General features: G+C 42.6%; 2 protein-coding genes across 8 annotated transcripts; one reads left to right on the plus strand and one right to left on the minus strand.

The window, feature by feature from the left end:
- The first annotated feature begins 1,884 nt into the window (after positions 1-1,884).
- On the plus strand, positions 1,885-71,234 carry Cntrl (centriolin). 7 transcript variants are annotated; one of them, XM_076928583.1, is made up of 44 exons: positions 1,885-2,131; positions 7,234-7,481; positions 9,463-9,593; positions 11,580-11,710; positions 12,985-13,126; positions 14,846-15,032; positions 17,024-17,217; positions 20,558-20,677; positions 21,874-22,099; positions 24,037-24,146; positions 26,405-26,599; positions 30,725-30,878; positions 32,181-32,401; positions 34,150-34,326; positions 37,111-37,245; positions 40,335-40,480; positions 40,902-41,109; positions 41,742-41,921; positions 43,572-43,751; positions 44,831-44,947; positions 45,213-45,357; positions 45,772-45,920; positions 47,995-48,184; positions 49,445-49,761; positions 50,634-50,842; positions 53,580-53,772; positions 54,538-54,668; positions 54,812-54,952; positions 55,083-55,209; positions 55,362-55,526; positions 56,222-56,381; positions 57,306-57,421; positions 57,501-57,718; positions 61,042-61,199; positions 62,347-62,420; positions 63,352-63,540; positions 63,929-64,154; positions 64,744-64,949; positions 65,955-66,095; positions 67,554-67,817; positions 67,983-68,045; positions 68,560-68,766; positions 70,465-70,533; positions 70,825-71,234. In XM_076928583.1, the coding sequence occupies exons 2-43, from the start codon at positions 7,265-7,267 to the stop codon at positions 70,516-70,518; spliced, it is 7,014 nt and encodes a 2,337-aa protein (XP_076784698.1). In that variant the 5' UTR covers positions 1,885-2,131; positions 7,234-7,264; the 3' UTR covers positions 70,519-70,533; positions 70,825-71,234. The 7 variants fall into 7 exon arrangements, with proteins under 7 accessions (XP_076784698.1, XP_034351349.1, XP_076784700.1 ...); XM_034495458.2 differs by having other exon boundaries at positions 1,886-2,056; XM_076928585.1 differs by having other exon boundaries at positions 1,886-2,056; positions 65,961-66,095.
- A 1,431-nt stretch (positions 71,235-72,665) lies between these two features.
- On the minus strand, positions 72,666-93,267 carry Rab14 (RAB14, member RAS oncogene family). The gene is made up of 8 exons (XM_034494877.2): positions 93,129-93,267; positions 85,259-85,317; positions 84,118-84,171; positions 82,531-82,708; positions 79,248-79,314; positions 76,218-76,305; positions 75,868-75,898; positions 72,666-74,922 (listed from the first exon to the last, which is right to left on the minus strand). The coding sequence occupies exons 2-8, from the start codon at positions 85,308-85,310 to the stop codon at positions 74,745-74,747; spliced, it is 648 nt and encodes a 215-aa protein (XP_034350768.1). The 5' UTR covers positions 85,311-85,317; positions 93,129-93,267; the 3' UTR covers positions 72,666-74,744.
- Positions 93,268-144,179: the final 50,912 nt, after the last annotated feature.

The raw sequence follows: 144,179 nt of genomic DNA on the forward strand, positions 1-144,179 counted from the left end.
CACTGCTGTACATGGAGAAGTCATCATCTCAAATACCATTTCTCTACTGATGACAACCAAATTCACATCCCCATTAAAGGCCTCTTTCCAATGCTGAAGTAGATATTCTCTATCTACATTCATTAAGCAGTCATATCCAACTGAATGCATTTGACCAGGATATGTGAATACTAACATCCTTCACTTGATTTCCGGGACTTTTCTCTTAAACACCACAATTGTAACTGCTTTAGACAAAGTCACCACTTGTCTATCTAATTAGCATGTGAAATTTAGTGTGCTCAAAACTGGTATTTCAAAGACCTTCCCTGATTTATTGCTAAGACATCTGGGGACAATCACCAACATTGAAGACAATGACATGCAGTATCAAATATTCATCCAAACCCTAATGTCTGTCTATCTGTCTATCTATCTATCCATATATGCACACATATATAAGTATATACGTATGCATGTACATATATACATATATATGTATATATATATGTATATATATATGTCTGTGTATGTATGTGTGTGTGTGTGAATGTTTGTATGTAAGCCACATGCATGCTGGAAGCCTCAGAGGTCAGAAGCATTCCCTGGAGCTAGAGTTGCAGGTGGTTATGTGCTGCCATGAGGTACTGAGAACTGAACCTGGGCCTTCTGCAAAATCACTAAGTATTCTTTAAAAAGAAAAAGATATATTTTATTTTATGTATGTAAGTACACAGTTGCTCTTTTCAGATACACCAGAAGAGTGCATTGAATCCCATTACAGATGGTTGTGAGCCACCATGTGGTGGCTGGGAATTGAACTCAGGACCTCTAGAAGAAGAATCAGTGTGCTTAACCACTTAGCCATCTCTCCAGCCCCAGTAAGTATTCTTAACAGCTGACCCATCTTTCCAGCCCTCCAAATTCTATTTTTAATGTGAAAATAACACATCCATCTAATTAGTGTGCAGACATATTGGATTCCTGGATGAGAGGCTCCTCTCCCCTTCTTATATCCCTCAAAATTTTCATACCTTTTTATACTGACTCAGAGTTAAGGTTGAAAAACTCAAGAAACTGTGATATAAAATGACAAATTCTCCCCTCAAGTTATTTCTGTCAAGCATTCTGTTGAAGAGGTGATGAAAGTAAGTAATACAGAAACCAAACCTTTTAAGCTGCCACGGAAAATATAGTGGTTTGAATGAAAACCGCCCTCATAGGCTCATATGTTTGAATACTTGGTCCCCAGTTGGTAGAACTGTTTGGGAAGGCTTAGGAAGTGGCCTTGTGGGAGGTGTGTCACAAGGGGTGCACTTTGAGGTTTCTAAAGCCCACAGCACTTCCAATTAGCTCTGGCTTCCTGCCTCATGGGTGCATCTCAAGATGTGACCTCGCTGCTACAGTTCCATCACAGGCCAGCCTGCCTCCTCCCTTGCTCCTGGTCCTGATGGTCATGGACTCATCCAGGGAAACTGCCTTCAGTAAATTCCTATTTCTATAAGGTGCCTTGGTCATGGTGTCTTATCCCACCAGGGAAAGTAACTACAACAGAAGCCAAGAGAAGAGAACATTTCAAGAAGAAAAAAAAGAGTAGAGAATAATGTCCAAAACTGTTGAATCAACTTATGAGTATGTTAGCTGTTTTAGATTTGTCCTTCCATGCTTAGATTTTTGCTCTGCTCTAGGATGGTCCCTCTTCAAGTAGCAGGAGGTCCCCTAGCTCAGAAGATAGATGGAGAGGAGGTCAGGGTGTGCTTTCCTTGCCTCCCTGTGGGGTCAGCGTTTAGCAGTGTCTACCTTCTGCCAAAGGCCCACCAGCTTCAGACCCGGAAGCCTTGCACCCTTAGCTGAGCTCGCGCAGTGGCGGCAAGGGTGGCGGGAAGCGCCTCCGCCCCGCCCACCAGTCCGTGTCGGAGGCGTGGTGAGAACAGGCTCCGCCCACACCAAGCGGGACCTCTGGGCAACCGGCACAACACAACAAAATGGCTGCTGTGCTGCGAGTCGTCTGAGGGGAAGTATCCCAGCGTCTCCGCACTGCCTCTCCCGCTTGGCTGTTCCTTCCCGCGCTGAGACAGTGAGTGTCCTTCGGCGTCTGGACCGAGCCCGAGAGGCGGGCGGCAAAGGCCGGAAGGCCCTGGCCCAGCGTGAGGTGGGCCGGCTCCGGACGCATTCGGGGCGGGGGAGTGTGCTTGGAAAGGGGATTGGACGGGAAGGAGGAGGGCCGGGGCCGGCGTGGGCAGGAGAGGGGAGGTCAGGGGAGGAGAGGCGTGCGCGGCCCGGGACTGGGCGCTGCCGTGTCGAGAAGTTGGGTCGCGGCGCTTTGAAGGATGAGGTTCCCCAAAGAGGAAGAGTGCCAGGGTGTGCCACTGTCTGCGGAATAACCGCGATGGAGATGGGCTGGCCGTCCTGAGGGTTCTGCTGTTTAATTCAACCTCGGTTCTGTGACTCTGGGCACGTTCCTTTTTGTTGTTGTTGTGTTTTTTACTTAAGCGTATATAGGTGATGGTGGGGGACATACCGTGGGGCGTATATGTAGGCTAAAGGACAACTTTGTGGAGTCGCTTTTCTCCACTTCTACATGGGTTACAGATACAGAACTTAGGACATCAGATTGGCACAGAAAAGGCTTTCCCCACTGAGCCATCTCACTGGTGCTCTGGGCATGTTCCGTAACCACTTTCTAGATGTATTAGTTAAGGTTTCTGTTGCTGTGGTAAGACATTATGACAAAAAGCAACTCGGGGAGGAAAGGGTTTATTAGCTTACATGTCCCTGGTTACAGTGTGCTGGGGAAAAATCAAGGCAGGAACTCTATGAAGGAATTGTAGAAGAAACAGTGGAGACATGCTGCTTACTGGCTTGCTCTTCATAGCTTGCTCAGCCTGCTTTCGTATACCTCCCAGGACGTGCTCAGGGGTGGCACATTCCCCTGTGATCTGGGCCGTCCCTCATCAATCACTAATCAAGAAAGTGCCCTACTGACTTGCCTACAGACTAGTCTTTTATGGATACATTTTCTTACTTAAAATTCCCTCTTCACATGTATGTCTGGGTTTGTGTTCAGTTGACAAAAAAAACCAGCACACTTGATCTTGTTTCTTCATATGTCAGAAACTAATCACTTTTGAGTGCTTAGCATGTGTCAGATACAGTTCTAGGTATTACATTAAGTATAAAGTTGTTTAGAACTCAAACTGTGGAAGTTGCATTCACACTTAAAAACTGAGCAGAGTGAATAAGTCTTATGTCACATAGTAAATGAAACATGAAGATTTCTATTTAGGCTGGGTAGTTCTAGGGTGTGAGGTCCTGATTGCTAACTACTGCTTGTAAATAAGACAGGTATTTCTGTTCTTAGGCAGCATCTTAAGGGTTTAAATTTGGCAAGCTGTGGAGTGAGAGATGGCTTGGAGGGTTAGAACAAGACCTCTTCCAGAGGTTTTGAATTCAACTCCCAGCACCCTCATGGAAGCTCACAGCTGCTTTAATGGGAGCTGATGCTCTCTTCTGGTGTGCAGATACATATTCATAAAATGCATAAATAAATCTTAAAAATGAATTTGGCATTATCTTTGGAGTTTTATCCTGGCCCCTTCAGGCAATAAGTCCTTGCATTGTTTACTCAACCGGCAATCCCTCTCTGCTCTTGTAGCTTATAGTCTGACCAGAGAAACAATAAATAGGTAGTTTCACAAATCCAGTTGAATGAATACTCATAAATCCTTTGGTGCAAAGTCTATGTAATACAGAGAGACCATTTTCTCGTACATTCTGAGTGCAGAAACCTTACCTTCTTAGCTATGTGTTTTCTTAGAATATAACATATTCTTCAAATCATAAAGATTGTTCAATAAGGTTGAATAAATAAGTTAATAGAAAGGGATAGAAAGTTTGGGTTTTTTGTGTCCTGTTTGTTTGTTTGTGACAGGGTTTCTCTGTGTAATCCTGGCTGTCCTGAAACTGGAGAAATGGAGGAAGAATATTATAGTGTTTGGTAATTGGGACAGATTTTGGAGAAAACTTTACAGTTCAGATGGTAGTGAAAAACTAAAAGGCAGAAATAGGCAGCACAGAATGGGGCATTGGCTTTAGAAATGAGTTATGGCTGGGATGGAGACCTTGAAGGTGGTGGGAATAAAGACAGGGCCTCAGAAGGTTAAAGAGAATATTTACATAAGTCAGGGGGAATGAAATGAAGAGAATCAGAGGAACAGTACTAGGATATTAAAGGGCTGGGGAAAGGTGTTAGGGCTTGTTATATCAGGGCGAGTGTCTGGGTTTGTGGGTGGTAGGGTGAGAAGTGTCTTAAAGCTCAGTCAGATGAGTCTGGTCGTCACAACATTCCAGCAGCTTGCTCTTGAACATCTGCTGGGCCTTTAGAAGCGAGTCTCCAGCCATGAGCATGGTTCTTGTCTTTATTTTGTTCTTGACTCCTCACTCTAGTCCTCCTCTGCCCTGTCTTTTCTTTTCTGTTGTTTCCATTTGTTCATTCTGGAGTCACACTTCAACCCATTGCAAACAACAGCCCAGGTCAAACTTCCTCCCCATTTCTCCCTTAAGAAGTGTGTGGTTACCACGGAAGCTAACTATCTGTAAAACCATAATGCCAGTGCTCAGTGTTACAGAGGGTTACCAAGGGCCAAACGCTGTGATGAACTTATGTGTATTGTCACATTAAAAAAACAAATGCACACTGATTCACATTTTACAGATGAGTTCATTTTTCCAAACTTGTACATCAGTAGAATGAACGAGGACTTATTCCCATGATCCCCAAACCCATTGCTGAATGAGTTTTCTGGGATCCAGATCATGTTTTTTATCATGGCCTACAGGGCACTGTGATGTCTTACACAAAAACTATAAGTGATAAGTGATTTCTGCCTCACTTCAATATACTTAGTCCAAAACACACACACACACACACACACACACACACACACACACACACTCATACACCACTAATTTAAACTGCTAACTACATGCATACTTTTCTGTCATTTTTCTTATATTTAACTAACCACATGAGTCAGAAAAGCTTTTCCTGAACTCACAAAACCATTGTTTATCTGGCTAACCACTATCACAAGCTTTTGCTCTTAATTTAAAAAGTGTGACTAAAATAACAAAAACCCTTTTGTGTCTAATATACTATTCTTTCATGGAAAAGGATCTCTTGGTCACATGATTGAGTCTATTCTAAGGTGAACTGTCAATCTACTTCAAATATGAATAATACACTCAAGCTTGAGAAAAACTAAGATACAAACACTTAGATAAAACACATTAGTCCTTGTTGTGGTTTGAATGAGAATGGCTCCATTAGCTCATGTATTTAATATTTGGGCCCCAGCCAGCTGGCTGTTTGGGAAGAATTAGGAGCTCTGCCTGTTTTGGAGGAGTGTCAGTAGGGGTGGACCAGTTAGTTCTCCCTGTGCTTGTGGGTGATGACGTGAGCACCAGCTACTGCTCCAGCACTATGCCTGCTTGCCTGCTTGCCTGCTGCCATGTTCCTTGCCATGATAGTCATGAACTGTAAGCCCTTGATAAAGTCTTTCTTCTATACATTGCCTTTTTTTTATAGCGTCTTATCACAGTGATAGAAAAGTAACTAAGATACTCCTGGATAAAATTAATTAATGGATGACACTAGGTTACAGTTTTCATAAAAGCAAGAAATTCAAAACAAAATAGGGAAGTTCAGGACCAACCTCATATCTTTTTTTCCCATCTCAGCATATCTAATGATTATAGAAATAGGATAATATGTCATGTACTACAGAAATATTTTTATATTTTTCTTATTTTTGTTTAAAAAAGCATCCTTTGTCATTAGACAATTCAATTATTTTGTGTCCTACATCATAGTCTTCTCTTAAAAACTTTGAAATTGGGGGCTGGAGAGATGGCTCAGCGGTTAAGAGCACTGACTGTTCTTCCAAAGGTTCTGAGTTCAATTCCCCGCAACCACATGGTGGCTCACAACCATTTGTAATGGCATCTTATATCCTCTTCTGGTGTGTCTGAAGACAGCTACAGTGTACTCACATACATTAAGTAAATAAATAAATAAATAAATATATTTTTAAAAAAACTTTGAAATTGTAAACCATCTAGAATTATTCTTGTCAAATCCTAACAATCACCTCATTAGATTATTATGAAGTTCTAAGTTACCTCCCCTGATAAGTAAATTATTACTTATAAGTAATAATTCCTATAGAATTAGGAAAGTACTCAGTGAATTCTAGAAACCTGTATCATTGAAAGAGTAAGTGATGGTTCCAAACCCCCAGTTCCCTCCCTGAGTTGCCATAGATCCCTTGAAGTCTGCATGTAGAAACACACACTATCTCATAGGCTGACCATCTTAGTAAATCAAGCACTTATGGACAGAAATAGAATCTGCAGGGACAGCTTTATTGGTTGCAGATCAATATTCATCTTATTTGAAAATAGTCTGATACCACAGCAACCCTGTGGTTAAGTAAAGCTTTACTGAGTCTCAGCTATTTATTTCAAAATATATTGTTAAACTGGGCTTTCGGTTTAGCTTTGGACATGAAGGTATTTGGCTACAGGGAAACTCGAGGCCAAAGAAAAGCAACCTTAGGCCAAATTCAACTTATGTAAAGATTTATATACAACATTCTATTACAATATCCTCTTCTGATACCAACTTGTCATTGGATTGAAAACTTCTTAATATACTATCTCACTAAATTCTTTTTCTAAAATATAGCTGTACATTTGAGAGCTGAGGGTATACATTAGATTGTCAAGGTGATATTTAAAGGAAACAAAAAGGAAATGTGGAGGAGCACTGACATTTAGGGGAAGTAGAGGAACATGAACCAGCAGAGGAGGCCATGGAGTAGCCAGAAAGACAGAATGTCCGTAGAACATGGTGTCCCAGACCAGTTGTAAGAGTGCTTACAAGTGTTGGCTGCCAAATATTCCTCTATGTGCCCCTGTATGGAAAGGGCCTGTGAAAAGTTTGAGCTAATCAACTGAGAAAAGAAGCAACTAGTGACACTCTGAGCTGAGCTGTGTCAGTGATTGGCTGGAGGTCTCTTCCCTGTGGGGGTGATCAGCTGTTAAGAGAGCACTGCTCCATAAGCCTCAAGAAGTGTGGGCCAAGTCTCCATAGCCTTTGCATTCACAGCCTATGATCTTATAGCTCTAGAAAGAATGTAACTCTCAGTAGCTGTGGCAACTTAGCCTTGTTAAATACCTTGAAAACTCTTACAGGTTTTGATGGCCACCTGGTTTTATTCTTGCAATGAAGAAAGGTTCTGAACAAAAGCTCTCCAAAGCAAAGATGCCTTTGTCATCTCATTTCCCTGGGCCGTCATCTCTTACGTCCAGCATGCGATCAAGGTCACTTTCACCTTTAATTGGATCTGAGACTCCGTCCTTACATCCTGGTGGACAGTGGCCTGCACAGGCTGAGCTTACAGATGAAAACACCATGCCTTTGGAGTCCCGGCAAACTAAAGGTATTGCTAAAACAAAAGTCTGGTCTCACACATAAATCAAGATGGGAAATACTGAGCTTAAATGTGGAATCCAGGGCTGGAGAGATGGCCTCAGTGATTAAGAGCACTGACTTTTCTTTCTGAGTTCAATTCCCAGCAACCACATGGTGGCTCATAACCACCTACAAGGGGGTCCGATGCCCTCTTCTGGTGTGTCTAAAGAGAGCAATGCTGTACTCATATGCATAAAATAGATAAATCTTTTTTTTAAAATGTGGAATCTAGATATAACATCTCTCCTGAACCAACTTGAATTGCTGTTTTAATTGATAGAAATTGTGGAAGAATGGAGAGGGGACTAACGCTTTTGGATAAAGGTAGAGGTGTCTGTGTAGGGATTAGGGGTGGAGAGTTTCTAGGAGAGGAAGTTGGATTTCTTGTAGAGAGTTCTTTTAAGTGCATACTAGTTTTCCACCCTCTTTAGTTGGGGTTGGACATCTCTCCTCACCCGAGAGTGGAATGCTTTCAGATAAAAGTTTGATCTTAGCATGCTAGCCGTGCTTGGGTTCTTCAGACTGCTTATCTGCCAGGGCATTGACTTCCACTTACAGAAAATGCACAGGTCCCACGAGCATTTTTAAAGCTGTTTCCTTAAAAAACTTGCTGCCATTCTAATTTGTTTTCAGAAATGTTTTATTCTTTGCTAGGTTGTGAAATCTTATCAGCGTCTGCTGACCTGACAGTTTTATGTTAAAACACTTTCAGTATGGAGTTTAGATTCTGCTGTGCAGCTCCACTGCCACTTGGTCTCTGGTTATTTCTGAATTGATCATTACTCCAGATGTTTGTTTTGTCAAAAGACTATTTTTTCTTTATAAAATGCAATATGACAGCACTTTCTACAAATAGGGGCCCTATGTCCATAAAATGTTATGATACTTTCTGTTTCATAAAGCAGCACATGCTCAGTGCTGCGTGTGACTGGAAGTGGAAGTAGAAGCGCTTGCCACTTAGGCCTGAGGACCTGAGGTTGATCTCCAGGACCCATGGTGGAGGGCAGGATCTGAGTCCCAAAACTTATGTCTGATCTCTCTCTCTCTCTCTCTCTCTCTCTCTCTCTCTCTCTCTCTCTCTCTCTCTAACACACACACACACACACACACACACACACACACACAGTTGCGCGAGTGCGTGCACACGCGCGCGCACACACACACAAATAAAACAAAATACAGGTTTTAAATATACTGCTTGAGTTGAAATTTTAGAATTTGTACCATATTAGTTGCAGGATATTGAGCAAATAATTTAAAATATTTATCTATTTTTTTTAAAGATTTATTTGTTTATTATATATGAGTACACTGTAGCTGTCTTCAGACACACCAGAAGAGGGCGTCAGATCTTAATACAGATGGTTGTGAGCCACCATGTGGTTGCTGGGATTTGAACTCAGGACCTCTGGAAGAGCAGTCAGTGCTCTTAACCACTGAGTCATCTCTCCAGCCCCTATTTATCTATTTTTATGTATATGAGTGTTTTGCCTGCATGTGTATCTATGTACTACTTGTGTGCCTAGTGTTCTTGGAGACCAGAAGAGGGTCTTAACACTGGAGTGTCAGATGTTTGTGAGCTGCTGATTGGGTACTGGGATCAAACTCATGTCCTCTGCAAGAGCAGCCAGTGCTCTTAACCATTGAGCCATCTCTCATGATCAAATGAGTTTTCATAAATATGAACATTAATAATTTTTCTTCAAAGGTTTATACAAATTACATATTTAAATATAGAACATTTATTACAAAGCCCAAAGTGGTAGACCAAGTTTATCATAGTAATAAAGTGATATAAAGTGACGTATTAAGGTACTGTAATTATAGCCACTCAGATATCATTTGTATATCTGCATGGATTAAAATTGCCTTATGTATAGTGTAAAAATGATTTCTATTTGGTGATATTCATACCTTCCTACTGATAATGAACTGTTTCTGGATTTCAGGAGCTGATTCATATGTAGGAGTCCGGTATATTACAGAGGCCCTCATCAAAAAACTCACTAAACAGGACAATTTGGCTTTGGTGAAGTCTCTGAATCTTTCACTTTCTAAAGATGGTGGCAAGAAATTTAGGGTAGGTTTCAAGCAGTTTCTAAACGTAGACATTGGTTTCAGTTTTTTATGTCTTAAGCCTGCTAGAATTGTTTTTTAGGAATGACTTTTTCCTTTAACAAGCACATGAGTGCAGATGTTTGTGGAGGCCAGAGGCGTTGGATCCCTTGGAGCTGGGGCTATGGATGTTTGTGAACTACCCAGCTTGAGTGCTAAGAATTAAACTCAGGTCCTCTGCAATAACAGTGGAGGCTCTTAACTGCTGAGCCATCTCGCCAGCACCCAGTTAGCAAGTGTCACTTTTGGAAAGATCAAGTTTTCATTTCATGTTATCATTATGGCAGAGAGAGTGGCAGCCAGTAGGCAAGCAGGCAGGCAACTGGGAGCTAAGCTTGCAGCTATGAGTTGATGGGGCCAGTCTCATTCAAAGCAGACTTTTTTTTTCATACTAGTTTCAGTGAAAATCAAATTCTCAAGTGTTTAATTTAGTATAATCTCAAGCTTGTTAGAAATTCTCTTTGCTGTAAATACAGACAGAAAGGAATTAAAGAATCTAAGTATACATATTGGCCTCTTAATGGTGGTTTACTGGGCATGGTAATTCTTCCTGTTTTTGTGAGACCGCAATAAGAATATTTTATTTTTTGTTTGAAAGTGTAATTAGAATATATTTAGGTTTCAGTTGTACAGTTATAGAGGAAAAGTTAACCTGCAGAAGTTTTAAAGTTGTAGAAATGACATATCATATCAGTATGTAGTTGCTCTGTGGCTGTCACATGCACCAGACATGTCAGTCTAAGGAAGCAGAGATACAGGGGGAAATTTGGCATGAAAAGAGTCTAGGATTAAGTGTAGAAATACGGAGAATCAGAATGGGTTGGGGAGGCCAATCCAGTGTGAAAGTCAGAAGGACCTGTTGTGCTACAGTATCTCTGAGAGCATTAGGCTGCAGGTAGAAACCCCAGACAGGAAAGGAGAGAGAACAGTGGCACAGAATAGCCAAAGATGACGACAGAGTCGCAGGATTTGGCCATTTAAAAGTCATCCTTCCATTTCTCACCAAGTCTATTCTTTCAAGGCCTCAACAGAGTAGGGTTTGTTTTTCTCATCTTACTTTATATGTGTGCCTGTTTTGCCTGCATATATGTCTGTGTACCTTGTGCATTGCTTGTGCCTATGAGGCTAGAGAAGGGCACTGGATCCCCTGGAAGTAGAGTTACAGATGGTTGTAAGCAACCATGTGGGTGCTGGCCATCAAGCTGTCGTCCTTTCTAGGACAGCAAGTAATGAACCATCTCTCCACACCCTTGCCATAGCCTTCTACGTGATACCACACCTCATACATATTAACCACGCAGTGCACATCTTCTGTAAAGTGACTGCCTTTAAACTGGGGCGGGGGGGGGGGTAGGGAAGGAGGCCCTTAGAGAGTGTAGTAGTTAGTTTATAGAGAGTAAAGTGGGTCCCCCAACATTGGAGCGGGGGGCTGTCCCTAACTCTGTTGCCTGCCTGTGGATCCTGTTCCCCTGCCCGTGCGGCCTTGTCTGGCCCAATGGGAGAGGGTGTGCCTAGTCCTGCAGTGTTGATACCCAGGGAGCTTCCCCCTTCTCAGAGGAGAAGGGACAGGGGGGGGGGGGGGGCTGAGTGGAGAGGTTATATGAGGGGGGAGTGGGAGGAGGGGCTGCAATCAGGATGTAAATAAATGAATGAATTAATAGAGGAAGGATAGTCAAGCTGCTCTGTAGGAAAGAGGAAGGGAAGAGGGAGGGCGTAGGAGGTTGAAGTCTGGAGTGATGGTGAATAGTTTGAGCTTCTTACTCTGTAGGAGTTGCTGGGGTCAGGGAGAATGTCAGCAGAGCATTAGTATGTGTAGTTAAGGAAAGCTGTAGCAGGTTCTCCAGGAACGCTGTTAGGGTTTGCTGAACAAAGCAACCTCTAAAAGCACACACTCCACAGTTTATGTCAAGAAGTCTATTATATAAAGTATTTACTATTTATTTCCAATTAGTACATCGAAAATTTGGAAAAGTGTGTTAAACTTGAAGTGCTAAATCTCAGCTCTAATCTAATAGTGAAGATAGAGAAAGTGGACAAGCTGTTACGGTTACGGGAACTCAACTTATCACATAACAGAATCAGGTGAGTAACTGCTCCTTTCGGTAGCATTGCAAGGCCTTCTTTGTCAGAGATAGACTGACAGTGTCTGTGTGACTGAGAGTCCTTTGAAGTAGCAGGAGTTTTGATTCTTGCCTATTGGATTCTAGATCATCACATCTGTCTTTATGTTTCAGTTTCACACAAGTATAGAGTAGTTTTTATTTAGCATTGTAAAAGCAGATACATTTTCTTGGTGCTAACTTAATTCTGTTTTTATTATTAACTGTCTAGTTTTTATCTGTGATTCCTTGCCTTATCATATAATTAATGCTTATGTGAAGAGAATGCTGTTTTGACCCTGAAGATATTCCAAATAATTTGATCCTGTATTTTATCCTTATGTTCTTTGCTATTGCTACTAGAAGTAAGGAATGCACATCCCATTTCTAATTCAGATACACATACAAATATACAACTTCTGGGAGAAATCAGTGTAGTAAAGCCTAGTGACGACTAAAGCTACATAGAAAACTATAATGGGGAAAGTGAAGCAAGAATCAAATCTTGAAAACCTCTATGCACCGTTTCCCCAACTCAGACTTCTGACAAATGAAGAGACAATAGCCGTCGGCCTGGAAAAGTTCTAAGACAGAAATGAAATGTTAAAAAAACAAAAAAACAAAACCCTGGCAAATCAAGGTCATAACATGAAAACGTTCAAAAGAATTGATCTAATGAAAGTAATTTCTGAGTGAAGACGGAGCTCGAGATGCTCAGGCTGTCTGCTCAGTATAACAGATTCCCTAGGGAGTTCTGTGACAGCCCGATGGCAGGGAATGGGAAGAGCATGCCATCAGTGAGGGTTTAGAGGATGCATGGCAGGTGCTTTATTAATGTAAATATTTTCACTGAAGCACGTGCATTCATAAACCGTATCATTTTAGAATGTGTCACTCATGCCGCTGGCACAGTGCATCTTTGGTAATGATAATGTAATTATTGTTGACATCTAGGTAGCACCATGGCACACAGTGGAGTCAAGTGTTGCACTCTCTGAAGTATGGCTATGGCACCCTCTTCTCTCCTGTGTTATGTATAGTATAGAACCCTGCATATAGTAAGATGCGCAGGGTTACCAGGCATACTTAGAGCGTTGGTAGTTTGGGGAAATTTTACTTTGGCCATGTGGTTGTCGTTAAGGAAAGGAGTTAATGAATATAGTTATGAGAAGTATCCTCATATGCTGAGGCTATTCACTATAAACTACAGCAAAAGGGCTTTACTCACTAAGTTTGATTTTCTTCTCTGGTTTCCAGTAAAATCGAAGGACTAGAAAACATGTGTAACCTGCAGAAGCTAAACCTAGCAGGTAATGAAATCGAGCATATTCCAGTGTGGTTCGCAAAGAAATTGAAGTCTTTGAGAGTCCTCAATCTGAAAGCCAATAAGATATCGTCGGTAAGTTATTCAAAATAGCAAGATTTATTTTTCCTAAAATTTAAATGATTTGGATTATAATGGTTTTTCCATGTATGTATTTTACACTGAGCATGATCCCGCTCACGTCCAGCACCTTCTCTTTTCCTGCCCCTTCCTCCTGTAGTCCCCTTTATCCTTCTAAAAACTTCTTTATTCAGATTTTTTATTTGCTGGGAATATATTTAAAGAGTGAGATTTCTTTTGGCATCCTTGTTTCATTGGCCATATGTCATATTCAGATAGAACCTAGGACTCTTCAGTGTATTAAACACAGATTGCCCTCATGTTGCTTAGGTTCAATGGTAACCCAGAATTGATCTCTCAGGGCTTGCCTGCCCCTCAGTCATTGCACTGCCTTACATCCCTGGTGCCTAGTGCCATTCTTTATAGGTGATAAGGATGCAATGGATATCTATTTAAAGTTATTCTGAGATAGTAAATTTGATTCCCGTTTTTCAGATAAAATCTTAATTCATGTTTTGCTAGAAAATGCCTTCTGAACACCTAATACATTGGCTGTTACAACTGGAGCAATCATGATATAACTTAATGATAATTTTCATAGATTACAAAGGGAAAGTCTACAGGCCTAGACTGCTGTAATGTGACCTTGGCGAGTCCTTTGATTTCTATGAACTGTATAAAATAGAAAAAATATTTCCTAAGAGGCTCAGATGAGCCTAGAGGAATAAAAGTGCTTCAGAAACTTTAGAATGATGAGTAACTAAGACAAATTAGAATATACACCATTTCTTTTCGTTTTATTGTTGATTATCTTGCTTATTTGTTACTTACACTGAGGTTATGGTGAGGCCCCTCTCTATAAACCAAGCACAACTCAGACTTGCAGCTCTTGCCTTCGTCTTCACACGCTGGCACACAGGCATGCTCTGCTACATTCAGCAAGAATCCTTTCTTCGTATTCCATTGTTAAAAAGCTCTGGGAAGGACACTCTCCATTTTACTACCACGGCTCACAGCCTCAGAGTGCAAGCCTTATACCATTGGTGTATCACTGTGAAGCTCTTGAAACTCACAGGATGATGGGAAGTAGCAGCCCTGGATCTCTAGTTGACCCCAAGTATTTCTCAGAGTTTTTGATTTTAGGTCATACCTACTGTCTGCTAAATAACAGGAAGACTGTTCAGTATTGATGATTTATAATCATATGTCATTTTCTCATCTATATGTTCGGCATTGACATCACTAAGGGTAATATATATTTGTATGGGGGAAATTTGTACTTGTACTGGCTATTTAAAGTACTGTCTCCAAACCTACATAAGTTCTTAGAATAAGCAAGTGTTTTCAAAGAATGTGGGTGTCTATACATGTTTTTATGTTTTTTTAACCATCAGTTATAACTCAGTTATCTTAATATTTACCAAAATCCTTCATAGCAGTTCATTCTATGCTTACTTGATCAATACAAAATAAAGGCATTGTAATATAGACTGAGATTGAGCCCCCATTTTATTCACTTACAGGCCCTGAGCTAAGGAAAGTCACACCTTTGAACCTTGACAATGCATACTCTCTGATACACCAGTACTTACGTGGCCCCTTGCTGTCCCTTTTTCACACTGCTCATTAGGGGTGGTGAGTTTCATAAATAGGTTTCTTGACATGTTAAAAGCAATGGTTTATTACTTCCTTTGTTGGTTTAATCATTCCTAAACCACTGTGGTACCATTTCAGCTCCAGGATATAAGCAAGTTGAAGCCACTTCAAGATTTGACTTCTCTAATCCTCGTTGACAATCCAGTTGTGTCCCTTCCTCATTACCTCCAGTTCATCATTTTCCACCTTCGTTCCCTGGAAAGTTTGGAAGGTCAGCCAGTAACCACTCAGGATAGACAAGAGGCTTTCGAGAGATTCAGTTTAGGTAAGATGATACTTAGAAAGCAAACAGACAGAGAACACTAAACTCGAATGAGGAAGGACTTATCTTTAGAATTTCTGTAGAAGGATAGGGTCTGGTGAAATGACTCAGAGGGTAAAGGCATTTGGTGCCAGACCTGAGGACCTGAGTTCAATTCCCACTTGGTGGAAGGAAAAACCCAGCTCCTGCAAGTTGTCCTGTTACCTGTATTGCCTGTATTATCTGCCCCTATGTCAGGTATGCATTCTTACTCATAGCCAATAAATAAAGGAACAAATATTTAATTTTAAAAAGTACATATTACCATACCTAACATTTACAAAAAGAAGGATAAATTATAAATTTAATGATCCTACTAAAATGTACATGGAAATGACACCATAAATTGATTATCAAGCAAATATCTGTTGACTAGTTGACCATATACTATGTACCAAAAGTTCCCTGTCTCAAAAGTGATCTGTGTGTGTGTGTGTGTGTGTTTGTGTGTGTATATGGGTGTAAGGTGTGAGTGTGTGTGTGTGTGTGTGTGTGGGTGTAAGGTGTGAGAAGAGGAAGAATGGTGAGCAGCCAGCCAAGAAAACAGTAAATAACAAGCTAACAAGACCAGAGGACATGAAACAGAGTTTCAGATATCCAGGAAAGATTTCAAGAGAACAAGTGGTCACAGTGGTGGATGGGCTGACATATGAATAAGTAAGATTAACACAGACATGGCTTTAGAATTGCTTTGGGCCTGGCAGTGCACACTTTTAATCCCAGCACTTGGGTGGCAGTGGCAGGTGGATCTCTGAGTTTTAAGCCAGCCCAGTGCAGTATGGCCAGGAATATAACAGAGAAACCCTGCCTCAAAAAAAAAATTTTTTTTTCCCCTTTGGATTGGTGTTCTTGCCTGGAGCAGTTGGAGAGGGATGGGAACTAATGATACATAAGGAATGGGAAGGAGATACTTGATCAAAGATTTGAAATTTTCCAATTTCACTCTTTCAATACTTAATCATTGTAATCCTTAAATATTAAAGGTAACAAAAAGATCTAAAACCAAACACTCACCAATAGCTTCAAGGAACTGGGAAGAGATGCATTGCAATTAAACCTCAAAGTTTGTAGTAATGAAATAGCATTCCTGAGATCAGAAGGGAGAGACAAATCATGCCTTTATTCTTTTAGTTCATAACAATGAGGTTCGAGAGATTAGATTTTGAGAGAGAGCGAGCAAGAGCGAGAGCAGGCGGCAGAGGGAGATCATGGATCATCTTTTGGTGGGAGGGATACTCTCTTGATCAAAGAAGAGAAATTAATATGTATGTGTCAGTACCTGTATTATCTCTGTGGTAGGAGAATTAGTGTCCCCCCTTAATGAAACGTGAGGCTGTCTACTGAGAAAGACCGAATGGAGGAGGGGAGATTCCAGGAGAAAGGAGGACATGAAGTGAGAAATTAGAGTTGAGAAATCAGCCTCTGTTCCATCTGAATTTGAAATTGGTGTTAATCTCCTTTTGAACCACAAAAGTGGTGATTTCACACCAGTGAGATGGCTCAGTGAGGAAAGGTGTGCCTTCTGTGCAAGCCTAAGAGGCCACGTCCCATCCTGGAGCCCACAAAAGGGAGAAGAGAGCCGGCTTCTCAAAGGTGTCTTATGACTTCTGTGCACACACTGTGGCTTCTGCACAATTGTGCACGTGTGTGTGTGTGTGTGTGTGTGTGTGTGTGCGTGTGCGTGTGTGTGTATGTGTGTGTACTCACACATGCAAACATATACACACACAAAGAATATTTATAGTAAAAATCTCCTCCAATTACCACACCTTTGTTAACTCTTAATATAGGTCAGATTCAAATTCAAGGAGGCCATCTTTTTTCCAAAGCACCATGGAAACTGATTTTGAAAGTCAATTGTGTTACACAGGTCTTAGACTTGTTTTGCCACTGTTCTTAGCATGCTTGCTATTTTCCAAGACAAGAATAGTTAGCTACTTCATTTTTATTGACAGAGGAGATAGAAAGACTGGAAAAAGACCTGGAAAAGAAGACAGTGGAAACAGAAGAGCTTAAGAACAAACAAACAAAGTTTCTCGAGGAAATAAAAAATCAGGATAAACTGAACAAGTCATTAAAAGAAGAGGCCATGTTACAAAAACAGAGCTGTGAGGAGCTAGAAAGTGACCTCCACACAAAAAAGGAGTTGGTGAGTCTGGCATACGTTGTTTTGGCTGTATTCTGTTAAGGTTGAGAAATCTTTGCTCTTCTATTTAAAAACACACTATCCTGACTGTAGCACTGGGAAGGTGGGGGTGAACAGGCACATGGACAAGGGCTTTGTGGACTGTAGTTCACTGTGATGTGCTCCCCAAAGGAGAATGTGTGAAGAACGGTCCGGCACGAGGAGAAGCATGATGCCATGCATTGGGAGGGGCTGGCCACACTGCTCAGGATGTATTTCAGATAGCATCACAGATAAGACTGTACACTGTCCGAAGCTTAGAACCTGACAAAGTTATTCAAAGTTTAAACATAACGTACCTTGTGTCGTAATGCACACTTCTTTTTAATAGAAATGATAACAGTAATGTGAAAGTAAATGCCAATGTGTGCACATGCACACACACAAATAAATATATGTAATAAATTTTGACAAATGGCATTGTCCACTTCAAAAGGCTTATTACCAATTTATGCTTTTCACAGTACTAAGTAAAAGGGTCAAACTGGGTTTATTATTGTGAACTTATAAGGGAGAAAAAATGGAATCTTGTTACAGTTTTATATTTTTGTAATTGCTGGAGAAGTGAATATTATATATGTATTTGTTGATCATTTATCTTTCTTTTTTAAATTACTCATTTCATTATTTTTCTCTCTTTTTTGTTATTCCAAAGTACTACTATATATTTAAAAAGAAAATTCTAGGTCTTATTTTAAGAGCTTACGTTTTCCTTTGTCTCTTGCAGAATATCTGATGATAACATCATCTTCAGTGGTTTACAGTTTTATTAAGTAATTGTGCATTAAACTAGTTTTTTGTTTTTTGTTTTGTTTTTAGTAAAAAAAAAGTCATATTGAATTGAGTCTTTTAAGGGCCATTTAAACTGTAGTTAACCCTAACCTCACCATCAGCAAATACTAACCAACTTGCTCTTTGTCTTTTTTGGTTTTTTTTTTTTTTGTGTGTGTGTGTGTATGTTGGTTTGTTTTTTGTTTTGTTTTGTTTTGTTTTGTTTGCAAGCTACTTAACTTTGACCTTCCACTGTTCCCGCTTTTTTAAATGGGAAGTTTACTTGCCCTGTCACCCTCACGACTGTGAGGACTTGAGGCTCTGAGGGTGAGAATAACTCCAGGTGAAGCAAGCTCAGTAATGCCAGGTGGTGTTTGTGCTCAGTGAAGCCATGTGTTAGAGGCAGATTGATACCAGTACTGATAACCATTTCCTTCCATGATGCGTCATCACTAGAGAGATGGTAGTAGCATCAGAGCCTAGCTCTCTCCGGTGTTCTCCAGGTGACATGTGTGTTTGCCTCTTTCTTCTCTGAGCCCACATCTTGGTTTCTTTCAGGTCTTTTTCTACTGAGTCTTTCTTCTTCTTTAAGGTAGTCCCTCCAGGCCTGAACTGCACACTGTTTTCTGTGGTGTTGCATGATGATTGTATTAATGTGCTTGTTTACATTTTAAGTTTTGAAACTGGCTTGTCTCTTTGGGAATGTGTTTGTCTTTGTGTGATGTATTATAAATGACTTTGTATACCAGAGAGTAAATTTGAATATGAGAGGAAATTAGTATTATTGCTCCTGTTTGTAATATGTTAACTGCAGTCGTCTCGTGATTATTCATAGCCAGCGCACAGCACACAGCACACAGCAGGCCTTCTTCCTTTGGCTCCTGTTTGCTCTCATTTGTGCACTTCTGCCAGCAGGTATTTGCTGAGGGCTTGTGATCATCTAGCTCCAGAGCTATGAAAGCACAAACGTGCTTTGAAAGCAAAGGTTATCATAGAAAACAGTCCAGGCATGTTCTGCTCTTCCAGCCATGCTTGCCTTTGTTTGGCCCTCTTGTCAGTTTGCTTTGGAAGAAAAAACCTAAACCCCAGTGTCACTGTTGATTGTGAATTGTCTCTGAGTCCTCGGTCCTCTTGAACATTGACTGAAACCATCAGTATGAGCAGTGTGCTGGACAGCAAGAGGACACTGATGGCAGCATGGGACAGCAGAGTGTTAGACTTGAACCCAGGTTACTTGAATTTGAACACTGCTCACTTGGACAAGTCGTTTAACACCTCTGAGCAGCTCTGATGCCTCATAGTAGAGTAGTGAAGCCTCGGTGAGCTGGCACATGCAGACACCAGCATCTGGTGCTAGTGCAGCTCAGTGTTACTCCATTTGATGGATACTCAGGAGGGGACTGCACGCTAACTCATGCACGATTTTGGTTTCCTGTCCTTGTAAAATGTTTGTGTGTATGCTTTATTTCTTTTCACCTTGCATTTTGATGAAATATTTCTGCATGCTTTTCTGTCTGAAAGCAACTCTCAGATTGTCAAAAAGTAAGAAAAAACAAAAGAGCCCGGGGGGGGGGGGGCGCGCACGCCTTTAATCCCAGCACTTGGGAGGCAGAGAGTCTACAGACTGAGTTCCAGGACAGCCAGGGCTACACAGAGTAACCCTGTCTCGAAAAACCAAAAAAAAAAAAGAAAGAAAGAAAAAAAGAAAGAAAGAAAAAGTAAAAAATCACTTAGTTCTGTTTGGTAGTTCAGGTCACTTGTGGCAAGGCAGTTCACCAATCTGAGACACAACTTCGGCGTTTGCAAATTCAGAAATTAGATTAGATTATCCTTACATTTTCCTCCTAGTGCCGAAATCTCCAAGAGTCCCAAAAAACTGTAATTAGAGTAAAGCTAGTGGAGTATTAAGGTTACTGATATCACATGTTTGCATCTGACTGAGTTCATTTGCATTTCTTACCTCTGCTACAGAGAGTGCTGCTATTCTGGCCCAGTGCTGAGGCACATGGCTATACTCTGGCGCTCAAGAGGCTTAAACAGGAAGATCACACACTCTGCCTGCCTGGGCTGCATAACAAATTCCTGGAAAAAATAGTGAGATCTCCTGCACCCACTCCCACCCATATTGAACACTCACAGCTAAGATTCATCAGCTAAAGCCAATCTTCTCCTCTGTAAAATGTCCCTCCATGAACTGGAGCAGTATTAAAAGCAAGGAGTGGGTTTAATACATTGGTCTTAGTGACTGGGACCAGGATGCAAAGCACTGTAGAATGGCTGGCATTTGTTTTCATGTTCATATGAAACAAGGTAAATTGTTCTTTATGATTCACTGTATCCTGAAATGGCATATCAAAGGTCTTTTATGTGACCTCTTCTGAAATGATAATTCTGTGTTTCATTTTTGTAATTCGGGAGTGAGATAAAATATTCTCAGTGTTGTGCTATTTGATATAGTTATGTGCGAACTGCCCATATCATTATAGGGTTACGCTAACACATTGATACTTACCTGTCTCATATTGGCCAATAGCTAAAACAGAAAACAGTGGAACTAACTCGGGCATGTCAGAAGCAGTATGAGCTGGAGCAGGAACTGGCCTTTTATAAAATCGATGCCAAGTTTGAGCCACTGAATTATTATCCATCAGAGGTAAGTTTATATTTTTTAGTAATCCAAAATTAAAGCCAGGGTTGGGGGGGCTGGGCAGGAAGAAGACAAGCGACAGGAATATCAAAGGGATTTTACCATTAATCCCTCCATTACTTTTTTTAAAAAGATTTATTTATTTTATATACTTGAGTACACTACACTGTCACTCTCTTCAGACACACCAGAGGAGGGCATCAGATCCCATTGCAGATGGTTGTAAGCCACCATGTGGTTGCTGGGAATTAAACTCAGGACCTTTGGAAGAACAGTCAGTGCTCTTAACCGCTGAGCCATCTCTCCAGCCCCTTCTGTTACCTTTTAAAATACATATTTGTGTTCATATGTGTAGGGGAGGGCATGCATGTGGAGGTTAGACAATTTTTGGAAGTCACTTCTTTGCTTCCACTGTGTGGTCCCCAGAGATTGAACTGAGGCCGTCAGTCTTGGCAGTAGTTACCTCTGCCTGCAGAGCCATCTCCAGTCTAGTCCAGTTTCTTGATTTTAGGATACTATCAAAGTAACTATACTGCGGTTGTATGCATGAGTTATGTGGCTCGTAGAATGAAAATAGTGTTCTAAAGATATGAAAGCTCCAAGGAGATTGCCTCCTACAGCCACGTCTGTAGTCAAAAGCAGTAATCTTACTCTGTTACCTTACTCTAGGTGCACATCAGTGAGATGCAAACTTTGAGTGGAAGCGCTCTAGCACCTCTGAGTGGTAGCTCCTGGCATGCTTGTTCACTGCTCTCTTGCATCAGTTCTAGTCAGCCACTATTAGTAACAACACCATAGAAACAAGGAGCTGCCCAGTGGCCAAGGCCAGTGAGTCCAACAGTACATGCTTGGTTTAGTTTCTAAAAATTTATTAGATTGAGATCTTACATCAGTCAGGAAGCAATGTAATACACCCAGGCTTCTGTTAAGCAATCCCATAGCTGTGACTCTTTAGTCAGTTAATCTAAACTCTACTGCTAGTGGAGGGAATAATTCTTTTGAGACCATTTTTAGTTCTAATTCCTTTTCACTATATGAAAAAGAAGAGGAAGAATAATATTATATCTTCTAGCTTCTAGACATGTAAGATTAATATAAATATAAGTATTCTGTGATAGGCTTGCCACTAATAAGGTAAAAAATGTCATCTGACTGGAAGTTGCTTCTTAATCCATAAATCTTAATGATATGTTTGTTTGTAGTATGCTGAAATCAACAAATCCCCAGATGAAAGCCCTTACATTGGCAAATCCAGATACAAGAGAAATATGTTTGCCACCGAGACTTACATTGTCAGCAATGCCCAGGCAGTTCAGATCAGGAAGATGGTGCCAGAAGGAGGACAGCTTAGACACGAGCACTCACCCCCAGGAGCCCAAGCACCACCAGATGTACAGTTGGAAGACACGGAAAAAAAAATAAGTGCAGGTAAACAGAGTTACTCTTTTTTTTTTTTTTTTTTTTTTTTTTTTTTGGTTTTTCGAGACAAGGTTTCTCTGTGTAGCCCTGGCTGTCCTGGAACTCACTCTGTAGACCAGGCTGGCCTCGAACTCAGAAATCCGCCTGCCTCTGCCTCCCAAGTGCTGGGATTAAAGGCGTGTGCCACAACCACCCAGCGTCAGAGTTACTCTTAAATTCTTACTAAAGAAAAGACTGGGATATGGCTCCATGGTGGAACATTTGCCTAGCATGCACAAGGCTCTTGTTTCAGTGTCCAGCACTGCAAAAGGTAATGCATGCACACATACATACTTACATGTGTAAATACATTCAATAACTGCATATGCAGGTTGATGATATTTTATAATTTTTAGTTAAACATTAACGTTACATGAAAAGTCTAAAGCCTACGTAGTGAGTAATGAGCCTGCTCTTTAATGATTCCTTGTGTGTGGTTGAGAATTGGGTTTCTGACAGTGTGTTCAGGGACTCAGTCTAATAAATGTCTGTAAATCTCATCCTGCCAGCCTTCACTGAAACTACTCACTGACAGGTATAGTTAGTAACCACTGAAGAAGTAAAGAACCATTCTCATTATTATTACGTGTAAGGACCAGAACCTTCTAATAGGCTGACCTCAGACTCTCCTTGACATGCCTGCCCTGTGTGTCTATTTCCATAATCATAGTATACACCCCCCCCACACACACACATACCTCTCCCACCTAACACACACACACACACACACTTATACCATCTAATTCAAGGGAACTTTTCATCCCTGGCAAACCACATACACCAAGAAATTAAGCCAGGAGAAACTGAAGATACGCTGCCAGTGTTACTGTGAATCCACTTACTCACAGGCTGTGTGGATGTAGACGAAAGGACTCCTGACTGGAGTCTGTGCACTTTAGTACTCTTGATCCACTGTAGGACTCTCGCTGATAGTTTACAGAGGAGGCCACAGTGGAGACTGATTTCTTTTTGACTCGTATTTTATAGAAAGCTTTGGCAGGGGAAGCAGAAGAAAACAGGTTGTGTAGAGGCTGGCTGTAGGAGGCTCTGGTGAGAAGATGGCGTGTGAGCAGGGAACACAAGGTGACTCTGAGGAAGATACTAGCTGATTCCAGGGCCTCTCCAGAGGGAGTTTCTGTTTGTCTTGATTTCTTCCTGACACTTCCCTTTTCTGTGTTTCCTTTTCTTCTTTTCCTGTCTTTCTAAGTGCTGGGAAACAAGCCCCTTTCCAAGCCCAGCTGTAGCCCTCCCATAGCAAGTACGCTTGTTTCAGACTTGGGTTTGGAGGTTTTTGTTTTTTGCAGGAGTCAGGGCTGTTGGTTTGGTTTTGTTTGTTGTTGTTTTTCCTGAAACGGTCTTTCTGTGGCCCTGGCTGTCCTGGAACTTAATAAGCTAGCCTCAAACTCACCAAATCCGCCTATCCCTGCCTCTGCCTCTGCCCCTTTCCCTGTCTGCCCTGTGCCTCTGCCTGCTAGGGTTAAAGGTGTGAACACCATTCCCAGCTCCAAATAGTGAACTTGTTAATACTGTGCTCCATCAGAAAGCACTAACCTGTAGCAAAGGCAGTGGCAATGGTACTATTGTCAGTAGCCTGGGGAAATGAATTAGGACTTAGTAACATGTGAAGCACCTACTACAATACACTCTTACTGTCTTAGAACAGTTCACAGTGGTAAGAGAGATCAGGCAAAGTCCTTCTGATATTATGAATTATACAAAAAAGTATTAAAGTTTTGTAAGACAGAGCTAAATAGAGATAGAAGCCATCATAAGTAAGACTTAGCTTTGTTCTACAATTGAACACCTTAACTGGGTGGAGCTCATTGCAGAGAAAGAAAGTATAGTAAAAATTTTAGAAGTCAACATTGTTTCATGTGCGCATGTGAAAATTGTTTTTAAATTTGCAGCACAAATTCGACTGTCAGAACTACACCATGAAATAGAAACAGCAGAACAGAAAGTATTAAGGGCTACTCAAGAATTTAAACAACTGGAGGAAGCTATACAACAAAAAAAGGTATGTGAACCACGCTGAAGGAATCATTGTTAATGTGGCCTTGCTCCCTACCTGTAAAACTGCAGCAGTGGTGGGCATGCCTGTAATCCCAGCGCTCAGGAGGCAGAGGCAGGAAGATCTCTGAGTTTGTGGCCAGCCTGATCTACAGAGTGAGTTTCAGACCAGCCAGGGATATACAGCCGTATAAATCATTTTGAAATTAATTGTTGGATTATTTTATAGTAGAATATGGTTACATTATTTCATTGATGATGATGTCCTGTTAACATTTCATAAAATGTGTAGAAATAAATTACTTAAAATTTAATTGTGGTGGCACATGCCAGGTAGGCAGATAGGAGTTTGAGGCCAATCTGGTCTATAAAGTGAGTTTCAGGAGAGCCAGGGCTAGACACACACAGACACACAGACACACACACACACACACACACACACACACACACACACACAAACACACACACACTGTCTTGAGAAACCCTGTCTCAAAAAAAAACCCAAACAAACAATAAAACAATCAAATAATATATTACTTAAAATTGCCACAAAAGGGGCAGAAAGATGGGTTAGTAGATAAGAGCAGTTACTGCTCTTCCAGGGGACCAGAGTTTGGTTTTGAAGACCCACGTTAGGCAGCTTACAACCACCTGGAACTCCAGCTCCAGAGGGCCCAGCACTTCCTGCCTCCACAGGCATCCACCTTCACATGCACAAATTCGCACGCAGATACACACATCATAAAAGAAGAAAATACATTTTAAAAAGTTACACAAAGAGGTGTTTGGTCTTCTCTACTGTGTTGCTTCCTGACTCATGTCTTCTAACTACGTCTCTTTACCTGGGACTTAGGTTTAGAACTAAAGAACACACATCTGCTGTGGCATGAACATTGTCAAACACAAGGTGGTGGTGTGTGTGTGTTGGGGGAGGGGGCAAAAACTACTTTCAACAATTACTGAAGTGTTTCACAGGGAAGTAAGTAGTTCAAATCTATGTTGTAATTGCATAGGTTAAATTTTTTTAAATTTTGAATTTTTCTTATGACACAAGGTCTCATGTAGCCCAGGATAGCCTGGAAGTTGCTATGTAGCTGAGGATAACCTTGAATTACTTACTCCTCCTCCTGCATCCACCTCCCAAGCGTTGGGGTTGTAGATGTGAACCATCATCCTCAGTCCTACACTTCTGAAAAGCATTGCTCCAGTTGTATAAATCTCTACATTACAGTTGTAGAGCGTAGCCGATGACAGTCTTCAGGACTCATGGGAAGACTATCTCCATATTTATACTGTAGTACCACAGTTAGTAAAATGTCTAAAGTCGCACAGTCGTGGTTCTAATAACCTCCTAACATGACATTGAGGAAGACAGCTGCACTTTCTGTGCTGTTCTTGTCCTACATGTAGAGCCGCAGCAGTGATAAAGCACACTGTTAATCCAGCACACAGGAGTAAGGCAGGCCGATTCCTGTGAGTGTGATGTCAGCCTAGTCCAAATAGTGAGTTCCAGGTCATCCAAGGAAGACTCTGGCTCACAGAAATATAATAAATTGCGGTGGATTCTTTCCACCTTATGTGTTTCAAGGATTACAAGGTATGCACTTTAGAGTGGCACCTGATGCGTACCCACGCATCATCAAGTCAGTCGGCCATTCTACTGCTGTGATGACGACAGCTTTATTTGCACTTGTCACCACATCCCCAATGTTCATAAGCTTTTAGAGGTGGGGTTTCCACCTGTAATTAGCATAAAGCTACACATTGCAGAGAGAATACATAGTTATGTTAGCTTCTCTGCAGTTGCTGTGACAAATCACCATGACCAAGGCAATTTATAAAAGAACATGTCTAATTTGGGGACTCACAGTTCTAGAGAGTTAGAATCCATGACCTTGTGGCAGGATGCATGGCAGCAGGCAGGCAGGCATGACACTGGGGCAGTAGCTGGGAGATCATATCTTGAGATACAACACAAGGCAGAGAAACCTAACTGGGAATTATTTGGGCTTTTGAAACTTCAGAGCCTGTAACACCTCCAACAATGCCAAACCTCTTAAATCTTCACCAACAAGTGGAGACCACATATTCAAATATATGAGCATGTGGGACCATTTTTATTCAAACCATAATGCTAGATAATTCCCATATCTCTTATTTTAAAAGTCTTCTATAACAGAGTATTTTTGAAGTTATAGATGCTAGCTTCATAAATCGCTGTTGCCCTCCTTTGTTAATTATGTGCTGGGGGCTGGGGAGAATTAGATTTCAGAAGCAGAGAAAGACCTTCTTCTCAAGCAGTTGAGTGGTAGACTACAGCATCTAAACAAATTGCGCCAGGAAGCTCTGGATCTAGAAATGCAGATGGAAAAGCAAAGAAAAGAAATTGCCGAAAAGCATGAAGAGATCAACAACGTGCAGCTAGCCACAGATAGCCTGGATTCCACAGACCCAAAGCATGTAAGTAAAATGGGAAATCTTGACTTGTTCACAGACTATTACTTCGTATCTGTGTGTAGATAGTATTTGCCTCAACATTTTTAATAGCAGAATCCTTTCTGAAATCCTTTAATGAAAGCCTTCATTAGCTATACAGATTTAAGTAAGATATGTATGTATATATATGTATATATTCATATATTATTTGTATATGTATAAATTTAATTATATAAAAATATATCTAACATGATATTAATGTATTCATATCAAACATTTATGTCCAAAACAAAACCACCTAGTCTTGAACATACTGGTTTTCAATAAATGAAAGCTGCATGGCACACTGTTTGGGGGCAGTGGTTGAATTTTGTTGTATTCTAGAGCAAGAGAAACTTTCTTCAAGGTGACCTGTAAATTTCTCTCTTAAAGACAAGGAGTGCTGAAGCAAGGTCAGGGTCGGAGGACTTCTGTACCTCTTTAAGTTTTCATGCATGTAATCCACAAACGTTGTTTGCTGTTTCTATTTATTTTGTCCTTAAAAGTAAAACATTTCTCTGGAGTTTGCCATCCTGTGTTGTGAAATCAAGGTGGCTGAATGAATGAAACTCTTGTCTCTTTCTGTCAATTAATAACCCTAGTAAATCTTACTAATGACATATATTTTAATCACTGTTCTGAAATAAGGTAAAACTATTTCCTTCATATTTTACTGTTGGAGGTAGAATTGTAAAGTTATAATTAAAAAAAATAAGACCTCTGGACTAACAGGAATCAGAATTTAATGTGATAAGGACAGTGTACTAGAAATGCTTTTAAGTACTTGTCAGATTTCTATTTAAACATCAGTTTTGTACATAAATATGTACATGCCTATAAACAGAGGCCATGTAATTTTGACAAGGATAAACTAATTGTCATAGGTATAGAATATTTTCTAAAAAGAAGCCTAAGCCTTAGTATTTTTACTGAAAGTATTATTTTATTTGTGTGTGCATGCGTGTATAGTGTACATTTGTGTGCACACATAGCATTGTGTGTATGTGGAGGGCAGAGGTCAGTGTCCATTGGCATCCTCACTAGTTTTCTGTTTATATATTAATGAATTCATTCGTTCATTCACTCATTTTTGAGACAGGAGCTCTTACTGAATCTGGAGCTAATTAATTCAGCTAGGTTGGCCAACCAATGAGCTTCAGAGACTGGTTTTTCTCCCCTCCTCCTAACCCCCCACTGGGGTTGTATGGTCTTGTTCCTTGCCTGCCTTACAGGAGGGCTGGGCATCCAAATTCAGGCTTCTCATGCTTATATGCTCATCTTCTTGGATTATTTTCAAGAATTTTTGTCAGATGAAAGTCAGAGACTTTTAAAGTACTGTAATGTATAACAGTCAGTAGTATGTTACTGTATTTATCTATTAAGTCTTCCCCCTATGAAAGGGTTGCCATGACGATAGAAAACTATACCCCCCCCCCCCCCAAGGCAAGAATGAAGGAGCCTGAGTCCTGAGTCAGATTAAAGCCTGAATTGTGTTGGCTGCAGCAAATGGCCATGATGGTCTGTGTGTAAGGGGATTTAGTTTCACGGTATTTCTGTGCAGTATCATATAGAGGAAAGGGCTACAGAGACATTTTGTTTTGCTTTTGTTTTGTTGTTGGTTTGGTTTGGTTTGGTCTTTTTACGACAAGGTTTCTTTGTGTAGTCTTAGCTGTCTTGGAATTTAGAAGAGAGATTCATCTGCCTCTGCCTCTCCAGTGCTGGGATTAAAGGTATACCACCTCCCTGTTTCTTTTTTTCTTGCCTCAAGACAGGATTTCTCTGTGTAGTCTTGAGGGATGCTAGAGTCCATCTGTTCATGTAGGAGTAAGGCACACTGACCAAGCTCTAGTCCTGACACCACAGCACAATTCTCAAGCTTTACATTTGCAGAGGGTAGAAATGGGACTAGGGGAAACTAAATTTGCCCCTCAGCACTCTTAGGAAGGGATGGAGCCCTTGCTTAAGCTGTTACAACCCTCTCCTTACTAAAGGATTTTTTAAAAACAAACATAAAAATGAAAAATAAAATCTTAGAACCAAGCCTAGTCTGATTTTTTTTAAATACGTAAACATTTTATTAGGTTTCAAAAGGGAAAATGGCATTTAAAAACCGAATCCCGTTTTAGTTACGGAGTTTTCCAGCTGGAGGAACAGTCTTCACTGGCAAACAATAAAGATCTGTCCCGCTTTCCTAGAGGGAATTAGCCTGATCTTTCAGCCTTTGGGTGTGATTGGCCCTCGGGAGCTTCCTGTGTTTTGATTTAAAGTTGGAGGCGGGGCCTGTCCATAGAGACTGCTGGTGACTGGACTAGCTCGCTGTCACTCACGCTTGACTAGGACCGTAGTTTGAGGCGCTGGGAAGTTACTTGGGCACCGAGGCTCTTGCCAAGATGTGGCTGTCAGAGAGGGAAGTGCACTTGAATTTGAAGACAAACTTAGAAAGCTTTCCGCACACTGCTTTTGTTCTCCAAGGCTCAGTTGTAACAGGAAAGATTCGGAGTTAAGGTATGGTCATTCCTCTGTGTATAAAGAAAGGGCTTGGAAGGAGGAGGAGTCAGATCTGTAAGTTCCTGTTTGTTTTACAGTAACTCTTTTGTGAGCTCCACCGCTGCAGAAAAAACCCAGGGTCGGCTGTGGCACCGTGTTTAATGCATAACATTGACATCTTTTGAACATCGTGCTTGCCCTGTGTGTAGAGGTTGCTGTGCACTTTTATCGGTGAATTTTAAGCTGTTGATAAGAGTACAGTAGTATTTTTGTTCATTCTTGAGCCATAAAAGTGCTTGGTGTACTATTAGGATATAAACTCTTACCTACAGTTTCATAGGAAAGATTTTTAGATGAGTATTTGGGGAGAAGGGGAACGGTGAAAGGTGATTCAAACATCCCATCAAATCTAACCGTAGTAAAATAAAAGCTGGCACTGAAGGTGGCAAGGCTCTCCATTTGAGAGGAGGGGACCTCTCAAACTAAGCACTTTCTTGTAGAAGCTAACCTGTCTTAGGCTTGAAAACCTTAGCACTTGTTGCTCGGGCTCTAACTGTTCTCCCTCAATTATTGTTCTGTTCTTCTGATCCTCATGGATAAGGTTGGAGACTTGGGAGTCTTGAGGGTAAGGGTGGAATGAGTAGGAAGGCAAATTTCTCTCGGGAATTATTGTGTCTCCAAATGAACCGTTGCCTAAGGAGACCAGTCAAGACATTTGATTGATCTGAGATTCAGGCTTACATTTGGGGAGTGCAAGGTTAGACTAGATCATTGGTTCTCTGTTGTCCCCAACACACCTGAGGGATATATGCATGCCTTTCAGTTGGCAGTGACTCCATAATGCCATAATTGTCAGGGCATGGGAACAAGAGGTTGTGTGGGCCTCTGAGGACTGTTTTCACCCAGAGTGTGGGTAGTGTGAGGGGTATGCCTCCCAGGGCCTGTGGCTGAATCCTCGCTGGGATAAATGGTTTTTGAGCTCCCTCTCCATCCCCAGAAAATTATATCTAAAAACAGAATGTTTGAATAGGAGATAGAAAATAAACTTGAATCCCATGTGTTTATTGATCAGAAGTCTCCATTTTCCCCCAGCTTCCCCGAGAAACCTTTTAAAAGTACATCTAAATGCATTTTTTTTTCAAATTAAAGACTTTAGTTATGTGCTATAAAACTTCCAACCTAAAATTTTTGTAAATTTGAAGAAAACTATAAATAAAATCTCTTAGAGTACTTGTACACAAATGTAATGTTTGTTTATATTTGGGACATACCTTTGGATGTTCCCTGTAAATATACTGTCTTTCAGTATAACCAGAGTTCTGAAAACCTTTTTTTAAAAAGACATATTTTAATGCTATGCATAAAACACTGAAATTTCTATATTGTGTCCTTGAAAAATGGCTTACCCTCCCTGATCGGCTCTGTTTTCTCATCTCATCTCAGATCACCCTAGGGTTGAACAAGAACCATTTATATGAAAATATTAAAGGGCCTAACTCAGAGTAGATGAAAACATCACATTTTATTTTCAATACTGGTTTTTAAAAATGTTGCTAAGGATTATTATTTTTAAGAGTTTTAAATTTTTGGGTTGTATTGATTATTTTTTTCCCTGAAATTCAGTCCCATATGAAAGCCCAGAAGAGGGGTAAAGAGCAGCAGCTTGACACTATGAACAAGCAGTACACACTGCTCGAAAGCCGCCTGGACCAGATACTTGGTAGAATTGCTAAAGAGACTGAAGAGATCAAGGACCTTGAACAGCAGCTTACAGATGGTGAGAACTTCAGCGTGATTTAGGGTGAATAGCTTCAGTGTACACAGAAGATGCCCACATGGACCAGCCAAGCCTTGGCTGGATACAGTTCAGCGCCTGTTACTAGTGTTTGATGGAGAAATTTGGCTGAATGTATCCAAAATGTTTAATAAAATTAAAGTATGTTGTATTAATATGGTTTGTTTGATAACCAGTGAATCAGGCTTCAGTAGGCAAGAAGTTAGTCTGATCAGAAAAGGCTTGGTCACTGATTGTCTTCTGTGGCATAAAATCCTTTCAGGAGCCCATTGACATTAGGAGACTCATTGTCTAGTTATAGAAGGTGTATAGAAAGAAGGCAACTTAGCATTCTCAGAGTGGAGGAGGAGGGACAGGAAGTCGGGTTTAGTAACGAGAGCCTGAGCTCAGTGTAAGGAAAAGGTTCCATCCCCTGATTGTCATTCTGTGTCACTTTCTACTTGTTTCTGCCTTGATAATTAGCTGTTGAGAGAGGCTTTTTTAAAGTTTTCATAAAGTATCCTGCAAAATAGCATGTGTCAGCATATACTTTTTGAATACTTAATAAAAAACTATATGTGTTTGGGTGTTGTGCCTGATGTATGTGTGCACCATGCACATGCTATGCCCATGGAATCTGTAAGAGAATGTTGGATCCCCTGGAACTAAAGTTTCAGACAGTTGTGGACCTCCATGACCCTTAACTTGATGGGCCATCTCTCCAGCCCCACGATACATTTTTACCCTTCAGGGTATATTTTATACTGCCAGTCTGAGATTGGTGTTAATCTTATATATTGAGTGGTCTTGTATTGTGTATTCAGGAAGAACTCCTAGTTTTATTATACTATTTATTTATTTATTTATGGGTTTTTTTATTTTTTATTTATTTTATTTTATTTTATTTTTTTTTGAGGCAGGGTTTCTCTGTGTATCCTTGGCTGTCCTAGAACTTGCTTTGTAGCCCAGGATGGCCTCAGACTCACAGATCCACCTTCCTCTGCCTTTCAGGTGCTGGGATCAAAGGTAAGTAGCACCACCACCTGACAACATCTTTTTTATTATTTTAGAAGAAATTATTTTTTTTACAACATTATTCAGGCATTCTGTAAATATTTGTCATAAATATGCTTGTCTTATTTATGCACACTTATACAGTATTCCTATATTATAGGAAATAAACGATCCTATCTTCAAAAATTAGACATAGTAAGAAACTTAGACTTTCACTGTGGGCTAATCCAATCACTAAAGAGACAAAGTACTTCTAAAATACATATACCCCTCTGTTTTCATCATGCATAGGCCAGATAGCAGCAAATGAAGCTCTGAAGAAGGATTTAGAAGGTGTCATCAGTGGGTTACAAGAGTACCTGGGGACCATCAAAGGCCAGGCAGCTCAGGCCCAGAATGAGTGCAGAAAGCTACAGGATGAGAAAGAGACATTGCTACAGAGACTGACAGAAGTCAAGCAGGAGAAGGATGAACTCGAAATCGTTGCCATGGATGCAGAAAATATGAGGAAGGTATGATTTGCTTTTCTGCTTGTTTGAGCTTCAGGAGTAAATGATGTATGTCCAAATTCAGTTAGAAATAGGTCACCAAGTAACTGAAGAATATGGGTGTGTTTCTACCCGAAATGCTGTATCAAATGTTTATGCAGCAAAATTACAGGAGTGACATGGTTCATCCCACTGTTATCACTTGATAACTGCCATCATTTACAGCTAGTAGACATAAATTAAGTCACACCTTTCATTTGTTGACCATCCTCATTGCTTTGAGGATTTTCCCTGTGATGTTTTAATGACCTTCTTCAAATAAAATCTTACCATGTAGTTCAGGCTGGCCTTGAACTTGTGACTCTCCTGCCTCTACTGCCTGAGTTCACCATACCAGCAGGAAATGTAATAGTTGGTCAATTTCATGTTTGTCAGTCTGCTGAATTTTAGAAGGTATCTTCCTCCCAACTTTGTATTGTGAAGGATCTCACATTTGCAGGAGTATTGAAAGAGTGACAAAGTACCTCAGAGCCTTTTTAGATTAATAAATATTTTAGCTTGGATCTTACAGACGTATCTCTTTAGTTCCTGCTCAGAAAGTCTCAGACATCACTCTTTTATCAGTCTGCTCTTAGGTTCCCATGTCATTGTGATGAATGCCATTATTACTCCTAGGAAAACTAAGGCTCCTTCCCTGGGCTCATCTAACCGTTACAATACCTTCTGGTTGTTAACAAGCATCCCCACAATGTCTTTTATAGTGGTGTCTGTGTGTGTGTGTGTGTGTGTGTGCAGGTGTGTATGTGTATGCATCTGCGCATATGTGTGCAAGTATGTGTGTGAATGTGTGTACAGTTTAGGCTGGTGTAACTTTGGATTGATTTTCCTTCTGTATTTCTGCCTGATGGTTTCTCTGTGCTGTTGTGCTTTGTTCCTCTATGCTCCATATAAAACAGTGTCTCTTTTTAACTTTTATTTTCTCCAGACATTGGAGCGGTTACACACCTTTCATTTGTTCTTTATGGTTCAGATTTCCTCAGCCTAGTGGATTCCTATTCGTAGAACTCTTTGACCATTTTTTTTTGTATTGGATCATCTTTCTTTTGTTAATGATTTACAAGATCTTTATATTTTGGATGTTAATCCTTTATTAAATACATACAATATCTTCATTTCATAAGGCAGTGCCTTGAAAAACTAAACAGAAGTTATCCTTTGTGTTTAGTCAGAGTAGTTTGAGATAATTCTTTTATACCCAAATAAAAAGGTGGAAATTGTATTTGAATACCTGGAGGTGTGTCAGTATGAGTTTAGCTTTGAAAGTGTTTGTCTTTCTTAGTGGCTAGCACAGATTGTTATTAGCCCTCTGTCCAGGTTCCCGTCCAGGGCTGTTATGACGATCAGATGAAACAGTGAATATAAAAACATGAAGTCCAGGGAAGGACAGGCCTTACTTACACTTCATTATTCTCCTTTTTTGCAAATGTTTTTGCATTCCTGTCTTCCTCATGTACTTTCAGACTAGAGTGTCACAGAGATAATGACTTTAGGAAGCAACATGTTGGTAACTTGTGAATTTTCAGGTGACATTTAGTAGAAGAGTTTGTATTTCAACTTGGATATGCCAGCATGACCCTCCAGCCTGTTCCTAAAGTCTGTCTGTGCCAGGCAGTAGCATTGGCCAGCATTTGGTGCTCACGTTAGTTATGATGGCTTGCAGATGCTTATGCAGCACTCAAGATGCTGCATTTAAACATGCTGAATCTTTGCAGGAGCTTGCAGAGCTAGAAAGTGCTCTCCAGGAACAGCATGAGGTGAATGCATCCCTGCAGCAAGCCCAGGGAGATCTCAGTGCCTATGAAACTGAGCTAGAGGCTCAGCTAAAACTGAAAGATGCTGAAACCAGCCAGCTCAAGCAAGAGTTGGAAAAACTCATAAGGCGTACTCAGGTAAGTAGGAACATTTGCCAAATACAAATTAAGCAGCCTGTGCTGTCCATCCCTCTTTTGAGATAGCATCTCACTATATAATGTAGCCCAGGCTGGCCTAGAATTTATGGAAATCATCCTGCCTCAGCTTTGTAGTGTTGGGGTTTACAGTCATGGGCCACCACACCTGGCATTGTCTTAATATTTTTAATATAATGTCAAATATTTTTAATATAATGGATATGAATTGATAGAACATAGGAAGGAATATATTTTGGGAGTCTGATGTGCTGAAATCCAACAGTAGCCCTGTGTAAAATGTGGCCAGATTGTTTCATGGCTCCATGCCCCCAGTCTGGTCCTCTGTTAGATAGCAGATGCTGAGATACAGGAGACAATGGGCATGAACGCTTGGTAGTTAGGAGTTGATACATCCTAGGCTTCCTTTCTCAGAGTAGCTTAAAGTGCTTCTATTTAAGTTGACTTTAGATTTTAGTTTGCTGTTTCCTTTATGATTGGTTGAAAGATCCACTCATTTGTTATACTTATAAATTAGAGAAAATAATATTCACCCAGTAAGTATTGGCGTTTGAGGATCTGTCCTGAGGAGTTGGTAGTCCAGCAAGTTAAACAGGTGGAGGAGGGGGGAACATGTTCGAAAAGAGCTAGTCATGGATAGCCACCTTTAGAAAGGTTGTGGCACGGGGCAGGTGGGAATGAAGGAAGGTGGGCGACCTTGACGAAGGGTCAGAGAGGGCAGTGTGACCTCAGGGCAAAGGAAGTGCGGAAAGAAGGTAAAAGTTAAGTGGGAAGAGCCTGTTCCTCATCAGAGTGAAATGGTCAGCAGTTAGGAGCACCTGACTTCTCTCCCAGAGGACCCAGGCTGGATCCCAGCACCCATGTGGTGGCTCACAACCATCAAAACCCCAGTTCCAGGGGATTCGATGTCCTCTTCTGACCTCTGCAGGCACACAGACATCTATGCCAGCAAACACAGACACAATAAAGTAATAAAATGTAATAAATAACAAATGTAATACAATAATAAAATAATAAATGTAAAGCACCTGCTCCAGAGTGTCTCTGTGATTAGGAAAGGAACCAAGATTAGGTTTGTGCTGTAGTGATTAATTTTATGTTTTTTTCTTACCAGAGATCAGTATCATGCCAAATGTCAATATTGTGTTTTAAAAGAGCACTAAGTTTTATAAAACCCTTGGCAGGATCAGAGTAGCAAAAAGCAGCAGGTTAGGGGAAAACGAAGTACAAGTAAATATTTTTTTTAATAACAATAAATAAAATTTCTAAATGCCATCTCTTTAGAATGAACTCTTCTTCTTATTATTTTTTTTTTGGTCTGCCCTAACTAGTTTGATGATTATATCTTTTGTACTTAGTGATAGGCTTTTTCTCTCTCTCCGTGATGCAGATATAGGCCAGATTAGACCTTACTAAAAGTAGATAAAGGCAGGTTTTTATAGGAGGCAGCTCTCTGGTGGGTTCATTGATCTGGCAGGTAGGGGTCTGTGAAGTCATTCATCCAGGCTAAAGTGAGCGGGTTTTATAGGGCTTAGTGGAGAAGTGATAGCATACCAGCTAGGAGCTGGGATTGTGCCCACACATGGTCCAACACTGAGCCCCTGGGCAGGCACTCGAGTTGGTTTCCAGAAACAGAGACAAGAAGTGATAACATGTTAGCCCGGAGTTTTCTCTGTGTGGGTGGGGTGAATGGAAGAAGAGAAAATGGCCTTTCCCAGCTTATGCAGGGGTGGGTGGTGAACAGGGGCTCTAGTTAACACTTGACTTTTATTCTAGGTAAGTCTTGGCAGAAATGTTATAAGAACCTTGATGTTCAGTTGGTATTGAAAGCAGTACTCTACCCTTAATGACCAGGATTGGGCTTCAGACCACATAGAAAGTATAGAGCATAAAGCATCTGGTCTCTTGGCTTGTTACACTTCACTTATATGAAACCATTTGCAGAACTTGTTAGATGCAGATTCCATAGATATTCTGAGCTGTCAAATCTGAGACGGAGACTGGTCATCTGCTATTTTGCTTTATTTTGTTGTTTTTCCTTTTTTCCTCTCCCACTTTTCTTCTTCCCTTCCTTTGTTTTCCTTCCTTCCTTTCTTCCCTCCCTATCTTTCACTCTCTTTTTCTTTCTCTTTGAGATCAGATCTTATTTTGTAGCCCAGGCCAACCTCTCACTCCTCCTGCATCAACCTGCCAAATGCTGGAATTAGAAATGTACCACCATGCCAAGCTTCATCTGCATGTTCCAAAACTATGTGTATGAGCGTTGCCTGCAGGGATGTCTGTGTACCACATGCATTTTTTTTGTAACCTGCAGAGGCCAGTAGGTGTCTAATCCTCTGGACCTGGGGTTATAGATTGTGGTGAGCCACCATGTGGATTCTGGAAATTGAACCCAGGACCTCTGGAAAAACAACTAGTGTTCTTAACCACTGAGCCATCTCTCCAGCTCCCTCAATTTTAATAGATATGTGAAATTATTTTGATAAAAGTATTTGAGGGCCACAGTTCACTGTTAAAGGTGGGTGCTGGGGACTGCCCTAAAGGCTCTGATGGGATATCCAGGCTGAGCAAATTCTGATATATATTCCTTATTAAGTATTAATAGTCAGAAGGGCATGTGGAAAAATGATCTTGGGTTTTTAAGTTTCAGAGTATAAATTTAGAACTATAGCAGTGCATGATGCATGTATAAATGTGTATTTGCTGTTTTGGAACGTGAACTATGACTGTTTTGTACTTTGATATCAATGCATCCTCTGACGATAGATAGAGCAATCGGTGCTTCAAACAGAACTGGAGAAGGAAAGACAATCCCTCAGGGACGGCCTGAGCAAAGCCCAGTCCTCAGAAGAGAAACAACAGGAGAACAATGAGCTCCGCACACAGCTGAAGCAGCTGCAGGTAAAGATCCGTGCTCATAGAACACCCAGAGATGATGATGGCTTTACTCTGGCATTTAGCAGCTTGAGTTATTAGGTAAAAGTGACCTCTGGGTGCAGTTTCTTTGAAACACTTGTCCTAAGTGCTGGGATTTAAGACATGTGCCACCACACCCAACGTTTTCTTTTTCTGTTTTTTTAGATTTCTTAATTATGAGTAGTTCTCACAGTCTTCTCAGTAAAGATACTATCAAAAATGTAATCAGTTTTTCATCTTTGTGTGGGATCATATAGATTCCTATGTGTATGGAGTCTTACTGGAGTATTAGTTTTTATTTTTACTATGAAAAATTTAAATGATGGAAAAACCAGAATAATCCCTTTGGTTCCTTGCCTGATTTATTCAATTATTAACATTGTTTCATTTTAGTTTACCTTTTTCTTTGAAATATTTTAAAGAAAAATTCAAATGGGGATTAATGGCTCCTGTGTTTAATCCAGCACTCTGGAGGCAGAAGCAGGTGGATCTCTGAGTTCAAGGTCAGCCTGGTCTACATATTGATTTCCAGGACAATAGGACTACATAGTGAGACCCTGTCTCAAAAGACAAAAGAAAAACCCGATATATTTTCACCTAGAAATACTTACTGTGCAACTTTTACTGAAAAAAAAAACAAACAAACAAACCTAAAGTCAAGTCTTCTGAGGTGCCTTTGTCTAAAGTATAAACTGAAGTCAGGTTTCCAAACCTAGTCCTTACCATTGTCTGCCTTAGTTAGAACGAGGTCCTACTTGGCCTTCTGGCTTCCTGATACAGAGTACAACTTATACCCACTCTTGGCCTTCTCAAAAGTCAGTTTGCTAATGTGAACTCATGATAGCATAAGAAAGGGATAGCTCCTACTGTGTGACAAACTTATTCTGGGATGACACAACACATGTCTCCTCACCCTATGTGGGGATGAGTAAACAGACCAAAGGATGGACACCACCAGTTCAACTTGGTGAACCAATAAGTTGTATATTGGGGTTACTTACAGAAATGTGGGTGAGGGATTGCTTAATAAGAACAGAAATGACTCAAAGACAGCTGAATCACAAAAGCTGGGAACCTGGAGCGAATTGCACAGCCTGCAGGCAGCTCTTTCCAGGTGATTCAAGTAGTCTAAACCTCTCCCAGGCAGCCAGTCTGGTCAAAAGAGACATCTTTGCAGCTTAGCTCTTCTCTCTCTCTCTCTCACAGAGAAGGGCCTAGTGAATCTGGTCAGTTTCTGGGACTTCCCAAAGCTATTTTGAGTTCTTCTGCTTAAGGAATCTGCCTGAAGAATGGAGTGTTTGAATCTAGGGAAACTGTCAATACAATTGCTAAGAACAAAAGTCATTTGATCAGTCTTTTAGTGGCTCTCTCATTTCTCCTCGATAATTCTCTGTGTATTTGGCACAGCCTGAACCACAGTCCTGAGTTGATATTTTGTTTCAGGTCCAACTCTTGTACAGACTTTACATGTATTGAATCTTGCTTCAAATTATGAAGATAGTAAGAACCTATTTTTCTAGCTAATTAGTGGGTTGATGGCCTTGAGTGAGATCACCTAAGGCCAGGATTCAGCAGTACAGACATGCTTTCTTTATGATGGGGTTATGTCCTGACAAACCCACTGCAAGCTGAAAATAACATGTCTCAAATGCATTTACTATACCTAACCTGAAGGTGACTTTGTAGCCTATCTTTAATATGCTTATAATAAATGCATTTTAAAGGGACTCTGGCCAGTGTGAGGTAGCAAACATGGCTCTGGCAGGCTTTGTCCTTCTTCCCCCATTTCCTCTGCCTTGCTAAAGAACCATTGGATTGCATTCCTAAAGCTAGCCACCAAGGTCTATTCCGTTATTTGGTTATTTCCTCCTCCTGAGGCTGACTACCAAGGTCCAGCTATCAAGGTATTAAAGTCCAGCAATTAAAAGCCCCCTTTGGGAGCTGGAGAGATGACTAGGTGGTTAAGAGCACTGGCTGCTCTTCCAGAGGTCCTGAGTTCAATTCCCAGCAACCACATGGTGGCTCACAACCATCCATACTGGGATATGATGCCCTCTTCTGGCATGCAGGTATACATACAGGTAGAGAATTTATACACATTAAAAAGAAGGAAGGAAGGAAGGAAGGAAGGAAGGAAGGAAGGAAGGAAGGAAGGAAAGAAGGAAGGAAGAAGCAAACAAACAAACCCTTTGGGTCACCTAATTAACATGCCCAATTAAAATATACTACTACATTGTAGTTCATTCTAACACAGACTACCCTTTTTCTCTTCTTAAAAATTATACCTGCAAGGTCATTTGCTGCTATTTTTCTGCCTGTGTCAGAAAGTAGCCACTTTTAATTTTCTTCCCCCACTTAGTAAAGTGAAAATGGGTATCTGGGTGTGGTTTGTCCCTAATTGGGGTCTGAAAGGAAACCCCGACTGTGTGTGAGAGTCTCCTTCACATTTAGTATAATAAGGAAAAGTTACCTTAACACAAAACTTATTTTATAATAAAATGTTGACTCTCCGGTGTGATTTATCAGAAACATGATGGTATGCAAAACACAAGAAAGAATGTAAAGAACAGGGCATCTTGGCGCACTGGAGAGTGGGTGTTACTCTGACGGCCTGTTTGTCTAGGAGCTGCAGCTTCCTTGTGGTGCTGTCACACCACAAAGTATGGTTTCTTCTGAAAGTTGAAAAACTGTTAAGTGGGGGAGGACAATCTGTTGTCCAGGGAGGGCTGTCTCAGGGTAATGGGGGGTCAGTCTACAGATGAGACCTCTAGATGCCATAGGCCCTTAAGAATGTATGTGCCATTTTAGGTCCTCCATTGTAATGAACAGTATTGCACTGGGTTTGCAACAAAGTAACCCTGGTAATATTAGGGACATTCAAGGGAATAATATTCATCACTTAGGATATAGAAACATTTTTCTTTATACTGTGGGGACATTTTAGCAATTCTTTGTATTTGAAAGAGGCATCATATGAATTTCGTTCTGTAGTCAAGATATGTTTATGCATTTGTTAGTAATGAATTCATTTGCTGGCTGATGACACATCCTTTCCATTTTACCTCTACACACAGGATGACAACAACCTATTAAAGAAGCAGCTGAAAGATTTTCAGAATCACCTTAACCATGTGGTTGATGGTCTGATTCATCCGGAGGAAGTAGCAGCTCGTGTAGACGAACTAAGAAAAAGGTTGAAACTAGGAGCTGGGGAAATGAGGTAAGGAGAAACTGGACCCCGAGTTAGTGTGAGCCTTCCCACTTTAGAGCTGTGCCTGGGACCAGCCATGAGCTTGTCTTCCTCTGGCTTTGTAATACTAATTGATGTTTCTGAAAGGCTATGATGCAAGATTGCTTAATTCTAATACTAACATTAAGATATATAAGAGTCTCTCTAGAAAGTACATTGTATTTGATCAGACAGAAGAGTCACACTGTGCACTTTGGGCAAGAACCAGTACAAAGCAGGCTAGTGTCAAGTTTATGGACATTTATTCTTAGCCTGTGTCTTCAGAATGGCAGCAGTGGTTTGATACAGTGGCTTATACAGATACCAGTGCCTTCACACAGTGCTCTCTCCTCTTAATGTTAGCGTGGACATGTTTGTGTCAAATGTATACCTTCCTGTTTTTTCTCCTTAGAATTCATAGTCCTTCAGATGTCTTAGGGAAAAGTCTCGCTGGTCTACAGAAACAGTTCAGTGAAATCCTTGCACGATCCCAGTGGGAAAAAGAGGAAGCCCAAGTTAGAGAAAGGAAACTCCATGAAGAAATGGCTCTCCAGCAAGAGAAACTGGCGAATGGTCAAGAGGAGTTCAGGCAAGCCTGCGAAAGAGCACTTGAAGCCAGAGTAAGAAAGGGCAGAGGCAGCAGAGGGCCGGCGGCCTTGAGCAAATGTCTGTCTGCAGCATGTAAATCAGCATACCCATTGTTATACTCACTCACAGTACCTTTCAGTACCCTGCTAAAATCCAATGCTGAATTTGGCTGTTGATGTCAAAGCCAAGCCTGTTTGTAACACTGGTTTCTGTGTTACAATTCAAGTGAGAGGTATTTTATAATGAGCAGAAAAATAATGCCATGTTTGCTAAAGTATAGTGTGCCAGAATCTGTTTGTTTTTAGCCTATTGATGTTCACATTGAGGCAAGCATTCAAATCCCAGAGAACAAGATAAACACATCTTTGGTCACTATTTAGTACAAAACCTTGTTATATTTCCTAGTAAGGGAACAATAGCTTCAATAGCATTCTTATTTTGCTTAAAATATAGATATGTACATATGCATGTATGCATGCATGTATGTATATATAAATACATGTGTGTTTATGATGGTATGTGTATGTTTACATATATGTTTATTTATGTGTGTGTTTGTGTGTGTATATATTCATACATAAAGCCTGCAATCCCAGCACTCAGGATATGCAGGTGGGAGCATCACAAGTTGAAAAAAAAAGTTCTTAATTTTATTTCCTCACAGATTAAGTTTGATAAAAGACAACATAATGCAAGAATCCAGCAATTAGAAAATGAAATTCACTATTTGCAAGAGAGCCTAAAAAGTATGGAAAAAATCCAAGGGCTTACAGACCTCCAGCTTCAGGAAGCAGATGAAGAGAAGGAAAGAATTCTGGCCCAACTCCAGGAGTTAGAGAAAAAGGTAGGAAGCCTAGAAGAGTAAGTTGCCCAGGTTCTTCCTGGTGACAGGGTCAGAGGTGGAGCCCACACTCAGCTGTCTGTGTTGCCCCCACAGTGCTGAGCAGGACCCCACAGCTGAATACTTGTTACTCAATCATGGGCCTGAGGGAGGCTGTCTCGGTAGAGGGAAACAAGAGACTTGGAAATAGGAGACCCGGCCTTAGGGTCATTTAGATGCTAGTTAACAAATGATAACAGCATGGCTTACCACCATAGGAACACTCTGCCCACCTGGGAATTACTTTTACACTCTTTATGTCCCTTTCTAATACCTTGGCCTCTCTGGTGGCATCTTCTCCTTCTTCCTCCACCCATTCCCAGGAACTTGAGTTACAGGTTGTGAGCTACCATGTGGGTTCTAGGAATCTAGCCTGGGTCCTGTGGTGTCTCGGACCATTCTGTCAATGTTGGTACCTGTACTACCAAAAGCCTTGGGGACTAACTTGTTAGCCCACACTGCCCCAAGCAGCTCCAGTCTGCAGGTCGGGGTTCAGCAAGAGAGAGAGGACAGACTCAAAGAATGGAGACCAGACAGGGTGTGATTCAATCTCGTTTATTCTTCAGTCTCTCTTCCTAGTCCAAGTCCCAAGTCTTGAGTTCCTAGTTCCTAGTCCCTTGTGCCACCAAGTTCCAAGTTACTTCTTCCAAGTGCTAAGTGCCTAATGTCTAATTCCAAGTTCTTCCTCCAAGAGCCAAGACTCAAGTGCCTACTACCTAATAATAATTTCTTCTGTCTGCCTCTCGCCTTTTATATGTCTCACTTGTAAGCCATGCCTTTAAGTCACGCCTTTAAGTCATACCCTTAGGTCTTGTCTCTCAATCTGATCTCTAAGTCATGCCCTTAAGTCACAAACCTTTAAGTCTCACACACCCAAAAGAAAACCCTGGGTATCTAAAGCAAGATGTTATCAGAGTGTGCTCAGCTGTTGTAGGCAATTGTAAACAAGTCTGTTGTCAGGGTATATGGCTCAAGATGGCTGCAAGGATGATAGCCGCCTTCTGTCGCTCCCCACACTGTGGAACAGATCCAGTGCTCTTAACCTCTGAGCCATCTTTCCAGCCCAACATTCTTAACTAAGAAAAACATAAAATTATAAAAATTATTATTTAAAAGGGTTTATGTGTAGGGAGCTGGAGAGATGACTCAGCTGTTAGGAGCAGTGCTGACAACCATGAGGACCAGAATTCCTTTCGAGTCTAGCAACCCACACAGCAAACCGGCATCATGCATATACCTGCAGTCTGAGCTGTGAGGGACACTGACACAAAAGGATGCTAGGACTTGCTGGCTCCACTCTAGCTGAGAAAACACAGGCCCCAGAGAAGATTCTGTCTCAGAGAACTCAGTGGGAAATGATAGGGAAGGACATATGATGCCCTCTCCTGCCTCTACATCTGCACACGTATGTACACACACACACACACACACACACACACACACACACTTGGTTTTTATCGCTGGTGAAGTTACTATTCAATGACTATGAAGCACCTAGTATGTGTCAGGTTCTGGACACTTGCCTGTAGCAGAGCCTGCATGTCTTCGAGCTTACGTCTTAATTTACTGCTTTTAAATGATTCTTTTATTTCATTTATGATTCTCTTATTTTAGAAGAAGCGCGAAGATGCCAAATTTCAGGAGCAGTTTCTCGGTTTAGATAAAGAACTGAAGAGTCTGAAGAAAGCTGTGGCTGCTTCTGATAAACTAGCTGCAGCTGAGCTCACCATTGCCAAAGACCAGCTCAAGTCCCTGCATGGAACTGTTATGAGAATTAATCAGGAGCGAGCAGAGGTCAGTACCCAGGCTGGTCAGGAAGTGCGTCTCAGCACTGTCTCAAAACGAAGAAGCATGCACTGCTGACCCGTGGTACAAACTTCGGCCATCGTACAAGCTGCTGTGACACTGGCTGTTTTTCTTTTTTGTTTGTTTGTTTTGTTTTGTTTTCCAAGACAGGGTTTCTCTGTGTAGCCCTGGCCGTCCTGGAACTCACTCTGTAGACTGGGCTGGCTTAGAACTCAGAAAGATATACCTGCCTCTGCCTCCTGAGGGCTGGAATTAAAGGTGAATACTACCACCACCAATTCTGTCTGCTTTTCCTAAGACCTAGTGGTTATATTCCATCACAACCCCCCAAGAATTTATTTGGAGCCATCAAGTAAATATTAAAGGATAACAGTCTCCTTGGAGAAGTTACTGCCAAATACATCTTGGATTCCAGTTTTGTAGGCTTGCCATTCATCTCTCTGAATCTCAAATTTTGTTTTCTTCTCTTCCTCCTCCTCCTTCTCCTCCTCTTCTCCTTCCTCTCCTTCCTCTTCTCCTTCTTCTTCTTCCTCCTCCTCCTCCTCTTCTGCTTTTTGCTTGCTTTTTTTTTTTTTTTTTTTTTTTTTTGAGATAGGATCTCTCTGTGTAGCCCTGGCCATCCTGGAACTAGCTATGTCGACCAGGCTGGCCTAAAACTGACAGGGATCCACTAGCTTCTGCCTCTCAAGTTCTGGGATTAAGGGCATGTGCCACCATGCTCATCTTCAGCCTTAAAATGTTTATTTTGTGTATGTATTTGAAACCCTACCTTATAGGCTGTAGTGCTCTGGTACAGTAACAGTATGATGCTCAATAGGACTCAGATTTGAATGAGCTTGAGATAGTAGATTATAGGAAGAAAAGGTGACAAATGAGAACCCAGAAAGACAACCATCGGAGGCTAGGATAATGAAGAGAAGGATGTCCCCAGGGTGGGTCAGGCATCATACCACGTGTGCAAGCATAAGCCAGGCTGGTTATAGGATGGGGCAGGGGATCACTCTTGAGAGGAAGAAGGACTGGAGATGAGCATTTGTGACAAGCGCCTTCTCACAATCTGTCCATAGGAGCTGCAGGAGGCAGAGAGGTTCAGCAGAGAGGCCACACAAGCAGCCAAGGACCTGAGCAGAGCCGAGGCGGAGATCGAACTCCTGCAGCACCTTCTCAGGGAGAGAGAGGGCCAGGTCAGTGCTGGTAGCAGAGCTAGCTCCTCTGGGTTGCTAAGACTGAGCACTGCAGGTGATTGCTCAAAGCACTGAAGTACACTCAGCAGGTAGCACTTCAGCCTCACTTAGTGCAGTGCTTAAAAATGAAAGGGATAATTATGATCGTTTCCTCCCTGGTAAAAAGTAAAAAAATAAATAAATAAAAAAGATAGGCTTTTTAGTTACACGGGTAAATACACCTGAGTGTGCTCATTGACACTTTGTATGTCTGCTTTGTTAATAGTTTCGAGATGAGATAGAGAATGCAGATTTAGGCTCTAAAGGAGCAAACTCACAGCTGCTAGAGATTGAGGCGCTGAACAAGGCCATGGCGAAGCAAAGGGCTGAGATCACAAGGCTCCGGGATGTATTAAACCTCACAGGGACAGGTACAGTACTGTTGGGCTTTGATGTGGGATGGTTCTGTAATTACAAAACTCAAGTGCCTTCTCCTGCCTTCAGAGAAAATCACTTAGCCAAAGGAAGTCAATTCCATACCTGATCTAGAGACTCACAGCTTTCCTGATAAGTTAAAGAATTTAAAAAGCTTTTAGAGTGTGGTATTAGGAGATTTGATTTTAGCAAGACAAAGTGTTTATACATCTCTTAGCTTTCTGCAAATTACTGTATAATCGATGGACAGAAGGATGTCCTCTTGGTAGCTAACAAAAAATAATTACCCAAGGGCAGGCTGAAAGTCAGCTTTGGAGACATGGTAGATTCTGGTGTCTCTCAGGGAGTTTCTTTTCAGTGTTGGGAGAGAAAAGAAGTCTGTGACTTCACACAGTGGCTTTCCTTTACAGATAAAACAGGAGGCATTGACAGTGTTTTAGAGGAGATCGCTGAGCTCCGGCATGCAGTTTCTGCTCAGAATGAGTACATCAGCAGCATGGCAGACCCTTTCAAAAGACAAGGCTGTTGGTATTTTATGCCACCTCCACCATCATCAAAAGTAGGAATTCTGTGTTGCTGGAAGTCTATACTGAGTTTTCTCTCCTTCCCAAATTTATTAGCAGGTGCTGTAAACACTTCTCTGCTGAGACACATGGTTAGGTTCTTCAGTGTTGTGTGTTATTTGATATGTAAAAATAGAGTTATCCCACAGAAAATAGTGCTTGCCTTTTATGGCCAGGGTCATGAAATAGATAAAAGGTTAGGATGACTTAAGCCCAGAGAGCTGACTGAGAATGATTATAGAACTGTGCAGAGGTGTGGACAGGATAATGGGTACCTAGGTTCCATGTCCTTCTTAAAATAGTCCTTGGGTGTTCACCAGTCTAGGCCCAGTGCTAGGCTGTATTGGAGTCTGTGATGGCAGGTACAGCCGTGTACTCAGAACCCATTACAGAACAGTGACATGCTGTGACAGCAGGTTTGCCTGGTGTGCTCTAGGTATAGAGAGGTCGGTTTCAAGGATTCTCATAAGCAAGTTCAAGAAGGAAGCTAATAGATGAGGCTGCGAGGGACGCAGTGAGCAGGCATCCAGCAGCGGGTGTTAAGAGGGAGGAAACAGCTTTTGTAAAGAGAAAGGTCAGTGTGGCTCTAGCAAGGAACCTTGGGGGTTAAATAGTTTGTTGGGAGGGCTGAATCAGGCTGAAGGGTAGATTGGGGCTGTCTTAGTTACTTTCTGCCACCTGACCAACACTGCTCAGAGAAGAAACCACTTACTTGGGCTCTGGTTCCAAAGGATAAGAGTCTGTCATGGTTGGGAGGCATGGTGGCAGGGACAGAATGGTGGAAGTGCACATCTTGAACCACAGATACAGAGAGTGCACTGGGAATGGCAAAAGGCTTCTCAGCCCCAGGCCTGCCCCCAGCAAGGCCACATCTCCCCAAACAGTACCACCAACTAGGGACCAGATGTTCAAATACAGGAGCCTATGGGGACATTCTCACTGAAACCCATGGGCTGTCCTTTACAGGGGCCATTCTCTGTCATGGGAAGTAAGACTGCAGTTACTAGAGTAAGAGTTTAGAATAGAAGAGTGTTCTAGCTGAGCACAGGAGCTAGTTACAGCAAGAGGAGCTTTCTGTGAACTGTGGGAATTGTCCACATGAAAGATAGACGAGACCACAGCTAGATGAGTGGAGTTGAAAAGAGGAGGTGCTACGAAGGGATGAGCTTGTTACCTGAGCATGGGAGTGAGGACTGGATCTAAGCAGGACTCCAAAGCAGAGGGCCTTAACGACACTCTGAGAATCACCTATAGGGCAACAGCAAGGAGATGCAGCTCAGATACTAGGATTCCAGGGCTCTGACTGTAGTCTCAGCCAGAACCTACAAGCGGAATCCTCCCAGAAATGTGAAGGAAGTCAACACCCTATATCCAAGGCTGGAGGTCAAAAACAGGAAGAGAAAAACACTGCCTGTGCTGAGTGTGCACCCGGAGACGAGACCTATAGACAGGGAAGCAGGGAGGGAAGAGGTAGCATGCTCCCAGGACAGCAGAACAGGACTGCTCTTTGGGTTCTGGGAAGGTGTTGGGTTCCTTTACCTTAGCTTCTGGTCCTTGAGGACAAGGCAGAACAGAAACCACTAGCAGTGCCAAGTGCAAGTGTAAGGAAGACGGGATACTCAAAGGTCTGATTGCTTGTGGAGACTTTACTTCTCTCTCATGGGAAATTGTGGCATAAAATAAATGCCGTGATCACTGCAGTTCCTCAAGGACCTGTGTTCCCAGAGAACAGCCAGAACAGGGTGGGAAATGGACGCTATTGCATAACTTCTTGAAGAGAGCCCATCTCTTCCCAGAGCAGTCTGACAGGACTTCAGCTACTGCTTCCATAGTTCTCGCTGCTCAGCCTTCCTGACACTTCTGTGTAAGATTTTAATATGCAGAGCTAAATGTATGGACTATAGTTTATATCTGTAATCTCTTTTTATTTCTATCTGTAAAAAATGAGAGTCATAAGGAAATAACAAAGTCTTTGTTAGTTTTCATGTCTCTCGCCTTGGCTGTCCACTTGGACGTACCTAAAGGTCATCTTTCCATGATAATAGGCAGTGTGCTCTCCTGTTGCTTCAGGTTTCCAGCCATAGTTCTCAGGCTACCAAGGACTCCGGTTTGGGTCTAAAGTATACAGCCTCTACTCCTCTTAGAAAACAGCAGCCTGGGCAGCAAGAAGAAAAGGACAGCAGTGGACCTCTGCCTGCTTCAGGATACTGGGTCTACTCACCCATCAGAAGCATGCTGCATAAGTCATTTTCAAAGAGAGGTAGGCCATATCACATAAGGAAAGCTGCATTTATCTTACCTAGTTAATAACTCTTTATTGTTCCTTGCAATAGATGCCTTCCAAAGTCTTTCCTTACTCTGATATCCCGTGTGACTAGTAACCTATCTGCCCATAGGTTTTCTACCTAAAGCACCTTTTCTCAACCTGTGGGTCACAACTACCTTGGAGTCCAGTGACCTTTTCACAGGGTCGCATATCAGATATCCTGTATATCAGATCTTTACAGTTTGTAACAGTAGCCAAATTCCAGTTACGAAGTGGCAATGAAAATAATTTTACAGTTGGGGGTCACCACAACATGAGGAGCTGTGTTAATGGGTTACAGCATTAGGAAGGTTAAGCCTCTGATACTTGCAGCATGCCTGCCCCCTCGGGCCTCTCTGCCTTTGTTTGTTTTCAGTGCTGTGGATTGAACACAGGGCCTAGCACTTTCTAGGTAAGCACTCTGCCACCAAGTTAGTCTCACCCCTCAACCTCCATGTTCCAAACCACTTTTCTGTAATCCCAAACCAGTTCATCCTGTGGTTGAGTAAGACTGCTCACTGTATGGCTCTTCCTCCACTCTCCTTCCTCCATTCCGCCTGAGCGGTGACTTGGCTTGTGCTTCTGAGTCATGGGGTATTGTATCATTTATTTTATCATGGTTTTACGTAGCAGCTCTGCTAAACTTGTCAGAGGTAGTCTTCCAACCTCTGCACAGAGAGGAAGACTTGGGTATGTCCAAGCGTTTGTATTTCATAGCTCTGTGATCATATCAAATCATTTTGCTGCTCTGAGACTGTTGATCTACATGACACAGTAATGCTACATTTTGATTATTTGTTAATTAAGGAAGTAATTGCTGGGATAGGGATGTATTTCATTGTTCGTTCAACCCCTAGCAGCACAAAAGCAACAAACCAGGGACTATTATTGTCGGGTTAGCAGACACAGCTCCTGTCTTTAGGGAATAAGAAAGAATTAATCTATCAAATTAGAGAGCGGCACATGTCATGGCAGTAATTCTGATCTCATAACACATCTCTGTTGATATTTTATATAGTATGAAACACATATCCCAATGTTCATTGAATACACTAATAATGGTGACAAAACATGAAATGTTGGCTGCTGAAAACACTGTGTTGATCTGTTTCTCACACCTACAGCTGACCATTTTTACAGTTGTTTTACATCTCCAGTGTCTTGATTGAAGTACTGTTGTTTCTTCCTAAATCTGTTTTCCTGTTTATGTCTCAGAAGATGCAGACAGTGGAGGAGATAGCCAGGAAGAAAGTGGATTGGATGACCAGGAGGAACCCCCATTTGTGCCTCCCCCGGGGTACATAATGTATACTGTGCTTCCAGATGGTTCTCCTGTACCCCAGGGAATGGCCCTGTATGCACCATCGCCTCTTTTCCCCAACAACAACCATCCTCTGACCCCTGGCACCGTGGTTTATGGCCCACCTCCTGCTGGGGCCCCCATCATCTACGGACCTCCTCCTGCCAACCTTGCTGTTCCCCTTGTCCCTATGGGTGTGCAGCATTGCAACATCCCAGAGCACCATAACCTAGTAAGTGGGGACTACAGCTTTATCCATATTGTACCATACATTGGTGTTAATATAAAGCTATCACATACTTGTACCTGTAGCTTATACATATGTAAGTATGTGTCACATGTACATGTGCGCCTATATATGCAGATGTGTATAAACAACATGCAGGAATTGTCTCTGGGTTAACTGATGATTATAAATTATTTCATTTCCTATTTGATGTTAGAAATAACACCCAGTACTTTACATTTTTAGGATTTTATTAGTTTTAATTACATGTATATGTGTGTTGGAAGGGAGTACATGTGAATGTAGTGCCTTCAGGCAGAAGTGAGAGTCACAGCCTGGGAGCTAGAGTTATTGGCAGTTGTGAGAAGCCTGGTGTGGGTTCTGGGAGAAGAACCTAAGTCCTCTGAAAGAACATTTGGGTGGCAGTTTCCCAGGAGACACAACAGACACATCTGCTCACCCCAGATAGGAGGCTACAACAGACTGGAGTGCAGATACCACCAACTTCGTGAACCAATTAGTTTTATTGAGGTTGCTTACAGGAATGTGGATGAGGTGTTACTTACAGGTGCAGAAATAACTCACAGAGCTGCATCAGCCAGGCCAATCCAGCACAGGTGACAGTTCACAAAAGGTGGGAACATGACGCACACTACTCAGCATGGTTATACTGATGGAAGAGTTATGTGAGTCTGTCAGTTTCATCTATGCCATGTGAGAAAGTTGGCTTGACTCAATTTCTCTTTGCATACTGAAGACTTAGAATCTCCCACTATTTTTCAGGATAATCACTTTAACCAATTAGCTTCAACTTTTGACAGCAAAGCGGGTGAGGCACCCTCTGGCATTTCTATAATGCATTCACTTTCTGTGTTCAGGAAAATGAGGTGTCTAGACTAGAAGACAAAATGCAGCACTTAAAATCAAAACAGCGGGAGGAGCCGTGGCTGAAAACATCCAGGCAGCATTCTGAGAAAGAAGTAGAAGAGCTGTACCGTAATATTGATGACCTTTTGCAAGAGAAGAAAGAGTTAGAACTTGAAGTAGAAGAATTACATAGGACCATTGAGAGACATCAACAACGAAAGTAAGCATTCACCATTGTATTTTTATAATTCAAAAGGTATATCAGCATTGAAGGACATTGTCAGTCAGTGGTGCCTTGTATAACATTCTCTCATTTTAGAAATGTCATAACTGCAAAATAATAAATGTTTGGCCATATATAGGTGAAGCTCTGGCAATAGGAACTGAGAAACAGAATTTAATTTCAATTAACTTACTGCCCACATGGTAAATACCATTTAGAACAGCACACACCTAAGGTTACCTGGTTAATAATTCAAATAAGCTCTTTTTGTAGTTGTCTTTGAACAGCGTGATCATTTTCCTTCCCAGCTGCCATAGCAAAGTGGACAACAGGAATTTCAACCCTCATTCTCCAAGGCGTCCATTTGGTTTCCTTGTCCTTCTAACTTTGCATACAAAAAGCTAACTGATCCCTTTCTGTTATTTCTATGCTGTGGCCTTTAATTAGAGGACTCCTCAACCACCATAGGAGGTTCCACACTTGCCACCATGTCTATACTCTTTCTCTCCAGTCCGTCAAGAAAACACTGTGACTCAGTGCCCATTCTTGTTACCCTTCAGCCTCACACAGTGCTTGACCTGAACCTGTGGTCTCCCCACTCTGCTCAGCCTCTGTACCTTCACATGCTCTTCACATCCCCTTCCTAAAATCCCTTCCCCAAGCCCTGTCTGTCTATCCTGCCTTTCAAATCAAAATTGATGCTGGGAAGACAGCAGAGGTGGCTTAGGCTTAAGTTAAAGCACTTGTTGCTTTTTACAGAGGATACAGGTTCAGTTCCCAGCACCCACATAGTGGCTCACAAACATCTGTAACTCCAGTTCCAGGGGATCCTCACATCCTCTTCTGAACTCTGGGGGTACCAGGTACTCAGTGGTGCACATGCATGCATGCAAGCAAAACATCTATACACATAAAATCTTTTAAAAGCATTAAGATAAGTGATCTCTTTTATAGTAGGCCTATTCGTTTCTTCTCAGGTTTCTTGTACAGTTTAGGGTTATGAGTTATGGCAGTTCTCTAGCTTTTGTCATTTAATGCAGACCAACCTGGGCCTCAGTGTGATAGGGAGGCCTGTGAGGCAGGCAGAGTGAGAGAGACACAGTCACTGCTGTTTAGTAGGGACAGCTGAGTGACTGAAATGAGGAGAGCGAGAGCCACACTGCGGAGACTGGGACTTGGTGCTTGCAGATGTGGGTGATAAAGCTTCTTCTCATGTGAATGGACATGTTAGGACATGTTAGGACATGTTAGGACAGACAACGGGGCAGGGCCTAGGCTCCACTTCTGCCACTGTAACAGTATAAAATGATGATTCCAGGAAAATTGGGTAACAGTGTTCAGATAAAAGGCAAAAATTGTCTGCATGCCTTTGTTTAAAGAAAGAAGAAAAGCATCAATGTGCTGAGTTTGATTTCATGGTTTTTTCCTGCCAAGCAGCTCATTTTCAATTTTGTCTTATTAGCCTTGAGTTACTGAATTTTGTGTCATGACTTTTTGCCAAATCTTTTATGACAGTTTTGCTCCAACATAAAGAAGTCAGTCACAAAACAGTGCAGTATTTGGGGTTGGATTCTCTGGGACTGTCCTTGAGGACTAAGGGACTGGAAATATTGTGTAGTTACTTCCTTTATCTCTGTTCTTCAGATAGAGATAAAATGATGTGGCAATGCTGTCTCGGCCAGATGCTGACACAAGTCCATCAAGCCTTGTGACACAGTATGCTTTTCCTGCCAGAAATACTCTGTGTTTAGAATAAGAGTGTACTGTGAACATGTAGCTATTCTCTTAAAAAGTTAGTAAGTTCCTTAGCTAGGTGTTAGGTAGCACATACTTCTAATCCCAGCACTTGAGAGACAAGGGCAGGCAGATCTCTGAGTTGGAGGCCAACCTGATCTACAGAGTGAGTTCCAGGACAGCCAGGGTTACACAACGAAACCCTGCCAACAAAACAAAAAAGACAAAGTAAATTTTTGAACATTCTTTGTCGGTCCCTTGTTCCAGAGGGCATCCCACTACGATCTCCTGGCTGGGAACAGGGTGAGAGCAGGGAGGGTCTGCTACTGCCTCTGCCCGTGTCTCCACTGTCCATTGGTCTCTGGCCTGGGCTGGTGCAGGAGGTCCAGGCCAAAGGGTACAGAGTGCGAGCAGGGAGGGGAGATTGCCTGTCCCCGGTACTGCCTCTGCTCGCGTCTCTGCTGATGCTGCCTGGTCATTCCCAGGTGCTGCACCTGTCTCTCTGCGCTGAGCCTGCTAGCTGCCAAGGAGGCAGCTTGGTGTCCCAGTCAGGTTCCAGGAGAGCAGATCTCTCTCCAAGTGTTACAGCTCTTGTGACGGAAACTCTTGGACACCAGGATGATTCTCACACACTTTACTTCCCCTGAATAGAGCCCTTATATACAGTTTCAGGGTGAGTTAGGGTCTGGCAGCAGATAATACCTTTTGGCTTGGTCTGAGAGCTTGGAGATACTTCATCTGCATGTGGGAGAGCCTGAGGCACTGTTCCTCATGACTGATGGCCATAAACCTCTCTGTGGAGGGTTGAACCTGAATGAAAAGAACCAGGGCTGGGAGCAGAGCTCAGCACCTGCCGTCCAATAAGGGTCCGGGGTTCCAGGCCTATGCTCCACCAAGCATCCAGCTGCTTCTCACAGCTCACTGCCCCACAATTCTTCATAGGCTATCAGTGTCCATATTGTTTATGTTTAAAATCTTTTGATATTTATGTAATTTTTAGGGACTTCATTGATGGAAATGTTGAGAATCTAATGACTGAACTAGAAATAGAAAAGTCTCTCAAACATCATGAGGACATTGTAGATGAAATTGAGTGCCTAGAGAAAACTCTCCTGAAACGTCGTTCGGAGCTCAGGGAAGCTGACCGACTTCTGGCAGAAGCCGAGAATGAGCTTGCATGCACCAAGGAGAAGGTGTGTTTAGTGTGCTTCAGGTTGGGCTCCTGTGGGACACAGGCAGCCTCCTGCTGTTCACCTAAAACTGTAGAGAAAGCAGTGATGACAAAGAGCATGCTGTCTGTCCAGGTGTGAGCCCTAGAGTCAAAGCTGACATCTCAGCAGGTCACCTAGGTCTTCTGACTTTGCTCACCTTATCTGTACATTCAAGCTAAGACTGTGTGGACTGTTGAGTGGATTAAATGCTTGTTTTAGATTCCAGATGCTGGTTAGTTCTCAGCATGTCCTGCTTGCCTGGCTGAGTGTGATGTGGGCAGGGGTGAGGTGGCTGTTTGTTTTAATTTTGGACTTTTCAATCTGTGTCTTTTAAAATGACAAATAGACTCTTAGAGAAGTCGTCCTTCACCGAGTTGATAACAGAAGCAAGGATTGACAGCGTAGTTTTATATAGTTCCTCTCACGGTACTTATACTTTTAAGATATATTTCTGGTTCAACATATTCTAACATCTGCATGCTGTGACATTGTAATTTTATAAAGACTAGATGGTATTCTGTTTTATTACACTACCTATTTTTTGGCAAGATTTATCTCATTACATTTTTACACAGTAATTATTTGCTTCTAGATAATTTTCTAAGCGTTTAAGAGAGTCACAGCAAGGGAATGTTTTTCATATTTCTCTGTTTTTATCTTGTTTTCTAAGAGTTGTACCAGTTAATACTGCCAATAACTATAGTGAGTACTGCAGCCAAACTGATTTTAATGACATTTCTTTTCTAGACAAAGAGTACTGTTGAAAAGCTCACTGATGCCAAGAGAAATTTATTACAAACTGAGTCGGATGCTGAGGCATTAGAAAAGAGAGCCCAGGAGACTGCACTTAACCTTGTGAAAGCAGAGCAGCAGCTGAGGTGGGTGGAGCTCGGGCCCCTGAGGTGGGTGGAGCTCGGGCCCCTGAGGTGGGTGGAGCCCAGGTGCTGAGGGCTGAGCTGCTCTGGGTAATGGTTCCTCTGTGCTATGCCCTAAGGGCCAGGGGGTGAATGTTCTATTGTAGATTGCTCCAGGCTGATGCAGAGGACTTAGAGCAGCACAAAATCAAACAAGAAGAAATCTTGAAAGAAATAAACAAAGTTGTAGCAGCCAAAGATGCTGATTTCCAGTGTCTAAACGAGAAGAAGGAAAAACTGACAGAAGAGTAAGGCCTTTGAGGGGTGGGGCTGGGGTGTGGGTGGAGTGGGGTGGAATGGGAAGAGGGTGTCCTGGAGCAGCTGTGGGCATCAGGCTCCTTTAGAGGAGGGCTGCTGAAGTCCTGCCCTGCCGTGTAGGCTTCAGAGTCTGCAGAGAGACATTGAGGCAGCGGAACTCAGCGAGGATCACCATCTTCAGGTCCTTAAAGAATCTGAGACTCTCCTTCAGGCCAAGAGAGCTGAGCTGGAAACACTGAAAAGCCAGGTATGACAGCACACACCTGGAAATGACTATTTGTAAACGTATTTTGGATTGCTGATTAAGGTTTATTTGGTTGTAGAAAAGATGGAAAAATACAAACTAAAGGATTAAGAATACATGCATCCTCAAGTTGAACTTGCCGTCTCCTTTTTCAGGTGACAAGCCAGCAACAGGAGTTGGTTGTCCTAGACACACAGTTGGGGCAGAGAAGGGAGGAGCTTCTTCTACTCCAGGACAGCCTCACCCAAGCCAAAGCTGACCTCCAGGAAGCCCTGACACTGGGAGAGACGGAAGTTGCTGAGAAGTGCAGTCACATTAGGGTCTGTTTGTCAGTAGGCTTTCTTAGAGGTCCAGGGCAGTGCTGAAGTTGATTTTAAAGTGTTTCCTGCTTCTCCCCAGATGGAGATAGAAATGCCCCCTCTCTAGCACCATCTGGGGTGTGTGTTAAAGCCTTGGAACAGAGGCAGTCGTGTGGCCTCTGGATACATGCTGGGTTCTCTTGCATCTTGGCTTTCTCATGTGTTTCCTGTCCAGGATTGCCCTTATCCCAGGCATAGGAACATTGCATCCTGCCTGTTTCTCATGGCTTAGCCACATGGAACCTCCTGGGTTTGCTTGTTTGTTTGGTTTTGGTTTTTCTCAGCTGCTCTTAAGGAGTTTCTTTATTTTGCATGTAATAATAGCTGCTTATGGCATCTCAGTCTGTGGCTGTGTCTGTGCCTCCAGCCTTCCGCCTCTGATGGTCACTGAGGCTGGGAACAGTCTTTGCATGGGGTAAATAGCACAAACACATCTGCATGAACATAGGCTACTTTTTCATACTACATAGTAGGTGCTTGTGTAAAATATAGTGCTGTTCTTGGTACCAAAGGCAAAAAATTGTTATTTAATGTAAAATGTAATGTAAATTCAATGACACAGTAGATGTATGAGATAGAACAATAACAGAACTGACTGGTATAAAGGAGATTTTGATTTGTAATTCACAGAGGAGATGACTTTTATTTAAACACAGGAAGTAAAATCACTTCTGGAAGAACTAAGTTTTCAGAAAGGAGAACTGAATGTCCACATCAGTGAAAAGAAGACTCAGCTCGCACTTATAAAGCAGGAGATAGAGAAAGAGGAAGAGAATCTTCAGGTAGTTTTACAGCAGCTGTTGAAACATAAGACTGGTGAGTTTAAAAAGCAAGTCACAGAATGTGAAGCTGGCCACGTCTGCATTGCAGGTCACAGCAAAGTGCACCTGGCCAAATCACATCTGAACTGTAAGCTCACTAATGAGCAGATTAGAAAAAGGACACGATTTTTCCTGCCAAAAGTGCCAGTTTCTATTCATCCAGAGAGTGCCAGCCTTTATGTATGCCTCAGCAAGATTTACACTTAGGAAACTGGAAAGAAAAGGCTTATTGTGTGTGTGTGTGTGTGTGTGTGTGTGTGTGTGTGTGTGTGTGTGTGTGAGAGAGAGAGAGAGAGAGAGAGAGAGAGAGAGAGAGAGAGAGAGAGAGAGAGAGATGGTATGGACATGTGGACAGGAGTCAGGGTGGCTTTGGGGAGTTGGTCCCTCATCATCACCCCGGACCATCGTGTCACCGCTCCTTCTAGAGGTTTCTTAGCACACTTATTAGCCCTTGTTGCTCCTTTTCCAGATTTCCTGTAAAGAACAGATACCCATACTTTCAAGTTTTTCCTACCTTTTCATATAAAGATGTGAATATAAATGCTCCTAGAGTCAGAAGTTTACTGTTCAGTTACAATGTTTGTAACATATTAGTGTTGGACTTTTTATTTTGTTTGATTGGTTGGTTGGTTTTGGTTTTTTGTTTTTTTGAGACAAGGTTTCTCAGAGATCCACCTGCCTCTGCCTCCTGAGTGCTGGGATTAAAGACGTGCACCACCAGTGCCCAGAACAAATTAATGTTTTTCACAGTACTTTCAAAAAGGTTTTTCCTTTTACAAATAAAATTAATACCATTTAAGCAACACAACAAATTTTTTTTTTTTTTTTGCTTTCTGGTCGGTGAACAGAAAGCAAAACAGTTTGTTCTGTTTTGTTTGCTGGTTCACTTAACACTGACCCTGCTTTATCTCTCTGTCAGAGCTAAAGAACATTGCAGACATACTGCAGCTTGAAACCAATGAGCTACAAGGTCTGAAGCTACAGCATGACCAGAAGGTTGTGGAGCTGGAGAAGACTCAGGTTGACTTGCTGGAGGTACGGAGGGAAGCTTCTGAGCCTCTGCACCTCAGCTTTTCTCTCTCAGGATGGCTGAATCTTCTTTTCTCTCACTCAGGAGAAACTGGAGCTAGAGAATTTGCAGCAGACAGCTCAGCAACAGAGAAGGGAGCTAGAGTGGCAGAGACAGCTCCTGGAGAGAGACAGGCGGGAGACAGAGAGAGTGAGGGCTGAGAGCCAGGCCCTGCAGTCCTGCATCGAGTGTCTGAATAAAGAAAAGGAAGATCTCCAAGAACAATGTGAGAGTTGGGAAAAGAAGTCTTCCCACGCCAAAAGGTAAGGGCAAGGATGAAAACGTGGAGGGTAAACATGCGAACAGAGGGTTGCTCACGAGGGTGCGTCTCTGCAATCCCAGTGCCCACAGAGTGGAGGCTGGAGCATTGCTGCGGAAGTGAGGCCACCATGCCTACACAGTAGGTTCCAAGCCATCAGTGTTACTTTGTCAGAACTTACCTCAAGACAACAGCAAAAGTCACACATGGTGGGGCACACCTTTAACCCCATCACTCAGAAAGCAGAGGCAGTCAGATCTCTAAGTGCAAGGCCTACGGAGTCAGTTCCAGGATAAGACAGGGCTACACAGAAAAACCCTGTCTTTAAAAAACAACAACAAAAGAGCAAAAATTATAACCAAAAAAAAAAAAAAAACCAGAAAAAAACAATATTGTACAAACTTGATAACATAATTTTCTGATACCATTCTTTTCTTGGTTACTTTTTCTCTAATGTTCCCTCTTAAGAACATTTTTAACAGATTACCTCACCTTGGGTAGACAGGTGCTCAGTCAGGAAAGCACCTTTCAAGGACTTGAGTTCAGTTCTAAGTCTCTGTGTTGAAGCAGAAACAACACACATAGTGCCAGACACTGTAATCCCAGCAATGGGGATTACCCAGAGACAAGTGCACCTCTGGGACTGGCCTACCCTCCACGAGCTGCAGGCCAGTAAGATCCTGACTCTAAAGGGAAAGTATGAGCAGCTCTTAGACCCCACCCCACCTTCCCACCCCCAGCTTGTTTTGTTCTCCAGGACACAGTCTTTTGTTGGAAATAAACAAAGGAACATTTGTTCACTGCTATAAGAAGACAAATTGTTTAAAACAATTGCAGTCAAAATCCTACTAAGTTTTTTTTCTTTTCCTGTTTTAGAAAGTTATGTTTGTTCTAAAATTTATAAGAAAATGCAAAGAACCTACAATTTATACAATTCTTTAGACATACCATCAAAAAAAATTAGAAAATGAGAAAGGATTTAAGACTAACACACCTGATTTTAGCAATTCATATAAATTATAGAAATCAAAATCGTATTGTACTGTACAGCAGGTAAGTGAATCCAAGGAACAGAACAGACACTGTGCAGGTCCTCACCCTTCCCAGTGCTTCGGCCTTTAATACAGTTCCTCGTGCTGTGCTGACCCACAATGATAAAATCATCTTTATTGTTACTTCATAACTGTAATTTTGCCACTATTATGAATCATAATGTAAATATCTGTGTTGTCTGGTGGTCTTAGGCGACCCCTGTGAAAGGCTGTTAAATCCCCAAATGGCTGAGACTACAGGTTGAGAAGTTCTGGAATGAAGGTCCAGAAATGAACTTGATGTGTGAAACACAGATTTTGAGAAAGATTGAAAGGTATCTTTTCAGTAGAAGTAGTCAGTAGAAAGCTAGAATTATTGCTAAAAGAATTGAAGATTTAAAATAGAAAGTTTGATTCATATTTCACTATATTAAAAGAACGGAGGAGCTGGAGAGATGGCTCAGTCGTTCGAGCGCTGGCTGCTCTTCCAGAGGACTTGAGTTTGAGTTAACCACCTAACACGGCAGCACACAGCCACGTGTAACTCTGCTTCTGGGCAATCTGACACTCCTTCCTTCTGGCTGCTGTGAGCACCAGGCATGCAAGTAGTGCACAGACACACATGCAGGCTGAGCATGCATGCACATAAAACAAGCCAGCAGAATGCCTCAGTGGGCAAAGGTTCCAACCTGGGACAACCTGAGTTTAATTCCCTGAACCCACCAAATAGAAGGAGAATACCAACTGCTTAAGTTGTCATTTTATTTCCAAACATGTGCCATGGCATGTGCACACCCCCCCAACCCCACTGAATAAATCAGTATAAAATAAAATGAGCCATAAACATAAATGTAAACTTTAAAATATAAAACTTAGAGAAGATGAGCCCTTTGTGACTTTGAGTAGGACAAAATTGTTCTTAATTAGATGCCAAAAACATGATCCATAAAAAAACCACAATAAAGTACAAGGGTGGAGAGACGGCTCAGTGAGGACCTGGGTTTCAGGAACAAACACCTACATAAAAAGCTGGGCACTGAATGGTGGAGATAAGTGGACCCCATGGGCCCACTGACCAGCCAGTTTAGCCCAAAGAGTGAGTTCCAGGTTCATCTATTTCACACATGCTCATATAGGTAAGCACACCTTACACGCATGCGCTCACACATACACACAAAATTAAACACATAAAAGAAGACATTTAAAGTGACAGGACAGCAGAGATGAGGACTCAGAGCCTGGCAATCCTGATGACCTTAGGTCAGTCCCTGGAGCCTAATAAGAAGGGCAGATGCCCTGGGTATGCGTCTGGGGTCCCAGCACTCTTGTGGCAAGATGGGAAGCGGGGATAGGAAAATCTCCTGGAAGCCCACATGCCAGCTAGCCTGGAGAACAGAGCATAGCAGAAACATGAGCCAGAGCAAAGAACCAGCTCCTGGAGGCTGTCCTCCGCCCCGCCCTGCGCTCACATGAATGCACAGTGATAAGAAACTTACTTACTAGAAACTAGACAGGTTGTGGTGGATCACTTTAATTCCTGCACTTGGGAGGCAGGGGCAGGTGGATCTCTGTGAGTTCGAGGCCAGCCTAGTCTACATAGTTCCAGGATAGCCAGGGATATGTAGAAAAACCCTCTGAAAAAGCCAAAAATAAAATTAAATTAAAAATAAAAAATGGACATTTAAAAGGTCACTCTAAAAGATACTATTAAAACCAAAGAAAAAATAGGTGACAACAGTAGAAAAGACTTTGAATCAGATATGTAACATAGGACTTAGGTCCACTTGATGTGTGGTGTAAAAAGTCTTCAAAACTTGATAGGAAATAACCTTTTTTTTTTTAAATGGGCAAAAGATTTGAACATATATCTTTATAGAAGATATATAATGGAAAATAATCACAAGGGAAATCCAAGTTAAAGCCACAGTCTATACGTCCCCGCTAGAACGGCCAATATGCGAAGGTCCTGTTGTCCTGTCCGTGTAGCTGTGCTTCCGGCTCATCGGGAGTGGGTGGGTCAGCAGGCTGCTCATCACTCAGTTTTATTTTGGTTTGTGGTTGCAATTTTGACATGTGTTTTTGTAAAGCTTTAACTTAGTGAAATTTTTGTTTTATTTTTTCTTAAATCTCCTATTTGGAAAGCTGTAATTTTTTTTTTTTTTTTAATGAGTTCTGGCGTCTTCATCTTCAGCCTTACCCTGACATCCACTGTCTGTGCACTGTGGAAGACAGTGCTGCCCCTCAACCATGTAATGTGCATGTTTTCTGTCTAACAGTCTGGTTTATTCTGTGGTAGAGTTTTAGCAGCTACAGAAGAAAGCAACAGAATGGAGCAGTCCAACCTAGGGAAGCTGGAACTGAGTGTCAGAAAGCTGCAGCAGGAGCTGGAGCAGCTGAGCGAGGACAAGCTTGCCCTGCACAGTGATGTTTCTGAAGTGCAGCAGCAGCTACACGGTAAGGAAGGGGCTGACCTGGAGGCCGTGGCTCCACCCACAGCCTTCCCTCAGGTAACGGGATTGGTGCAGAATGGTGTGAAATTAGATTATGGGTTTAATTATCCCACTCTGTGAACATACTAAGTCTAAATCATATACTCTAAGACACACGTGGTACATGAATTTCATCTTAAACTGTTTCTTTTTAAATCTAATTTACGTTTCTTAGGGAGCAGTTTAAAAATAGATCAAAAAAGGTTAAATACAAATTACTTTTGGGCCAGTGAGGTGTTCAGTAGGTAAATAGGACTTGCCAGCAAACCTGACAGCCTGAGTTCATTCGCTCAAGATCACAGTAAAGGAGAGAACTGAGAACTGATGCCCAGGCATTGGCCTTCATTCTCCACACTGATGTCTGGCACGTACCGCGTTCACTCACACAAGCACACACAGTATAAGGAATTGACATCACTCCTCAGGTCATGACTGTGACTGTGTATGTGGGGCGGGTATTGAAGGCAATAGTAAAAATGTCTTCTATTACCAAATAATAATTTATTTAGGAGAAATGGCTAAGTATTTATAGCTAATGATGTATTTTTTGAGCATTTATTATATTCTAGTCATGATGTATGTACTGTCTCATTTAATCCATGTGACACAAATAGATCTGGTGACACACCTATAACTTCAGCACTCAGAAGGCAGAGGCAGAGGAATGCAAGTTCAAAGCCAGCTGGGCTGCATCAGGAGACTGTATCAAAAAACCTTCATGGCAGTTTTGACATAGAAACCAGTATTTTATTCATTTAAAGATGACAATATTGAGGGTTAATTTTCTTGTGATTTGTTCAAGATCACATAGTAACAGCAATTTTGTCTACACATTGTCTTTACGAAAGACATTTCTAACAGTAATGTAGAATATACTTGTTTTTAAACCATGCATCTCACCAACATTATTAGTTAAATGTTTTTAAGATTCTTTAATGTAGAAACCTTTTTAAACTCCACAGAGTTATACATCTAACTGTCTTTTGGCATCATTGATTTAACAGAAATAAATGTAAATTTAGTTCTGATCTACTTTGAAGGGCAATCCAGTATGTGTACATATATGCTGTATGTATACTTACATATAACGTTTTACAAAAATGTTTTGGTAGATAAACGGGAAGCTATAAACTCCCTACAGGAGGAACTGGATAATACCCAGGACCATTTGGACCTAGCTAAGCAGGTAAGGCTCAAAGTATAATTGGCTTTTTACAGTTCACACTATAGCCCCATAGGGCTCCTTACACAGCATCATAAGGTCACCTACACAGCACCATAGAGCCACCTACCTGGCACTGTAGGCTGCCCTGCACAGCATTTAGGGCCTTGTTACACAGCACAGCCTTCAGATAAGGCTTGGGTCCTTGGGAGGTTCTCTAACCTATTTCAGCTCTTGATTCAAGTTTACCCAAAGTTAAGAAGAAGTAGGGTAGTAGTTAGACCAGAGTCAAACACCAGTTCCCAGAAGCCTGAGCGGGATGCTGGGATGTAGGGTCTGAGTGCAGAGCAGCTGTCCATTCAGAGCAGGATCTGGTCAGGTGTTGACTAGTGCAGCTTGTGGCCCTGTGCTTCTGGTGACCTTCCTCTAGGTGACTCAGGGTCAGCCTGTAAGAACAGGGCTACAGTGTGGGTTTCAGAGGATTTCAAGCAAATTAGATGAGATGTCTAATTTCTCTTCCTTTTACCTTCAGGTTTCTAAGACATAAAACTTTTAAAGATGTCAGATTCTTAAATTTCTCTCTGCTAAAAATTTTTCATATTTTTTTCTAAGTCTTTGAATTTGTCTAAATATTTCAGATAGTAATAAAAGCAGGCTTAGTTCTTGTGTTTAGCACCTTGGTTTTCTCAGCAGTCTTGGGATACTTGCAGAGAAGCGTTTATCCCTGTATTGTGACAAGGCAATGAAGCCTTCACTGCGGATTCACCATCCTTCATGTTAGGCACTAAGAGAAGGCAAGCCAGAAGTTAGCTTCTAGTCCTGGGTACCTTTCTCTAAGTTTGCTGAGAGGATAAAAGGGGTGTCAGTTTTCAGACTTGGTGGGTTCTGGACTTACACTGGTCATGTTAGGAAGTGTCTGGTTGTGAGCCGTATCAGTGTGTTCTTTTGCCTGAAGGACCTGGTCCACACCACCAAGTGCCAGAGTACATTGCTCAGCGAGCAGGCCCAGCTGCAGAAGGACATCAGCAAATGGACTGCCAGGTTAGAGAGCTGCCAGAAAGAGGCGGAGACAAAAGAACAGCAACTCCAGGAGCTTCAGGATGAGATCAGAGAAAGCAGGCTCCAGCTGGACCAGCAAGACACGGTACTGTACTCAGAGTGATCATCATTCACTTCATGGGGCTCTATGCCTCCCACCTCCCACCCAGATCAGACTGCCCATGTGCACCTTCTGTGTGACTCTGGTTAGTGTAATTTACAGATTGTTAAGTCAGCCAGCACTGGTCCTGTAAAGAGCTTAATGGTCACATGCTAATTAATTAGCCATGTGTATCCTCTTCTCACAGTGGCCAGGTGGCGTCATTGTTATAGAGGCACTGGCATTTGTTCGTTCTGTCTGTCTGTCTGTCTGTCTGTCTGTCTGTCTGTCTCCCCTCCCCTCTCTGTAAGTGCTTCTCTCTTTGGAACTAAAATCTGAGAATCATCTGGGACATTTGTTCTTTGATGATCAACTCAGGTTATTCTCTATTCAGATGTTTCAAAAACTCCAGAGAGAAAGAGAACTTGAGGAACAGAAGTTAGAGGCTGGTAAAGTGACACTGGAGCAGCAGCAGGGGCAGCTGGAGAAGGAGCTGACAGACCAGAAAAGCAAGCTGAAGCAGCTGCTCACAGACGTGTCTGCAGCTGAAGGACGCCTCAGGACCCTGCAGGAAGAGGAGCGGTGCGCTGAGAGCCTGGAGAAGATGCTGTCCCAGGCCAGTAAGTTCACTACAGGCATCAAGTGGTGGCAGTGGGGAGGGGGCTATACTGGTTGTCTTGTGAAGTATGTGAAGAAGACCCAGCCCCAGCCACCCGAGGAGGAGGCAGGAGAACCACAGCGGGAAGGAAGGCCAAGGATGCAGGGATGTAGGGCAAATGTGTCTTTATGGTGAAGTTTGACCCTGAGACTGACCAATGTGTCTCTTCATGCCCTTCTGCCTCTTTTAAGAACCATGTGCAGGAAAGTAGAACATCACGGTGGGGTGTCAGAGTCTCTGAAGGACAAGTTATTCAGGAGCAGTGGCCTCAGCTATTGAGAAATACAGTGTCAGCAGCCGAAGGTTGAGTGCACGAGCTGTGCTCAAGTTGGATTTACTTTACAGTCAGTTTGCTCTGTCTCTCTTGAGGAACCTTTCTTGAGCCTGTGGAGTGGTCAGGGCATGCTTGAGAGAGCCAGCTCGAGGGAACAGCAGAGGAGGGAGCATGCCACTCACTAATAGGCAGCCTGCCCTTGAGGAGCTCAAAGCTCGGCCCACAGCTGGCCCAGGGCCCCTGGCCAAACCTACTAATGTGCTCGCTCACATTCCAGGACAGCAGCTTTCAGAACGGGAGCAGCAGCTAATGGCGAAGTCAGGTGAGCTGCTGGCCCTGCAGAAAGAGGCCGATGCTATGAGGGCAGACTTCAGCCTCCTGCGAAACCAGTTCTTAACAGAAAGGAAGAAGGCAGAGAAGCAGGTGGCAGGGCTGAAGGAAGCTCTGAAGATCCAGCGGAGCCAGCTGGAGAAGAACCTTCTGGTGAGTGAGTGCTGCCCTGGGAGTCTAGAGAGAACAATCCGTTTACACCGACTTGACGCGTGCATTTTACTTATACACTGCTTCATTAAGAAGAAAATAAACTACCCATCAACCCAGGCCCTAACCCAGTGGTTATTATTGGTGTATTTTGTCACAACTGGTTGTTGGAGCACACGGTGAGACTTGGCTCCAGCAGGGAGGCCTCGTGTGGAGAGCAGAGCACAGAGAGAGCTGCGCATCTGCCGGCCACGGCAGGCCCCGGGACTGGCTCGGTCGGCACCTTTCAGAGCCGCAGTCAGAGCTTGTTTGGGACATTCTCTTGCCCTTTTTGGTCAACACTGATTTTTATCAAGCATACTAAAACCAGGAAGCCTGGTCTATGCTTTTACCCTTGAACTAAGTGGGTGGAGCGGTAATCACATCAGTCAGAGCAGTGAGCACAGTGGATTCCCAGGAATGGATTTTTTCAGTGTTCTCTGGAGGGATTAGTGCAACTGTTGTATGAAGGAAATCGATGCGTTTCCCAAAGGGTGGTGTGCTTGTGGACTTGGACAGGACAGTCATAAAGATAGATTTACTGTCTAAAATTTAAGCTGGCCATGGTGGCACACTCCTCTAATCCCAGCACTCAAAACCAGAGGCCAGAGGATCTCTCTGAGTTTGAGGCCAGCCTGGTCTTACAGTGAGTTCCAGGCCAGCCAGAGCTACATAGTGAGACCCTGTCTCAAATAAATAATCAATAATACCTACAACCCAGGAAGATATTGTTGCCTTTGCATGGCTCACCAATGGGGCTGAGGAAGGGGAGAGTAACTTGAAAGAGGCAGTAGAAGGATCTGACTTCAAACTCTGGATTCAAATTCTCCCAGTCACACTACACCTGCCTCCAGAATGCTCCATTTCACAGCTATAGAAACTGAGGTCATTGCATTGCTAGTGAGTGTGGAACCCAGTGACTACAGCTGCTCGTGTGTGACTGCAGAGTCCTTTGCCTCCCTGTGCTAGGAACAGAAGCAGGAGAACAGCTGCATGCAAAAGGAAATGGCTGCAATTGAACTGGTAGCCCAGGACAACCACGAGAGGGCCAGGCGCCTCCTCAAGGAGCTCAGCCAGATGCAGCAGGAATACCTGGAGCTCAAGAAACAGGTGTGCACCCCAGAACCCGTGCTGGCCAGCCCAGGCCACCATGTGGGCTCAGTACACTCCCTCCCCCAGGCAGACAGGGCTTATTGTTGTTAGTATCTCTTTAAGAGGGATGTGGAAGAGCCGACTCTCTCTTCCCCTTCTTCTCTCTCTTCTTCCTCTTCTCTCTCTTCTTCCCCTTCTCTCTCTTCTTCCTCTTCTTTTCTCCCCCCCCCCCAGCCCATCTTTGTCCTATCTCCTGAATAAACCCCACTTGGAACTGTAAACAAACAAACAAACAAACAAACAAAAGAGTGTTCTTCAAGTTATTTTTTTTTTTTCAGCCTTAAAATTTAGACATACACTTAAGGGAAAAGGATTGGTTGAAAATATCATCTTAAAATTAAATCGACTAGCTTTTAAAAGTGCTATTTATTTCCTTATTTATCATTATGTGAGTGCATGTGGATGTGCCCCCACACCCTGTGGTGAGCATGAGGTCAGAAGACAACTTGTGGGAGACAAGTCTCCTCTTTGAACTGGGTTCTGGGGACTCAGGTTGTCAGGCTTAACAAGTATCTTACTGCTGAGCCAGCTCACTAACTGTTTGTAAATAGGTATGCAGGCACAGGACCTGCGTGTGCAGGTCCACGTCTGTGGAAGTTGGAAGAAACCTTGGGCATCAGTCTCAGGAACGCCAGCCATGAGGTTTTAGACTGGACTGGCTGGTAGTGAGCGCCCATGGCCAACATGTTTACGTGTGTTCTGGGGCCTGAGCTCAGGTCCTCAATGCTTGCAAGTGCTTCACTGACTGACCAACCTCCCTCAACCCCTTGTTGACTTTTTATGTGGTGTGCATGCGCACACGTGCACTTGTCTGTAGCAACATGCATCTGTACACATCCCTGTGGAAGCCAGGGATCAAACTCGGGTGTCACTCCTCACAAGATGTGGTCTCAGTCAGGGTTTCCATTCCCATACTCAGAAATCCGCCTGCCTCTGCCTCCCAAGTGCATACCTAGCTTTTTATGTGAATGCTGGAGCTCACACTGTAGTCCTCATGCGTGGCAAGCAGTGTACTAACTGAACCATCTCCCCACCTTTTTTTGCTGTGAGTATGGGTGTTGTATGCACTTAAATGGTTCATGTAGAGGCCAGGCAAGGACACTGGATATCTTTCTCTAATTGTTCTTACTGCCTTGAGACAGGGCCTCTGGTTGAAACATAAGCCCACTGTTAGTCTAGGCTGGCTGGCTGGCCAATCCCCAAAGATTAACCTGTCTCTACCTTCCCAGTCCTGGAATCGCAAGCATGAGCCCCTTGCCCAGCCTTGTGGGTTCTGAGGATTGAATTCAGGTCCTTATGCTTGCAAATCAAGAACTATACTAACTGGCCCTGTCCACTATATGTAGGTCCTTCAGTGTACATGCACTAAGCTACTCAATTCTAAGTCCTGGTGTTTGACCCCACCACACTGCTTAGGTGGCAAACCAGAAAGACTTGGAGAGGCGGCAAATGGAGGTCAGCGATGCAATGAGGACACTCAAGTCTGAGGTGAAAGACGAAATCAGAACCAGCTTGAGGAATCTCAACCAGTTCCTTCCAGAACTGCCGGCGGATCTAGCAGCTGTTTTGGAAAGAAATGAAAACTTGAGAGAGTTGGAAAGCTTGAAAGAGAACTTCCCATTTACCACAACCGAGAGGATTTTTGAAGAAAAATCCAACTTTCCCCAAGTTCACATCATGGTAAAGTTTGTCCTGCTCTCCTGGGCTTCAGAGTGAGAGTTTGATTCCCACCTCCCCCAGTAAAGCTAAAAACAGATTTGGGGGCACCAGGGTAGGAGGGAAAGATGGTTGGCTCCCACTCGTGGCAGTTGGTGACTCATTGGTCTCCTTTTCTTTCTGAAAAAGGATGAACACTGGCGTGGAGAAGCACTCCGTGAGAGACTGCGTCACCATGAAGATCAACTTAAGGTTGGTTGCCTCTTAAAAAGAGAAAGCCCCTTAAAAAGAGATAGTTGGCACCTGGCAAGAGTGGGGAAAAGGTTTCCATGTCCAGTCTACTGCAGCACTCAAGAGGACGCTTATGGATCACACTGTAGAGGTTCAGAGAGCTGACATCACAGATAGCAATGGCTGTCGGCATTCAAGGCCATTTGGATTCTAGGACATGGATACATAGCCCAGTGGTACAGCGCTTGTCTAGCACATGCAAGGCGCTGGGTCAGGCTAGAATCTTGATGTCAAGTTGTGTTCTTTAACCTCTATAATGCTGTTCCTTGAGACAGGGTCTCTCTGTGTACCCTAGACTGTCCCGAGAACTACAGAGTAGCCTTGAACTTTCCCCGTACAAGGATTGGTGATTACTGCCATGCCCTACCCTCATTCCTGTTTATTCAAGTCAGACTTGCTTATTAAATGTGAAGAAGCTGAGTAAGTTCAGGAGCGATTCTTCTATGTAAACCCTGCATCTGATAACACTTTCCAGGCTCAACTTCGACACTGTATGTCTAAGCAAGCAGAAGTATTGATCAAAGGAAAGCAGCAGACAGAGGGCACCTTACACAGTCTGAGGAGACAAGTTGATGCTTTAGGAGAACTGGTCACTTGTACCTCCGTGGACTCAGCTTCATCACCCAGTCTGTCTCGCCTTGAGTCTTCCCTTGTGGAGGACTCCCGACATGGACATAGTCAGGTAAGAGGAAGCTCTTGGAATACTTGGAAAATTTGGGGTAGGTGGTCCAAGAAGACTTGGGATTGAAGTGCCACCCTCAACTGTTTTAGCAAAAACTATGTATCTGCCATCACTGGGGAAAGTTTACCTGGTCTATAGGTAAGCTGGTAGCTTAGACAGTGAATTAGAATTGGAGATAGGATGACCCAGGAGAGATTTAGTGTTTGTGTCAACTTCTGGATTTATTTTCTACTTGATCAGAATAGAGTTTAGACCTTCAGGGTTAGAGAGATGGTTCAGCAGTTAAGGGCACTGGAGCCTGACGAAGATTAAGTTCCTAGCACTCCTGTGGCAGCTCACAGTCATGTGTTTGGTCAAAGGACCCACCACCCTTTTCTCCACAAGCACCAGGCACCCAAACAGTGCAGACATACCCATGCGGGCAAAACAGCCATGTGCATTTAAAGGAAGAGCTTAGGCCTGTGAGGTGAAATGTGGGCTTCCCTGGGGTTAGGTGGTGCCTCTCATTCCTCAAGACATTTGGATGCAGACTTCTTCACTTGCTGTCACACAGGTTTCTGTGTGGGCCTTAGTTACCAATCATTTAATAGGAACAAAAAGTAACCCATGGAACTGGCCAACAGGAACACATTGTGAGCAGAAAACGGCTTCCATTTTCAGGTGCTTACTCTATGTACTAAACACTATACATACAACACCCCGTTCAGAAAGGTACAGATTGTCCCTTTATGTAGGTAAGGAACTACAGGAAGTTGTAAATAACAGGTTAAGGGTACAGCAAAGTACAGATCAAGATACAGAAGCCAACCTACCTTTACCAGAAAGCAGTGGATCCTGAGTCTACTGTAATCACAGGGAATATCCAAGGACAGTTTTGTAGTGAGAATTTTAGTTTCTTTAAATACAGAAATGTTACAGGAATGTGGTTTTGTTTTGATCTCTGGTGTGAGATATGGAGCTGCTCTCTTGCTCTAGCAGGGGGCGTGCCTTTGCCAGCTGCAGATAGTTTCCACAAGTATATGAATGTATGAAATTCTGGGGACTCTTGAAAGGGTATATAATTGCTAGAGCCCTGGGGTGGGGGGGCATCTGCTCCTGCTGGTTAGCCAGTCGGTGCTTAGTTGCTGCTGGTTAAGTGGTCGTGTGTAAAAAAGTCGAGAAGAAATGAGATATCCTGACTGCAAAGATCAAACTTGGCCCAGGAAACTCAACACCCCTGATCAGCAGAAAGTAGTCAAATAATATCGGACCCCCCCCCCCCGTTGGGAGATTGAAAGGGTGGAAGAAGAGAGGTGAAGAAGGGTAGTAGAAAAAGGAACTCACTCACTTCATAGCCAAGTTTGGATGGCTACCCAGTTGCTTCCTTGATTGGCCTGAGGGGCAAATGGCTTACCTGAGGCACAAAAACCTAATGAGCAGCAGGGCTAAGATTTCAATAGGGTTACCTTACACCTGTGGTTGAGACAAGTCTGGTAAAGGCCCGGGCCACATGGCCCTCCAGAGCTTAAGTCTGAGGCAGTGGGCAGTGGGCACAGGGCCCACACATGAGCCTTGGAGGTACTCTATCAGAGGCACAAATGAGTTGTAGACACTGTTTCAGTCTGGGGTTGTCATCTGGGCCACTGTGACATGAAGCCTTGAATTGGGTTGGGATTGGGGGCTGCCTTCTGTGCCTCAAATTAGTTCCCTTCTTTTCAGAGCTCCTTCCAAGTTCTGCAAGTTCCAATGGAACCAAACAGTTACCGCCACTGAGTTTCCTGCTCACAGGTACGTTAGCCGCCGGCACTTAATTAAAAGATCTGAAATTCTGGCAGGCCCAGGAAAATTAACCTTCATCATTTTATAGCAGTTCATTTTAAAAGCATTTTGGGGGCTGGAGCTATGACTTAATGGTAGTGCACTCGCCTAGCACATGTACATCCCCAGATTCAATCCCCAGCACTCCAAAACAAAGCGGTCCTTAAGCACATTATTTTGCCAGTCATCACACCACCACATTCTCCAAGGTCTTGTCCGGGTGGAGGTTTAATTCATCCATTCTGCTCTGTCTTACTGTAGGAAAAGAAGCTCCAGCCAAGGTCAGGAATATGGTCATGTGTAACCATAAGAGGAAATATCTACTCTTCTACCTCACTGACATCCTAATGGAATGTCAATGTCATTCTCAAGATCCTGTGAAGACTGAAAGTGCATTGCAGTTTGTACCATTTACAGAGGTTCTGTAAATCACATGTACTTGTGGGACTAGATGTGTGTGTCTAACATAGGATGTAAGGGACTATTTTTGACTTTTCTCCTCCAATCTTGGAATATTTTTATAAAGCCAGTGAAACCACATATACTGAGTCCATAACTGGTATGTCTAGTTACCATGAATGTACTAAAAGCCCCTAGGCTTATTAATAAGTTATTATTTTTTATTCTGATCCAAAATTTATTTTTAATATGAAAATAAAAGGTACAGTCAACTTGGGTCTGTTGTCTAACTTTACATTTCACAAGCTACCTTTATTCCAAGACAATAACAATATCCCAGCCATTTAACTTTTTTACCAGGTCTACTTAGTAACGAGTGCTTCATCAGAAGTACCTATTAAGAAATCATCACACTTAGGCTGCTTTTCCTTAGCCTATTAAAATAGTAATTCTTTGGTGGAAAATGTCAAGACTATACTGTAGAGACTCAGCTCTGATGGTGAGTGTATTATAGACAACCTTTAAGCTTTCAGCTGTGACTGATCCATTCTTTAGAAGCAAGAGCAACTGCCACAGCTTTGTGGCTCCAACAGTCATAATGACGTGGACTACGTTGACTAGAGAGCCCTTTGAGCCAGTCAGCATTGTAGCATGTCAGCTCAGTACAGCCCAGCAGTCCCTCACTATAGCTATCCGGTTAGAGTTACAGGATACATATAATAGACATACAAGAGACAACAGAAGTCACACCACTTACTGCACATTATCTGGAAGGCATGTATTTCCAACACAAAACTTGTCTTTTGTATTCTTATACTTTGACTTTGTCTGAGCAAAATGTTTAAAAGATGGACTAATGGCAACTACTGACATAGTATGGAAACAGGGCCTAATGCAGGTGAAGTATTCTCTCATTCCCACATAAATCTTCATCTCTGCTACCACATATAGTAATGGAAATTACCTGCTCTCTTCTGTTTATGGTGAGGGAACTAAACCAAATATTTTTTAAGGCCACATTTAAAGCAGTTCTCAAAACTGACCTTTCAAAACTGATTTCAAAAACTACCTTTCCATAGCTGGGGGATGCTTGCTTAGTATGTGCCCAGTCCTGGGTTTGACCCAATACACACAGCAAAAACTTGCCAGTTCCAGAGGACATCTAAAAAAACCTTGTATGGCCTTTACTAGTACCATGTGACCACCACCAACTAACTCCCTCCAGCCATCATTTCATCAAACATTTCATTCAGAAAAAACAGCTTCACAGTGTTGGGAGTACGAGGTACCACCAGAGGGGCTCTTCCACAGCAAAAGCAGTGAGAGAGCCAGAGAACGAGGCATCTGCACAATGACAAGCTCTTTGTGTGTTAAAAATGAATCCACTCTGCCCAGTCCTGGCTCACAGATGTTACAACATGACAATCTGCTTCTTTAAGCTCCCAAACTTATTACACAGTGGTTACACATGCGAAAAGAATTTGGCTCTACATATAGAAAAGGGAGAACACTATTAGCCACCAATGTGCTCGGCTCAAAAATTCAATATACATGGATTAAACTTCAGCTAAAATTGGTAATTTTACTGCTATCCAGACTTCACTTCACCATACATTAAGCATAATGCTGTAGTAAAAACTGATAGTTCAAATATTCACCTGAAAAAAAGTCTTACAATTCAAAAATAATGCAACTACGTTCAATTTAATCTAGATACAGGTACTTTATTTACAAATATTTAGATAATAGCATTTTGTTACATCAAATGAAGAGTACAGCAGTCTGAATAAATCCTTCTGTCACAAAAACAATTAAGACCCACTGTCACTTTGGGAATTGGGGTATTGCACCTAAACAAGCCAACGGTCTTTACTTTGTGATTGCTACCTTATATCCTGATGGGTGATTTGTTTTGTTTTGTAAATATATACACGCACCAGCAGGTCATGGTCCCTGGGCGAATCCCTTGTGATACAACAGTGTAAGCAAATGGATCACTCTAAGTCTTTAACAGAATGTACCAGTCTACTCCAAGATTCCTTTAAGTTAAACAAGGACAAAAAGGTGAATCCACAAAAAAAAAAAGAAAAGAAAAAAAAAAAAAAAAAAAAAGAATCCTATTTTCTGCACATTCCAGTTTTGGCTTTTATTTAACATTGACTATACAAAACTCTGGAACTACCACATGTTTATAATCCAGAAGATGTACTTTTACATTAGTGTCTGGTAAAGAGGGATTTAAAATGTGTATTTTAAACACAGCCTTGAGCTGAGAGCATTTTATATAATGTGCTTACCTACGTGCACTTCCAATGACCTCTCAATTCCCAGCCACTTTAAACTCAGCTAGAAACTAACCGAGAGATGGGAAGAACTCAGGGAAGCAGATGCTGCCTAGAGATCTATTTCTCTTGCAAGGTGTTGTTCTTTCTGTGGCCAGACCACAGTGCAAAGAAGTAACTTACATTAAGTCAGCACACACATTTAGAAACACCTTCCCTTTTACAAAATAATTTATGCCAACATGACATAAAATAGCCCCTCATACTATGAACACAAAAGATAATACTAAATTATTTCACTGTAGTGTTAAAAATGCACAATTTAAAATCCCTTAACAGCAGACGTGTGGTTCTGGCTATCTGGTCCAGAAGTTGACCATTCCAAGATAAAGGTATAAAAGCTTAAAATGTGCAATATTAAACCCAGCCTTCTTCCTTTTCCTATACAGTAAGGCAAGAATGCAGCCTGTAACACAAAATGTTTACAAAAAAGAAAAGCAGGTGAGCACACTGATTACACAAGAACAGTTAAAGTCAGCAGGTATGCCACAGTGCAAAGATAGAATAGAATCCGCTAGTGTTTCTGCTGATGCCAGGAGCTCTTTCTTTCCAGCAGTATGTCTGTCCCCAAACACTGCCAGCACCAAGGAGTGGAGCCATATTACTTGTGAACTGCAGTTGTGTCTATTTCCTCGTGTGAAATGGGAGAGTAACATGGTCACATATAGGTCACACTGTACAAACTGGTATTTTATACTGTTCCAATGCCAGTAATCAATTTATTTTCTTCATTAAAATAATATACACAGAAGGTATTGTTAGTTAGGTTCCTTCAAATTTTATACATATTTACTTTCTGTTAAAGAGAAAAGGATAAAATAGTGTAAAAATTAAAAAAAAAAGATAAAGCTATTAATTAAGCACAAGAAAAGATAAATGGGTATTTTTCCCTGTGCAAGGCTAAGACAGAAGCAAACCTCATCAAGAAAAATGCCACCCTTACAACAGGGAATTTACCCAACTAAAACAAAAGCAGTTGCAGACCCCTTTTCTCTACCATCCAAAGTCATTTCACAGCAATGAACTTACTGGCTACAACAGACATACTCAACAGTTGAAAGATGGGAGAAAGGCTGAAAAGATCAAATTTAAACCGTACAGTGAGACAAAGCCTTGCCAAAAGGGAAGGTAAAAATCAGGTCCAGCATCAGTGCTCAGTTTAAATCATATATTGGTGACAAACCTATCACAAGGACAATCAAAGGGGAAAAGTCTAGATTTACCATGCAGGAGAGATTTATTACTCTACTTGCCTTTGATAACCTGATTACATCTAGTTGTTTAGCAGTTTAGTATTGTTAAACTGTTTTTACAAGAGTTGTTTTTTTCTTTTTTTAATTAAACCCAGTAAGATGTACAGAAGACAAGGAAGCAGTAAAAAGTACTGCTTCCAACAGACAGAGGTGAAAGGTCAAATGAGGGGCCAGAGCAAAGAGGTCACTAGCAGCCACAGCCTTCTCTCTGGGGTTGGGGTTCACTGGTTAGTCGTCCTCCCTGTGGGGCTGAGGGTTTGTGTTGTACTCCAGACTCGGCAGCATTCAGATCCAGGCTTCCATCCTGAATGTTCTGATAGATTTTCTTGGCAGCCTCAAGAAAAGCATCTTCTACATTCTCTCCCCTAAGAGACAATCAACAACTTTATTCACAAAGCAGAGCTTTCTAGAAAATGTAAGGCATTCACACTGACCTGCTAAGCTTAGTGAACTGCCATGATGTCTTCACTTAGCCACTGCCATCTACTAAGAAACTACCAGAAGACTGAGCCAAGAAAGCAACATAGGAAATGTTTTTGGTGGTGAGTACACAACCCAGCACTGAGCTGTTTCTAAAATCAGTCTGCGTATTTACGTCTTTGACTCACTGCAGTGCTGTTAATATATTACATGACAACTGAGACAGCCACTCTGAAATGAGAGCAGATTCTCCAAATGTACCAACAGGCTTCCAGGATTCCATCATTTTATAAACAGCCATGTGTAAAACTATGCTATCTTTATCATGTGATGGCGACATAGTCATGTTTAACCATGTTCACAGCTCTGTTCTCTTGGGACTACCAACAGAGGTAAGTAAAACTGAACAGGTTGGCCTGTCCTTGCCTGGTGTGATACAGAACTATGGCTGGGAGTGCTGGGGTCAGTGCTCAACTCCAAGGGCAATCAGGAAATGTTCACTGTACCCCATTAGCCACTGAGGATATATGTTCTTGAATCATTCTTTAAGGTGACCCTAAGTGCTGGGTGAACATGTTGGCCAAGTGCATGTTCAAGATACCAAACTCGGCCTCAGTTGTGAGAGTCAAACACTTGTGAGGTGTCAGCACAGTTCCTTTATTAACCTGGGTTCCCAGGGGACACAATGAGGTACAACCCTCTAAGTAACAAAGGTTCCCATTCTCTTGTACTGTGAAACAGGCTTCTGCTCACGCTCTACCTGCCGTGGGTGCTGCCCATGGCCTCACTACACAGCACCGTTCACAGCATGTCTACATCATCCACTTACACAGCACAGGATTCTACTCTGCATGGAACTGAAACATGATCTACATTTTAGCCATACTTACGTTTTTGCACTTGCTTCAAGGAACAATAAACCTAAAAATAAAATTCAGACTAAAATTAGGACATTGCAGAGTCAGGAGCACTCTAGTCCCATGTGCGTAGGCCCCACAGCTGTCAGTACTCCTACTCCAGCCCTCATGAAGGAGCGCGTGTCTGAGGTGCAGGGCAGATCTGTACTTGTCATCAGTGGCTACACTACTACTAACATGTATCATAGAAACAAACACTTTATTTCCTTACTGAGATTTCTGAATAGAACAAAAGTTTTTTTTAGAAAAAAATATATCAAATAACCTGCATGATCTAAACATCCTTTCCTTTAAACTCCCATAGAGTTAAGTCTTAAACCCACCGTTTTCTTCGGCAAACTGTTTGGCTTCTTCATAGGTAACATCTCTCTGTGCTTCCAAATCTGCTTTATTTCCTATGAGAATTATTACCTAATTTGTGAACAAAAGAAACGGTATCTTAGAACAAAAATACCTATTAAGATTTTCAAATACAAAAGTCGTGACAGGAAAAAAATGAGCCCTAAGTACCCTGGACTACAGAGCATAAGGGCTGACAACCTGCTGTAAGGAAGAGAAAGTTTATTTCAGATTTCGGGGCCCCACACAAGCTTTGCTGAATATTATTTTTATTGTTGTCACAAATCCCTTAAAAATAGAAAAGTCATTTATTAAGTGAATATGGTTCACAAGCCAGTTTGTTCATATCTGGTCTAGGCCAAAAGAATAAGCAAGATTAATAAGAATGCCCTAAAATTAAGTGCAAAGTACTGTAACCATGAACACTCCCTGGAGAAGGCTTGTAGTTTTCAGGTTCTCAAAAGATTCTGGGACCCCAAGGAAACTTGAAAACCACTAGTTTAATTCATTCAGGGTAACAGTAATTACATTCCCCTTAAATTCAAGTAAGACAGTTAGCAAAGAGGGCATTAGAACCCTAGAGAATGCAAACTGTGACCTAGAGACAATACTGTCCTAGCTGAGCTATCTCAGGAGAGGTCTAAACGTGCTGTGTTTGTCTGTGAAAGAGGCTGGGAATGGGGTAACTACACAATAGGTTCAACTCCTGGGACAAATATCACACCCCAGCATCTACTTTGGAGTTACCTATGCAAGTAAAATTGTTAAGGCAGCTTTGGAAAACAAAGGGGCTCTGGTTGTTACTTAAAGCACAAAGGGGAAAGATTATCAGCCCTCTTCTACCTTGCTCAAGTTCCTTTTAACCAGACACAGATGTTAGAAATTAATGATTTCAACAAAAAAGTGCTTCCCAACTCTTTTTTTTCCACATAAAATTAGTACTTGTCTCTTTCACTTCAAATATTTGAGTCCAGTGAACCAATCATATTTCCATAAGTTAAATAAATAACTAATCATTATTTCCATGTAAGATAATGGTATAATAAAAAAAATTCTTCAAAGTGCAAGTGACCACTGGCAAGGGAAAATAATGTTCACAGTGAATTTGAACAATAAAATAATGGCACTTTAAAAAAAAAAAATTCAAGCCTAGTATAGGGTCATTATAAGATTGGCATTCAAATCCAGAAATCCTTACTGTCTTCTAGACTGGAGTGTGGGCAGAGCATCTGCCTAGCAGGCACACAGCTATGGCTTTAGTCTTCAGCACTCCACTCTACCACCACCCTCTTCAAAAAGAAGTATTTTCTCTTTTCCAACTACATATCACTCTCCAATCTTCACTGCCTACCTCTCTAAGAGGTAGTCTGGTAACAAAGTGGCACAAAACATTAACAAATGAAAAATACATACTTCCCCCATAAAAACAAAAGGCAATTTCATAGAAAGCATAGTAATATAAAGTGTGCTTCAAAGAACATTTTTAAAATTCTTTAGTAACTCACAGGGCCACATTACACTGTCAAAAAAATAACACTGGTACAGTTACCACCCTAAGATACCCATTTTTTCAAACTCATGTGTCCACCCGTGGTTCTGTGCAGTGTTCTAACAGTTACTGGCTGTCACCTCAATCTGGGTTCAGAACTATCAACATCATCACCAAGAAACTGCTACTGCTGTTTCTTCAGTTCTCTCAGCCATCTACCCCATCACTAACCAGCCCTTGGTGATCACTAGTTCTTTATCTCTCTACAGTACCGTCATTTTGAAATACGTAAATGGAACGATACAATATGCAAGCATTTTAGACTCAGCAAAATTCTCTTAAGATTCATCAGAGCTGATGGTGTTACCATAACTCCTTCTTCAGTGTGGCTGAATAGTTCACCATAGTGGGGATGCACGCAACCAAACTGTTTTGCTATTCACATGTCTGTGGTAGCTGGACTGCTTTTGGTTTTTAGTTACCACAAATAAAGCTGCTATGAACATCTATCCATAGGTCTCTATGCATAGCAGCATTGAGCTTAGTATAAATGAAAATGAAACCTCTAGGCTCCACACTAGCAAAACAGATCTCTTACCCACTCATCCTGGACCAAGCCTTTTACTAAGTGCAGGAGGTACAAAGCTACGTCAAACACTGTTCTTGCATTTTTAAAATTCTTTAGTAACTCACAGGGCCACATTACACTGTCAAAAAAATAACAGGATGCCCACTGACACCGATGCCTGTAAAGCAGGCTTCTCCAGAAGGCCCTGCTTGACTGTGGTCACCATCACTAAACCATTCACCACATTTCTAATTCATTATTCAGGTAGTTTTATAGCTTCTCTGTAAACATAAAGGTTCTCTCTGCTAGATAATAACCCACTGAGGACCAGAGACACATGCTTATCTTTGCATACTGTGAAATCTAGCGTGATAGCTGTCCTTTAACATCGCAGTATCTTTTCCATCTTGTTAAGAAGTATATAGAATACTTACTTTTAGTTGGCATTTTATTCAGGTAATTACAAATTCACATGCAACTGTAAAAAATCAAAAAGAGCCCTTGCACAGTTTTGCCCAGTTTCCTCTGATGGTAATATTTTACAAACTAAATCCAGAAGCTTTTTAAATTTGTAATTTCAGATTATAATAACTCCAACTGAAAGCATCACCTCATTCACAGCTTTGTGGTTTTTTAGACCAAAACATAAAAAGTATAATAAAAGTAGAAAAGCTGGAAACAACCAAAACTAGGAGTTTTCTTCAATTAGCCTGAGAATAAAATAAAAATACTAGGAGCTGGGATGTAGCTTCATGTCAGTTTATCTGCCTATCGTACATGGGACCTGGATCTCTAGCATCAAAGAAAATATGAATGCGACGAATAAATGAGTAAGTGAGAGAATGAGGGAACGGTCTCTTATTCATAGCAACCCAAATAACAAAATCTCCCCAGTACAAGGCTTGCCTGTTTGGGTTAGCTGATTTTAAATCTCTATATACTTAGGTGTTGACTTACAGTGTTTGGATTGGTGAGATTCCTTGCGTCTGTCAACCAGCTGCTTAAGTGGTTATATGTACTTCTTCTGCAAAAGTTAAAATTAAAATGTGTTGATTCTACATACAATTGCCATTTGTTCAGAATAACAACAACGACAAAGAACCAGGAGTGATGTGCCTTACACATGTAATCCCAGCAATTCAGAGGCTAAGGTAGGGCACAAGAGTCCTGAGCCATCATGGCCCTAAGTGAATCCCTTATACTAAGGCTTGTACTACAGTCTCAAAAACAAACAAGCAAATAAACATATAAATCTATACATACATAAAAAAACTTCAATTGAAAGGTCCAACTATGTGTATTTCTGCTTTGACAAGATGGCTACTCCAAAGAACAGCTATAAACTCTAGACAAACTTTGTTTTGTGTTTTAAAACAAGGTCTCTCTCTGTAGTTCAAGCCATCTTCCCTTTCTTTTTTCTTTTTTTTTCTTTTTTTTTTTTTTTTTTTTTTTTTTTTTTTTTTTTTTTTTTTTGGTTTTTCGAGACAGGGTTTCTCTGTGTAGCCCTGGCTGTCCTGGAACTCACTCTGTAGACCAGGCTGGCCTCGAACTCAGAAATCCACCTGCCTCTGCCTCCCAAGTGCTGGGATTAAAGGCATGCGCCACCACCGCCCGGCCAGACTTATTATTTTTAAATAGCACAATATCCAACTATATTAATGATATCAGAAGTATTTAAAGCATGCACATACAGACAGACACACACACACACACACCCCAATATGCAAGCAAGGAACATAGAATATTCAGAACCAAGATTTGCAGTTTAGAGTCAAAACCAACATTCTTTGAAATTATCTAAATTTTCTAATCACAAATTGGAAAACAGTACCAAACTGTTTACTGTTTACTCAAGGGAAAAATATTTTTGCATCTACCTTCATGTTATGATTTTTAGTCAAAAATAAAAGACATACTAAATTAGTACATAATTCATCTTTCCTAAATTGTTCCTTTACTGTCTTTTTTCCTTTTTTTTTTTTTTTATGTTTCCCAGGCTGGTCACCAACTTGTGATCTTCGTCCCTCTACCTCCTAAATGCTACAATTACAGCATATGAAACCATGCCCAGATTACTACTCTGCACTGAGTTAATACACCGATTAAAACTGCCTTTTAAAAAAGCATTTAATGCATTCATCTAGAAATTCAAGACCTCAGCTACCAGAAAGAAAGCGTCTATCTTGTAACTCTTACTTGCATGGCGCTTAAAGCATCTGGAGAATCATCAGACTATGGCATTTTTCCACTTTATCCAAGCACATTTAAAAGCTTGGTGTCGTCTGCACTAGTCCAGTTGACTCTAACACAACAAATAAATCCACACAGACAGGCTCCGGGTTAGGATGGCTCAGCTTTCTACTTCTTGACTTCACAATACATTCTGACTGGCAAAACAACTGACATAATAAGCTTCCTTATCAATATGGCAAAGTGCCTTGTAACAATTACAGCTGATGCCAAAGATAAAAAGTATTAAGATGGGAAATGTTAATGTTGCAAAATGTTAAGGATTGACAGAAATAATTGGTAGAAAATAGTGTCATTACTCTACCAGCAACCTGTGACTATGAATTGTGTAAAGTCACCTAGAAACCTAACATCCAAAGTACTTTTTTCAGTAAATACTGAAAGAAAATGAATCACCAAAAACCCTTTAAAATTACAATTTACTTTTAGTATCACTACTATCAAATGCTAGAACATTCACAGGACCCACAAAGAGAAATTTTGTGCCCAATAAGTGCCATGCCCTTGTAATCTTCCTGCCTATTCTAGATAAATATACAGAATCACATGTGGCCTTTACACTTACATATAGTGTGTATCAGTCTTCCTTTTTACAGCTCAAAAACAGTTCATTGTGTGAACATGGCACCTGACGTGTATCCATTCCTTTAGCTGATGGACATGTCTGCTGTTTCCATATGAAGTGCTTGAATATACTTGAATACACATACATTTTACCACAATATTACTATACTTAAAAGATATGTTTAAAAGCAAAATAAATTGCATTTTAAGCACACATCCTATTTAAGTGCATTGGTAATGTATGGGCCCTTGAATTACAGTAAGTGTTCAGGAATGCAGTAATAACTCATAATGAGGCAGAGTTCTGTCCAACAGACAAGTTTATAGTCTCCCCTCAAGACCATTTACTGATCATGTTACCAACTGCCCAGGTACAGTGAAGAAAACTAAGACTTCCTTTACTATTTGCTGAGAATGTACTGAGGCTTGACGTATATGATTATACTCAGTCCCTATAAATATTCTAAAGGCAGCGTTTTCAAAGTCAGAGAAGTTAGCAAGGGGCTCCTTTCCTGTGCCTGGCTCAGGTTCTCTGGCTCTTCAAAATGAAACAGCATAAAGCTTGTTCTCAGTATATCAATCTCCAGCTGTCACTTGGTCCCACTCACGTATGTCTATCTCCTAAGGAGGAACTCTTCTTAGGGATGCTTTTGGCTGACACTGCATCATGATGAAAGGCAACTGGTTCATTTTTATCTTACAGCAGAGAACTGTTCAGTTCTAATAAGTGGCAGTTTGGCTACATGCTCCAAAGTCAAACCTTTATATTCCTGTTTTGTGACTTTATGTCAAATGTTCTGAGTTTCCAGAAAGAGCCATGTTGTCATGAATTGAATCCTGATGCAGTGTTTTAAGTCACTTCAATCCATGGTAGAAAAATGAATTTAAGTAAATGAGTAATTACTCAAACATTATACATAAACCAACACCAAAATGTCAAAAAAAAAAAAAAAAAAAAAAGTCAACTTATCAAAAAAGAAACCTTTTGCTGGCCTACAGAGGAGAACACAGGATCTGTTTCAGTCTATCGAGCTTCCAAGGAGACTAAGTATTTCATTCCTCACTGCTCCTATTGACAGACAGTGTCAACTTTAACACAGATTGAACACAACAATTCCTCAGCACTGGCTTGCCTTCCCTGAAGTGAAAGTTTCACATAAAGCCACCTCTCTGCAAACAACTAATTCAGCTCCCCAGACTGTGTTCTTCTTTTAGGTCCCCATTATCTCATGGTCTTTCTTTAACCAACTTCCAGGGAAGAAGATCAGCATGTTATTTAAGTTTTTCAAGCTTTAGAGTACAAACATAAAACCCAAATAAATTAATTTACAGATATCCAATTACAAACTAAAGGAGGCCCAAATCAATAAAAAAGAAACCATACTGCCCAAAGTAGTGGTCTACTCCAGAGCAGACGCCATCTTACCTGGTGATGTCATACACCATGAGGGCACCCGCAGCTCCTCTGTAGTAGCTCCGTGTAACAGCTCTGAACCGCTCTTGTCCTGCTGTATCCCAAATCTGCAGTTTGATTTTTTGGCCACTAACTTCAATTATTCTTGTACCAAATTCAACACCAATTGTGTGAGGACAATCAGCCATAACTGTTAGAGATGAGAAAATAGCCAAATTTTAGAATACTTGTGTGGAAAGCAGCACAAAAATGTTGTGTTCTCAATTTTATTTTGCTTATCAATCAAAACATACTGGCTTCTTTCTCCACCACCCATGATAAGAATTGTTATTTTAAATTTTAGCCAGTGATAAAGTCAGAAAGAATCCTATTAATTATTTCAAAACTAATTATGGTGAATAAATGATACACACAGAGGAAATGTTTCCCAAGATAATACATTTTGGGGGTGGGGAGGTGGAGAGAGGTCATGGTAGTTAAAAACATTATTTGCTGTCCTTCCAGAGGACCAGAATTTAGCTCCCTGCACACCTACTGAACAATTCCCAACTGCCTGTAACTTTCAGCTCCAGAGAATCCAACACCCTCTTCTGGCCTCTGTGTATACCAACCCATAAGTAATGTACACATTCATATATACCTACATGCATGGTTGGTGTGTGTCTGTCTGTCTGTCTGTCTGTCTCTCTCTCTCTCTCTCTCTCTCTCTCTCACACACAGCTGATTAAAGAGATGCATATTTAAAGTAAAAAAGGGGGAGTTATTTAAATTTAACATTCTATACTTTTAAAAATTAATTCACACTGTGCAGTGGTGGCACACACGTTTAATCCCAGCACTTTGGAGGCAGAGGCAGGTGGATCTCTGTGAATACCAAGACACCCAGAGCTACACAGAAATCCTGTCTCAAAAAAAACAAAACAAGTAAACAAATCAAAACAACCTGCCATGATGGTACACATCTTTAATCCCAGCATTCAGGAAGCAGATTTCTTTGAGTGAGGACAATTTAGTCTACATAATCAACTCCAGGTCAGCCAGAGCTACACAGTGAGACCCTGTCTTTATTTATTTGTTTATAAGTAAACAAACAAAGAAATAAGAAGAACCAAGGTGAATCATACATCATGAATTTAAAAAAAAATTAACTGGCAATAATACTGGATTTTATCTGCACCTATTAAAAAATCTATGGCCCTTGAGTCTGGAGAAACGATTCAGCAGTTTAAAGTATGTACTGATCTTGCAGAAGACCCAAGTTTGGTTTCCAGCAGCACATCCAGTTGGCTCACAACCACCTGTAACTCACTCCAACTCCTGAGGATCTGCTGTTTCTGGCCTCTAAGGGCACTTGCACTCACATGTATATAACTCTACAAGCACACACACAAATACATACACTTAAAAATAAATCTTTAAAAAATAAATCTTTTAAAACAAACTAGAAAAATAATCATGGCACTTTAAAAACCCAAGTGTAAATATAGACAGATAATAATGAAATGCATAAAATACACTAAAAACAGTGCCTTTTAAAATGTAGAGAATGTGACAACAAAGTAAGCTACTCATCTTTTTTACCTTTCATATTGAACTTACACTTTTTTTCTGTAAATTGGTGAAGCAAGCAAGATTTTCCTACTCCCATATCCCCTGTTTAAAAAAAGAAGATGTTTCAGATGGCAATTATATTTCTCAATTTTTACACGTATAATCATATACAACGACTGCTGCACAGCAGCATATCATATAGATCACAAGTTTCCCAACACTTGGAGTACCTGCATCTTCTTCCTTTACTATGAATTCAAAAGAAAAACTGAGCACTTCTAACTTTCAGCAGGATCCCATCTGGCTGTAAATTACTGTTTAGTAAATAGCCAACAAGTTGAACAGGACTTGTAATGAAAAAATTATTGTGGTGAGATTTTTTTAAAATTTGAACTGTTTCCAAGTGGGTATCCCCAGTGCATGTATTGGTCTATGCAAATGAACTATTATAAAAACAAACAGAAATAAATAAATTAGAATTTGGAAGCTTGGCTCACTACACTTGTTTTACTTCTACATTACAATAGATGCCCTCTCACAAAGCTATATAAACTTGACATCAAAGCAAAAGACAGGAACTTTTTTCTTTTTTTAAATTTATTTACAGGTTGTTGTATTTTGTTTTCCATTGTAGAGATCAAACACATGCCCACAGCCAGGATAAGCTTGTAAGAGCTCTTCCACTGGTCTGCAACTCAGCACAGCATCCGGACTTTTACCTGTTATTTACAACCATTCATGGATAACTGCATTAAAACAATTCGAGCAAGGTCTTGACATTTAAGAACAAAACTGTGTGTGTGTGTGTGTGTGTGTGTGTGTGTGTGTGTGTGTGTATCACAACCAGTTCTGAATTGGTGTTCTCTACCTATTTTGGAATTCAAGAGGACCTGAAAATTTTTATGACGTTGGGATATTTCAGCTCTAGCAGGAAATAATTTTATAACGCCCAACACTAACAAGGTGGCCCTGAAGAACAACCACCATCATTTCACTGGGGCCCAGAAACTAGATAAGTACCCAGGGCCACGATGGAAAAGGCATATGATATGTATCTTCATCAAAAACTTTGGTTCTAAAGTCAATGAAAGCATGCACTTCTGCAGCAGTATGTTTAGGTACTGAGTATAAATGTTTCATGTGTTAAATAACTCTTTGGAGGACAAGCATACACATTAAATAAACTTACCAATAATAATATATTTAAAGATGTAAGAGTAGTTGTACGGTGCAGTTGCCATGGTGGCACTAAAAACAAAGAAAACTATGTTACTTCAGAAGACAGTTCACAAGTTATAGAAACCTATTACTACTGCCCTTTCCAAAGGCAGAGCAGATATACTGCAAACATTCATACACATACATACATACACACACACACACACACACACACACACATCTTTTAAGTAATATCATATATATTAAGAAAACACACTGACTACACAAAGAAAATTTTGATCTAAGTCAGTAAAATTCCCAAACTGATCACAAACTCTTGAATGTTACTTTAATATTCTCAAGTGATCCAAAAAATTAAAAAAAAAAAAAAATTGTTTCAAAACACTCCAAAGTTTTACTCTAGGAAATATCAAAAAAAAAAAAAAAAAAAAAAAAAAAAAAAAAAAAAAGTTATTCTGGAACTCTTTCAAAGAAGAAAATCTTTATGAATTTAAAGTCAAACATCATTAAATAGTTCCTTCTCCCTTTAACTAATTTGTTATAAAAATTAATATATATAACAAAGGGAGTTCCTTCTCCCTTTTAATTTTTTAACTGATCAAATAAGTTATGGTATCAAAAGTAATCACTAACATAATACAAAAATAACTTTCTCCTCTAGTTTAAATCAATACTAAGCAAAGAATCTAAAGTCTAGAACAAGCAGTAATCCAAACCAAACTAACATCAAAATTAGATTTTATCACATACAACTGTTGTTCCTATGGATTTTAAAAAGGAGAACATAACTAGCAACTGCATATGGCTCAACTTAATACAGTATTTAATTATTAAAAACACATGAACCGAGTTCTGTATACTATTCTAGGAAAAAAATTGCTATAAAGCTGTCCTCACACTTACAAAATCCAAAAGCTTACATAGAAAGATACTTCCAAAGATCACAGCCTACTCCCTAGTCATCAGGTAGACTTAATGTAAGAAAAATCTCAATTTCCTTCCTAAACTTTCAAGCTCACAAGCACGATTACACATGTTAATCCTGGCTGATACTTAGGAGACTGAAGGACTGTTTGAATCCAGGATTTTGAGGTCAGCCTGGACAATACAGAGACTTATGTCTCAACAATAATCTTCCCAAATAATTCATATGCTGTATAAATGTTTCATGTGTTAACTCTCTTTGGAGAACAAGCACACACATTAAATAAACTTACCAATAATAATATATTTAAAGATGTAAGAGTAGTTGTGTCTCAATGTGTCTAACACCGTGCTAGGTTCTAGAGAAACACATCCTAATATGGATAATAATAATCTAATGAACTTATTTTTCACCAGTTTTCAGCTAAGGAAAGACAAAAATCATACATACCAAGACTTATTAACTGTTCAAAAATGTGTGCTTTCTAGTGTTTTAATGAATATTGTGTGATAACTTTATGCTGTATTTCAAATAAACTTTCAATATAATAAAACTGAATCTATAGGCAGAATACCTGCAATAGGTGAAGAATCAAGGAAAAAGAAATCCTTAAATACAGAAAACTAAAGAACACATAACATAATTACATAGTCACCTTATTTTACTGAAAAGACAACAGTCAACACAAGTCCATGCCTTGCTCCCAATGCACCCAGCATGCTGTGACACATCTATAATCAGTTCTCCACATCACAGAAAACTCCCTTAACCAGTTCTTTCAGGAGGAGTTTTTCTAGTTGGATCAGCTAGGATCCTAGACATGGTAACTCTTACCTCTTTTCCAGCTGTTACTGGTACTCAAAGTTTAAAATGAACTTGGCCTTAAGATAGGCAGTGAAGTGGCACATGCCTTTAATCCCAGCACTCAGGAGGCAGAGGCAGAAGGAGCTCAGTTCAAGGCCAACCTGGTCTACAGAGTGAGTTTCAGGATAGCCAGGGCTACACAGACACAGAGAAACCAGTCTCAAACAAACAAACAAACAAACAAAAAAGCCCACACAACTTGGCCTCAAGGTTAAACTTGATTTAAATTATTTACCAGATCTCTGAACCAGTTACTTACAAGTGGCAGAAGGAACCCTCGAATTAACTAATTTTCAAGATTACTAAATTCCTAACATGTATTAATTTCTCCTCTGTATGGAAACAGTACGTTCTTTTCCTCAAATTAGTTTTTAATTCCTAAAACTCCTTTCCAAAGTAATCATTTGTAAATTAGTTCTCTTGCACTCTTCCCCTTGATTTTCCTATTTTCTTCCCGTCTTTTGACTAAAATTTTGTGTACATACTTTGCTTCCTTATGTTAAAACCCAGCACTAAGGAGACAGAGGCAGCCAGATCTCTGGGAGTTTGAGGCCAGCCTACTCTGTATAACGAGTTCCAGGACAACCAGGGCTAGGCAGAGAGACCTTGTTATATATAGATAGATGATGGATGGATGAAAGGCTGGATGGATGGGCAGGTGACAAACAAGTAAATAGATAAATAAAATTACAGGGCTTGTGGTGTATCTTAGTGTTGAATGCATGCTTAGCATGTACAAGGCCCTAGCTTTAAGCCCCAACACACAACACCCAAAAATCATGGCCTTTAAACAGTCCCAAAGTCAACAACTTCAAGTGTTCTAGGAGCAACTGTGAAATTGTAATTCAATTCTACTTGGGCTAACTGTATACATGCTAGTTGTCACATATGGCATCCTCTAAAGTATCAACTACAATGATGAGTTTTGAGATATTTTTTAAATAATAAGCATTAATATAGTTGCTTTCTAAATAATCACTATTTCAGGATGAACACTGATGCTGTTTTTACTTCACCACATTAATTTTTTTGGTTCAAGTTTCTTTTACAATTACAAATAATAACCCTAAAAACATAAACAGCGAGACAATGCTGGGGATGTACCTCAATTGATAAGTGTTTGACTAGCTTGTACCAAGACCCAGCTTCACACATAAACTAGACCTGGTGGCACAGGCCTGAAACCTAGCACTCAGAAAAAAACATCAGTCCAGAAGTTTGAGATCATTCTTGGCTACATGTTAAGTTTGAGGATAGCCTTAGCTACATGAGACATTGTCTCAAAAGCAAACAAAGTCATATGCAAGGGGCTCCTTTTTGAACAAAGCAATGAATGCCACTGATAAAGTGAACAAAATATTTTTGCCTAGCTTTGGAAAGAGAAAAAATGCTCCTCTGTTATTTAAGGGCAAGTTTGTTTTAAAAGCTCAAAGGTCAAAAAAAGGCAGAGGGTGGGGGATGTGAGCAGGAAACGCTGGTTAGTTCACGATGAAGGCACAAGTCACTCAACAGTACAGTATCTGCTGATTTAAAAAAAAAAAGAGCTTAGCAATATTCTATAACTTGTGTGATTAAAATGCATTTTCTTCCCATTTTGTTTTGTGAAATAGGGTCTCATTATATCATCCTAGCTTGCCAGAGACTCACTACACCATCCATTTATAATACTCCTGCCTCAGCCTCTTGAGTCTGTGATTACAGGAAGTGCCACCCTTTGTTCCATTTTTTTTCTTCAATAAAAACTTGGATAAAATTGACATAAGATCTCCTTTAATGCCTTTGATTTTTTTAAAAGAAAAACAAAGGGTCTGCTGGATTTAAGAAAACAAGCATGAACAATTTGTAAATTAGCAACACAACTGCTATAGTTTCCATTTTGGGGCACTTACTAAATTAAATACCAGGCAGTACTCTAAGTGGCACTTCATCTGACTGCTGTCCTTTTAAGACAACCACTAAGTTCCTCATTTTACAGAAGAGGAAATGATCTCAGAGGAAAGCAGTGTGTCTAGCTCAGGCAGTTTGGACCAAGTCTATACTGTATCCAGCACAATTAACAACACAAATTTGCTTTTACAAACAGCACCATCCTGCCTCCTCCAGGTGATGCTTTAAGGCACAGATCTTTCACTCCTTTGCTTCTAATTTAACACTCTGAATAAGAAATATTAAATAATTACATTTAGAGTATACACAAATTTAAGAAACAACCATAAATAATTGATAATGTTGATTATTTATCCACAGTAACAATAGGAACATTTGAGAATAAATCATACAATGATCTGTGCTACTTATACTAACACTAATACCTAAACAATTCTTAATTCCTACAACTCTGTAAATATTTTCATGCAAAAAATTGAAGAACTTGAGATTTGGAGAAATTCACTAACTTAGCCAATGTTCAAAGTTAGTAAATGGCCGACCTAGAACTTGAGCCTTCTCACTCCAAAGAGCATATAATGTTCTCTACTTAACTAATTATTGAAGACATAAAAGGTGGACACATAACTGTCTTTGGCTATCAAAAGAAACCTCCACAAAATGACCTATAAGCACTGATAATTGTTGTACTGTGTAATCAAGTGGCCAGTTTTAAATATTAAGCACCCTTAATGTTGCTTTAACAAAGGATTTGTCAACTTTATCTTAGTATGAAACATACCTATGTTAAGGAGTTATATAAGCTTTAAAGACAGAACATACCAATTGTATAAAACATGCAATATGTTCTTTTCAGTTAATTAAATCATGGACATCTTCCTGAGTCAATACATCTATATCTAAATGGTTACTAAACATATACTGCATGCTAGTCATTGTCATGTCAAACAAAATCAGATCTCTTCCTGAATAAGATTATATAAATGAGTTTTAATTTTTTTTAAAAATGTATTTTATGAGTATGAACATTTTGCCTACATGTATAGTATATGCTCTGTGTCAGGTCCCCTAAAACTGAAATTATGGATGGTTGTGAGCCACCATGTGCATACTAACAATCTAACCTGGGGCATCTATAAGAGCAGTGGCTTTTATCCACAGAACCATGTCTCCAGCCCCAAATGACTAGTTCTAAAGGTGCTAGTGGAGGCCTCAGAGTGAAAAACAAAGCACCTACTAAAAGGCGTTTTCTCAGGCTTATATTTTAACTTCTATGAGTTTGTTTATACACTGTCATTCACTGTTGATAGCTATTGTAGTCTATTCCTCAGATCACTACATAATCTTTACATAACTAATTCAATAGCAAGGGGAAAGCAACCCACTAAACACTTCTGGTGACCTAAAGTCTTAATGTTGTTCTTCATTTTTTATGTATGTATTTTGTTACTGGAGACAAGACTACTTTTGTGATTAAACACCAACAACATGAAAATATCCCTTATCTACTAAGCACAAACCATTATGGAAGGTTTTAACAATAATCAAAAAAGGGAGTAAGATTGTCTCTACCTTCATGGAACTAAAAATTCATCCTTGCTTAGAGGCCCCTGAACTTGAATGCTATGCCACATGTCAGTCAGGTGGACAGAAAACTTCCATAGTTAATCTAATAATCAATCTAATCAAAACAATCAATTTTCTTTCTATAACAGAAATTTAACCTTGGAAAACAACCTGTCCATTTCTGAGACCAAATTTTCAAAACTCATTTAAGGTTATACTTTTGTGTAAATTAATGTAAATAAAGAATGTAAAATAGAAGATTGCTTAACAATGTCTAAAGAGAAAGACAAAACCTTCCCACTAATGATAGTGTGCTATGAATAAGAAATAAAGTACTTCAAATCTGTGTTCTGATTTCCATAAAAGTATTTAACAATAAACCTCACTGCACTTGAAAAGATTAGTAAAAGTTTACTAATGGTATGTCTGAGATCCAGATGAGTATGGGAGGAGCGGTGTAGACAGACCAGGACTGTTCATTGCAGACACTGATCAGTAATATAGTATTAATGCTCACTATACTGATGCTTCACTTTGCAAACTTTAAAAAGTTTAAAATATAGTATCTCTTATTAATAATAATAATTTGTCTCCTGCCATACTTTTAAAATATTTTTGTGTATATGACTGTATGTGTGTGCACGTATAGACATGTAGATATTAGAGAGAATAACTAGCATAAATCCATTCTCTCCTTCTACTGGGTGGGTTCCAGAATCTAACTCTGGTTGTCAAGCACGGCAGCAAAAGAATTTACCTGCTGAGCCATCTTGCCAGGTGCACTTGCTAACATTTTTAACAACATAAACACCTCTAGAGCTATAGTTTGAACATTTTTATCTTACATATCTTGCTAAGAATATGCAAATAAGACCTATAAAAACTGGCTGCAAGAAATTTTCATGCTCTGTTGCAAAGCTTAAGTTTACAAATATAAAATTTAACATGAAAAATAGAATTTTACCAAGCCCCTAATATAAACTCTCTACTTTATAAACAATCTCTAATCCTAAAAATTAATTTTACAAATAAGGAAACCAGGTCAGAAGTGATATACTGATGGTTCTATACTACTAAGTGGGCAGGTAAGACTATGCCAGAGACTACCTTGACAGTACTCGCTCAACAATTAAACACCCATTATATGGCTAGCAAAACTACAAGCTTTTACATGCCAAACCTGAGCTTTCTTTAAATTCTAGTTAATCCTTGAAATAACTCTGAAATGTGGGCACAATTTATAAGGACACTGAGTCTGGGAGGTTGGCTAATTTGGTTAGGATCAATTAAATAACTAGGAAGTGTCTGTCTGGTTTGGGCGATTTTACTTGGCCATGCATTAAAGCATGCAGGTTGTTTTGGAGTCCCAATGCCTTGGATTCGTACTCTGGTACTGCTATTTCCTAGTTACACAAAATTCCCGAGAAAATTCCTTGCTGAAGGGAAGGGAGAAGAGGGAGCTGCATTATTACTGGGTCAAATGTGTACTCGATAATCACATTTACATAAAAGGTAATTGAAACAACATGCCATGACCAGTAAACTTTCCAAGAGTTTCTAACACTTGGCTGTGCAGCCACCAAGAGTACAGCTTTCTTCATAAACAGGAAATTCACCACCTCTCCTCCTAGGAGCATTTGCCAGAGCAGCAGCTGATAATGATAAATTTTGGGTATTATCAGTTATCACCCAGTGTGAATTGAGAAAAAAAAATGGAACTCAGTTGTCACTTCTCTGAATCGATTCAGTATTGTGTGTGTCTCAGCCCTCGTGGAAAGAACGCACTGTAGTACAAAACATACCAGCCAGAATGGGGAGAAGCCAGTTTGTGTTCCATCATTACTTAGCTACAGGACAACTTCTGGCTTCGGTCGGTCCCCCGCCCCTTATTTAAAAAAAAAAAAAAAAATGCGGAAAACTCTCAAAAGCAAGCTATGTGTAAAGACACCTAAACCCGTGGCTGGCACACACGGGAGTTTTAGCATTCTCATTCCATCATCTTGTCTCAAATTCTCGAGATGCCCAAACTTTTCCCCTTCGTTATTTCTAGATGCTGCTGTGTGGGTTCTAACCCGTGCAGGCTGGCCAGGGACTTTACAGGGATTCCGAGGACCTCGCGGACAGTCCCACACACCCCGTCCTCAGCCGGGACTACAGAGCGGTTGCTTCCAAGGACACGGGAGCCAGCCCGAGATGCCGAGGCGCTGCCTTTTGTAAGATGAGGCCCTGTAGGGTGGGACTGCTACGGCTGGGGCTCGTGGGTGGCAGGACGGCGCGACACGCGTGGGGAAACACTGCGGGGGTGGTCGGCAGCCGCGGGCAAAGGCGGCGAGACCTGGGCCTGCGGAGGCCGCGGTTGTGGCCCGCAGGCCGGACAGATGAGGTGGGAACACACCCTCCCCGCACGCCTCGGAGCGGGGCTGCGGGCGGAGAGCGCGAGCCAGCCGGGGCGGCGCGGGCGACAGCTCGTCCCGCAGAGTCCTGTCAGGCCGGCGCCCTCCGCCGACCCCCGGGCTGGCCGCGGCCTGCGGGGCCAGCCAGGGACGCCGCCCGCCTACCTCTCGGCTCGCCTCCGCCCCTTGGAAGGGCCGGGCTGGGAGGCCGGCTCCGGGTGGCCCCTGCGGAAGGCCTCGGTTACCTGGGGGGTTGCTGGTGGCTGGGCAGCTTTCCGGACGGGAGGGGGACGTCAGGACGAAGAAGCAGAGGGCGGACGCGGCGGGAGGGCGGCCGGAACCCGTCGGCCGAGGCCCTGGTAGGAAGGCGGGCTGGCCTGAGGTTGCAGACACTCGGACAGTCGCGAGTGGTGGCGGCGGCTGCTCCTGCGGCTCCCTCAGGATCTTCCTCGGGCTGGCCCAAGATGGCGGCGCTCCCTGCACAGGGTTTCCTGTCACCCTCGCAATGGGCCGGACCACAAAAGAAGGGGGGAGGCTGCGCGCGCAGCCAGCGGAGCCCGGAAGAGGGTGGTGGAGACCGACCCGGCAGCCACGCCCCTTCCTCAGTTCGCCCCTCTGGAGTAGACCCGCCTCGCCCTCGGCCCGCCCCACTGGTCCTCACGTCTGAAGGGGGCGGGGAAAGGGACCTGCGCAAGCGCAGTCGTGTGCCACGCCTCCCGGCGGAGTTACTGCGCAAGTTCGCACGCTGTTTTCTAAGGGTTGACAGTGTCCAGAATTGTCGTAGTTGAACACTTAACTATTTTTAATACGCATAACTGCTTCTCACTGGGACGCCTCTGTATACCTGTGTCTGGGACACACACGTATTTTCTGCCTTTAACATTTACTGACCAACTGGAGACTAGCAGGAACAAGGCTGGCCAACACCCAGAGACGCTTCTCCTCGTGCCATCAGAGGTGAAAGAGTGGCTCACATTGACCAACCAACCCACTCGTATAATTATGTCGCTAGGAGGTGGCCCTTTCTGTCTTGTGTTTCATCTTTGTCTAGCCTAACCTTGCTTTGTGGACACCAGCAACAGGAAGAGGGAAACTTGCCATTTTTATTGTTTGGCCACCACTCCCACGGACTGCCCAAGACACCTTGGTGAAAGCAACAGTTTCACTTTCTTGGTCTTAAGTGTTTTTGCCTTGTAGAACCTGGATGTGGGTTTATTTATTTTACATTTACGTTCAATTTGTATTTTACAATTACATTGCCACAGGATGGATATGTTAATAACGTATAACAAGGCGTTTTCTTCAGCATAGAAGTTGGTTTTTTTTTTCCTCCTGATTTTTTTTGAGGGATGGGGTGGGGTGAGGTTCGATACCAGATTTCAGTGTATACCTCTGGCTCTCCTGGAACTCACTATGTGAATCAAGCTGGCCTCTAACTTGCAGAGATCTGCCAGCCTCCACATCCTCAAGTGCTGAGGTTAAATGCACCACCAAACCCAGGTTTTTCCCCATGATTTTAAAGGATTTTGGAATATATCTTGTGTGTCTCTGAAGGGTCTATGGACTGTAACCATTATCCCTACCATGCCTAAGAGATAAAATGGTCTTTTCCGGGACCCCCCAAAGAAAAGTCTCAGTTCTAACCATTTAAAACCTTTCGCTGTAAACTGGTTCTGCCTCAGGAAAGTGAGATGTCATAGGAAAAATACATAGCAGTTTTAAAATCTCTTGTTTTAATAAATACATGATACAGACATCATTTTTATACATGTTACTTAATTTCTCAGGTCCTCAGTTTTTTCTCCCAAGTAAGAATGTGATATCTAATTCTTATGGGTCCTTGTTAAAATGAAATAGACAATACATACAAAATTTCTGGCACATAATAATTTGAATGAGGACAATTATATGGTAAGCATAAGGTGCTCTCTTCCAATCCTGGTCAGTGGTTTAATCATCGTGGTGGTTTAAATAAGAATGGGCTGATATGACAAATGTAAGGCAGAAATTGGTACCATGAACTGCAGTACTGCTCTGACAGGCCCAATCATTCCGTCTGTTGGAGGAATATGGAAGACTTTGGGACTTTGGATGAGAAAAGTGGCTGGAAATTTTAAGCGGGGCTTAATGTGCCATCCTGTAGGAACATGGAAGACAGTGGTGAGGACAATTTGAATGATGGAGACCCACTCATGAAGTTTCAGAGGGGAAGAATGAGTGGCCTAGAGTCCATCCTTGTAATATTTTGAAAAAGAATGTGACCACTTTGTCCTAAAAATTTCCTGGAAGAAAAATTGAAGAATTAATGGATTAATGGCCTTGGAAGAGGAGATTTCAAGACAACCTAGTGTTAACTGTGTCACCTGGTTACTAGTGGTCACTTATTTAGATCTACAATGAAAAGAAGCAAGTGGGGCAGATAGAAATACAGAATATATAGTTGGAGCACCAGGATTTATAATGGAGCTAAGAGCTAAGTCCGGTGCTCTAGATAAAGTTCAAAGAAAAGCCTGATGCTAAATGGAACAAAGGGAGTAGTGGCCTCAGGGGAAGATCCCACCCAGCTGAGCTTGTCAAAAGGAATTAAGAAAAGTTTAGGCAGTGAAGAAACCATAGAAAGCAGAAAGCTGAGGAAAATGTTCCAGCCCCAGCAAATAGAAGATCTAGGCAGCTTCAGCCATGTGGTTCTGGCTTTAGAGTCAAGGATGCAAGAAATGGATTGTGTAATCTTCCTCTGTGGCTAAGAAAAGCCACTGAAGCCAGGTGTGTGTCAGGGATGTCCCTGATGGAGGCCCAGAGAGACCACTGAGTGAAGCTGTGAGGGTGAAGCCTGGGTTGCCTTGGAGACCACAAGATGTTAGAGATGCCAGAGTTGTGGGATACCTGGCAAGGAAAGCTTCAGACTGGATGTGGAACCAGCCCAAGAGTGAAGTCTGTTGCAGTCAACAAAGCTAAAAGGAGTTGAAGATCTGGAGAGCACTTTGACATCAGACATGGAGATGCAGAATTTGAAGTTTGCCCTGCTGATTTTCAATCTTGCTTTGGTCCAGTATTTCTTCACTATGCTTCCTTTTCTCTTTTGGAATGGTGAAGCATCTTCTGTGCCATAGTATATTAGAAGTATGTGACCTACTTTTTATTTTTGATTTTTCAGGAGATCGCCATGAGTCTCAGTAGAGACTTTGGACATTTAAACAGTGTTGATACTGTTACATACTATGGGGACTTTTGAAATTGGACTGAATGCATTTTTGCATTATGACGTGACTACAAACCTATGGGGGCCAGGGAGTGTTTGAAGGGATTAGAAGGGTTAAGAGCTGTGGCCCTGTTGGAATAGGTTTGGTCTTGTGGAAGAAGTGTGCCACTAGGGGTGGATTTTGAGGTTTCAAAAGCCCATGTCAGCCCAGTCCCCAGTCTGCCTAAGGAGCAGGACGCAGCTCTCAGATACTGCTCTCACACATGCCTAGATGCCACCATACTCCCTGCCATGATGATAATAGACTAAACTTCTAAAACTCTAAGGAAACCTCAATTAAATGCTTCCTTTTATAAGAGTTGCCTTGGTCATGATGTCTCTTCACAGCAATGGGCAATGACTAAGACATTTTATGCTTATATACGTATTTTGACCTTTTTTTTAAAATAAAGGAAATTTCTAGGCAGTCGTAGAACACTTACCCACTATGTTCCAGAATGTGAATTCCATCTTAAACACTGCAAAAGATTAAAAAAAAATGTTTTTTGCTTTGATACTGCCTTGGTAACTAAAGGAAAAAAACTGAGCACCAATTGTCACTGCTTGCTCAGGGGTGAATTTGTACCTAACCAGAAAGTTCCTGTCTATCTATTTCTTACCTGAAGTGATACCTTTTGGTATTATTGAAAAATTATTACATGCCAAGATACCAAGAACTATTCAAAAGTCATTTTCTTACTCAGTTTCTGTAAGCTTTTTTAGTTTTTAATTGTAAGTATATGAATAATTTGTCTGTATGTCTGTGCACCATGTACATACCTGGTGTCCACAGAGGTAAGAAGGCACCAGACTCCCTGGAATGGTTGGAGTTATAGATGGTTACAAGCCACCATGTGCATTCTGGGAATGGAACAGGTTCTCTGCAAGAACACGTGCTCTTAACCTTTGAGCCGTCTCTCCAGTTCTATTCTTAATTAATTTCTAAAACAGCTCTATGAATCCATCACTGTATCCATCCCCTTTCCAGATGAAAAGGTGTAATGTCATATAGGCCTAAAGGTAAAAATTGTCATATAGGTAAAAATTGGCAGTGCTGACACAGGAGCCTGGCAGGACAGGACTCCAGAGTTCCTGCTCTGAGTTTTACACTGCAGCTCTTCCTTAACTGTGCTTGGCCATCTGGACTGCAGCTTAGTGGATCATTTTGAAGTAGCACTGGACAGAAACATTGTTGCAAATGAAGAGTGCCAGGGTCATATGCTAAGCAAAGAAATTATGGATCATTATAAAGTTATTTGTGTAACAGATCCTAGAATTTCTAAAGTTAAGGCCCAATGTAACTGATAACTATCTAATCAAGGGCTGTCTTGCCAAACATCTACCAGCACTTCCAACTAATTCTTTTAAAACACTGTTTCTATGTAATGAAAGATATACACACAATATTTATCGGGGCACTGTAATAGCAAAGGACCAGAGACAAAAATAGATAGATGTTACAATAACATAGTACGTCCATGTTATAGAATATTATGAAGCTCTATAAAAAGGTGACTCGCTTATGTAATAGACATTGGGAAGCGTCTTTTCTGTTGTCTTAGAACTACTGCTATGGCCAATCTAAAAACAGAAATCCCCAAAAGAGCCCATATTTTACACGAAAAGAGCCATCAGTGGCTGGAACTGTGGACTGTCTAGCAAGGGATTTGAACATCTATTATTCGAGATGTTTCCAGGAAGTTCCCAACTGTACTCCACTGCTTCTCAATCCTTTTCCCCATTCATAGATGCTACGCACAGATACATATCATCAGCACTACTCAGTGGAAAGATGGGCTGCAGGGATGACAGGGACATCGGTCGGTCTCCATGGGAAATGCAGTGGGGAGGGGCTCTCCTTTGAATCACCTCATAGGGCCCCATGTCCCCTTCTAGAGTTAAGAGAAGAGCTTCAACGCATCAATGACCGAGTGTGCCTGTAGCAAGAGGGGACTGGCCATAGCAGCAGACTTAACTGATCCAGTCTGCCCAGTTGCTGCCTGCACTAGTGGAGGGAGTCAGCCTAGCAGAAGCTTATGGGACAAGAGAGAAAAGCATAGAGGGAACAACTTAAACTGCTTGCATCTCTCCTGCCTTACTTCCCAATCCCACAGTGGGATGTTATCAGAGAGTCAAGGCAGAAACAGTGCAGCCCACAGTCATCTGTACAACACAGCAGATACATGGGGGTTACCAGCTCCCGGGGGAGGCATCGAGGACCCCCGTGGTACTGAATCATTGCCATGCCCACCTGATCCTGTTTCACTGTTCTTCATGTATTTTTTATGTATTTTCTAAGAAAAAAATATTTTATTCTGTTAACTCATTTCAAAACATAAAAAAATAGAGTCATTTTCAGATCTATCATATTTATTAAACCAAAATAATATGTCTTGTTTATTGGTAGTTTTACAATCTTAATTTTGTTGGCTAATTTTTCTTATATGTTTTCAATTTTTGGTTCATAAGCTTATATTGGATTACAGATTTTTTTTCTCCCCCTCTCCCTTCCTCCTTCCTGTCACTCTCTTCTCTCCCAGGTTTCCCTCCTCATCCCTTTTTGTCTGGTAGTATTGGAGTTGGCACCAATCTAGAATCAAATGTTAAAATATTGCTCTCCCAATGCCTTAGAAGGTACTGAAGATAATGCCAGAATCTGTACAATTTGTGATATGAAATGTATGCCATATGTCAGTGCTACCTAATTAAAAACAAATATATCTTTAAATGTAGCTGAATAACTTTCAGGGATGCATAATTAAATAAAAACTAAAAGCAAGCAAACAAACAAAAAACCTAGTTCAGGTAAAGAAATAAGCGGTGTGCTTTAAAATTTAGCAGATTGACAAGTGAGTTAAAATCAAGTTCACAGTGCCTTTTAGTCTTTAGTCTAACTGAATTGAAAGAAATGTGGAACACAGTCTCCTTCTGCTGCCTTCGGATCAGGATGGCTACCTCTTGGCTACCTCTCCAGCACCATGTCTGCCTGCCTGCTGCCATGCTTTCCTCCATGATGATAATGAACTGAACCTCTGAAACTTTTATGAGGCTCAGAACTGACCTTGAGAGATGAGGTAGATGGGCATCTTGGTATTCTCCAGAGGGTCAGTCGAGGAGATTGGTGAGAGAAGGCGGCAGTCCAGATCAGCACCATCACCCATCCACCCATTGAGCCAAACAGTTGCTGAGCCAAGGGGCGTGGCCAACAGGCAAAGTGCATCTTAGGCCAACTGGTCCCAGTCACATAGAACTCTTTTCTTCTATGGGCAATTAATCCATAACAGTAAACCTTTTCTATTTCACAGTCATGGAAATTGAACTAGGGCCTTGCACAAGCTTGGCAGAGGCCCTACCAATGAACTACATTTCCAAACTTTGATTTTTATCTTTCAACAATGTCTGAATAAGTTACCAGGCTAGCCTGAACTGTTGACTCTTCTCCCTTATGAGTAGCTGGGACTAAAGACCTGTGCTGTCAGGCCTGGCTCACTGTAAGAAGACCTTGCTGACAAACCTACCTGCTGTCACACTACACACACAGAGGTCTGTTTGCAGCCATGCCATATGACACCTGCTGAGGAGATTACCCAGAGCACCTCCTGACACGAGTGGCCCACCTGCCACAGGAGCCACTACAGTGTGTAAGTATGTGGTGGACAGATGGGAGAGAAAGAGACTCAGAACAGTCTGAGCATTGTGAGGAGAGACGGCCTGTGAGCAGCCAGCCCTGCCACCTGAAGCCATGGTGAAGTCCCAGCCCATGCTGCTGAGGAGGGCCATGCCTGGCAAACGTGGCCATGCACTGGTGGGGTCAGTGTCAATGTCTATGACTCATATTACCACCAGAGACCATGAGAACATCCCTGGTCTGGGCAGTCATCTGGGACCAAGTAGATGTTAAAAGGCTGTGCAGAACTGGCCCCACCCCTCAGTGGCTGCAGCACTTGGGAGAGTGGGCTCTGTACCTCAATGAGACAACACAATGAAGTTGTGTAGAATGCACCACCTCCAAATGGTGAAGGCAATGGTGAGCCAGCCTGAGGGTGTGAAAGTGAGGGGGCCAGCCTCAGACCTTCACAGGCTGCAGTACTTTGGAGAACAAGCCCCACACCTTGACTAGGCAGCACCACTGTGCTCCAAAGACAAGGGTGAGTGAGAGCAGGCCTCGAGGGCATGAGAGTGGGAGAGCTGACCTGCCTCCTGCTGCTGATGGAATTGGGTGGCCTAGCCAGAGCAATGGGGGAGAGCTTGCCCTTGTGGTGCAGATGTAGGAGAGCCATCAGGCTGACCAGCCCAGCTACCACTCATTCCCAGCACCAGAGTTTTGAGTTGGGCCACCCCAAAATCTACATCATGTGTGAAGTGTGAAAGGGCTGGACCTGCTGATCCAAAGCTGCAGGATCTCCATGCCACAGGGCAACAACAGGATAGCGGGGAGGAGTTCCCGTGAGAATCCGGTATTGATGGTGTGACAGAAGCCAGAGATCTGGAACTGGACTCATTGCAGTGAACATCTGCAAGTGAACAGAGGGATATACTGTGGTGTTGAAGCCCGAGCTGGCCCACTTTGGGCGGCCAAAAATGTTGTGGCCCTCTCCACTCCACGCTTGGCGGCCACTGTTTCCCGGCCCAAGCTGCCGTTCCGGTCTGAGGGTCAGGGTTCAGCAAGAAAGAGAGTGAGGACGGACTCGAAGAATGGAGACCAGACAGAGTATGATTCAATCCTGTTTATTCTTCCGTCTCTCTTCCTAGTCCAAGTCCCAAGTCTTGAGTTCCTAGTCCCTAGTTCCTAGTTGTACTCCTCTGTTCTCTTCCGAGTGTCTAATGTCTACTCCTACTCCTAGTGTCTGAATCTCTGTTACTCCAAATTGTCCTTCTCCCTCCTGTTTGCCTCTCGCCTTTTATCTGTCTCACTTCTAAGCCATGCCTTTTGGTCATGCCTTTAAGTCATGCCCTTAGGTCTTGTCTCTAAATCTGATCTCTAAGTCACACATTTAAGTCACACACCTTTAATCTCACATACCCAAGGTATCTAAAGCAAGATGTTATCAGAGTGTGCTCAGCTGTTGTAGGCTGATGTAAAACAAGTCTCATGTCAGGGTATATGGCTCAAGATGGCTGCAAAGCTGGTAGCCACTTTCTGCTAAAAGTCGGCTCCCAACACTGTGGGGCATACTGTGACATCCTACAGCTTCCACGATGAGATGTTTTCTATGCTTTGTTTTGTTTATGTTTGTTTGTTTATGTTTGTTTGTGTGTGTGTGCTTTTTATTTTCTTTTGAAGGGGAGGTTGTAAGAGAGTGAAGGGTGGGTACAAGTGGGTGGGGAGATGAGTGGGACTGGGGTGCATGATGTGAAACTCACAGTTAATAAAGTTTCTTTTAAAGGTCCCAATTCAGTCAATGGTCACTAAAGAATGGTGTGCTGTATCAATACAACTGTGTAAAAAGTTGAAAAAGAAATATTATATCGATTATTAAAATGCTACCCAATCTCCACGTACTTTAAACTGACTCTCAAAAATCAGATCCTCTGCAGCCATTATTTATGACAACGTGACACCTGAAAGCTGACCCCCCCCCCAAAAAAAAAAGAAAAGAAAAAGGAAACCATAGAATATTAAAAGTCTCACTTAAGATTTCTAAGACAAACCCGAGGACTGCAGCCTTACTTTTCTCTGATGTTGGGTCTGATAGCCATTTCTCTGGCTGACCTCAGAAGTAGTGGTTCCACTGGAGAGTCGTGTTCTGGGGGGGTGGGGATCTTGTACTAAGGGTTCATTCAGTGTGGGCCAACGAGCCACCTCTGACATCTACATGGAAACACATCTGCTGAGAAACAGATTCAACTCTTTCATTGCATCTCACCCCAAAGAGGCACTACCTGGAGACCAGGAGAACAAAATGGCAGTCGGAGGTGTTTCTCTATTGCCTGGCACATTTAACTGAATATTTAAATAAGGACATGGGATGTGGCTCAGTGGCCAAGCGCTTGCCTAGAATGGGCGAAGCTCTGAGTTATAACCCCAGAATTTCAAAAACGTGGGGGTGGAGGGAGAAGTCAGAAGCCGAGGTAATATGACACAACTATTTTAGCCTCTGGTGATGATCCTGACGGATCGAAGGTGGAAGGAAGCGTTGTCAAGAACACGGACAAATCTGTTTGAGCACAGTTAGCCAGTAGGCTTTGCTCACAGACAAGGTGAGAGGCTGCCGGTTCTGAGACGGCCTTGTCCGTGGGAGGACAGCAGGCATCCTGAGCATCAGTGGACTAGAATTAGTTTCCTCATCACTGGGTCCTCAGGGTGCTAATATGAGTGGGTGCCAGAACACAGGGTGGGCTATGTTGGAAGATGAGAACCTTGAGTGTGAAAAAAATCTGTTTGTTATTGTCGTTGCTGCTGCTGCTATGGGTAACAGTTAACTTCTCTAAGCCTCCACTGTAGCATGGAATATCAACCTCAGTTCCCCAGAACTAGTATTGTCTAGATAAGTGAGGAAATAGGATATTCTGACAATATCTAGAAAACCCTCACCCCTTTTATTTGTCCTTTATTGATTTCCTCATATAATGAGTCCAGTGAATTTTTAAAAACGTATTACCATTGTTTTTATATTGCCTGTGTGTGCGTTTGTGCACATTTGGGTGTGTGCTCCTGAGTGCAGGTGTGCATGCAAAGAGATCAGAGGTGGTAGATGTCCCCAGAGCTAGAATGACAGGTGACTGTGAGCTGCGCAGTGTGGGTGCTGGGATCTGAACCTGGGTCCTCTTTGAGAACAGTATGTGCCACTTTAACCACTGAGCCATCTCTCCAGACTTAAGTGTGTTTTGGTTTTTGTCTTGTATGTATGGAGGCTCAGGAGGTGACTCAGTGGTTAAGTATGCTTACTGTTCTTCTGGAGGACAGAAGTTTCGTTTCCAGCACCGTGTCAGGTGACTCACAACCGGCTATAACTCTGACACCGTTGGCCTATTAGTGATTGCTCTCAAGTGTACCCACATAATTAAAAATAAATAACCCGGCAGTAGTGGCAACCTTTAATCCCAGCACTCTGAGGGTATAATCAGGCAGATCTCTGTGAGTTCCAGGACAGCCAGAGCTACACAGAGAGACCCTGTCTTAAAAAAAACAAAAAATAAATATTAAAAAATAAATTTGAGAGAGAAAGAGAGAGAGAGAGAGAGAAAGAGAGAGAGAGAGGGAGAGAGGGAGAGAGGGGGAGAGAGAGAGAGAGAGAGAGAGAGAGAGAGAGAGAGAGAGAGAGAAAATGTGTATGAATGGAGGTGCATACAGAAGCCAGAAGAAGCCCCAACATTGCTGCTGGGAAACAAACGTGGGTCCTCTAGAAGAACAGCAACAGGTCTTAACCCCTGGGACGTCTTACTAGCCAGAGCCTCCCTCTTCTCTCATGTGGGGAAGCAGCTTCCGGGATCCCACTTGTGTTAGAAGGTTTGAGTTCAGATACTACAACCAACCAAGGGCCCCCAAAATGTTTTATTGCCTCTCCCTCAAAAAAAAAAAAAAAAAAAAAAAGTCAACTGTCTGGTGGCTCAAAAACACAGTGTCTGTGCAGAAGCTGCACACACCACTTCTGCTTTACACCCACCACTGAGTCACCTGATCACAGGGCGAGCTAACTCACAAGGCAGGCTGGGAATTCAGTCTTTAATCCATAAGACACGCCCACATCTGCCACTCTACACTCTTTGCCTAACAGGGCACTGAGAGTAAAATAACTTAAGGGAGATGAAGTTTAAGCCCTGAGACCATTGAGCTGGGTGTGTGTGTGTGTGTGTGTGTGTGTGTGTGTGTGTGTGTGTGTGTGTGGTGGGGTGAGGCTATCATAATGGACTGGGGTGGGGGAGGCAAGCTACAGCAGATGAAGTCTTTCCCACCAGGGTAATTCCCTCAGGCTTTGGAGCTGGCTGCAGAACGCTAAATCACTGTCTTCTCTGTTCTGAGCTTCTTGAGGAAATGAAACATAAAGAAGCAGAGGGAGACTGTTGCTGATACAGCCTGGTTGAAAAAGAGGATATAAGATCAAGCAGCAGGAATGCCCACTATCGGACACCCCAGACCTGGGCTGCAAAGACCAAGGCAAGTTCCAAAAATGGTGAACAGAAGTCAGGGCCATGCTAAGCCCTAAGTGTGGCCACGTAGTCTCAGATTTAGCAGACAAATCAGTTCTTTATCTCCCCAAGAGTATATGAAACAGAAGAGGTTCAGGGCCATCTTCAGAAAAAAAATTCTCCCTGGCTGAAACAGAAACTAGAGAAAAGAAGTCCCCTCTTCCATCCTGAAGAACAGAGTGGGACTTAGAAATAGCAGACCAAGCAAGTCTGCAAAAGTCCCCAAACCGACAAGTCAGAGCGATCCAACATCATAACTGAATTTGAGCTCAGCTTTCTTCTCTGTAGCTCTGGGGCTTTAGATAAGTTCCCCAAGGAACTTTATTTCCTTGTCTGCAAAATGACAAAGTAGCCGCATCAAACTCCCCCAGTGGCGAGTGAGCTAGAACGAGGGAGTGCATGAAAAGCACCTACTATGGGACCCAGCAGGCATGGCCGCCTGCCTTGGAAACAGGAGTGGCTGATATAAATCTGAGAGCCAATCAACAGCTGCAGGAGCAACCCTGCTATACAAACTGGGGAAGGGGATGACGTTTTCCCTGTATCGAAGAATTTGATAGAGATCAGAAGGATGTTCAAAGAGAAACAAATAGGCAAAAAGAGAGAAGATTGGAAAGTAGGTATTTATAGGCTTGGCTGTCTGAAAAGCTGGCTGACATTTGGGACAGTCTCAGCAGGATCTTCTGCATCCCTTGGCACATGCACACAAGAGCACATACCACACACATAGAGGCACACACACATATATAAGCATATACACGTATACGCACACATACACATGCACAGACATATGAGCACATACCGTGCATGCAAACACACACACGCACAAATGCACACATATGAGCACACACAGATGGATGCGCACATACAGAAATACACCTGCATACCACACGCACACACACACACAGACACACACACAGAGCTAAGATTTTTGTTGAACCTGAAGTCACAGCTTTCTGTCTCAGGAATAGACATTGCTTTCGTAGATACATTGGCAAAAGGCTAGGTTTTCCTGTGTGACACATGAAACCATCCCCTAATCTCAGTGTTTATAACAACTACAAACATTTATTTCTTGCTCATCCCTGTACCCATCATGTGTCAACTGCTTCCCAGTGCCATGTCATCTTTACACAGGACGTGGATGGTGCACTCTGTGTCTGTTTCTGGACTTCACAGGAAAAGATCAGTGAATATACTGAATTATCCGTCTTCTCTCCAAAGTAGCACAAATTATGTTATGTGGCCTCAAGTTGAGAGAGTTAGGTTGTATAATTCTCCTGTCGAACGATGCTTACAGGTAGATGGTATTCCAGCCTACCACAGTAGACCCCATCCCCATCAATTGCACCCATGAGCCCAAGGGACTGGTGGTTGCTAAGAGCTGCCCTCTGCAAAATGGGCCCAGCAATATGTCCTGTGAAGCTTACAGAGAATGAGTGGGAATTTTCATGAGAAGTACAGGGCTGAGGGTGGTTTGTAAACTGTAAAGTCCCAAACTCCTAAGAGGGAGTTTCCTTACCACTCTGAGAATTGGGAAGATAATAGTGTTGTCTGTCTGTCTGTCTGTCTGTCTGTCTGTCTGCTTGCTTATCTTTTGTTTTTGATATAAGGTTTCTCTGTGTAGCCCTGGCTGTCCTGGAACTCACTCTGTATATCAAGCTGGCCTCAAATTCAGAGATCTACCTGCCTCTGCCTCCCGAGTGCTGGGATTAAAAGCGTAAACCATCAGACACGGGTATAGTGCTATTTTTCTACCTCATCTTCTCTCTGCACACAGAAAAAGTCTTTTGACCATGTTAGTGTGTAGTGCCACACTATGTAAGCACCTTGTCCTGATCAGACCTCAGGAGTATGCTATTAATGCCACTAAGGCCACTCACAGGTAGATAAATCCACAAATGCGGTGCCATGTTGTTTAGTTTCAGGGGGGAAGGAAATTCAGATTCATGCCACATATGGCTGAACCTGGAGCATAATGTGCTAGTGAAAAAAAACAATCACAGGGTATTGTATGGTTCTGATTCTGTAACGTCCCTAAGATACTCAAGCACATAGACCCCTGAGAATAGGAGATTCTTAGCAGGAATGGGGAGCCACAGCACAGGAGGTTTTGCTTCATGGATACAGAGTTTCAGTCTTCAGTGATGAAAGATCTCTGGAATTGGACAGTGGCAACAGTTACACAACAGTGTGTTTCTACATAACACCACTAAGTATCCACTTAAAAGGTGCTTCAGTGGGGCCCAGGGGCTGGCTCAGTCAGTAACATGCTGACCATGTGTCCTAGTTTGCTTTCTGATGTTGAGATAGATACAGTGACCTAAGGTGACTCAGGAAAGGGTACTTCGGCTTCTGCTTCTAGGTCATAGTCCACCATCCAGGGAACTCAAACAGGAACTGGAATAGAAACCATGAAATAGCTGTTTATTGACTCACTCCCTTGTTCAGTCTCAGGTAGCTTGCTCGCTTTTTCTTTTTTCTTTCTTTTTGTCTCTTTCCCTTTCTTTCTTTCTTTCTTTCTTTCTTTCTTTCTTTCTTTCTTTCTTTCTTTCTTTCAGACAGGGTTTCTCTATGTAGCTCTCTTTATCCTGTAACTTGCTCTGTAGACCAGGCTGGCCTCAAACTCAGAGAGACCCACCAGCTTCTGCACCACCACAACCAGCCACTCAGCTACCTTTCTTATATAGCTAAGACCCACCTGCCCAGGGATAATGCTGCCCACGATGGGCTAGGTCCTCTCACATCAATCATCCAAATCATCCATCAAGAGAATCCCTGAGATATGGCATGTCTCATCTGCACAATTGCTCAAGTTTCTTTTTCCCAAGAGTGCCAAGTTGACAGTAAAAACTAGCCAGCACATCATATACACACAAGAGCCCTGTTCCATCCCCAGCACCCACATAGAAAGCTGGCTGTGGTGGCATATACCTGTAATCCCAACATTGGATACATGGGCTCCCTGGAGCTCCCTGGCCAGTCTCACCAATGCAGTGAATTCCAGACTAGTAAAAGATCTTGTCTCAAAGACCAAAGTGGATGGCATCAAAGGTTGTCCTCTGAATTCCATATGCTCCTGTACATATATTCCCCTGCGAGTGCACACACATGTACATACACACCTATATGCAAACACATATACACATATGCCTATACACATATACAGACACACACACACACACACACACACACACATGCTTATAAGGGTTACAATGGCAAATGTTACATATTATATTCTTCTACTCCAAAAAGTACATTGTAGCAATTTTTTTTTGTTGTTTTGAAAAATACCCCAAAGTTTTCAAGTCTTAAGTAATTGAACTCACATAACAGATTCTGTAGCCACTGTGTAACTTACTGGTGGCTTTTGTAGTCTGTTATGCCGATAAACAGTAGCTTCCAGGTGTACCTGCTGTTAATTAACTAGGGTCAGGCGGGTGAGGAGGTGACCTGAATCAACCATGAAATGAAATTGAGGTTTGAGGAGCAGCAGAAGCCAGATGGGATCCTGTGGGAGTTGCTTCCCCTCTCTGGGCCTCAGTCTCGGTATCTGGAATGTGAAGAGATTAGTTGAACTCAGACAGCAATCCATTCCAATGTTTCTCAGCTTTAGGGTCACAGGGTTATCCACAAGTTCGGGTGAATGAGGCTCTATCCCCCTCAGCTTTCCTCCTCAATACCTTTGTAATGGGAAGAAATGATGATGATGGAGATGATGATGGTGATGGTGGTGGTGATGATGATGATGATGATACAAAGCAGTCATTTTGAAGGCTTTTGTGGCTTGGTGGTTTAGGTTAAAACTTGAAAAACAGAGAGAGAAAGAAATCTCTCTGGTTGCTGATGTTCTCTGCTCTTTACTGATAAGGGTCTGAGGTGCAGCAGGAGAGGCCTTGAGCTGACAGGGCATTCCCTCTGATGTGAAGAAACGACTGGCCTTTACCTGGGGTCCTCCTCTCTTCAGGGCCCCTCAAGCCCCTCTGTACCCTGTTGTATTTTTTTTTTTTTTTTTTTTTTTTTGCCTTGGTTGTTGTAGTTGCTGGCAGACAGAGAAGAGGCCATGGGCACCTTTTAAATCAGGTTTCTGTTGTGCTGATAAGAAAACAGAGATCCCAGCAGCCTTCTCTGCGTTGAGAATGGCTTTTGGATGTTTTTTATTTCCTGCTTCAAGTTTTTTTTTTTTTTGGTTTTTCAAGACAGGGTTTCTCTGTGTAGCCCTGGCTGTCCTGGAACTCACTCTGTAGACCAGGCTGGCCTCGAACTCAGAAATCCGCCTGCCTCTGCCTCTGCCTCCCAAGTGCTGGGATTAAAGGCGTGCGCCACCACTGCCCGGCCCTGCTTCACATTCTAACAGCTCATCAGTTCTAAGGCTCAAGAAAGCTTTTTCATGCTTTTTCATGTCTCAAGGCCCGAGTTTCCTCACCTGTGAAATAAGGGTGGGCAGGAGGGGAGTCTCTCGTTGATTGAGTTGGTGGTAGTTGGTTGATTGAGGTTGGGGGCAGACTCTATCACGGTGGCTCGGGCTTTCCACTCCCTGCTCTCCTCTATGTGCACCCCCTGAGGAGGCCCACAGAGGCCCCACAGAGCAGCTTCCAAGGCTGTGCAGGCAATGCTTCAGTAGAGATGAGGACCTAGCTGTGCTAGAACCGCCAGAGTACAGTGTGTGCTCCAACTGTGGCAGATGAACTCAAATGCGTTTAATGCATATGCATTAAAAACTCCCCGCATATGCATTCTTTTTCATCGCTGTGAGGTCAGGGGGCTGGAGAGATGGCTCAGTGGTTAAGAGCACTGGCTGCTCTTTCAAAGGTCCTGAGTTCAATTTCCAGCAACCACACGGTGGCTTACAACCATCCATACTGAGATCTGATGCCTTCTTCTGGTGTGTCTGAAGACAGCTGCAGTGGTACTAATACTCAAATACATAAAATAATTTTTTTAAAAAAGTGAAAGAGAAAAGGAACCTGGAGGAAGCTGAATTTCTTCCTGCCGACATTATTTGTTCCGGATCTCGCGTGTTTTATGTTCCACTTCCTCCACACTGCAGACGAAAGGCCACTTCTGGTAAGTGTACTGTGTTTTGCTGCTGTTAAGTACAGACATATGTAAATCCAAAACACAAAACAAAATCTCTGTTTGGTCAATAACTGGACCCAGCGCAGCTGGGCTTCCCAGAGAGGCAGCGGTCTCCGTGCAGGTTTAGGAGATGGTAGCTGAGGCCCTGTTTTCCAAAGCTGAATAAAACACTCTCCTTCCCTGGCTACTCCTGCATCTAGCCTATTCTGAAATCAAAACGGAAATCCCAGGGAAGCGGAGCATTTCAAGCCTTCTCCACAAGAGGGCGTAGTTTGTCCGTGCCGGTCCGCTCTGCAGCCAGCTTGCCCTGCCCGTGTCCACTGGGCCCGTGGGTGTTGCTGGCCCACACCTTGTTTGGCCGCTGTGTTTCCCTGAGTCTCTTTGTTAGCGCCTCTTATTCTTCAGCCTAAGAGTAAGCCGAGAAGCTTCGGAGTCAGGTGTACTTGGATTCAAATCCTGGCTCTGCCATTTGCTAAAATCTTGGCAAGTTAGCTCTCTTTCTGATTAATAATTAGTGACTTTTCCCCAAGCCTGGGAGAGCATAGAATTATAGACCTCCCGGCACACAAAGGAACCTGCCTTCTGCTTTGGCCAGCACCGCCCTAACATTTCACGGATCAGGACCCAGAGGTGCAGGCTTAGAGAGAAAGAGCCCATGGCTTACTCTCTGGACTCCGGCTCTTGTCTCCATCACCCTTGAAAAGCAAGGGTCATTCATTAAGGAATGAATATAGAAAGCCCTTTTATGCTGCAAGCTCAGGCTTTCTGTTAGCGCAAAGACAGATTGTTGCATTCATGATCTGGCTTCCGCAGATACACACTTGGGCGAGGACTTGACCTGTGGCTCTTGGTTTCCTCACGGCTGTGGTAGAAAGCACAGACTAAAGATTAAAATAGTACCCACCCCGAAGGGTTTCGTGCACTTTCAATGAAAGCATAGCCGTGACTCTCTGCATAGAGCCTGGCACCTCACAGGCAAGGGATAAGTGTTAGTTTCTCTGGCACGTGAGCTTTCTGACCATGTTCTCATCCGTGAAGGGAAGGTTGGCCATAGGTTTGTGGCAATGCACAAGATGTAACAACAGTCATTTACTCCCTTTTGTGGAACAAGGAACAGCTATTTCTTTCTTTCTTTCTTTCTTTCTTTCTTTCTTTCTTTCTTTCTTTCTTTTTTTTTTTTTTTCTGGTTTTTCGAGACAGGGTTTCTCTGTGTAGCCCTGGCTGTCCTGGAACTCACTCTGTAGACCAGGCTGGCCTCTAACTCAGAAATCCGCCTGCCTCTGCCTCCCAAGTGCTGAGATTAAAGGCGTGCACGCGCCACAACCGCCCGGTGGAACAGCTATTTCTAAGAGCAAAGATGACTAAGATGGTATTCTAACCTGTTCTGAATAGCGTTCCTTTGGATTGATTGCCAACCTGAAGGGATCTAAAACCACCAGGGAGATGAGCCAGTGGGGATTATGTTGATATTGTTCATTTATGTGGGAAGATCTATCTTTACTATGGGTGGGAACTTTCTCTTGTTAGGGAATCCTAGGACGAATAAAATGGAGAAACCTCGGTGTGAGCATTTGTCCTTCTGCTTCTGGACGGTGGGTGCAGCAAGCTGCCTCAAGCTCCTGGGTTTCCTCCACCTGATGACTTGTTCTTTGAACTGCGAGTGAAAAATAAACCCTTTCTTTAGGTGCTTTATCAGTATTTTATCACAACAACCGGAAAAGACACAAAGACGATTCCTTCAGTGTACCGTTTCCCTTAATTGTCCTGTATCTTCCCATTCCTGCAGCGCTCCTGGACCACACCCCTGCCTCCTCCACTAGCAGCTGGTTCAGAGGTAAGTCCCCAGTGACGATAATTTCTCCTCTCTGATGGCTATTGCATTAAACAAGACTTGATCTTGTCTTCCTGGACCTACAGCATCAGCACCTCAGGAAGAAGCTGCAATGTTGTGTGGCTGGTGACTGCCCTGGGCTCCAGCCAGCCAGCCGGCCCTGGGAAGAAATGTAGATTCCTCCTCCTCGCTTCCCTGAGATGCTATATCACAACTGGCAGGCTCAAACCATAAAAATGTCTTCTCCCATGGCTCTGCAAGCTGGAGGTCCAAAATCAGAGTCAGCAGGGCTGTCCTCCATCTGACTAGGCTCCTAGTGGTTGCCATCAGTCTCAGCTGTTTCTTGATTTGCAGCTGACAAGTTCTAGTCCCTGCCTCTGGTGTCGCTGGGCCATCTCGTTCCTTGCTTCTTTGGGGGCTGCTGATTAGGACAGTAGCCATACTCTTGTATGACCCACACAGAACTTTATTCCTTAATTGCATCTTAATTGCATCTGCAAAAGATCCTGTCTCCATAGAAACTCAACGCACAGACACTAGGGGTCAGGACTTTAAAATGTCTAGCAGGGAGGCATGATGCTTGTTAAATGTTCTTCCATATTTGTGTTGCTTTGATTGCAATCCATGTTTACCAAAGTACACAAAGTCAAGCAACAGTTTTAGGGGTGAATGCTTTAAAACTGTGAGCTGACATAAGTCTTTCTTTTAAACTTATATCAGACATCGTGGTGTCTAACACAGCTTCTGATCCCTCTACACCATCGGCGTGCTCAAGGGTTACATTCCTGTTTTCCTCTGACCCAGACCAGAGCTTCATGACAGGCCTTGCTTCCCTTTCTTTTTCCTTATCTGGAAAGCAGAGACCATGAATGATTCTGCTCATTTCCTAGGATCATCCAATAATCTGGCTTTTAGAGGTTACCTTTCCTGTAACAATGTTTCCTTACCCTTTATGGGGTAGCCCCACCCCCACTTTCCCTTCCCAGATTTAGCTCCACCCCCAACCCTGCCAGACTCTGATTTTCCTTGCTATTCACCTTCAAGGTCTAGTTCTCAAACCGCTTCCTCTCTGACCTGCTAGGCGTCTATTCCAGTTGTCTTGGAATTATAATACTTCACTACTTCTCTGACTAGGCTGGGGGTTCCTAGAGAATGGAAATGGATCCCATCCTGTTAGCTTGCTATATGCATTTGTCAGACATCCATCACACTAACAAAATACCTGAGATAATTAATTTGGCTCATACTTTTGGAGGTTCTGTCAATCCCACTGGGCAAATTTGAGACAAATTTAGAGCAAGTTGTAATTAAATACTGGCCGGGATGACGGACTCTTGCCAGGTCCATTCCAGGGTTCCCTGAAAATGGCAAGGAGCTACATTGGTCAGGTACTTAAAAAGGTAAACAAGGCTATGTATGCACTCCCATCTTCTTCCAGTGGAAACAAGCACATATCCTGACTTACTCCCTGCCTGTAGTCAGATTAGGCTTATAGTTTCAGACCCTTAGACTAGGACACACCCTTATAATGTTGTTTCAACTTAACTTTTTAAAGACTCTGATGGGTACCATTTTTTTGTTTTGTTTGAGACCAAAGTCTAGAGTCTTGTGGGGAGCTGACAGAAGGTGGCTATCATCCTTGCAGCCATCTTGAGCCATATACCCTGACAAGAGACTTGATTACAATAGCCTACAACAGCTGAGCACACTTTGATAACACCTTGTTTTAGATACCCAGGATCTTCCCTTGGGTGTGTGTGACTTAAAGGTATATAACTTAAGGGCGTGACTTAGAGATCGGATTTAGAGACAAGACCTAAGGGCATGACTTAAAGGCGTGACTTAGAAGTGAGACATATAAAAGGCGAGAGGCAGACAGAAGAAATTATTATTAAGTATTAGGCACTTGGAGTAGGCACTTGAGACTTGAGACAGGCAACTAGGATTAGGCACTTAGAACTTAGAGAAAGAATTTGGAACTGGGAAAGAGACTAGCAACTGGAACTAGGATTGGGTGCTAGGAACTAGGGACTAGGAACTAGGGACTTGGAGAGAAGAAGAAAGACTGAAGAATAAACAGGATTGAATCACACTCTGTCTGGTCTCCATTCTTGAGTCCATCCTCACTCTCTCTCTTGCTGAACCCTGACCCTCGGACCAGAGCAGCTTGGGGCAGTGCGGGCTCTAACAATTTAGCCCCCAAGGCTTTTGGCAGTACAAGTCCCAACATTGACAAAGCTGTTCTCAACATTTCTGTCCCCCAAGCGTGGGGCAGCTTGGGCCGCAAGAGAGTCTAAGTAGCCCTGGTTTTTGTAGAACTCTCTCTCTTTCTCTGTGTCTCCTAAGTCCTGGCTTAGTTTTGTCAGCTTGCCATAACCTAGAAGTCATCTAGGAAGAGAGCCTTAGTTGAGGAATTACACAGATCAGGTGGCTTCTGGACATAGCTGTGGGGCCTTGTATTGACTTTAATTGATATAGGAAGACTAACCCAGCCAACTGTGGGCAGCAGCATTCCCTAGACAGGAGGTAAGGGAGGAGAAAGCTAGATGAAGACTCTAGACATGTGTTTGTTCCATTTTCACTTGACTATGGATGTCATGTGATTGTTTGATTCTTCCCCAAAATGCTGGACTGTAACTTGGATGTGTAACCCAGATACACCCTTTTTCTCTTAAGTTGATTGTTGCCAACCTGTTTTGTCGCAGACACAGAAATGGCAGCCACAGCATAACCTTCCTCAGAATACAGTTATGGTCTGAGGTGCTAGGAGTGAGGACTCCAGTTCATCTTGGGGTGAGGTTTCATGATTTGGTGTTCAACAGTTATTCCTTTACATTTTTAATAAACTCAAATAACATATAAATGCACTATTATAACTTCAAATGAAATGCTAAAGTTGCCCTCCACACTGTTTCACTTCATCCAACTGACAATTCTCAGATCTCCATTTTATTCATTTTTTTACATGCCCCTCTCACCCTCGTCATGACCTGGAAATTATCCGTGACTCAGCACATTTGGAGTAATTGTTGAAATGTTAGAAGGTGGAGGCAGGAAACATCTAAGTCTGCTATGCAATTCCTAGCAATCACCTAATAACTTGGCAACTCCTTCTGCTTACATGTGAAGTAGAGGACAATGGTTGTGCTGGATACTTTTATGTCAACTTGACACAAGCTTACAGTCATCTAATAGGAGGAAACCCCAGTTGAGAAAATGCTTCCATAAGATTGTGTTGTAGGGCATTTTCTTATCAGCGATTAATGTGAGGGCCCTGACCAAATGGAAGGTGCCATTCCTGGGCTGGTGGTCCTGGGTTCTACAAGTAGAGCAAGCCAGCACCCCTCCATGGGCTTTGTATCAGCTCCTGCCTTCAGGTTCCTGCCCAGTTTGAATTCCTGTCCTGACTTCCTTCCATGTGAGACTATGGATGTGGAAGCATAAGCCAAATAAACCCTTTCCTTTCCAAGTTGTTTTGCTGGTGGCATTTTACCACAGAAATAGCGACCTTGACTAAGATAGAAATTATTTTAGTCATCTCCTGGGGCCATCCAGTTAGCAAGTGTTTAGAAGTTACCTTTCATGTGACAGGTTGCTTCTTTGAGAGTTGCCTTTTTCAGAGTTGCTACCTCGCCTTTGCCTGGTAGTCTGAATTATAAGGAAGGTCTGTACCTAAATGATTCAGATGGTAACTGCTAATTAATCTTTCTCCAGAGAACACTAGAAGACGCTCTGTCCCTCTTTGTTCTAGTCTTGTACATCAGCTAACACAAGCCTTGTGTCTTAGTTTCTCTTCCTGGTGCTGTAATAAAATACACTGCAAAAGTAACATAGGGGTGCCTTAGGGTTTTACTGCTATGAAGAGATACTGCAACCTTATAAAGGCAAACATTTCATTGGGGCTTGCTTATAGTTTCAGAGGGTTAGTCCATTATCATCATGGCAGGGAGCATGGCAGCATCCAGGCAGACATGGTGCTGAAGAAGGAGCTGACAGTTCTGCATCTTGATCTGCAGGCAGCAGAAGGAGATTGTGTGCCACACTGGGCATAGCTGGAGCATTGGAAACCCTAAAGCCTGCCACCACAATGACATACTTCCTCCAACAAGGCCACACCTATTCCAAGGCTGCAGGTCCTAACAGTGCCACTCTCTGTGGGTCAAGCATTCAAACATATGAGTCTATGGGAGCCAAACCTACTCAGATCACCACGCATTCTACTCCCTGGGGCACATAGGTTGTAGCCATAACCTAATGCAAAATGCATTTAGTCCAACCTTGAAAGTTTCCATAGTCTATCACAGTCTCGACAACGTTGAAAAGTCCAAAGTTCAAAGTCTCTTCTGAGATTCATGCAGTCTCTAAACTGTAATCCCCTATAAAATCAAAATAAAAAAACATCACATACTTCTAACATATAATGGCACAGAATATTCCAAAATGGAGGAAAGAATGGACCTTGAGCACTTGGAGACTTCAAAACCCACCTACCCAGTGACACACTTCCTCCAATGAGGTCACACCTCTTCCAACAAGGTCGAATCTCCTAATTTGTTGAGGTAAATCTCCAACCCAAATATGACCAGTTAAAGAAAACACAACTCAATAATTATGAATATATCCTGCAAGCCTAGATTGGGCAGATTCACCACTTCACTACTCTATTCCCCAGCTATGAGACCCTTATAACTTGAGGGTTTTCAAGACCCTGAGTCTGTCCTTCTACCTCCTGCTTCCCCGTCATCTTCCTCTGTCATCCTCCATTGTCTTCTCTCTCCTCTCTCTCTTTGCTCTCTTCCCACCAACCTTTATTTCTCCACCTCCCCTTCTTCTGCCCAATCACTGGCTCCAGCATTTATTTTACAGATTATGATGGGCAGAAGGTTCAATAGAATTCACCTATGTAAGGATTCACTGCTCCTCTGCAGCCCTTCCCAGGAAAGGAGAATTAACATCAAAATACCAGGCCAGGGCTACCCATAACACTTCCCCCTTTCTGTCCAATTAAAAGACTCTTTTCTCCTAGATATAAATTGAACACAATTATATTACCATATTGTAATTGTTAAAGTACAAGATAGACCTAACACCCAGTCCATCATTTTTGTTAACTAAATAGAACCTCTGTCATCTCTCCTAACTAAAAGACTTAGTTCTGAACCTGGCTTTTTTCCTGGCTTTTTTCCTGGCTTTAAAATGAATGTCAGCTGAAAATCATCCTCTCAAATCTGTTCTCTCAATGTAAATAGCCTGGGTTGGCTATAAGACTATAAGTCTTCAACCCCGTCAGAAATCCAGAATGACTGAGTTAACTGAAATTATGGGAAGCACAAAGCCTAGCTTCTAAAACTTAGCCAATTTATAGAGACCGCTGAACACCTGGACAATCCTTATACTACAAAATGTTGGAGCATCTGATCTTCAGCCTTCTGGCCCAGGATCATCTGACAGACCTTAGTGATGCAGAATTATTAAGGGCTGATTACTCTGTCTAGGCAGATATAATCAGTCAACTATTCCGCAACTGTGTCCTTTTCTTGACAGTAATTTGTCTGTAGATAAAAAGAGGCAATTCTTGCCTAGTGGCTGTCTCACCACAACTGGAGTAACTCCAAAGATGCTCAATTTCTTCTTAGAATCCAAGACAGGGAAGCTGTCAGGAGCAGACAGGTCTCTAATCAAATGAACATTAATACAGGAATGTTTGTAACGTCAATTCTATGGACTTCTGACGTTTTTGAAAACCAACTATCTATGTAAAGCAATCTGGACTGTTGTCCATTAACTCCTCTCAGCTATTTATAATTAAAATCTAGAAAAAACCCTAACAGTAAACTCAGAGCCATGAATTTTCTGTAGGCCCTTAACTTACAGGCTAACCATCTCAAATCAGTTAACAAAATTAAAGGACTGGGTCTAAGCCTTATAATTCCTAAATGTGTTATATAGGCACAATGCCCATGAGAGTAACAATATTAATCTCACTTTTTGTTTTGTTTTGCTTTGTTTTTCGAGGCAGGGTTTCTCTGTGTAGCCCTGGCTGTCCTGGAACTCACTCTGAAGACCAAACTGGCCTCAAACTCAGAAATTCGCCTGCCTCTGCCTCCCAAGTGCTGGGATTAAAGGCGTGTGCCACCACTGCCTGGCTTAATCTCACTTTTATATCAATACAAAACTCATACCAATGAAAACCTTAAATTTGAAATAAAAATAAATTTTGTACCATTTAGAAAATATAACTTTAGTTTAATAACAGTTACACAGATTTCTACCAAATAGGTTATGGCTAAGTAATCAATTCTAACTATTCCTTCCTGTTTCAATAAAAACATTACTTTCCTCTAGAAGAACGACCTAAGATTAACCACCTCAGTCCTAAAGCCCAGGGAATAGAGGCACCGGCTCTTCATTAACTTTTTCAAGATGATTATGGGTATTGAGATATTAGAAGAGGGGCGGGGGAAGGGTAAATTGATAAGCCTCTGATGCTGTGTCTTTACTGCATCCAGCTGAAATTCCAGGACATACACCAAGGCTGTGTATTCTGCAATATACAATTCTCAAAACAAATTTTAGTATCAAGATAATTTTTGTTTGAATTCTGGAATCTAGTCTTCTGGAGGCCTGCCTCTGTCATATCTAATCCATATAATTCTGGGAGGTAGAAATATCTTAACACACAGACAAAACCTTTTCCCCTAAACAGCATATCCGTGAGCCAGTAACCAGAAAACACTTTATCTTGACCTCTTTCCCAGAGGAAAAATATAACCACAAAACTGAAAATCACACCCATCTTCCTTCCCTCAATATGCTGAAAGGGTTGTTTTACACATAGAGACTGCTGAACTCATTCAGGATGATTCTGAACTGACCTCACTATTTATTCAACTACAACAAATGATCAGAAATAGGAGTTACCCACTATATATAACACACATAAGATCCCATACAGGTCTGCCAGGCCCTCTGGCACAAGGTAATAATGGAATTGACCAGCTATTGATAGGAAGTGTACTAGAGGCTTCAGAATTCCATAAAAAACACCATATTGACAGCAAAGGTTTAAAGAAAGAATTCTCTATCACTTGGCAACAAGCCAAGGAAATTGTGAGGCAATGTCCTCCGTTGCCTACAGGAACTAACCCTAAGGGTACCCAAAGAAATGACATTTGGCAAATGGGTGTCTTCCATTTTACAGAGTTTGGTAAAATGAAATATGTGTACCATACTATAGACACATATTCAGGATTTCAATGGGTAACTGCCTTAACATCAGAAAAGGCTGATTCTGTTAGAATCCATGGCCATTATGGGAATACCCATACAAATTAAAACAGACAACAGTCCAGCATATATCTCTAAGAAGATGAAGTTTTTTGAATATTATAATATAAAACATGTTACAGGCATCTCAACCCTACGGGACAAGCAGTTGTGGAGAGATCTAATCGAACTCTAAAGGAGATGCTTAATAGGCAAAAGGGATCAACAAGAACCCCCAAAGATAGATTACATAGTGCTTTATTAACCGTAAATTTTTTGAATGCTAATGAACAAAACACCACAGCCGCTGAGAGACATTGGATGGTGGAAAAAAACTACTGAACTAAATCAACCTGTTTATATTAAGAATATTCTGACATCAGAATGGAAAGTAGGAAATGTGTTACGAGGGGGGATGGGTTATGTCTATGTTTCCACAGGAAAAGAAAAGCTGTGCTTTCCTTCTAAGTTGATAAAAATCAGACAAGACAAAGGGAGACCTCCTGAAGACCTTGTGACACAGAAGAAGAAAAGAGAGACTAACACAACCAACCAAATAGGTGATGTATATATATGGTGATGTTTATGTCTCTTATATGGAGACAGCTCTGGAACCAGCAGGGACTAAAATGTCTATATACAGCCAAGAACATTCATTGGGAACTAATTTCTCATGACTTGTTAATACATGCACTTCTTTATGAGGGCATGTATACAAAATTATATTACAGTTTGATTAAGTGATCAAACTAAAGACGAGGCACATACAGTAAGTATAAAGTTAAAATATAGGGATTATTTACTTTTAGGAAAGATTTATAAACAGATTTGTCCGAATCACGTGGGGATTATCGCCCGAGGTTTGGAACTTTGATAGGGAAAATTGTCACTGACTCTAGAGAGTACAGTGTATAAATAGAGACTGTTCTGGAAGACGGCCGAACAGAAAGATAATGTAAATCAGGTGTATTCCGATGATATAAAATTATATTACCTCACTGGAGACTCGGGTTCTGTCTAACATGGGCCCTACAGGAATTCTGGGTTCATTTCCTGCTTCGCAAAATAACTTTATATTATCTGAATACACCTGATTTACACTGTCTTTCTGTTCGGCCCTCTGCCAGAACAGTCTCTATTTATACACTGTACTCTCTAGAGTCAGTGACAATTTTCCTATCTTAACTAAAGTACTGTATGTGCCTATTCTTAGGCCTTCCCTATTCTGCAGTAAATCTCCAACCCAAATATGACCAGTTAAAGAAAACACAACTCAATAATTATGAATATAAGCTGCACGCCTAGATCAGGCAGATTCACCATTACACTGCTCTATTCCCCAGCTATGAGACCCTTATAACTTGCAGGTTTTACAAGTCACGAACTTGTCCTTCCACCTCCTGCTTTCTCCTCCATTGTCCCCCCCCCCCTCCTCACCAACCTTTATTTCTCCACCTCCCCTTCTCTGCCCAATCACTGGCTTTAGCCTTTATTTTACAAATTAAGATGGGCAGAAGGTTCAATAGAAGTCACCTGTGTACTGATTCACTCCTCCTCTGCAGCCCCTCCCAGGAAAGTGGAATTAACATCAAAATACAAAGCCGGGGAGGGCATATCCACAACACTTCCAACAAGGTCACATCTCCCAATAGTGCCACCCCCATGGGCCAAGCATATTCAGACCACCACATAACCCTTCCTTCCTTTCAGTAGACCCCTGTCTACTGAAGCACATGGACTTCAGTCCAGTATTATTTGGAAATCCATAGCATTATCTGAGCGTCCATCCAGAATGACCACCAAACCCTAATGCCACTCAGCTCTACTTTACTTTCCCATTTCATCATTGAGAATCTAGCCAGGGCTCGTGGTAATGGCGGAAGTAATCCACCACTGAGCCACATTGCCTTAAACCCAGTCTTACTTCCTTGCTGTTTCTGAGAATCCTAGGGAATGCTTTCATTTTCCACAGATCCCCTGCTGGGAACAAGAGCTTTTTGGTCATGAGTTTCACTGTTGACTTCTATCTGAGGCAACCTCTATGTCTCTTTATAACAGCAAGGACTGGAGTCCTGTTCCTTTCCTCAAGGTGCATCCAATCGGTTCAGATGGGGGATATCAAAGCCTTTCTGATAACACCAACGTGCATATTTATCACCATTAGTTTTTATAATCCTTGGGTCAAGGGTTTTACTCACTCAAGATCACTTCAGGAGCCAGAGGCTTGGTGAAGTCGCTCAGCCAATGGATGGGAGAGTGTGAGAACTAAAGTTATGCTTTAAGTTTTAATTATTGTGCCTAAGAGATCCATAAAACCAAATGCCTCTAACCTGTAAGCCCCTGGCCCAAGGACAGACACTTTCCGAGATGCTGAGGCTGTTCTTCGGTTAGGAAACAGTCCAGCCATCTCAGGAACAACCTCCATCATGCTGGCAGAGCCAAAACCGAGTTCATGTTCCCAGGCCCCAGAACCAAGTCCTAGCCTGCTTCTTCAGGTGTTTCGTGTTTGTTAACCAGTAAAGGATGTAAGGGGAGTTGGGGGTGGGGGGAGCTGCTGTTATCCCGTTATCTAAACTAAGGCACACAAATAGTAAATGTATTACCGGTCTTGACTTAATTAACTATGTGCAGCTTGCCCACTTCTTTGTTCTCTTATCATTCTGAATTCTGGACCACACTGGTCCCAGCATCTCAGGAAGGGACCTAACTGCAAAAGCTGAATCAAGAACCCTGAAACCAGCTGACCTGGATAAGACCCAGTCACCGATATTAACTTCCTTGCTTAACTCTTTGTGTCAAAATATGATTTGACAATGCAACAGCCCACCCGGCTCCCCCTCACTTTGAATTTCCTTCCTATAAAAATGTTGTACAATCTCCCTTCCAGGACAAGGTTCTGAACTCAAACTGGCCACCTCCCTGCACTCAAAGAATATAAAGCTTTCATATTTAAGCTTCTGTCTCTGAAGTGAGTTTTCCTGGCTTCCTCCTCAAACCCAACCGTTCATATAAGCCCATGTTTCCACTCCCCTAAACAAGTTTGGTTGACTCAACTGCACCGGATGTACATGACCACACAGAGGCGGGATTATATAGGCAGGAAGTACGTCAGCATGTATTCTTGCCACTGATTGGACCTGGCTGGAAATACGTAGCCTTCCTTATAGATTTGCTATTTTATAAGCTTCTGCAAAATGTGAGTCCTTGCCATTTTCTGGGAGCCTCGGCATGGTCCTGTCCATAGCCTATCATCATGGCCAGTATTTAGTTAAAGCTTGTTTCAAGTTTGGCTCAGAAATGTGGTAGTGGTCTTATTCTCCACCCCTGGAGTTGCAATGCACAGGACCTGGCTAAAGCACCTTCTGAAGTTTGACTGTAGTGGAATCCCCTGCTAATTTTAACTACTCCACACAAAGCCTAAGTAACTGAGCTGCCCAGTGAGGTACTAATCCCATTTTCACCTGCTTTTCAGAGCCTCTGATTAAATCAAGGAAAGCATCAGGTTATTTCTAACAGACTTTAAACATTCCCTGACATGCCTAATCTCTTTTTCAACAAAGCCGGAGCCTGGCAACAGTATCCAGGTAGAATTTAATCACCTTGTTTGGTTATTTGGCTTTCTTTGGACTCATTTTCATGGAAATGATGTTGATTTCCATAAAAATTGAGGGATTTTTTTTTTCAGTTGGAAAAAAATTGGCCTGACTAAATAAACATTAATAAAAAATAGTTATGATATTAAAGAGAATACATTTCTACCACAACAGTAGGTAATAAAGGTTAGGTGACCTGGTCTCTTCAGGGCCTAGCTGTCCCTTCTTGTTTCTGGCATCCTGAGAAGAGACACCCTGGCCTAGCCCCAACTCCAGCGCCAAGGAAAGCCGTATAAAAAGTTCAACCCTTCCCTTCAGCTGCTCCTATCAAGTAGAGTTTCCATATCCCTTCTCATAACAATTACTCTCTGATCAAGTTTTTCCCCAAAACAAACAACAAAAAAGCAGTCAGTTTCCCCCAACAAAGAATTCAATGACAAGCTGCTTTGCAAGGGGCTGAGAAAAAATTAGGTCATGAGGCCTTCTCCCTGTACACCCAACCCCAGATGTGGAGGGACTCCACTCTCCCCACCTCTAAAAAAAATCTTCCAAAAGCAAAGCCTTGGCCTTCTCTTACTGAATTGTGCCATATTCCGGAGGCCAGTTTCCTTGGCTTGGCCTTCTACCGCCCCCCCCCCCCCCACTAGTTTGGCACAGGAAAAAAGCATTGGCCAGGACCCTGGATGCTGGGATTTCACCGTTGTAGTGACTTTTCAGTTTGCTGTGTTAGCTCGGTAAGGGGTGGATCCCCTTCTGACCTAAATTCTCCCCTCTGTAGAGTCAATGCAAAATTATGACTTTGCTGTAAAGAAAAGTAAGTTTACTCTAAGCTTAATATGAGTGCCCAAGCCCTCAGGGATATCGTCCATCACAGACTGCTGGCAGCAGGAGTGTAAGCTCACTGGTTGTGTCGCAGCCACAGCAAGGAAACAGATGAATGTTGTACTTAATTTGCTTCCTCCTTCTCTTCTTCTGTTTGGCCTAGGATCCCCCTGCTACCCACACTCAGTGTGCTGCTCCTTGTAGGTTAGAAGCATGTTTCCTAGATGACTCCTAACCCATCAAGGGATCATGATGAAGGACAAAGACACATTCAGGCTGGCTGTATCTTTCACGTGTGTCAGAAAGCACATGGTTTCAACTTCTAATGAGGGGACCTAAACTAAATCAGTTGTTAAGAGTAGCATCCACTTGACGTCCAGATTGCAAGGGTGGCCCCTACTCTTTGTAATCAACAAGTACCTTTAGGAAGAAATGCTTTGAGACCAATTGTTCTGACCCTAAACAACTTCTCACGTGATGATAACCATAAACATGGCCTTCACATCCTACGTCATCTTACCTGAATCAGTTTTCACTGTGGTAGCTGTAAGACAGGGTTTTAAATTCCCTTCCCCAACCCGTCTCCCACTAGAGCAATGACACTACCAACTTGTGAATCCTTTTCAATTCAGTGTACAGTAATCTTTTGTGGTCTGTCTTAGTCACTGTTCTTTTTGTAGTTAAGAGATACCATAACCATGACAACTCTTACAAAAGAAAGCATTTCACTGAGGCTTGTTTACGGTTTCAGAGGTTTAGTCCACTATCAGCTTGGCAGGATGCATGTTAGCAAACAGGCAGACATGATGCAGGAGAGGTAGCAGAGGGGTCTACATCTGGATCCACAGGCAAGAAAGAAAGACACTTGTTCCACGCCCCTTCCAAGTCCCCTCGCCCGCAAGAGAGACACGGGAGGCAGTGTTTGGGTAGTTACTACAACGAGGCTTTATTCTTGTATCAGCTGAAGCGGAAGACCCCAAGCCCGGAAAAGGCACTGCTTATATGCACCCTAAAGTGGCATGTTCACTTCTGATTGGCTGTTCACTCATCACCCCATATTATGCCCTGGGATGGGCAGTGACTTGGCGCGCTTTCGCCTCTTGCACCTGCGCAGTTTAGTTGTTTGCTTGTGGGAGCACTGGATGCCAGCGCCATCTTGTAATGGCGAATGTTGTCACCACTCACCACGGCTCCCTACATCTCCCCCTTTCTATTTTATTAAGATGGAACAGCCTTTTGCCTATCAAGCGTGGCACCAACTCAGTGAGGGAAAGCAGAGGCCTGATCCCCTGTGCAAAATGAGATATTGTAATGGGTTTCTTCTCTTGTCGTCGTGCAATGAGTAATACTTCCCATACCCATCTTGATGCCTTTTGTCAGGGAAAGGGAGCCTCCACCCTGGGGCGCCACCAGGGGAGGAGGTTTCTTGGCATCAAACCTTTGTGCAATCAGGCATACTTTCGGGAAATCTATCCACACTCATGGAACATTCCCTGTTGAGTACCCACTCACAAACACCTCTAAATATTCAGGTACCACAGTTATTCAGGCAAGGGCTGGCTAGACTTAGACCTCTCATCGACCCAGTGCAATGGGCTGAACCCTTGGGGTGCATCGACTGAGGGTCTCAGTCATCAGTTACTTTCTTAGCATAGATAGCCAAATTTCAGGGGAAGATCCTTGTTCCAAGGCTACAAGTGCTTGGGCGATAGCGACCTTGTCACATTTTTGTTGGGCTCTGAGCTTGCAGACCAACCATAACATGAACACTAATCCACAACATAGGGCTGCACCAAACAGGCCTATCCCCACCCTTTCCTTAAAGAAAGAAAAGGCAGAAGAAAGTCCTTTAACGATGGAGGGATCCAGGCGGGTGGAGTTGACAAGAATAATTTCTCTGCGAAGTTGTTCAAGAAGATTACCAAAATTTTCAGACCAATTTCCTGAAAGATATAAGGACAATTTACGTGAGAGATTGGCTGCTTTTGTAAAGTTTTCGTATTGAATGTTGGTAATACAAAAAGCTCCGAATTTCCTTTCACAACCAATTTATGTCAACTGAAATAAGATATCCAGTCTTTCCTCAACCAAATCTAATCTCTGATTGAGTATCATAATACCTCCTTTCAATTCTGCTGTAGAGGAAGAGTGGGTAGCCATTGCCTGGCTAACTCTTTCTGCCAAATATTGACAAATTCAGTGGTTTGTACTTGGTGAAACATGACAATAGCTCCAATGGTAGCACCGTCTGCTCTGAGCATAATAGCTGTGACAATGGCTGCTGTTATGTCAAAATCTCTCTTCTATCGAAATAAAGTCAAGGTCCCAGACGTCTGAACGGGGATAGGGATCCATTGTGGTATTCTGGCTATTAGGGCCTGCTTATAGACAAGAGCAGACCAGCACTGGGACATAAAGCAAGTTACATTGGTACAAGTATTAAAGGAGTGGTTGGATAAGATGAAAAGAAATAGAGGATACACACAAACTGGAGTGAGGCATTAATTCGCTTGGTATAGTTAAAGGTATAGGAGAAATTCTGTTTAGCAGAAGCAGCGCCTTTTAAGAAGGCAAGGGCATAGGTTTTGGAAAAGCAGATAGGATAGCCCATCTAAATTCACTATATATACTAGGAACCCAAGCTTGGAGAATCCATGTAGCGATCAAAAGCATTCGTAGGGGAACCCGCTGAGGAATCATCGTCCACAACTGTGAGGTGTCTCGTCAGGCGTTCCGGCAACCAAAACGGGTTGTCTTCCTGTGGAAAAACAAAAACCGCTCCCCTGGATCTTATTAAAATAGGATCCGGGCCTTTCCATTGACCAGTCAAAATATCTTTCCATTTTATCATTTCTTTTGGCCTAGTTGGTTCTAGGAAATGGCGATCAGCCGCTGTATTGCCCTGACTGTCCAAATACAAAAAATTAAGAGTAAAAAGTGCCAGAGAGACAATAACCCGTGGCACCGTGGGCAGAGCTTCCTCAACTTCTCCTTTTTGTTTTATCAAATAAGTTTTAAGGGTACGATGAGCATGCTCAATGATGCCCTGTCCCTGAGGGTTGTAAGGAAGACCCGTCAGGTGTGTCACCTCCATTTGGCAACAAAATTGTCCAAACTTTTGAGAAGTGTAGGCTGGTCCATTGTCCGTTTTAAGGATTTTAGGCTTTCCCCAGGCACTCCAAGCCTCAAGACAATGTTGAATAACATGGGCCGCCATTTCTCCGGTCAATGGAGAGGTGAACATAACTCCAGAACAGGTATCAATGGAGACATGCAAATATTGTAATTTGCCAAAGGATGGGATGTGGGTAACATCCATTTGCCAGATCTGTAATGGCCTCATTCCCCAAGGGTTAATTCCGGTATGGGGAACAGGTAGGAATTGACAGCAGTTTTGGCATTGAGTCACAATATCTCTAGCCTCCTTTCTAGTGATGTTAAATCGACATCGTAGTGTCTCAGCTGTCACATGAAACCTTTTATGAAGGCTTTAGCCAAATCCAATTTTGGCGAAAGGGCAATTGCAATCAACTTTGTGGCTCAATCTGCCAGGTCATTTCCACGGGACATAGGTCCCGGTAAGCCTGAGTGAGCCCTAATATGAGTTATAAAGACAGGGAGTCTTCGCTTAGCCAGGGTAAGCTGAATCTTTTGAAAAACTTCTACAAGTCTGCTAGATGTCTTAATTAACCCAGCAACTTCTAATGCTTTTACTGCATTAACCACACAGAAGGAATCTGAAACAATATTTAAGGGACCTGGAAAGATTTCCAGAACCTCTGACACCACTAGGCATTCCACAATTTGAGGTGAGGTTTCATGGTATTGTTTGGATGTAACCTTATTGTTAGGAGCCGCGGTGAGCATGACATCATTCGCCATTACAAGATGGCGTGGGCATCCTGTGCTCCCACAAGTAAACAACTAACTGCGCAGGTGCAAAAGGCAAAAGCGCACCAAAGTCACTGCCCATCCCAGCTGTAGCTGTCTCCGATCTCCTGGGCTGAAAAATGAATTAGAGACACTGCCCATGGCATAGGCCGGAGGCAAGGGCGGGGCCGAGGGACTCAAGGTCTTTCTTAGTCTTGTCTCAGGACGGTTATTTTTTGGTCCATATCTGTTTTGTTCATAGGCGGCTGCCTCTTCCTCTAGGCTTTCTTCCTCTCCTTGCGTTAGGTCTTTCTCGGAGCTGCTAAGGTCTATGGTGGCAAGCTCCTTAATGGGGTAAAGGGGGTCCTTTTGACCTCCACTCTCTCTTCACCAGCCGGTGAAGGGTCCTTATTCTTAACAGGCCCTGCAGTGGCCTCTGTTTCTTTTGAGTACTCTCCCTTTCTACCAGACTCCTGGGTCTGCTTCTTTTGTCCAGGCCTTCTTGCCTGCTTCCCTTTCCCAGGCTCCTTGGCCTTATCTTTTTCCCCAGGATCCTTGGCCTGATGCCAGCTAACACGCTCTGTTTCTGATACACTGGAGTGGACCTCTTCTAAAACCTCTTGACTTGCATTAATAGCTGTGCTGCAAGCTGGATCTTCACAACACAAATAAGCTAAAAATGAAAGCAACACAAGCAAGAGGCCAACTATTGCAGCGGCAGCAATGGGTGAAAATCCGCTCTCAACGAAGGCTTCCACCCCAAACATACCTCTCAGAGACGTACCTCGATCCTGTAGTCTTTTAACCCGCCCCAGTCTCAGGGGTCTCTGCGGCGCCTTGAAGTTCCCGGGTTTCAGCACCAGATGTTCCGTGCCCCTTCTGAGTCCCCTGATGTTCCGTGCCCCTTCTGAGTCCCCTTGCCTGCAAGAGAGACACGGGAGGCAGTGTTCGGGTAGTTACTACAGCGAGGCTTTATTCTTGTATCAGCTGAAGTGGAAGACCCCAAGCCCGGAAAAGGCACTGCTTATATGCACCCTAGAGTGGCGTGTTCACTTCTGATTGGCTGTTCACTCATCACCCCATATTACGCCCTGGGATGGGCAGTGGCTTGGCGCGCTTTCGCCTCTTGCACCTGCGCAGTTTAGTTGTTTACTTGTGGCAGCACCGGATGCCAGCGCCATCTTGTAATGGCAAATGTTGTCACCGCTTGCCGCGGCTCCCTACAGACACTTGAAGTGGAAGTTTCTGGATATGTCAGGTGATACGGATTCACGTAGTGTTTTGCTAACATCACATGATGTTTGGAGAGGGCATAAATAAGACTCAATGGACAATGACAGTGTGCTCACATAGCTAGCCTTGCAACACTTCGTTGGTTGGTCTCGATATTCGTCTTCACTGATCTTCACTTTGTTGAGAGAGCCATGGCAGGAAACTTCTGGAGTCCTGGCTGGTTCTGGTTGCTCCCACTGACTTGTGCCAGTTTGGCAGAGGACTGGCAGTTTCTGATAGATCTTGACACCGATACTGATTTCTGTTTGGTATCTGAACTGGACTGCTGGTATTCTGCTGAAATTGCCTCCAAGGAACTACTTCTAAACAGTTCCACATCCCCTTATATGGGTAGTGTGGCTAGGAATGCTGAAAGTTCCTCCAGGAGGGAAGTTAGGTACGCGGCTGTGGCTACAGCTCATTAAAGGCCTCCATGGTCCCTCATGGTGTGGCCCCAATGACACAAGAAAGTCTATGGGTTTTTACAGGCTTTAATGTCATGATGGATGGTGGTTGTATCTGGATGTGCACCCCCATAAAACTCAGGGCAGATCTGAGTTAAATAGGGAGGGAGAGAGGGGGAAGGGGCTGGGGAAGAATGCTTAATTGGCTCCACCCTTTGGCCTTCAGGCATCTCATTAGTATGTAAATCTCTCTAGGGCCTGAAGCCTGTTCCTTGTGACTGATGGCCATAGACCTCTCTGTGGGAGGGGCTGTGGAGGGCTGAAGCAAAATGAAAAGAACCAGGGCCTGGGAGCAGAGCTGAACTCCTGTTGTCCAATAAGGGTCCGGGGATCCAGGCTTATGCTCGACCAAGCCCCCAGCTGCTTCTCACAGCCCACCACCCCACACCCTTATGCTTCTCACAGCCCACCACCCCACACCCTTATGCTTCTCACAGCCCACTGCCCCACACCCTTATGCTTCTCACAGCCCACCACCCCACACCCTTATGCTTCTCACAGCCCACTGCCCCACACTCTTATGCTTCTCACAGCCCACCGCCCACACCCTTATGCTTCTCACAGCCCACCGCCCCACACTCTTATGCTTCTCACAGCCCACCGCCCCACACCCTTATGCTTCTCATTTATTATCTTTTCTCCCCTATCTTTGGATGGTGGGCTAGATGTTGAAGTGTCTGTGAACCCTTATTAAAAGTAGGTTTTGAAAAATCTAAGCCTATAGACACTGGGTGTGGCTTGAACATTTGAAACCCCAAAGCCCATCCCTAGTGACACACTTCCTCCTACAAGGCTACACCTCCTAATCCTTGTTAAGTATCTCCACTCCCTCATGACCCAGCATTCAAATTTAAGAGCCTATGGAGGCCATTCCTATTCAAACCACCACAGTGGTCATTCATTATTCATTGTTGTCGCAGCCGTTGTTCTTGTGCTGTGAAGAGACACCATGGTCAAAGCAACTCTTATAAAAGAAAGCTTATAAATTGGGGAGTAGCTTACAGTTTCAGATGCTTCGGCCATTATCATCATGACAGAGAAAATGGTGGCAGGGAAACATGGTGCTGCAGAAGTAGCTGAGAGAGAAATAGAGATGACACTGGGCCCTGGCTTGGGCTTTTGAAACTTTAAAGACCACACCCAGTGACACAGTCCTTCCAACAAGGCCACGCCTCCAAATCCTTGTACTCCTTTCAAATAGTGCCACTCCCTGATGATATGAGCCTATGGGGGGTCATTCTTACTCAAACCTCCACAAGTTTTATGTTTGAATCATCTCAAGCTTGATTTGTAGAATCTGCTTTGAACTGGCGCCTGTGTGTTTGTACCCATCTCCAAAATCCCTGAATACTTCCTTGCTTTCTGTTACAAGATATTCCAACTCATCTTTACTCTTTTAAAGGAGGAATAATGGGGGCCTCAGAGAGGAAATGCCAGGCTTCTTCACAGCATTGGAGGGGGTAAGGCTCAAAAATTGTGCATTGAAAATCACATGTTCTCAGGGAAGTAACTTGTTGCAAAAAGGATGCTCTCAAGACGTGTGGGACTGATCCTAAAGCCAGACAGCCTTAGCTGACTGACTACACATGAAGCTTGTGTGTTAATGGAGACATCTGGATAATAACTTTGAACTTAGGTAATTAGCAACATGTCTCGAGGATATTGTATTCATTGAGGAAGTCGTAATGTGGAGGTAAGAGTGGGTGTTAGAAGCAGGAAAGATCCTGCTTTCCTGACACACTGGGGCAGACTTTCCCTTGTGTCTCTAAGTAATTCACTTTTCCTGGAGGAGCCCCAGGCTTACAACCATGAAATGCGGAAATCATATGCACCTCGTAAACTTAAATGGAGTCATTTAAAGGAAGTGCTTAATGTAGTAATTGTCGCATATTAAACACTCAATAAATGAAAGCTACCTTTACCAAGAGTGCCTCTGTCAAGGTTGAAATCCTAGATGGCTGAAGTGCGTGTAGCTACACAATAGAGACTGATCAAATACAAAGGGAGGTCTGCTGGTCTCATCTAATTATTATATAAGTGTGCATGTGCTGGTGTGGAGGCTGGGGCCTGGACTTCGGGTGCTCTGTCCAGTGCTGGACACAGGATCAGCTACCAGGGGGAACTTAAAGATCGTACGCATTTGAGGGGCCAGGAGAAGGGGAGTGAGGATGGAAATCACAACACTCAGTGCTTTCATTGGGTGGTGGAGGAGGCAGAAGATTTGGACTTGGAAGGTCATTGTCCCACTTCAGCGACTTGAACAAGTCCTTCCCACAGTCATGAACTGTTTATTTTTGTTTTTTTTTTTACTTGTATATGTTTTTTATCCCTATGAGGAGCACAGCACAAAGGTCCTTGTACTCACAGATGTCCAGAGAAACCAGGAAGGTTAAGCACATAGAATTGCCTTTTTAATGGGAAAGATGTAAAAACAAACAAGCAAACCTGTTCTTCCACCATAAGCTGGAAATCGGGAGTGATTAATAGCCTGGCAATCTGCGTTATCTCTTGGGCAAAACCACAATCAAGCTTCCACAACCAGGACTGGGGGCGGCTAGTAATCTAGATGACCCTTACTACAAGGACTGGAGAGACCTAATAGTCTAAATGACCTTTACATTATCTGTATAGCTAGAAGCAACCAGGACCAGAGGTGGCTAACTGCCCAAATGACCTCTTCACTATCTGTATGATGAAGACCAAGCCAGACCCTTCCTTAGGCCCTCAAGCTAGCACAGGTAGCCTATCTTTGGAACCCATCTTCTTGGAAGAAATGACATGGACCCTGAGTCGAATTTAATGTAATTACAGTTCCTCATGCACTGGGGATTGTATTACACTAGGAAACTGTTTTCCAAACTGTTCTGTGTTTTAAACATGCTGACGACGACGAACTGCCTGGCATCAGACTCCTCCGCAGTCTTGTCCGCGTTGGTGACATCAACATGAACGGTTTTCGTTCTCACTTCTTTGCGCATGCTCACTTCATTGCGGCTTGCTTCCCTGCCTGCCATGACCACCTGCAGGGTCTCCTACAGATCCCTCCTCTGCAAACACATCACATCCCTGCTGTATGCAGGGAACTTCCATTCCCATCGCTACGGATAAAGGGCAAGCATGATTATACTCCTCAACACAGGACCTATCAGCAGCACATGATGAGAAGGCAAATCCGGGCTGGGCAGTGGTGGCGCACGCCTTTAATCCCAGCACTTGGGAGGCAGAGGCAGGCGGATTTCTGTGTTCGAGGCCAACCTGGTCTACCAAGTGAGTTCCAGGACAGCCAAGGCTATACAGAGAAACCCTGTCTCAAAAAAACAAAAAACAAACCAGAGAGAGAGAGAGAGAGAGAGAGAGAGAGAGAGAGAGAGAGAGAGAGAGAGAGAGAGAAGGCAAATCGGGAGTCCGCTGGCTCACCTCTCCCGACCTCCATGGCTCTTCTCAGTGGAGATGGACACGTTGTTTAGGAGCAGACTCTAACAACACTGCTCTCTATTTTATATGTTGTGGTAAGAACACAACACAAGATCCAGTCTTTCAACTTATCTCTGTGTGCGCAATACATTTGATGTCATGTAGCACAGAAGCGCTCTAAAACATAACCAACATTGCCATCTTAGGCCAAAGGATGAGAAAGGGAGGTGTCCTGGTGTGGATCTGACCGGAAGAACTTGCATACGCCGGGATTTTACAGAGAAACGAGTTTGGTCTGGGAAGGCTACACACTCGAATCCAGGCGCAAATCCCCTTTGCTTTTTGTTTTCCTTAAACCTTTTTATTATTGTGTGTGAATGTGACTGGGGATGGCTGTTTTCTCCTTCCTGCTTCTAGTCGGTTCCTGGGAATGACTTTGCTTACCAGGTTTAAGAGGCAAGTGCTTTACGGTCTGAGCCTTTCCACTAACGCCCGTGTTTTGTTTGAGACACACACTCCCTGTAGCCCAGACTGGCCTTGAACTCTACCATGCTCATTCCTTCAAGTCCTGGGACTATAAACAGCACCACCATTTTGCCCTCTGTGGTGACTTAATACAAAATACTCTCACAGTCTCAGGCATTTGAGCACTTGGTCCCTAGTTGGTAAGCTGGCTAGATTGATTTAGGGGTGCAGCCTTGCTGGAAGTGGTAAGTCGCTAGGGGTGGGCTTTGAGGTTTAAAAGCCTCTGCTGTTTCTGGTTTGTTATCTCGGCTTTGTGCTTGCTGTTTCATGTGTGGGCGAATGGCTTCCTGCTTTGGTGGCTGTCACGTGCTGCCATGCCTTCCCACTGACAGACTCTTACCACCACTAGACCTGCAAGTTAAAATTAACTCTTCATTAGTTGCTTCTGTCATGGTGTTTTGGTCACAGTGTCAGAAGAGTGACTGATGGTGTCTCCTGTTTTACAGGAGGGCTTTGTGGTCCTAGGGGACCATGTAGCCAGACAACATCTCAAACACAGTTGCATCCCTAGGTAGCGGCTTTTCTCTCAAGGGCTTTGTGGTAGATTTAAGGTAGTTGTAAGTCTCTATCTTTTTATGTTGAGAGATTGGCTTTGTTCCCTCTTGACTTGACTGAGTGTTGACCCGACACTTTGTAACCAACACTCTGTGGTAGAAAAGAAGTTTGGTTGGTTCTGAGTTGACAAAGCAAACAACTTCCTCTTCTTCTCAGGTCCCTAGACACCCCCAACCCCCAAATAAAAGAACTTAAGGTCTTGCTGTGGTCACAGGCCACAGGAAGAGCATCAGAGAACCAGAGGCATACTTGCAGAAGCCATCTGATGTTCAGGTCAGTCAGACCTCCAAACCCAGCTGACACTGGACTGCAACCTTATCAGACTCAAGGCAAGAACCACCCAGTTGACTGCCCCTACCCACCCACCCAGCCAACCCACCAGGCGAGAGAGAAGAGAAGCAGAGTGCTAAGCTGCAGAGTTTGAGGGAAGCTTGTTACACAATAATAGGTTAACAAAAGAAGCTGCAAACCTAGAGACTAGCAGAGCCCAGAGTCCTAGGATAGCTGACTCACTGCATCAGGTGTGGCCGGCCTGCGCTACCCGCTTGGTTCCTGAACCAACTGCAATGCCCAAAGATTCAGTTTGGGAACAAAAAAGTTCAGACAGCAGAACTTTAAACAAGCCAGAAGTTTCTTTCTCTCAAAGAAGTCTGGGTGAGCAGTCCAGGCTGGAACACTGGCTCAGCATGTGAAGGACACTATACTCTACATGACATCAGCCTTGTGGATCAAAATGACACTTCAGGCAGTAGGGTGGAGGAAGGCATGAAAAAAACTAAAGGTGCTGTCTCCTGAGGAAGATTGTTTAAAGCCATCCTATGTCACATGGTTACATTCAACTGGCCCAGTGTCTACTTGAAATAGATGTTGCAAAATGCTTGCTATAGATCCTGCCACTTTGGGTAAGAAGACTGCAGGGCGGCTCTTGGCAATATCAGCATTGCTGTTGGGTCTTGGAGAGAGAGAGAGAGAGAGAGAGAGAGAGAGAGAGAGAGAGAGAGAGAAGAAGAAGAAGAAGAAGAAAAGAAGAAGAAGAAGAAGAAGAAGAAGAAGAAGAAGAAGAAGAAGAAGAAGAAGAAGAAGAAGAAGAAGAAGAAGAAGAGGAGGAGAAAGGAGAGGGGAGAGGGGAGGGGGGAGGGGGAGGGGGGGAGGGGGAGGGGGGAGGGGAGAGGGGAGAGGGGAGAGGGGAGAGGGGAGAGGGGAGAGGGGAGAGGGGAGAGGGGAGAGGGGAGAGGGGAGAGGAGAAATCAGAGAGTTTTGTTTTGCATATAGAGTGTTGACCCAGGGAAGAGAGAAAGCACTTGTCTCTCAGTGCCTGAAGGGTGGGGACTAGAGAAAGCCATGACATCAAAGAAGTCAGCTGGGAACCAGGAAGGTCACATAAAAAAGCCTCCAGATGTGGTGGCTCACGTCTGTAATCCCAGCACTCCAGTCTGGAGACAAGGCAGGAAAAAATTACGTCCTTAACGTGAAAACAGGAAAGAAAAAATGCAGAAACATAAAAAGACCTCTGACATTTGTATGTGTGCAGAAACACTTGTCTGCTCACGCTCAGCCACATATATTAGAAATAGCAGAGAGAGAGAGAGAGAGAGAGAGAGAGAGAGAGAGAGAGAGAGAGAGAGAACAGCCTATGCACGGGTCGTGAGCCTAACGCATTTCCCATTCCTGAATTGCTTAGTCTTTCTTAATAAGCTGTCTATTTTTGTTATTGTCGCTTGAGACAGGGTCTTACTATGAAGCTGTGGCTGCCTGCAACTCCATATGTAGACCAGCCTGGCCTTGAACTCACAGAGATCCTCCTGCCTCTGCCTCCTGAACAAGGGAGTTAAAGCCAACTGCAGCTACACCTGCCCAGCCATCTCTGATTGCACCACCTCACCACATGTCCTTGTGCAATCCTTTGTCCAGGAACATACAGACCTGGAAACTCCAGCAGGTGCCCTCAGAACCCAGATCTGTCCTTGTATTAACACTAGGATCAAAGGAAACTTGAAATAAGACCTTGGGCAACACAGAAACACTGCAGCCCCTGGCATCTTCAAGAAGGTTCTGCTATAGTGTCCTCTGATCAGCTGCAGTACCTCTGAAGACATGCATTCTTTTTCACTTATTTTTGTGTGTGTGTACACATGCACATTGTGTGTGTGTTTGTGTGTAACAGTTATATGTAGAAGTCAAGGGACAACTTGCCTTATCCCTTGAACAAGAGTTAGTTTTCTCCCACCTATGGTGGAACCAGGGCCTCTTTGGGGCACAGAAGTGGAACCAATGACAATCTTCCTAGGACCTGATGGAGTTGGGGAGGGCCAGGTCCTTCCAGAGAAGGGAGATTGGAAATAGTGCCACCAAACAATGGTGTTGAGGCAGGAGGAGGAAGATGGTGGCTGCTCACAGAAACTCATTTGCAAAGGACTTCCATGTTAGGCACCTACGTCTCTAAATATGACTCTCACAAAGGAATCATGCAGTCATCTGGAAAACGCAGAGCTGTGGGAACACTCAGCAGCACATGGAAGCGGGCTTCTCTCCGCTGCTCAGTACCCACAGGTGGCTTTCATTCTCTCCCCAAATCTGGAGTCAACTGAAAAGCTGGAGGAACAAGGAAGCTTTGCTACATATCAGGTCACTGGAGACATTGTGATGATGATGATGATGATGATGATGATGATGATGATGATGATGATGATGATGGAAGAAGTCAATTAGAGAAAAAGCAAACAGAAACAAAATTATTATTCAAGTTAACGTCTAAACCACTTATAAGAGTAATCAAGCTTCCTTGAACTTGTAGAAACAGGACGTTCTGTCCAGAGCCTCCCAGCTGCAGACCATGAACTGTATCAGGATTGTAAAAAGGAAGAAAGGCTCACTTTGAGGTAGGCGATCAACAGCACCCACCTCAGAAGTTATTTGCAGGGAAAAAACAGTTTCTCAATTTAAAAAGTTTCATATGAGTGGGAAAATATTTGTGGGGAGCAGTCAGCTTCAATTCTCAGATCTGCCTTCTCTTCCTCTTACAGGAGAGACGGAGCCCAGCCACTGTCAGGGCTAGGGTGGGGCTCAGGGCAAGATCAAGTGTTTAGGACCTGGGATAGATCCCCAAACAAACAAACAAACAAACAGAAAAGAACCTTAAGAAAAAAACCTATTCAGAGGCAGTAAAGATAAAGAATGGAAGGCCCTGAGACAGTAAAGATGACATTTATTTCTAATTGAGTTTTCAGAGGGAGAAAGTCTTCCCCACATAAACAAGCAAAAATAAAGTCTCAGCTGAGCGTTACCTTGGACAACTCAGCCCTTTCTTTTCCTAGTTGTCAGAGCCTGTCAGTGTGCCCGGCGCTGACTCCCACCTCACTGAGAAGGCTTAAAATTAAATGTGATAGTACACGGTGTCTCGGTCCTAGTAAATGCTAGGAGATGACATTTAAGTTATTGTCTGTGGTAAATAGCATTATTAGCTAATTAAAAGCTCTTGGGGCTTTTGCAATTCTCAAACTGTAGGATAATGTGTCAGAGAGAACGGCTAACACAGGAAAACCAAAACTTTCCTTCATCTACTTGAGCAGACAGCCAGATCACAGAACGTTGAAAACCACCAGGTTTTGTTTTCTCTTTTGCTTGAGGAACCCCTCGGGAGGATCCTGTCCTTTTTACTGTCGAGATGAATTTGTAATGCTAAGATTCACTGATTCTTCGGCTAACCTGAATTTCAGTGTTTCTGAATTTCACTAGGTTTCTAAAGGATGAATAATACATGTTGTATGGATGGCTATCTGGAAGGTGGCTTTGTGTCTCGGGTCCCACTTAACTGTGGTGACTCACAAGCATTCGGCTGGGCTGTATCTCCTGTAAGAGAGAGAGAGAGAGAGAGAGAGAGAGAGAGAGAGAGAGAGAGAGAGAGAGGGGCCGATCTGAGAACTGAAGCTGACTGCTCCCCCAAATGTTTTCCTACTCATATGAAACTTTTTTTTTTTTTTTTTTTTTTTTTAGAAACTGGTTTTTCCCTGCAAATAATTTCTGAGGTGGGTGCTATTGATCGCCAGTCCCAAAGTGAGCCTTTCTTCCTTCTTACAACCTGATACAGTTCACGGTTTGCGGCTGGCAGGCTCTGGACAGGACGGTCTGATTTCTGCAAGCCCAATGAAGCATGATTACTCTTAAAAGTGCTTGGTTTAGGAATAGGCACGTGAGATATGAGAGGCCTCTCATTCAAGGCCTCTGGGAAAGTTTTCCCCGTTCTTAGAAATAGCAGGCATCACTGCGACCACCTTTAAATCCAGAGGCAGAGGCTGAGCCAGCCACCAGGGCTCCATAGTGAGATTCTGTCAAAAAATATAGATGTTGTGTATTTGTTCATTTTTGTTGACCTCTTTTTTTTAAAGATGGAGTCTCCAACTTTGAGCTCACCAATGAAGCCCACATTAGCCCTGACCGGAGGATCCTCCTTGATGCTGGGCTTACAGGCATGGACCCAATCACACCCAGCCTTGAATAGCACAGTCCCTACAGAAGAAGGGTACACTCCCTTTTGTTATTGCCACATTACAAATTCCCACAAACTTGGTTTAAAACAACACAGATGACTCAAGGCGTGGGAGGTCCGAGTCTCGCTAGTCTGTGTTCCCTCTGATAGGTCAGCAGCAGAAAGCGTTTCTCGAGTTTTGTGGCTTGTAGCTTTCTGCTTTTAACATTTCTCAGCACATGGCTCCTTCCTCTGTCTAGCTCCAAGTCTGGTAATCCTGACTCTTCAAATGTCTCTGCTCTGTCCTCACATTGCTTTCTCTTCCATAAAATCTCCCACTGCCCCCCCCCCCGTTTCTAAGGAGACCTGTAATTCCACGGGGTGGGGTATACTGCAATTACAGGACACCTTTCCATGTTGACATTCTTAAATCATGCCAGCAAAATTCCCTTTGGGTTTATAAGGTAATCTGGATTCTGAGAACTAGGATTTAGGAATCTGTGGTGACTGCTAATTGGGATACTGGAGGGTATTTGGGCACTAATTAGCAAGTTACCTGTGCTTCCTATTCTCTCCTTCTCTCCCCCTCCCTCCTTCCCTACCCTCTCCCCTTCTCTCCTGTCCTTCTCTTTCTTTTTTTTTTCCCATTTTTTGTTGGTACTAGAGTCTGAGCCCATGGCCTCTTATTAGGTTAGTACTTTAAAATAAATACATAAGTAAATACATATACAATTTAGTCAGGAGAGGTGGCTCAGTGGTTAAGAGCACTTACTGCTCTTGCAGAAGATTCAGGTTTGGTTCCCAACACATATGTCAGGCAGCTCACAATTGCCTGAAACTCCAGTTCCAAGGAATCCAACACCCTCTTCTGATGATGTCAGTCACTTGTGTACATGGTGCACATACATACACATATGTGCACACAATACATATAGATAAAAACAAATAAAATGTTAATGTACAATTATACGAGTTTTAACAGATGTGTGACTGATGGAATGCACTGTATCAAGACAGAATGGTTTCCATCACGTCATAGCTCATAGTCAAACCATCCCTTCACACAGCCCCTGGCCATCACTAGTCCCATCTCTGGCCCTGTGATATACTGCCTTTTTGAAAACCATGTATGTGGAACCATAGGACTAGGGAGCTTGCTATTCCAGCTGTTCTCCCTTAAGGCAGTGACATCCACCCCAGCTGTGGTGGATGAGGTGCTGATAAAGACATTTCCACCCTCAGGAAATTGGAGTTGGGCTAGACCCATGTGACAAAAGTCAATTCACAAGAGAAAATGAACAAGCTTACTGTCACGTGTAGGACACACCTCTTGGGGAACCTCCAGTGAATAATAACAGCCTGAAGCAGAGGCTTAAAAATGCTTAACCAAAGAACAGGAAGTTTTATGGAAGTGAGCTGAGACCCCGAGAGCATTTCTAGTCTTTGGAGGTTGGAGACTGGCTAAAGGAACGTGACTGTGGCTAAACTTAGCTTTGTTTTACTGCTGTCACCCCTAAGAGCTGTCTCCAGTGAGCAAGACTGCAGCCTCAGTGTCAGGGAAGGTAGAAAAGGACAGAAAGCATTCCCTCTGGCTCTTGCTCTTGATTTAGTTCAGAAGTTGTTGCAGAACACAGGTAGGCTTTTCTGGCCAGGGAATCCACGGGTAGTGAGGAGCCCGACAGACTTCAGATGCTTGGGCTTTGGTGCTCACCAAATGCTGGGCCAGCAGGCAAGGGCCCATTTGCTTCTACAGAAGGATGTTCTTGCCCAGTACCAGTCTATACTTGTTCACGCGGTGCCATTTCTCAAAAAATCATCAGCCTTGAACCTGGCCTGCCAGACAAGGAAGACACAGTAGCTCTAGGCTGACCCTATGCATGTCAACTTCCTGTGTGTTTTCTGTCTTGGTTATACTGTATTGGGAAAGCCTCACTCCACACTGAGGCAGTGAAGTGCAGGAGATTTCCACCATAGGCTTTTGTAATGTCAGCTTCAAGGTGATGCTGGGGATTAAACCCAGCACCACGGCCATGCCAGGTAAGATGTACCCCCAGCCCTTAGCCGTTTTCACTTAAACTCACCCAGACATTTGAGAGAGAAGCCAACTGAAAATGTTTGCCTGGGTTTAAGTAGTAGTGGTTAGTCTGTAGTATCCATTTGAATAAAGAGGAAACCGGTACCCAAGGTCTGAAATAAGTACAAAAGGCATCCAAACAGAATGATGTCATGCAGCGTGCCCAATTATCACACTGCAAGATGAATGAACTCAGTCCCATCCAAATGAAGATTCTAGGAAACAGTCACTGATTAAACACAGCCAATCAAGCTCTCCTCTTCCCCTCATGCCTCACCCACTGCAGGGACTCCAACCAATGAAAAAGCACTCCATTAAGAACTGTTGTCGTTTAAAAAAAATAATGATAAAATAAAAAATTAAATTAAAAACAAAAAAGAACTGCTGTCCTTCGGAGAACGCTAAACAGAGGCCAATTCACAATAACCAATATTTGCATAGAAACAAACAAATGCTTCCACAGTGTCTTCTTCATTCCATCCCCCAAACGGCTGTGCATTAAACAGCATCCATGGATGCTAACATGAGCCAGGCTACAGGATCAGAACTGGAGAGTCAAGAGAAGACAGGCAGGCTTACACCTGTGAGAAAACACAGCGAGGAAAGCCGTGTGCCCAGAACTAAATGGACACCCTGTGGAGACCTCACGAAAGAGACAGCATATGGGCCTTGAAGAGTTAGCAGCAGCAGCAGGCAGAGATGGTGGTATGGGAGGGACATCCTAGGTGGAGGGAGAAGAGAGGGCAGACACTTCAAAAGACTGGTGGCGGGGAGCATCTGGGGAGGAGTCCTGGTGAGAGCAGAGGGGGCGGGGCCACATCAGGGACAGCCTTAGACCTGTGCCAAGAGGCTCAGAGATACTGAGGAGCTTGACTCAGGGAACTGACAGAATTATGTTTGTAAGAAGGATCTTTTGGAGGCTGTTATGGCATACATGACAAAGGCGAGATGAGACTAGAGGTGTCAAGACAGTTAGGAGGATATTGCAACAGTGGAGACCAAAGATGATGAAGTACAAACGGAGGCAAAGAGGCTGTGAGGCTAGAAGAGTTATAAGCTAGAATTGGTAACAGGAATGTGTGGAAGCCTAAGCTGGTGTGTAAGGGATGGCAAGGGGTTGTAACAGGGCTGCAGACCTTGGAAGAGTCCCAGACCTTTGCACCACTGCTAATGATGGAAGTCCCCATTCAGGCTACAAACCTCAGCACATTGACAGCACAACCTACCAGCACTGAAACAAAGGTCTAATCCATCAAAGTCCTCAGTTCGGGGAAAGTGTGTAAAGTACTAACCTTGCTTTGTGGCTTCTGTAGTTCCGCTTCTGGCTAACTGTTCTTGTTAACTGAAGTATATCAACCCAGGACGAGGTTTTGTGTTTAAAAGCTCACGCTGGGAAAGGCTTAGGGCTACAGTGGGATTCTACACACCCAGTGTAGTCTCCGGCTGGCTAATAAAGACCTCTTTTGGCTTAAACCATTGTCCAAGCAGTCTTCTCTGGTGGCTATCCCACAACACTGTGTCTTTGCATCCATTGTTTGCATGGGAATGTTTATAGTTACCTATCTATTTCTGAAGCGATTTTCTCAAGCATGGGTCCTGACTTCTATAAACAGCGATGGCTCTTTTTTTTCCCAGTTCTTGATCATGGAGTTAGTTTCTTTGTAAAAAGCAAAGTCGTGTGTAGTGGCCACAGGTATAGCTGGTGGTTCCACCCAGGCACTGAACACAGCCCTTGTCTGGACTCTTGAAACTGGAACAAAGAATATGGCTGCCAGTGCCCTTGGAAGGAATCGAGACCCAGGCTGCTGTTGGCTACAGCTCAAATGGTTGTCTCCAGAGCAGAAGAAAACCTAGGCTTATTGAGTGAGAATAATAAAGTTTAGGCCCAGAGAGAAACAGATGCCAAAGTCCACATTCTGCCTTATCCCAAGGCTCGGGTCCCTTGTCGCCCTGGCCCTGGCCGGTATCACTCAACCCCAGGGACCGCTAATAGCTTTAGCTACAGATAACATTTCAAAGCCCACACACTGGAGACTGCAACTGCTCGGAGCACTTTTGTATTCATGAAATTCACTCTCTAAATAGCTCCCTTCTTTATTGTTCCTGTTTGTGTTTTAAGAGAGACTTTTAAATTGAGGTACAGCGTGCACGAAGATAACGTTCATTGTTTTTAAAGACCCACTTGCAATCATTTTAAAATTATTATCCACACTTAAATATAAAACAAATGGATGGAGTCCCATGGAACATTTCCTGACATGAGTATCAGGGCTGGTTGGTGGTGAGTGGCCAGTGGAGATCACTAAGACCTCGTCCGTCATCTGGAGTTTATAACTTACTGGGGGGTGCGGATGAGGGTAAGAATCACACAAACTATTTTATGACCATTTGAACACTTCTAAAGCAGGAACATTTCCTCAGCAAATGTTTAGTCAGTGCTCACTCTATGCCAGACACTGGGAAGACACCAAGAGGTCGGTTTCATGGGACTGAGGCAGGAATGGGGGAGAGTCTAGTCAAAGAGATGGAGCTACACTGTACCAGTCAACTAATTTTACCCTGAAGGGTTGGGGATGGAGAAGACAGCATCCAAACTGGGCTTACAGCCAGTGGATGGAGGGGGTAGAAAGAGCGACAATATTCATTCATCCCACTTGGGCATGGGTCACATATGAAGGGACGCTTTTCCTCTGTGATTTGGAGCATTTTTCCCTTCTCCCTTTAGATTAAAGACAGAACAACAGGTCTCCAAAATATTTTGGATTGGTATGGATTTCTGTATGATGACAAAAATGTAAGGTTATAGAGATCTACTCAGGTTGACAAAAGCTGACTTAGAGATTTATATCTAACTACTTATGTCTTTGATAACTGTTCAACACCAGGCCTCTAAAAAGCTTTAGAGAAAACAACATATATCTGATAAATAATATTTATAAATTCCTAAGGCCTACTTGGGTTCATATGACCCTTTGTCTTCTTTCATTTTGCTAAGCTTTATCTATTTTGATAGAAGTAAGCCATACAAAACAAACAAACAAACAAAAAACCAAAAACAACAAAAACACCACAAAACCTGTGACATTCTATAATGGTGCACCATAAAAGGATCAGAAAAGTTCCCAGTCGTCCTATGGACTGTCTTTATGGTTTAAAGTTCGTAGCATCTATGGTTTAAAGTTTTATTTTGATGCGAAAGGTAATTCAACTATATCTTCAACTCAAATTTTTAAAGTTCAAACTCAACAGGGATAAAGCTATGCAATCCTAGGCTTAGAAAAAAAACTACCAACTTAAACTGTTAAAGATAATAAAGGCATACAATATTTTTATGTATTAATATATTTCCAACTATTATTTTTGGAACAATTTTGGACAATTAATGTATTTCCAAGGTTAAGCCTAAACTCAGGTATACTTAATAGATGGTCCTTGAACTCTTCAGAGCTCTGCTGAAGATGGCATTTAAATGTTTAATGAGAAAGCTTCCCATAATAGATCTGCCAGCTCCTACAGGGAACCCAACTGTCTCCAAAGATAGGTGAGTAGAAAGACTCACATCAGAATCGTGGCAACACTAACCATTGGGAAAACTGCTCCATGCCTCACTAGCTGCCAAGGCTCTGCCGAAGCTGTGGACACTGTTGAGTTGATTGCCCTGCTTTGCATGGTCAAAGTAAGGTCAGTTTTCCCTAGTCTCTTCTCCACAGGAAAATCTCTCAGACCTGGGTCTGGCAGCAATGGCCGGTGCTGCTCTGTGTGGCGGCTGTAGATTAAATGCTGTCCTATATGACAGCCAAAGACCTCTGACCACTTCCCGTAAGGAAGCCATCAAGTCTACCTGGGCCTGAGGCAGACATCTGGGCGGTGGGTGAGTCTCTGTCATCTTAATTGATACATAGGCCATTTGGATTATAGCTCCTGCTACAAATTATCCTTCACAGAGCTCTGATGCTATTGACTAACTGTAACAGCTCAAGCACCCAGCTCTTTCCCCAAGGCTACAACTGCCTTCTCTTCATGTGAAAATATCAGGCCTCTAGAGCTACTAGGTCTCCGGCTGAGAAACACAAAACTCTGAAAGGAGATAAACTCACAGAAGCTTTTAACCCCAAATAAATTTTAGTTTCCCAAGCTTTCACTATGCCTCTCTCAGGCTTTTTCTACAACGTAGACTTCAGTACAGATTACAAATAGTGGTAACTCTAACATAGCTAAACCTTCTAAAAATTTTTTTTTCATTTTATTTTATATGCATTTGCTTGCATGTATATCTGTGTAAAGGTGTCAGATCCCCTGGAACCAGAGTTACAGACAGTTGTGAGCTGCCATGTTGGTGCTGGGAATTGAAACCTGCCCCCTCTGGAAGGGTAGACAGGGCTCTTAACCACTGAACCATCTCACCAGTCCATATCTAAAACTTTTATCATTTTGTAAACTTAAAAATCTTCTAAGGTTCGGGGAATCAACTTGAATCCATTTCTCACAAGTCAGACTCCAGATAAGTAACCCTAGGTTTTCCCACCCACTTATTCCTGAGGCTGGATTCCTCTCCCTTCTGCTTCTCCCTCTCCTCTGTACCCCTCCCCTTTCCCCTCTCCCTCTCCCACTCCCATTCCCATCTCCCTCCTCTTCCCTCCTTCTCTCCCCTTGGTCTTGGGACTCCCTTCAGTTTCAAGTGTACACCCTGGATAAAAA

The sequence above is a fragment of the Arvicanthis niloticus genome, chromosome 2 (genome assembly GCF_011762505.2).
Source record: "Arvicanthis niloticus isolate mArvNil1 chromosome 2, mArvNil1.pat.X, whole genome shotgun sequence".
Taxonomy (NCBI): Eukaryota; Metazoa; Chordata; class Mammalia; order Rodentia; family Muridae; genus Arvicanthis; species Arvicanthis niloticus.

Coding starts and splice junctions, on each gene's coding strand:
- Cntrl (XM_076928583.1), top strand. CDS start 7,265: ATGAAGAAAGGTTCTGAACAAAAGCTCTCCAAAGCAAAGATGCCTTTG. Junction 9,594..11,579: donor ATGGTGGCAAGAAATTTAGG/GTAGGTTTCAAG, acceptor ATTTCCAATTAG/TACATCGAAAATTTGGAAAA. Junction 67,818..67,982: donor TTCCCCAAGTTCACATCATG/GTAAAGTTTGTC, acceptor TTTCTGAAAAAG/GATGAACACTGGCGTGGAGA.
- Rab14 (XM_034494877.2), bottom strand. CDS start 85,310: ATGGCAACTGCACCGTACAACTACTCTTACATCTTTAAATATATTATT. Junction 75,899..76,217: donor ACAGTTTGCCGAAGAAAACG/GTGGGTTTAAGA, acceptor TTTTATTTTTAG/GTTTATTGTTCCTTGAAGCA. Junction 74,923..75,867: donor CTTGAAGCAAGTGCAAAAAC/GTAAGTATGGCT, acceptor ATTGTCTCTTAG/GGGAGAGAATGTAGAAGATG.